This window comes from Erpetoichthys calabaricus, chromosome 10 (genome assembly GCF_900747795.2).
Source record: "Erpetoichthys calabaricus chromosome 10, fErpCal1.3, whole genome shotgun sequence".
NCBI classification, from domain to species: domain Eukaryota; kingdom Metazoa; phylum Chordata; class Cladistia; order Polypteriformes; family Polypteridae; genus Erpetoichthys; species Erpetoichthys calabaricus.
The window spans coordinates 12,637,124-12,781,302 of NC_041403.2; the positions used below are offsets into that span (position 1 = coordinate 12,637,124).

General features: G+C 40.8%; 2 protein-coding genes, 11 non-coding genes and 1 pseudogene across 14 annotated transcripts; all 14 read left to right on the top strand.

Moving 5' to 3' along the window:
• Positions 1-16,276: 16,276 nt before the first annotated feature.
• On the top strand, positions 16,277-48,262 carry tmco1 (transmembrane and coiled-coil domains 1). Its single transcript, XM_028810878.2, has 7 exons — positions 16,277-16,478; positions 20,405-20,482; positions 20,627-20,686; positions 30,824-30,870; positions 36,268-36,335; positions 40,068-40,212; positions 48,016-48,262. Exons 1-7 carry the CDS (start codon positions 16,409-16,411, stop codon positions 48,112-48,114), a joined length of 567 nt encoding a protein of 188 aa, XP_028666711.1. The 5' UTR covers positions 16,277-16,408; the 3' UTR covers positions 48,115-48,262.
• Positions 48,263-61,862: 13,600 nt separating this feature from the next.
• trnac-gca (transfer RNA cysteine (anticodon GCA)) lies at positions 61,863-61,934 on the top strand. Its single transcript has one exon. It is a non-coding gene; the product is annotated as a tRNA-Cys (tRNA).
• A 3,562-nt stretch (positions 61,935-65,496) lies between these two features.
• trnac-gca (transfer RNA cysteine (anticodon GCA)) lies at positions 65,497-65,568 on the top strand. Its single transcript has one exon. It is a non-coding gene; the product is annotated as a tRNA-Cys (tRNA).
• Positions 65,569-66,465: 897 nt separating this feature from the next.
• Positions 66,466-66,537, top strand: trnac-gca (transfer RNA cysteine (anticodon GCA)). The gene has a single exon. It is a non-coding gene; the product is annotated as a tRNA-Cys (tRNA).
• A 920-nt stretch (positions 66,538-67,457) lies between these two features.
• trnac-gca (transfer RNA cysteine (anticodon GCA)) lies at positions 67,458-67,529 on the top strand. Its single transcript has one exon. It is a non-coding gene; the product is annotated as a tRNA-Cys (tRNA).
• A 422-nt stretch (positions 67,530-67,951) lies between these two features.
• trnay-gua (transfer RNA tyrosine (anticodon GUA)) lies at positions 67,952-68,023 on the top strand. The gene has a single exon. It is a non-coding gene; the product is annotated as a tRNA-Tyr (tRNA).
• A 1,227-nt stretch (positions 68,024-69,250) lies between these two features.
• Positions 69,251-69,322, top strand: trnac-gca (transfer RNA cysteine (anticodon GCA)). The gene has a single exon. It is a non-coding gene; the product is annotated as a tRNA-Cys (tRNA).
• A 410-nt stretch (positions 69,323-69,732) lies between these two features.
• trnac-gca (transfer RNA cysteine (anticodon GCA)) lies at positions 69,733-69,804 on the top strand. Its single transcript has one exon. It is a non-coding gene; the product is annotated as a tRNA-Cys (tRNA).
• A 911-nt stretch (positions 69,805-70,715) lies between these two features.
• On the top strand, positions 70,716-70,787 carry trnac-gca (transfer RNA cysteine (anticodon GCA)). The gene has a single exon. It is a non-coding gene; the product is annotated as a tRNA-Cys (tRNA).
• A 415-nt stretch (positions 70,788-71,202) lies between these two features.
• On the top strand, positions 71,203-71,274 carry trnac-gca (transfer RNA cysteine (anticodon GCA)). The gene has a single exon. It is a non-coding gene; the product is annotated as a tRNA-Cys (tRNA).
• Positions 71,275-71,698: 424 nt separating this feature from the next.
• Positions 71,699-71,770, top strand: trnac-gca (transfer RNA cysteine (anticodon GCA)). The gene has a single exon. It is a non-coding gene; the product is annotated as a tRNA-Cys (tRNA).
• A 1,247-nt stretch (positions 71,771-73,017) lies between these two features.
• trnac-gca (transfer RNA cysteine (anticodon GCA)) lies at positions 73,018-73,089 on the top strand. Its single transcript has one exon. It is a non-coding gene; the product is annotated as a tRNA-Cys (tRNA).
• A 10,555-nt stretch (positions 73,090-83,644) lies between these two features.
• On the top strand, positions 83,645-84,295 carry LOC114658821 (male-enhanced antigen 1-like; annotated as a pseudogene).
• Positions 84,296-89,418: 5,123 nt separating this feature from the next.
• Positions 89,419-124,696, top strand: LOC114658820 (4-trimethylaminobutyraldehyde dehydrogenase A-like). 2 transcript variants are annotated; one of them, XM_051932724.1, is made up of 12 exons: positions 89,419-89,506; positions 90,469-90,710; positions 96,115-96,260; positions 97,934-98,063; positions 106,320-106,454; positions 113,916-114,112; positions 117,426-117,566; positions 119,802-119,990; positions 120,231-120,318; positions 120,424-120,565; positions 121,441-121,553; positions 124,397-124,696. In XM_051932724.1, the coding sequence occupies exons 2-12, from the start codon at positions 90,506-90,508 to the stop codon at positions 124,489-124,491; spliced, it is 1,581 nt and encodes a 526-aa protein (XP_051788684.1). In that variant the 5' UTR covers positions 89,419-89,506; positions 90,469-90,505; the 3' UTR covers positions 124,492-124,696. The 2 variants fall into 2 exon arrangements, with proteins under 2 accessions (XP_051788684.1, XP_028666712.1); XM_028810879.2 differs by lacking the exon at positions 89,419-89,506 and adding an exon at positions 89,543-89,675.
• The last annotated feature ends 19,483 nt before the right edge of the window (positions 124,697-144,179 follow it).

The following is a 144,179-nucleotide window of genomic DNA, read 5'->3' on the forward strand; positions in this document are numbered from 1 at the left end:
TTCTTGCTTTATAATCATTCCAGTGTGTGTTCAGACCAAAGTGTGTGTGAATGTTTAATTTATTTACTTACTTACTTACATATCTACCTATTTATGTGTTTAGTTATTTAAAAAGCTTCTGTAAATAGTCACATTTCCCCTCTTTTATTTATGTTGATTATTTTGGATTTTGTCTGCATATGTAAGTTGTCTTTGTTATGTTTCACTTGTATTATGTGTGGTCCCCCAAGAAGCAGGGCCACCTGCCATTCTCTGCCAGGACCTGCCCTCGGCCCTATTGTCAGGCTTGGGTCACACAATTGCACAGATTCATTCAGGGTTTTCAAGAAACATAAACTTTATTCGTATACAGCATAATAAAGCAGAGGATGTCTGGGGGAGAAGAGAGACAAAGCAAACAGACAAAAGGACAGCTGCTGTACAGGCTTTTAAATGCTCGAAGCGCCACACGAGAAGCAGATCACATGGCACAGCAGCAGCAGCAATCCAGCAGCTAATCAAGCAAAGAGGAGGTAAAAAACTGTGTTTGTTTCCCATTCTATCACCGTTTAATAAGGGGTTTCGGAGGAGCGACCGCGTCTTCTAGGAGTGCGTTCAGCCCCCCTCTTCACACCCCCTCCCTCAGCTTTATTCACATCTTCATGAATTAGACGACTCTCCAAACCAGGTTCAGACAGGCGAAACAGGACATCTGCATTAATGCGCGCAGAGCCGGGTCGATGACTGAATGTAAAACTATACGGTTGCAAGATCAAGAACCATCTCATGAGACAAGAGTTTGTATCTTTCTGACAGTATAGCCATTGAAGAGGAGCATAGTCAGTCACCAATGTAAAATTATGACCCCATAAATAATAACGGAGTGCATCCACAGTCCATTTAATCACCAAATATTCTTTCTCAATTATCAAATAATTGTGTTCCCAAGGAAGCAATTTTCTACTTAAAAATGTGATAAATATGATAAATGTGACCTGAGACAGGACATCGCCTAAACCAGATGCATTAGTGTCCATCTGTAGAACAAAATCCTTAGAGAAGTCAGGATTCCGCAAAACCGGGTAAGACTATAAATCCAGAGGGTCTCCCACAGCTCCTGGCAGTTCATTTTTCATTGTGCCCGGGAATTGGTGAGTTTCCATGAAGTGCCTTGAGCATGGGAAAGGCGCTATATAAATAAAAAGTATTATTATTATTATTATTGTTGTGATGTGAGATTTTGCATATACAGGACTGTGCAAAAGTTTTAGGCAGGTGTGAAAAAATGCTGTAAACAAAGAATGCTTTCAAAAATGGAAGTGTTAATCATTTATTTTCATCAATCAACAAAATGCAGTGAATGAACAAAAGAGAAATCTAAATCAAATCAATATTTGGTGTGACCGCCCTTTGCCTTCAAAACAGCATCAATTCTTCTAGGTACACTTGCACACAGTTTTTGAAGGAACTCGGCTGGTAGGTTGTTCCAAACATCTTGGAGAACTAACCACAGATCTTCTGTAGATGTAGGCTTCCTCACATCCCTCTGTCTCTTCATGTAATCCCAGACACACTCGATGATGTTGAGATCAGGGCTCTGTGGGGGCCATACCATCACTTCCAGGACTTCTTGTTCTTCTTTACGCTGAAGATAGTTCATAATGACTTTGGCTGTATGTTTGGGGTTGTTGTCCTGCTGCAGAATAAATTTGGGGCCAATCATACGCCTCCCTGATGTTATTACATGATGGATAAGTATCTGCCTGTATTTCTCAGCATTGAGAACACCATTAATCCTGACCAAATCTCCAACTCCATTTGCAGAAATGCAGCTCCAAACGTTCAAGGAACCTCCACCATGCTTCACTGTTGCCTGCAGACACTCATTATTGTACCGCTCTCCAGCCCTTCGACGAACAAACTGCCTTCTGCTACAGCCAAATATTTCAAATTTTGACTCATCAGTCCAGAGCACCTGCTGCCATTTTTCTGCACCCCAGTTCCTATGTTTTCGTGCATACTTGAGTCGCTTGGCCTTGTTTCCACGTCGGAGGTATGGCTTTTTGGCTGCAACTCTTCCAAAAAGACCACTTCTGGCCAGACTTCTCCGGACAGTAGATGAGTGTACCTGGGTCCCACTTGTTTCTGACAGTTCTGAGCTGATGGCACTGCTGGACATCTTCTGATTTCGAAGGGTAATAAGGTTAATGTGTTTTTCATCTGCTGCACTAAGTTTCCTTGGCCAACCACTGCATCTACGATCCTCAGCGTTGCCCCTTTTCTTTGTGCTTCTTCAAAAGAGCTTGAACAGCACATCTTGAAACCCCAGTCTGCTTTGAAATCTTTGTCTGGGAGAGACCTTGCTGATGCAGTAGAACTACCTTGTGTCTTGTTGCTGTGCTCAATCTCACCATGACATGAAACTGTCTTCCACAACCTCACCTTGGTAGCAGAGTTTGGCTGTTCCTCACCCAGTTTTAAGCCTCCTACACAGCTGTTTCTGTTTCAGTTAATGACTGTGTTTCAACCTACGTGTGACATTGATGATCATTAGCACCTGTTTGGTAGAATTGGTTGATGAGACACCTGACTAGAATCCTACAAAATCCCTGACTTTGTGCAAGTGGACCTATAAGAATTGATGCTGGTTTGAAGGCAAAAGGTAGGAACACCAAATATTCATTTGATTTAGATTTTTCTTTTGTTCGCTCACTTTGCATTTTGTAAATTGATAACAATAAACAATCATTATTTATATTTCTGAACGCATTCTTTGTTTACAGCATTTTTTCACACCTGCCTAAAACTTTTGCACAGTACTGTAAGTTGATAAATATTTTGTATGACTTTATTTGTAACTTAGGCAAAACTAAGTCAGGAAAGTGAATTTTACGATAGAGTTAGAGAAGTACCTGAAACAAGTTTGGCTAATGTTTTTCTGAAGTCTCTCAACCCCCATAGGAAAGCCAGGTTGCCTAACTGCCAAGCTTTACCTTAACATATGGTTTTTGGGGGATGGCAGGTGTGAAGGTGTTCTATCCCCCCATTGGACTGAAGTATGGCTGTTTGGAACTAGCTTGTATCAGAAGCCTTTAAGTACAATGATGCCCTATTGACTTTAGGGTTTGGACAGAAAACCTATAAATTTGCTTGCTTTACCTCTCTCTCACACAATGAGCTGAAAAGGACAACACAATGAAGAGCACAGCTCGGCAGCCATATTGAGACATGCATACGGCCTGTTCTGAAGAAAGCTGAGCACAAATGATGCCTTAACTAGAGACATTTTTAAGTAACTAACAAGTCTGTGTGCCGCCTGAAACTACACATCAACATTTATCAGGTTGTATGGTTGCCAATATTCAAATATGTACTTTGCATATTGTTATTGTTTATGAATATTACCAATAATGCGTTGTTTAAATTGTAACTTAACTCCTGCTTGTCTTTTACTACACCTAATTGCCTGAGATTATAAATGTAGAAGGGAAGGTGGGGAGAAGTTATATACTATAATACCTTGTAAACAGTGGTAAGTCTGTGAGATTTGAGGCATTGTGACAAAGGCTACACATTAATAATACAAAAGGGAAAAGTAGAGTAAAATTTTGCTCTACCAAGACAAAACACGTGTTCTGCTGTGCTTACTGCTTTTTTGATATTATTAGAATATTTTTTTTTACCATCTTCTCTGTTCATTTGACCTCTCATTGATTCTCTGTTGTGACTTTGTCCGCTTTTGAAATTTCCTGTAACAGGACTTGTATCCCTTTTGTACTCTTCAGAGCATCACCATATTACACAGAAGTTTTTGTGAAAGAATACATTTTTAATTTTATAAAGATTCTATGAGGCTATTTCTGTGTTTAGCCAGGGTTTTTACCCGACAACCGGGCATTTTTGGATGTCGTTTTGGGACATTTGTGCATTGGGCTCCCTGTAATGACAGTTTTGGAATGGGATGTCCTACAACACATATAGGTGTGCACAATCTTTTGACCATACAGTGTAGATATACAGTATCTATAAAAAGAATTCACCCCCTTGAAAGTTTTCACATTTCCTTGTTATACAGCATTGAATCCCAGTGGATTTAATTTGCCTTTTTTGACTAAACAGAAAAAAACTCTTAAAGTCAAAGCGAAAAGAGGTCTAAATTAATTAAAAGTCTAAAAGACAAAATAATTGACTTTATAAAACATTCCCTCCCTTCAATATGACTCCCCTAAATCATCACTGGTGCAGACTTTGATGATGACTCACAACTAAGAATCTTGACGTCAGTCTGGACCGCTCACATATGATAGCTGATGACAAGTGTTACACAGCCACTGAGATCATATTTTATTTATGATATGCAAACAGCACATAAATTCTGTCTGCTTCAAGTACTGCCCTACCTGGCACATTTACTCTTTTTGGCATTTTTAAGTTTTTTGGTATTGATAAGCTAAGTAATATCTCAGAGTCTGCATGCTCCCAACTTCCACCTCCTCCTTCCTTCCTAGAAAACAGAATATCTACCTCCACATGTTTGGCATGAGAACTTCTTGTTCCTGGAACCAAATATATCTTTCTTCAGAACTTGACATTCTCTCAGAAGCTTTTTGTTATATATAGTATAGATGCCAGGAACGAAGGACATGCATCCTGGCCCTTGATAAAGGAGGGACTCCTTCCATTATGGGGGCTAAAATGGAAGGACCGGACAAAAAGGCTTACCAGGAGCTGTTCATTCCCCCATAAGGCAGGTGGCAGTGTTCCTCAAGGCTGGACCAATGTAATACACCCGCAGGGAGGCATGGGAATTGGATCCAGAGATGCAGTCTTCTTGGGGTCTTTGGGAGCCACCAGAGGGCGCTGCCAGGGTAGGACTGCCCTGATGTCCACATGATCCAAAAGCGCTTCGGAGGCAATGGCTAGGAGAACATGAGCAGTTCCTGGGTCCAATTTAAAAGAGAGTTAGCCGCCTCATTTGTGTTGAGTCAGAGTTGGGAGGCTGCAGGTGGCACTCTTGAATGTGGAAGGAAAGATTGGTGAATTGATTTATTTGGCTGGTGTTCTTGCAAGGTGAATAAAAACCTTTAATTTGAACCAGAATTGTGTCTGGGCATTATTGTGACTCTGGTTTGGGGCTCAGTGGCACCACCTTGTGGTTACAGTAGTCATATTGATGGATTAAGTTCATGCCAATAGCAAACTGTCACAGAAATAAGCACCTTGATCACATGCTTGCAGTTCCCTTTTAGTAATTTTTGCTTTATACAGTAAATTCAGAATGTCTGATGTTATCTGTTTTGAATAAAAGTACGTTTTTTTTTCTGATTGCTTATACACAATTCCTGAAACTATAGCGCATTTTTGCAAAACTCGACACACAAACCCTGAAACCACTAGCACAAAGTGAAAAAGACCACAAAACTCTTAAGAAAGCAAAGTGTTAGTCATTCTCCAACCCGCTATATCCTAACACAGGGTCACGGGGGTCTGCTGGAGCCAATCCCAGCCAACGCAGGGCGCAAGGTAGGAACCAATCCCAGGAAGGGCGCCAACCCACTGCAGGACACACACACACACACTAGAGACAATTTAGAATCGCTATTGCACCTAACCTGCATGTCTTTGGACTGTGGGAGGAAACCAGAGCACCAGGAGGACACGGGGAGAACATGCAAACTCCACGCAGGGAGGACCCGGTAAGCGAACCCGGGTCTCCTTACTGCGAAGCAGCAGTGCTACCACTGCACTTCCCTTAAGAAAGCAAACACTTCATTCAAAACCATATAAACCATTAAAAAAAAGGATATTACTGCATCAAAACTCTACATACAAACTATCAAATGAGTACACCTTCCTAATAATGGACTACAAAGTGATGGGATAAATAAACACACTGCATTGCCTGTGGCATTTTCAATGTGCAATGTGTAGCAGTCTTCTGGGAATGGTTCAAAAAGTATTTAGGCATTTCTTCAAAATATTTGCATGTAGTCAATGAAACACACAAGGGGAAAATCAAGTTTATTTTTCCAAAAACAAATACATTTAACCCTGTGTTTGGGCAGGAACATACTGTATTGTATGCTTCAAAGAAAAAATACAGGAGGTGACACAGGAAAAGAAAGGAAAAAACTACAAAGGGATACAATTAGGCAGCATCCTGTCTCCTATTTGGGTCTGGCCACAACGCCTCATCTACATCACAAGAAATGTTCTCCCCAGCAGGGAAAGTATATTCTGGAGTCACATATCCACCCCTGGCATGTCCCACATCTATATCTCCAAAGGCCTCCTCTATTGTCTTGAGAAGTGGCACACGTCTATGTGGCTGGTGATCAGAGGCCACCTTAGGGGTGTGCAGGGCCTAGGGCTGACCAACCCCATGTGGGGCTGGTTAAGTCAACCGGTATTTGTGGACTGTATAAACTTGCAGGCGAATTTAATAAAAATGATGTTAACATACACCAGATTTTCTCATTACAGTATTCAGCTAAATTTTTCAAAGTCAAAGCCAACTTTATTGTCATCTCAACCATATACAAGTATACAGTGTGGCACCCGGACGGGGCTCATGCCTGGCCGGGACGCCCAGGAAGACAGGAGGAGGGCTTATTCCTCCTCCAGACTGTGAGGGGGCGTCCGCTCTGGTTGTATTGGAAGCCCAACCCTGTAGGGGCCGGTGGTCACCGCCAGGGGGCGTCCCCCTGCCTGAAGGACCCTGGACCCCAGTACTTCCGCCACACCAGGAAGTGATGGGGGGAAGAAGAGAGGGAACACCCAGAGTGCTTCCGGGAGGACAGCTGGCACTTACGCCACACTGGGGCGTGTCCGCGGGATTGCCGGTGCACACCTGGAACACATCCGGGTATGGATAAAATGGGCCGCCTCCCTTCATTCGAGGCTGGAGTTGGGTGGAAGCAGGACAAGGTGCAAGAAAGAGAAAAGGAGGCAGTCCGAAGAGGTAGAGTGGTTGGCCTGGACTTTGGGGATGATTGCGGTTTGTGGCACAATAATTTTAATTAATAGATAGTGTAAATAAACATGTGGTGGTGAAATTAACATGTCTGCCTGTCTGTGTCCGGGTCAAGTTCCACAACAGATAGACGAAATTTTGAAGCTCAGGGTCCACAGTGTAACAACATGAAGTGCAAATAATAAATTAAAAATAGAATTAAAATTTAAATTTAAAATTAAAATTAAAACACAAAAAAGACAAGACATTGTGCAAAGACAAGACAAAGAAATAGCAGCAATATTGACGTGTAGTAAGCAATATGATCATTGATGCAATGTATGGTATTTGCAATCTAGAAACATAAATATAGTCAATAGATATGTAATATAATAAATAAATAATAGATATAGATAATACAGAAATTATCAGTATATGATAATAGTTGTTGAAGATGTGTAAACAATGACAGGTCAGAATGTTTCACAGCAGAAGGATATCAAGAGTGTCAAAATCCTTCAAGGTCAGTATGAGATTTTCAGTTCTTGTCTCCCTGCACACTCGTCTTTGCAGGACAGTGACTCGCATGTATAAAAGTTCTGTTTTTACAGGTGGTTGAGGCCGTGTGGAAGGTCCAAGGGGTCAGCCTGGTGTTAAGGAGTCTGACAGCTTGGGGGTAAAAACTCTCCTTCAGCCTGGCAGATCTGGCTCTGATGCTGCAGTATCTTCTCTTGGATGGCAGAAGTGTGAAAAGTCCATGTGAGGGGTGTAAGGGGTCCTGCTCAATGCTGCAGGCCTTGCGGACACTGCGTTTGTAAAATATGTCCTGTAGTGAAGGGAGAGGCACCCCAATAATGTTCTCTGCTGTCTTCACTATCCTTTGCAGGCGCTTGCGGTCAGATATGTTGCAGTTGCCATACCAGACAGTGATGCAGCTGGTCAGAACACTCTCAATGGTGCCTCTGTAGAACATGGTGAGGATGGAAGGGGGAAGACTTGCTCGCTTCAGTTGCCTCAGGAAGTGTAGTCTCTGCTGGGCTTTCTTAATTAGTGATGAGGTGTTATGCGTCCACGTAAGTTACTCAGTTATTATGTGCACACTGAGGAACTTGGTACAGTCTCCACATCTAAACCATTGATGCTGAGTGGGATGTGGGCAGGATGTGATTTTCTGAAGTCCACGATTATCTCTTTTGTCTTGTCAACAAAATAATTTTGCAAGATAACATGCAGACTTTATCAAAATGTAACGATATAATCAATTAAAAAAGTGCAATTCACAATTCATGAAAATGCCACGACAGTGCGAAATGCGATGCGGTGTCATGCGGAGTCTCGATATGCACGATGTCATAGTCATAACTCACGTTGATGTCATGTCAGCCGGTTATCATTACCGATATATGTTTTTGTGCATTAATATTCTGACATGTTTATGGCCTCTTACTGGTTTTCAGGTTCAGAGACAAAACTCCACTTTTCTTGCCTTCTGATTGGAAAAGTTGTTGATGACATCTTCATAGTCTAATATGGATGCAATGTCTTTTTCTATAGATAGGAGAAGCCAACCCAGCGACCAACGGGCTATATCTATTTTAGGAAGGGATCATACTAGCGACCCTTTTCAGGCGATGAAGGTGGACTATGGAATGTTTTCAAAGACGTACATGTACAGAATTTGATCTTGAAGAGGAATTTTAAAAGGGTTCCTCTTAGAAGCATCTCAAATATATATATATACTGGAGAATATAACTTGACAAATCTGCTTGAACGGGACACGCGGACCTTAAAAGCGGGGCCCCCTTAGGAGTGGGGCCTGGGGCGGTTGCCCCCTTGCCACCCCCAAACGCCACTCTTGCTGGTGATTATACACCTTCCACCTCCATGATAAGATCAATTCTTCAATAAGGTTTGAAAATGGAGATCATGGTGGGAGATACAGCACAGACATTTATGGATGGTTGATAAACCAATTTGGGACCATAGCAGACCAGTGGAAACCCAGATTATCCCAGATAATGATAAATCCGGACTGCGGTGGTCCTTTCTGATGGTCCCTTCAGGATGTTGTGTAGGATGTCGAGAAATGTCATGAAGTGGTCGGTATTGTATGGACCAAGAATGGCTTGGTAATGTAAGACCCCATTCTGTCCCATGGCAGCACACATACAGTAGTAATGTTACCCCCTCACTGTCCTGGAACATTGACAATGGCACATTTTCCTAGGAAATTTCTTCCCCTGTGCCTTGTTCTGTTCAAGCTGAAGCCAGCCTCATCAACATAAATGTATTCATGATGCCCTCTCAGAGCTCCATGATTCTCTGAAGCAGACAATGCCAGAGCATTATAGAACACACTAAACCAGGGGTCTCCAACCTTTTTTCCCCAGAGAGCTACTTTTACAAAATGAAAATGGCCGAGAGCTACTCATGTTTTCTAACATTTATTCTCATAGCTTATTTCAACCCAAACAAACTGAATAAACTTGTTTTGCCTGAACATTTACAAACTGTTGGTGTCCACAGCTCACATTTTGCATTAAAACATCACAAAAAATATTTAGTTCACCAGCAAGTGCATTTTGTATGTCTGTATGCATTGTCTAGTGTATCTCGCACTATTGAATTAAAACATGAATGCTGTCAAAACATCCATCCATCCATTTTCCAACCCACTGAATCTGAACACAGGGTCACGGGGGTCTGCTGGAGCCAATCCCGGCCAACACAGGGCACAAGGCAGGAACCAATCCTAGGCAGGGTGCCAACCCACCACAGGACACACACAGACACATCAAGCACACACTAGGGTCAATTTAGAATCGCCAATCCACCTAACCCGCATGTCTTTGGGAGGAAACCCACACAGACACAGGGAGAACATGCAAACTCCACGCAGGGAGGACCCGGGAAGCGAACCCAGGTCTCCTAACTGCGAGGCAGCAGCGCTACCACTGCACCACCATGCCGCCCACTGTCAAATAAAAAAACAATGCAATTCCAAATACACAGATATGACTTCTTCATTTGTCATTTTGTTTCATGTCTCTGTTTCACTTTATTCACAGGTCCAGTTGCACGTGTGATATGGTTTTTAGTTAGTCAGATGACTGGAACTGAGGTGTATGGTGGAGTGAAGCCACTGAGGTTCACTCTTATGGAGTCATTTCAATGTTCGTCTGTCAGACTTGTTCTGAACTTTGAGTTCATGACATTCATGTCAGACTCACGGAGGTATGGAGACTCAAACAAAGCAGACATTTTCAGAGCTGCTTGGAGAAGATTCTTATAGTTATCTGGTTCTACTAAGCTCCAGAAATGCTGAGAATGCTGTTGAGACTTTAACTGCCCATTATGTTGAGGGTTTACTAATATATAATATATAAAATCCAATGTCTGTCTGTATGTCTGTCCGCTTTTCATGACAGAACTACTTAATGGATTTAGATCGTTTTTTTTTTTCTATAATTTTCTTGAACATTCCGGTTGATTTTGCGACTTCTCTTATTTCACTATGTATCATAGTTCGCTTGCTGTACCGATTTATTTGTGCGAATCTGAGAAACACGCCACGGGCCGAGGGGAGGGGCCGTCCTCACTCACTCGCCAGCTTTGTGTTCCTTAACTCCGCTTACCTAGCGAATGATAGAACAATTGAATTCAACTTTGTTTGATATTTAAAATAAAGTGTTACTTAGGTCTTGATGAGTTTGAGTCCGGATATTCTGTTAAGTGTATGCCACATTGAAAAGATAGATTGAAATTAAGATTGTGGATTGTGATTTTGTGTTAAAAGGATCGTGATATGATTTTTTGGAAAGATCGCCCACCTCTAATTTGACTAATGAAGTTTTCAAATTTATGTAGGATTCATTAACCCTTTGGCGAGCTATTTGGAAAGGGGTGGCAAGCTACCGGTAGCTCACGAGTGACGTGTTGGAGACCCCTGCTCTAAACAGATGTGGAGCAGTCAATACTGTATGGGCAGGGACGTTCTTAGACATACGCATCCACGTAGGGCCCCGAACATGAGGGGGGCCCCCGGCCTGGCCCCGACTTACAATTTTTTTTTTTTCGGCCCCTGTCATGCCCCTGGCATTGCAGCTGTCTGTGCCAGTCCCAGGAAATTCAGTTCAGTGCATCTCTTAGTCTTATTAACAAATTGCAATCTTGACCTAAATCCCTAATAATAAAGTTCTGTGCTCCAACTTGAAAAGGAAACCAATTATATCTCTCAAGCCTGGTAAGTTGCCTTGCATAAAGGTGTCAGCTAAAAAAGTTAATATTATTAATTATTGTTCTTTAAAAACAACTGATAGCTCACCAAGGTGTTTTTTTTTTTTTTTTGTAATACACTGAATGCCCTGTAGGTGGCTCTATAGGATAAGAGTGCAGTCCACTTTTTCTGCGTTTGGTGCTTTAAGAAGAGATTAGCTGAGTAGACAGGAAAGTGAATCACCAACTTTAGAGTTTATTTATTCTTAATAAGAGAAATAACTATTACCGCATTTAATTCCCTTCTCCATCTCTTATTTACATAAATATTTATTTCTCCCTTTCTTTTGTTTATTGTTGCCTTATTAAAAAGCCCTAAGCAATTATCCTTTGGCTAAGCTCTCCTTCTCAGGGGTGGGGTTTGATTTGTCTTCAATTTTGTTTGGTTATAAATTGATCTATTTGTATGGAATGATTACAATAAAAATTAATAAAAATAGAGTTTATTTATTCTTTATTTATCAATTGGTTGATTGATTGATTGACTGTATTATCTGTCCTGTGAGTCTGTATCCTTGATTTTTATACTTCTGCTGGTGTATGCATCTGATTTTCCACTTGGGATTAATAAAGTTTATCTAATCTAATACACTAATCTAAATGTTTTGTAACTTTGCTATATTTGTGGTATGAGTTTCCATGTTATGGTTGAACTTGTTATCAGTTTTGTAACACTAAATACCAAGTCAGGTTGGGGAGCATGCACTGGTACAGCACTTTGCCGCACACACCACACAATGAAACAGCTCAGAATCCTTGTTGGCAACACACCCAGGCAGACACACAGTCCAGTCCCACCCTCCAGAAATAACCATCCATCTGCCATCTGGAATCCCTTTTGTACACTTCGGAGCATCATCATATTACACAGTAGTTTTTGTGAAGAAAACATTTTTAATTTTATAAAGATTCTATGAGACAATTTCTATATTTAGCCAGGGTTTTTTCCCCACAACTGGGCATTTCTGGATGTCTTTTTGAGACTTTTGTGAATTGGGCTCCCTGTAATGACAGTTTTGGAATGGGATGTCCTACAAGCTCCATCTGTGTTACGTGGGCGTCCCCTTGGCCTGATCCAACAATGAGGGTCTTGTGAACTGAATCACCCTCTGGGAATCGCGCCACATGGCTGGAGTGCCGTAAATGAAGTTCCCTCACAATGCAGGTAATGTGCCTCATTCGGGGCTCTGTGAGTAACTGCTCATTCAACATAAAGTCAAACCAGCAGCACCCAGGAATTCTCCAAAGAGATACAGTACCGGAAGAGTCCAATCCTTGTCTCAGGTCACTGGATAGCGTTCATGTCTCACAAACAGGAAACACCAGGACTCTAAAGACTTGGACCTTCGTCCTTTTGCAGATATATTGGGAGTGCCACGCACCCTTTTCCAGTGACCACATGACCCTCCATGGTCCCCCAATCTGTTTACTGATCCATTAATTTTCTTTTCTTTTGTATACTAAAACATTTGACGTTTATGTTAAGCATGGGGTATTGCTTCTATCAACAATTTGGTTCCCTTTTGTTACGTATTACAGTATGAATGCTAAACTCTGAACAGGGATCAAACAAAACTGCCAGTAGTCATGCAAGACCAGATGTGGATTCTCAAATGAAGAATGCACATGTGGGGACAACTCATTAAAAAGTTTGTAGTGAATAGCAAATTGTGAAATCTGCCACTGCAAAGGCAAGACTTCTTCATAAAATACCCGTCCTCAATTCCTCCAGTCCATGCATTTTAAACTACTGCTGGAGTTTCAGGGAGAAAGCAAAAGAAAGTGAAAAAAAGACGATGATGAGAGAAAATAAAAAGATAAAAAGTTATCAATTCAGGAGCTCCGCAGCACAAGGGTACTGATGCTTAATGATACAATTTGAATACTGTAGTTAGTGCTGCACTGCAATAGACTAGACAGACAGACAGAAACACATGTAGACCATTTCAGCTACTTTGATCACATTTGAGAAGCACATCTGTATGTGTGTGTGTGTGCATGCGTGTGTGTGAGAGAGACCAACAGAGTGCAACTACAGCCTGCAATACCTAGAGCAGGCATCCTCCATCACAGTTCTGGAGAGCCACAGTGGCTACAGGTTTTTCATTCCAGCCAGTTTCCTAATTAGAACTCAATACTTGCTAATAATGAGACTTGGTATTTAAATATCCATCCATCCATCCATCCATTATCCAACCCGCTATATCTTAACTACAGGGTCACGGGCGTCTGCTGGAGCCAATCCCAGTCAACACAGGGCACAAGGCAGGAAACAAATCCCGGGCAGGGCACGCACACACATACACACACACACCAAGCACACATTAACCTCCATGTCTTTGGACTGTGGGAGGAAACTGGAGCACCTGGAGGAAACCCACACAGACACGGGGAGAACATGCAAACACCACACAGGGAGGACCCGGGAAGCGAACTAACTAACTGCGAGGCAGCAGTGCTATCCACTGAGCCACCATGCCACCCACGTATTTAGATAGATAGATAGATAGATAGATAGATAGATAGATAGATAGATAGATAGATAGATAGATAGATAGATAGATAGATAGATAGATACTGTATTAATCCCAAGGGGAAATTCACATACTCCAGCAGCAGCATACTGATAAAGAAAATATTAAATTAAAGAGTGATAACAATGCAGGTATAACAGACAATAACTTTGTATAATGTTAACGTTTACACCCCCGGTGGAACTGAAGAGTCGCATAGTTTGGGTGAGGAACGATCTCCTCAGTCTGTCAGTGGAGCAGGACGGTGACAGCAGTCTGTTGCTGAAGCTGCTCCTCTGTCTGGAGATGATCTTGTTCAGTGGATGCAGTGGATTCTCCATGATTGACAGGAGTCTGCTCAGCACCCGTCGCTCTGCCACAGATGTCAAACTGTCCAGCTCCATGCCTACAATAGAGCCTGCCTTCCTCACCAGTTTGTCCAGGCGTGAGGCGTCCCTCTTCTTTATGCTGCCTCCCCAACACACCACCGCGTAGAAGAGGGCGCTTGCCACAACCGTCTGATAGAACATCTGCAGCATCTTACTGCAGATGTTGAAGGACGCCAGCCTTCTAAGGAAGTATAGTCGGCTCTGTCCTCTCTTGCACAGAGCATCAGTATTGGCAGTCCAGTCCAATTTATCATCCAGCTGCACTCCCAGGTATTTATAGGTCTGCACCCTCTGCACACAGTCACCTCTGATGACCACGGGGTCCATGAGGGGCCTGGTCCTCCTAAAATCCACCACCAGCTCCTTGGTTTTGCTGGTGTTCAGTTGTAGGTGGTTTGAGTCGCACCATTTAACAAAGTCTTTGATTAGGTTCCTATACTCCTCCTCCTACCCACTCCTGATGCAGCCCATGATTGCAGTGTCGTCAGCGAACTTTTGCACGTGACAGGACTCCGAGTTGTATTGGAAGTCCGATGTATATAGGCTGAACAGGACCAGAGAAAGTACAGTCCCCTGCGGCGCTTCTGTGTTGCTGACCACAATGTCAGACCTGCACTTCCCCAGACGCACATACTGAGGTCTGTCTGTAAGATAGTTCACGATCCATGCCACCAGTTATGAATCTACTCCCATCTCTGTCAGCTTGTCCCTAAGGAGCAGAGGTTGGATGGTGTTGAAGGCGCTAAAGAAGTCCAGAAACATAATTCTTACAGCATCACTGCCTCTGTCCATGTGGCAGAGGGATCGGTGTGGCATGTAGATGATGGCATCCTCCGCTCCCACCTTCTCCTGGTATGTGAACTGCAGAGGGTCGAGGGCGTGGCGGACCTGTGGCCTCAGGTGGTGAAGCAGCAGCCGCTCCATGGTCGTTCATCACATGTGACGTCAGAGCGACAGGCCAGAAGTCATTCAGCTCACTAAGACGTGATACCTTTGGGACTGGGGTGATGCAAGATGTTTTCCAAAGCCTCAGGACTTTCCCCTGTTCCAGGCTCAGGTTGAAGATGCGCTGTAGAGGACTCCCCAGCTCCAGTGCACAGGTCTTCAGCAGTCGTGGCGATACTCCATCTGGACCCACTGCTTTACTGGCACAAAGTCTCCTCAGCTCTCTGCTAACCTGGGCTGCTGTAATTATGGGTGGGGGGAAACTCTCTCCTATGCTGGTATCAGCAGAAGGATGGGTGGAGGGTGCAGTACTCTGAGCTGAGAGTGGGTTAGGGTGGTCAAACCTGTTAAAGAAGTTGCTCATCAGGTTTGCTCTCTCCACGTCTCTCTCGATGGTGGCATCCCGCTTTGAGCTGTAGCCAGTGATGATCTTCATCCCATCCCACACTTCCTTCACATATTCCTTGTTAGTGCTTTCATTCATCCAAGACAAATGTTAGTTACATTGTAGATCAGAGGTCCTCAATTACGGTCCTGGAGGTCCACAGTGGCTGCAGGTTTTCATTTCAACCAATTTCTTAATTAGAACCGTTTCATCTACTACTAAAGTAGGCCTAATATCTTTTTTGGGCTTAATTTTACTTATCTTGCCTGTTAAAGTTCAGAACCCTTAATTGTCTGTTTTAGTTTTTAGCAACTGCATTTAAATTTTGATTGTTGCTTGTTTTCTTAACCAAACATTAGTTAATATGAAATGCAGATAATCAATAAGCCAGCAGCTCTCCAGCTAATGTGCTTCTTTTTAAACCTGTGCATATGCACCATGAAGAATCTGTGTTAAAAATATGTTTAGAAATAAATGAGAGGGGAATTGGAAAGACCCTTAAGTTTAAATCTGTTCTGGCCCACAAAACACATGAATAATATTCTCAGAGAAGGAATCTCTATAGTGCAATTAAAATTCCTCTTGGGTAAATGAAAGCACTAACATGCCAAACAGTTAAATGCCATCTTTCATAATCGGCAAGGACTGTCATCTAATTAGGAAACTACAGTAGTTGGAAAGAAAATCTGCAGCCACTACGGCCGTCCCAGGACCGTGACTGAGAACCTCTGACCAAGACACGTCATCTTAAGAATTTGCTGTCACTGATTAATTCTCCTTCCTCACACTAGATGTCAGTATACCGTTCGGCTGGGATAAAGTAGGCTCTAGTCTTCTTGTTTCCCAGCATGCCCCGGGAACGCCACCACTGACAGTGCTGACTGGACTTTAGGATTTTTTAGAACCTGCGACCGCATCTTTGGAAGAAGTGGAGTTGGTGGAGAAAGTAACGACAACTGCAGCGACACGATGAGTACCATGTTCGCGGACACGCTGCTTATTGTGTTTATATCGGTATGCACGGCGCTGCTGGCGGAAGGTGAGTGGTGAGGACGGCAGTCATTCAAAGCAGGGTGTTCGGAAGGAAAGGTTCGAGACGTTGGTTTCATGTTAATGTTAAAGCCGTAATATTTTCGTGGTAAGCTAATGGGGTGTTTTTACACATTTTTTTTTTCCTTCTGCTCCGCTGTGTTTCTTTCCGTGTTGAGTTGAGAAGCATTCGAGGTTAATGAAGGGTGAAGGATAAATTATATGGTAGAAAGACAGTCTCCCAATTTTGAAAATAAATCCTTTCGAATCAATGGAGAGTTGAAATATAAGATGTAACCTTTCACCTTAGCTGGGGTTTCCAATTGCACCTGCCACCAATCTGTCATGCTGCGCAACTCCCACATCTAAGTAGAGGCCAGGCTGGCTAGTGGTGACATTAACGATATCGTGCAAGAGGCAATAGGATGGCTCAGTGGTTAGTGCTGTTGCCACACAACTCCTGAAACCGGGTTTGGCCTCGTCGCAAACGATCTATCCATGCATGCAATTTTTTGGTGACTCAATAAAGAAATTTGGTTTGTCATTAAGTTTTATAAAGAGGATACAAAAAAAGTAACACTAAAAAGATATCACAAAGAACACAGCTATGAAACGTAAACTTTGTACAAATATATTAAATATAGCAGAGAACAAACGTAAGATGTACCATCAGATGCTGCATATGTCCGCAGGAGGAGAACTGCCTCGATACTCAGGGACCCCACTCACCCCCAACACGAACTGTTCACACTTCTACCCTCAGGCAGGACGTATAGAGGTATGAAATGCAGGACTTCCAGGCTAAAGAACTCTTTCTTTCCCAAGGCCATTAGACTCCTAAATAACTGACTGGAGCATATAACCGTGGGCCACCTCATTCTATCTACAGTACCTCACACAACTGTAACTGTATTTGACTTGTCCATCACACACCTACCTGCACATTACACTTCTATTCTGTTTTTATACTTTATGCTGCCTCTGTTACTTATTATCTATCTTCTACTTATTATTTATGTTTATCTTTATACATTGGTTTTTTGTCATTTGGTGTGAACAGCAAAGAAAGAATTTCATTGTACAGGGAAACATGTTTCCTTACTGTGCACAGGACAGTAAACTTGGAACTTAAACTTACACAAAAAATTAAACTAGCATTAATACTTGACTAATTGATGTAAACAATACATTTTTATCACATTGTTTTAAGTTTGTGACTGTTTATTAAAGTTAAACAAATGGAGTATTTGAACTGGTTGATGTTAATCCTTAGAACCTTGAACCTGTGACCTGTTGGCAACAACTACAGTGCATCTGGAAAGTATTCACAGCACATCACTGTTTCCACATTTTGTTATGTTACAGCCTTATTCCAAAACGGATTAAATTCATTTTTTTCCTCAGAATTCTGTACACAACACCCCATAATGACAACGTGAAAAAAAGTTTACTTGAGGTTTTTGCAAATTTATTAAAAATAAAAAAACTGAGAAATCCCATGTCCATAAGTATTCACAGCCTTTGCTCAATACTTTGTCGATGCACCTTTGGCAGCAATTACAGCCTCTCAAGTCTTTTTGAATATGATGCCACAAGCTTGGCACACCTATCCTTGGCCAGTTTCACCCATCCTCTTTGCAGCACCTCTCAAGCTCCATCAGGTTGGATGGGAAGCATCGGTGCACAGCCATTTTAAGATCTCTCCAGAGATGTTCAATCGGATTCAAGTCTGGGCTCTGGCTGGGCCACTCAAGGACATTCACAGAGTTGTCCTGAAGCCACTCCTTTGATATCTTGGCTGTGTGCTTAGGGTCGTTGTCCTGCTGAAAGATGAACCGTCGCCCCAGTCTGAGGTCAAGAGCGCTCTGAAGCAGGTTTTCATCCAGGATATCTCTGTGCATTGCTGCAGTCATCTTTCCCTTTATCCTGACTAGTCTCCCAGTTCCTACCGCTGAAAAACATCCCCACAACATGATGCTGCCACCACCATGCTTCACTGTAGGGATGGTGCCAGGTTTCCTCCAAACGTGACGCCTGGCATTCACACCAATGAGTTCAATCTTTGTCTCATCAGACCAGAGAATTTTCTTTCTCATGACCTGAGAGTCCTTCAGGTGCCTTTTGGCAAACTCAAGGCGGCTGCCATGTGCCTTTTACTAAGGAGTGGCTTCCGTCTGGCCACTCTACCATACAGGCCTGATTTGTGGATTGATGTAGAGTTGGTTGTCCTTATGGAAGGTTCTCCTCTCTCCACAGAGGACCTCTGACAGAGTGACCATCGGGTTCTTGGTCACCTCCCTGAGTAAGACCCTTTTCCCCCGATCGCTCAGTTTAGATGGCCGGCCAGCTCTAGGAAGAGTCCTGGTGGTTTCGAACTTCTTCCACTTATGGATGATGGAGGCCACTGTGCTCATTGGGTCCTTCAAAGCAGCAGAAATTTTTCTGTAACCTTCCCCAGATTTGTGCCTCGAGACAATCCTGTCTCGGAGGTCTACAGACAATTCCTTTGACTTCATGCTTGGTTTGTGCTCTGACATGAACTGTCAACTGTGGGACCTTATATAGACAGGTGTGTGCCTTTCCAAATTATGTCCAGTCAACTGAATTTACCACAGGTGGACTCCAATGAAGCTGCAGAAACATCTCAAGGATGATCAGGGGAAACAGGATGCACCTGAGCTCAATTTTGAGCTTCATGGCAAAGGCTGTGAATACTTATGTACATGTGCTTTCTCAATTTTTTTATTTTTAATAAATTTTCAAAAACCTCAAGTAAACTTTTTTCACGTTGTCATTATGGGGTGTTGTGTGTAGAATTCTGAGGGAAAAAAATGAATTTAATCCATTTTGGAATAAGGCTGTAACATAACAAAATGTGGAAAAAGTGATGTGCTGTGAATACTTTCCGGATGCACTGTAAATTTGAGAATGTAGTGGGTGAGTCCTTTCTGACTAAATAAACCCTGATTTCCGTAATACTTGCTTATTTAAAGGAATACTCCAGCCAAAAGTATTTTTTGAATATTTAACTTACGCCATATAATTTCATCTTGTGTATTCTTGGAGAATGGAGACTAAAACGTTTCATATAAACCCAAGCCAGTGCTGACCAATGTTGTAAAGTGACAAGATGAAAAGCAGAGCTGGTGAAAAAGTATGAAAAGAGTCGATAACAGGCTTGTAGGTCGCAGTAGTACTACAGGTTTACTTTTAAAGGCATCAGGTAGCAGGTCCAGCTTGCCGTGTCCTCAAGAGGAACATGTTGTTAGATCCAAAGTTGCCTAGTTGAAGTAAGAATGGATTCCTCCGCGTTCACAACAGAGTGAATCTTTTCTGTTGCAGGATTTTAAAAACAGGCATCAAGAAGATGTTGCAGCTTCCCTAGTCGGAAAAGTGGATGAATTCCAACTGCATTTCAACGTTTGCATCAAACATTTAAGCTTTAATTGAAATGTGCTCACTTTTTAGTATCTTATTCCCACAAGTCTCTAGACTCTTTTCCACTCCATCTGATCGTATCCGATGTAATCTGCCTGGCATTAAATAGCATCAGAAATAGGAGGTTTAAGCCAGTTGCCCACAATACGTGAACTTGTCGTAGCTTGCCACGAGATGTGATAATCGGTTAAATTTAAAAAGTGATCGAGAATCTAACATAGCCTTTGGATCCTCAGTGCTTGCTATGTTACATCTCCAAGTTCACAGCTCATCCAAAAGACAACAGAGACGAGATGAAATTCTTGTAATGATAGAAAGAACTTCATGTTGAGCTCTGTTAAGACATGACATACAGTAAATTGGCATATTTTGTATCATTCGTATAAATACAATTTTGTTCTATGTTTAAAATTCCACAATCTTTTTTTTCCTGTGGATGTGCTTTACATCTTGAAAGTATATTGATTTAAAAAAAGTTTTTTTTTTTGGTGGGCATAGGTATAACCTGGGTGCTTGTCTATAGAACAGATAAATACAAGAGACTCAAGGCTGAAGTGGAAAAGCAGAGTAAAAAACGTGAGTATTGCAAGTTTCACTGGAAGTTCAAGAATTTAGTGCTTGTTTTGATTTTTTTTTTTCTGTCCTGATATCAATGTAATCATCATCTTTTTTTTTTTTTTTTTTTTTCTCCTTCCTCTTTTGCTGCGACCCCCACTTCAGTGGAAAAGAAGAAAGAGACAATAACAGAATCAACTGGACGCCAGCAAAAGAAAAAAATTGGTAAAAATTTGTGTATTTTTTTTTTGTATGTATGCATGTATGTGTGTGTGTGTATAGTCCATCGCAAGCAAGACGCACGCATGACAGAGCCCTGCCCGCCAGCTCTAACACTCCTCCCACGTCCATTACCTTCACATTGTTTTCCTTTTATTTCTGATCCCGTTCAACAACTATATGGCGACATCGACTTCTCAACTGTGACTCCGGAAAAACTCAGTACGCGAGCTATATTAAGCGTCACCAACGAAGACTCGCTACACCTTAATGAACAAGTACTGAAACTTATCCCTACCGACGAAGTAACTTTCACCAGCGTTGCCTCCATCGTCACAGACGATCCCGCAGATCAAGTTTCATTCCCTGAAGAATTTCTTAACAGTCTTACTCCCACTGGCATGCCTCCGCATAAATTCAAAATTAAAATAGGTTCAGTCGTCATGCTTCTCGGAAACCTCATGCCAGCAAGAAGTCTCTGTGATGGCACTAGACTGACTGTTACCAAGATTCACCCCCAATGTACTGGAGTGTAAAACTATCGCAGCTGCTACCTCACAAACTGTCCTTATTCCCCGGATATCCCTGACCCCATCAGATTCAAATTTGCCTTTTACTTTTACACGCAGACAATTTCCTGTTAGATTGGCCTTTGCAATGACAATTAATAAGGCACAGGGACAAACGTTCAAAATGATATGCCTGTATCTGCCAAAACCAGTTTTCAGTCACGGACAATTGTATGTTACCCTATCTAGAGTTCCATCTTTTCATTCACTCACAGTCATATCCTTAAACCCACGCCATTTGTACAACTGTGTCATTTAGGAAGTGTTCACCCATCAATAAATAATTATGCGGCGCGGGTTGGCTAGTCTATACAGTATATAAAATTCTAAGCCTAAAAGTGCAACAATTTTATGTGACGTTTTTTGTCACGCTTTAAATCAGGCTAGGCAGCGGCACCTTGACTGCCGTTAGGTATCGAGATAAAATCCTTGGAGCTTTTGTCAAACCCTATGCTGATGCAGTGAGTCCTGGATTCCTCCTGGTGTACGACCGTGCCCGACCTCATGTGGCAAGTGTATGCATGTAGTTCCTGGAGAATGAAGGAATTGATGCCATTGACTGGCCCCAACGCTTGCCTGACCTAAATCCAATAGAACACCTCTGGGACATTATGTTTTGGTCCATCCGATGCCGCCAGATTGCACCTCAGACTGTCCAGGAGCTCAGTGATGCCCTGGTCCAGATCTGGGAGGAGATCCCCAGGACACCATCCGTCGTCTCATTAGGAAAGACGTTGTCAGGCCTGCATACAAGCATGTGGGGGCATACAAACTAATGAGTACAATTTGGAGTTGCTGCAATGAAATTTCGGCCAAATGTACGAGCTTGCCGTGTCATTTTTTTCATTTTGAATTTCGGGGTGTCTTTGAATTCAGCCCTCTGTAGGTTGATAATTTTCATTTCCATCAAACGATGTGGCATCCTTTCATTCAAAACACATTACCCAGTCCATATCAGTAGAGAGAGCCAGCAGGATTTTTTTTTCCCATTGTGATGTGTTTGAAAAGTGTTCCTTTAATGTTTTGTAGCTGTGTGTGTGCATATATATATATGTATGTATATATATATGTATGTATATATATATGTGTATATATATATATATATGTGTGTGTGTATATATATATATATATATATATATATATATATATATATATATATATATATATATATATATAATTTGCAGTTGGAGATCCACAAAGGGAGAAAAAACGAATCGCGTATCATAAAATAGTTTTATTCCTGAGCTTTCAACCCCTATCAGGGGTCTTCATCAGAGGATAATGCTTAGACTTACAAGAATCAAAGGCAATATATAGCAACACATTCAGTATTGGGGGGGTTGGAGGTGACTAAGTCAGTATAATCAAGGGGGGGGGGGTTGTATAGTTTAATTAATGTGTATATGTCCTTCTTAAGTTGGCATATGCTGGGTTTGAAAGCTCAGGAATAAAACTATTTTATGATACGTGATTCGTTTTTTCTCCCTTTGTGGATCTCCAACTGCAAATATGCAAACCGTATCACAGACCTTCTCTTCCATATATATATATATATATAATTACATAGTTTACTGTCAAATAATGCAAAGAGTACGCGACACATGTTTCACCCTTGTTTGGGCTCATCAGGCTTACACACTCCACTGCACCCCTCTCGGGGATCAAACCTCGGACGTCAGAGGCGAAGCCTCTTTACGTTGTGCCACGGTGTGTGGTTCATTTATTTGACAGCCTGGAGATCGGGGTAATTACATTCATAGCATTCGGGCACCATGGCGGATGTTTGCCGACTTGCAGACCAACCACATGCGTTACCCGGTAGGTAACCACCCATACAATCAGATTGTGATTCAGATTCCGAATGCTATCCATATTACTAACCGAGAATGCTAAACCGGATAATGGACGCAGGCACATCCGGCCATGGGCCGTAGCTGCAAAAAGACGTACTGCGCAGGCGCAAGAAAGGGCCGCGAGAGGCGGATGAGGGGCCGCGAGAGGCGGACAAGACCACAGAAAAAAGGAGTGAGCAAAGAAACAAGAGGACAAAGAAATGAGACGCCGCAAGCACAGAAAAAGGGAAAAGGCAAAGAAAAATGTAGTCAAAGGCAGGCACCGCACGAAACCCATTGCACACGAAACTAGCACACAAAAAAAAAGAAGACACTCGCGCACAACGGCAAGGCTCCCCCCCCCTACAGGCACCGGACGGGATACACACCAAGAGGGGGATTTAACAAGCCCCTGGAACACAAAAAAAAAGAACACAAAACCACCCCACACACCCTACAAGCAACGGACGGGACACACACAAAGAGGGGGATTCAACAAGCCCCTGGAACACAAAACGAAAGAAGACGCGCGCGCAACAACAATCCTCACCCACACACCCCCCCCCCCAAATCAATAAGAAGTGACACCCAAAGCCACATATCTAAAGGAAACGTCCATATTAAACATACGTCATCTCAAAACCTTCACACTAGGCAGCATAGGTGGATCTCATTAAAATAAAGCACTATTAACCGTTCAACTGGAGAAAAGGCTCCATATTAACAGTGAGTGCGATCCTCCTTATTACTTATACATATTTCGCACGCTGAGGAACAAACAAGTCATGCATACACGGTCACGGGTACAAAACGATTCGGATCGGATAACGGGACCAAACACACGAACACGGATGAAACCAAAACAATACACGGCGGCGCATACAACGCGCTTCGGAAAATACGTGAGAAAAAATGTCTCGGATCAAAAAATTCAAAGCTCGAGTAACCCCGTTACAGAGACGTGCCCAAATGAACAGACACATTAAACGTAGATGCATACAGTACGCGTTTCAAAGTGCTGCATCGAAACAAGCACGATTTCAAAAGAAAGAGCTCGCGACTCAGACATACAAAAAAGGGAGCAAAGCAACGCGCATATGACCGGCCAGAAAACAAGCAAGCGGGACTCAAAAAGCAGAAAGCTCAACTGACCGACATACAAAAACGAACAAGGCACGATACAAACAATGCACGACGTAGAGTGAAACGGACTTTGCGCAAAGCGGAGGTGAATCAATTAAAAATCAAAAATAGCGCGTCACAAATAATGGACATGCAACAACGCGGCACTCAAACGCCACAAGCAAAACATGCCCGTCGCAGACATCAACGCCAGACGTCTGCTAAACGCTTACGCCAGTTGGCTGACAACGCTTTCAATAATGAGTCCACTATTGAGGAAAATTCATTGGGATTAATGAATGTCATTTGCAATCATTGTCATTCACTTAACTTCACAGAAAAAACAACTGGCAATACAAATAATGAATTTACACGTTGTTGTCAAAAGGGGCAGATTAAAAAGCCTCCTTTACATTCATATCCTGAATATCTACAGAAGCTTCTAACTAAGGATGTGCCTGAAAGTAAAAACTTTATGAACTGCATTAGATCCTACAATAGTTCATTTGCTTTTCCATCTACCGGAGAACATAACAGGACACCAAAAGGCAATGGCCCATACTGCTTTCGCATATGTGGTTAACACAACGCACTATATTATGTCCAAAAAATATTAATGTTAATCACATTATTAACCAGGTCATTTCATTACTTCCTTGAGAGACACGGCTCTTTCTAAGCTCTGACAAAGTTGACTCTGATGACGACAATGAACATCTGAATTTCCCCTTAGAATATTTGAACACTATTAACCCGGACGGATGACCACAACACAACCTTACCCTTAAAAACGGAACAATAATCATGCTATTAGGAAACCTTAACACTAAACAGGGTTTATGCAATGGCACACGGTTAGTCGTCAACACCATAACACACGATGTTATTCAAGCAACAGTTCTTTCAGATTCACATGCTAACAATACTGTTCTCATTCTTGGAATTGACCTTATGAGTTCTGACCTGGAATTACCTTTTACATTGAAACACCGACAGTTCCCCATTAAACCTGCATTTGCCATGACCATCAACAAATCACAAGGACAAACCATGAACAAAGTTGGCATCTACCTCTCTGAACCCGTTTTTGGACATGGACAACTTTATGTTGCCTTCTCATGTGTTCGACATTCATCTCACATTAAACTTAAAGTTAAAAATGATCCATGCCAAGGAAGACTCATTCAAAGACAAGACACCATCTTTACTACTAATGTTGTATACAGAGAAATATTCCAATAAAACATTACTCTATGCCAAACACTCTATTTTGTATTTATATAGGCATCATCCAAACCTGCACACTATTCTATATCTAATTCATACATCTCACTCTTTATCATGCCCCAACGCCAGGGGTTGGCGAGCGAAGCGAGCAGGGGGCGGAGCCCCCTAGTGAATATATAATTTATATATTCACGGGTTGTTATACTCCACTCAAAAGTTACTTGGAAATTGTGTTAGTGGCAGTATTACTCCAAAACCTTTCCCTGTAATACAATTCAAGCCCACATCTGTGACATGCTGCTGATGCATGTGTATGTGTAGCAGAATATAATAAGGAAGCATTACATTTTTGCATATTACTTAAAAGCTAATGATTCATAGGAACCTTCCATGTACATTATTTACTATTCCTTTAAAAATTTAGTGTCTATTTAAAAAAAAAAAAAAAAAAAAAAAAGATGTCCACCCCCTTTCATTTTTCACATTTTATTGTTATACAACAATATCATAGTGGATTTAGCTGTGCAATTGTATAATAATAAAATAGGAAAACTTTTTATAGGCACTGTATGTGAATTGTGTGTAATCCTGTATCCGGTCTTGTATTTCTACAATTTATTCTTTTTAGTAAAACAAATTTTAGGTTTGCCTTTTAAATGTAAATTTTGAGTTTTCCTTACAAACTGGTTGCATTTGACTTTTATGAAGGTTTACATTCCAAACTTTGCAACCTGTAATCTCTCATAATTAAGCAGATAAAAAAGCTGAAAATAGCTCCTCTTATTCTGTCTTATTCCCCTCCCAAAGAAGTCTAAAATCCCAACATTTCAGATTTACAGCTCTCGAAATATGCTGTACAGCAGGGCACAAAAGAAGCAAAATTAACATCCACAGAGATTCAATGTTGTATAACAATAAAATGGTAAAAAGTGCAAGTGATTACTTTTTATAGGCTTTTTATAAATGGATTATAAAGTCAAAGTCTCCAAGAACAATGGTGAAAGTGTTCACCCCTAAGTCAGGCAGATATTTTTTTATTATTTGTGTGAAGTGGTCTACCATATTGGTTTTGTTTAACTGTTATTAGGAGAGTGTTGCTGCAGTTCTCATTGACATGCAAAAGGAGCTGAAACCGGGGAGCACAGACCTGTATTTGGGTATTGCACCATTATTTTTGAACAGAAATTATCCCTGTGGATCTGCTGTTGCTAAGGAGATGGTTTTACTTTAAATTTTTATTACCTGGTTCTGCTTATAGGCCATGGAAATGTTTTTGTTTTGTGTTTAGCTATTTGTTTCTAGTGAATACCATCAAAATGGTGCTATACAAGTATTGAGGCAAGCTTCAGATTTTAGAATAAATGTGAGCAAATGTCACCTTAGAGCTAAGTGTGTTCTTATTTCTGTGTGCGTATAACCTAGTATATAATACCACAGTGTATATGTGTGTAGTTCTGTGTGTAAGTATTATGTTACATGTACAGTATGTATGTTTTATATACAGTATACACACACACACACACACACACAGTGAATTTAGAAAATGTTCAGTTCCTGCACTGCTACCCCAGTTTTTTTTATAGTAAATTCTCCCTGGGGAAAATCAAGTATCTGTGTGTCTGTCTGTCTACACCCTTATTTTTTTGCCCTAAAGAGAAACTGGAAAGGTTAAAATTACAAGTGATATATTACTGTAGTAGTAGGATGTTGTAATTGCATCCATTATGGATAACACAGTACAAGTTGCTTGAAGGAGGGTCTAAACTGTCTCAAAAGCTTGCATATTGTATTCTGTTCAGCTAGCTAATTAAAGTTATCATTTTGCCTTACTTCTCAAATGATATATTACCAAACGTATTATTCTTAAACTTGTTGGATTTAGCTAATGTATGCAACGCTAGCAGGATTTAATACTTAATTTGTTAAACTTTGAAGTATAAAAAGTAAGCCAGAGGCAGTATGGCCCAACCCAGAACAGCTTGGGTCCATGAACAGTAGTTTGGAAAATGCTTTATTAAAGAAGAAGTTAAATCTATCGGACAAGGATCCGACTTGGAGTTCCTGGTGGAAAGGCATGCATGCAAGTCATCACACCGTTACAACCTGCATGTCACAGTTTCTCTATTAATAAATTACCCCGGAGTCTTCAAAGTTCATCCTGGATGGCTGCAGTGGCAGCAAAGTTTTGTTCCCGCCCAATTGCTTAATTAGCCATCGGTCTTTGCCAATAGCAGATCTTATTTCATTTTATGGCTTGTGTTTTTCATTTTGCTTTGTCAGCTCCTTCTTATTTTGCAGATCATTTTCTTTCCTGGGACAACATCCAGATGATTTGCAGCGCTATGCCAATGAGTTATTCCCTTTCTTTTGAAAACTACTCTTCAGTTTCCTTCCAAAAATTGTATTAAACTAGATGGTTCATCATGAATACACACAGCTGGAATTACATGGAGAATTGCTGATGCCTTTGTCTTTTGGCATCTTATTGCTTGTACAGAGCCATTAAAAACAGTGGATGCAGCTGTTTAAGGCTAAAATAAGCAAATAACAGTGGGCAGTCTCAACAAGTGAGACAACTGAAATGAATCAGGAAAATGTCACTTGAGTAATAGTGGCTTCAACAGTAATAACTGACTTCTCATTATGAAATTGGGTTGGAACAAAAATCTCCACTGGGGGACCAATTTTGCAGACCCCCGTTAACACTGTAGTATTTCATACCACTTGCCATCTTGAAATTGTAGCTCTCTTTCCTGGCTTTGACCGGGTTTTACTGTATTTACAAACCTCATTGTAAATTTGAGTGGGGATAGGGTGGACAGGTCTGTTGTGTTTAGAGTAAACAGAAATGTTAATTATAATTTGAGATTTCAGACACACGTGATATGTTAACATGAGCAAAAGGGAAAATGTTGTGCCCAGACCATGAAGTCTTGAAGGTAATCACTATACATATTATTGCAGTTCACGAAGCAGATTCCCTTTTGGTGTTTTGTGCAGTTTGCACACAGATTTTGGATTGAATAGCGGGGACGGGTCAGAGGTCCTGTAAGAAGATTCATGTGAATTGTACCCGACTGTCATATAGACAAACAGCGCGGTTTTGTTCTTTCTCTCTTGGTGATTTCATGCGAGTCATACCTAAATGTCATGTCGACAAACGGGTTTAAGCTCTACTGAACAAATTATTAGAGTCATGTATGGATGTCCTACTAAAGTGCAGTGGTCCCCATTGGACATTCATGCATGTTGCACAAACACCATGGCAAAATGAGGGAAAAACCGGGGCAGGCTGTCGATAATCAGTAAAATCCACCACTCCTGATGTCAACAGCTATGTCTACTTAATATATCAAAATACTGCCCCTCAAAAACATTAACACCTAGGGTACCACATTGTTTGCCTGCATGGTAGAGCCAGCCCATCCCAGGGCAGAAGTTTTATGTCATAAACCTTACTTCTGCTGCTTCAAGAAAACGGTAAAACTTTGCATTATACAGGTGGTGTAATAACGAGAGATGTTAATTGTGACCTCAAATTATACTAAATAACTCTGAAGACTATGGCCCCATCTGGGGGTGGTGGTGGTGAATTGGACGATGAAAACAAAATAGAGAAATCCTTGATAAAATGAAAGATTAAATTAATGGGTAGGTATATATTCACAGATCATATTGTAATAATAATTTTTTACATTTTATATAGCACTTTTCTCACTACTCAAAGCGGCCTCCACGCAGGAAGGACCCGGGACCTGAACCCATGATCTCCTTACTGTGAAGCAGCAGCGTTATCACTGTATTTCTTGACACTTTCTGACTCCAAAATGAAAATTGTATGTCAAAAACAAGACTTGTGTGCCAAAGTACAAGTTTGCAGTTTTAAGAACAAAGCTGTTTTTTTATTGTGTTTTGTGATTTATAGATGGAGGTTAACAAAATAGATTTTTTTTATTTTCCCTAATCCTCTTTAATAAAATCCCTGTGTGTGTCGGTGAGTGTGTGTGTGTGTGTCTTCTGGTGAAGTGTGCATGTATGGGGCAGGGTGCGATGCTTCAAAGGCTGCCTGACGCGTCACACAAGACAGAGAGGGCGGGACCTACAAAATATTGAGCGGCCGATCCAATCGCACTGTTGTGACAGAAAATTAAACACATATTATGGACATCAAAGCCAGTATTACTGTCAGAGAAAATTACAGGCATTTTACGGAAATACAAACCAGTATTACTGCGAGAGAAAATTAAAGGCACACAATACGGTGACCCATATTACAGCAACATACAAGCCAGTTATTACTGTAACAGAAAATAGATGGTCCCTTGCCATTTAATATAGACTGTTCCTACTAATGTTTATGCAGTACTGTTATAGCGCCCGTTATTGTAACGGGTTTAATGTCTAAGTCACTTGTAATTTTTACTTGCTCTTCTATTATAAAACACTTATTTGCTATCACTTCACTACTGTCATTATAGTTTATAGAGTCTTTATTGTCTTGTGTACATAGTACAGTGAATCTTTTATTGCATATGGTAATCGACATGTCGCCACATTAAAAAGCATAATGGTTAAAGTTGTTAGCTGGTAAGCTGCACTAAATGAGTAAGGGTAAGATAGAGTCGGGCTTTTACTTTTTGGTAATGTAAATGACAGGAATTCTACTGTTTTTGTTTTACAGTATGTTATGAATTTTGCAGAAGTTCATAGGGTAACTTGTCTCTTTTTCCCCCTTTAGTGTTGTTGTCTTTAAATATTCTGACTGTTTGATATATAAGGCCTAAGATTTTTTAGAAGTTGTACAGCCAAGCTACAAAGGAATGACACTGAATGTGTTTAGATGACTGTTACAGGTTCTAACCCAGAGTAATGCCAAGGATATGAAATAATCTATCTGGGCTTTAGCAATAAAAGTGTTGCATACACATAGGACATCATTGGAAGTTAAAGGGAAGTGTGATTAAAACTGGAGCCAGGAAGCACTTCTTTACACACAAAGAGTTGCAGGGCTCTGGTACAAACTACCGAGACATAGAGTTGAAGTAGAAACTTCGACCAACCTTTAGGAAGAATCTGAATAAGATATTGGAACAGCTTAGCTATTAACTAAACAAAAAAGCAACAAGTGGAATGAATGGTGTCCTCTTGTTTGTCAAATTTCTTGTGTATATATTTCACTCTGGATGTATATACTTAAAGGGCTTGCATTAATTATACATCAGTGGTTAAAAGTTGAAAAGTAGTAAAACTGGTTGCTTGAGCAGCAATGTGTGTTTTTCTTCTCATATAGAAGATGATCTGATTGAGGAATGTATGACCTTAAATTAGGTTCGTTGATTCATTTTCACTATGTATGAAATTTGACCGTTTGTTTCTCTTGTACATTTTCGCAGAGAGACAAGAAGAGAAACTGAAGAACAACAACCGGGATTTGTCAATGGTATGATTAATGTGTCTTTAGACCTTCTGGGTCACCTTTGAAGTTATGAGTTATGTGTTTCACTTGACAACTGTGTAGTTATATGCAGGCCCTCCACTTTAGTATTTCCAGTATTACTTTATCAAAGTCTCTTATAAAGACATATGACAATGGAAGAGCAGGACAAGCTGGATGTCCTGACAACACCCCATGATCACCTGGACACTTTTGATGTGAAAAGAAGCAAATGGCTAGCTTTGACAGCTTGTTAGCAAGCAAAACACATCTATACAAAGCAGCACAAAAAACAGGATGTTTCAGAACTCCACATTCAGTATATGATCTGTTTTAACATTCATTTATAGACCTGATAATGTTTAAAAACTTTTATACTATTCCAGTCCAAAAGTACTAGTCTGGGTTCTGCTTTGGTATTCACAACTTTTGCTGAGCACCATGCATCTTCAAAATAATAAATTTAGCAACTCGGATCGACACATTCTAGATTGCCAGGGGTAGGCTTAGCATGTCATTTGATATACCGAAAATGGTCTGGCTGTGGACCATCTGTGACAGACCCCTCTGTCTGACCAAGCTACAGTGTCTTGTGTCCTTCTTCATGGGTCTGTGATTGGGGGTGTGCAGTGTAGAGTCTTGGCATAGTGTTGTCTTGAAAATGAGTCGTTTAATGGGTACCCAGGACTAAAACAATTGGTATGTGTGTATATAAAGGCAGTTATTGATGCTGAGCATGCATAAACAAGTATGGCTGTATTTTGCTAATAAAGCCTAATATCATATATTAACAAGTACATGACTTCAATAACAAAAGATAGTTTACTATTTTTACAATTATACTCTAGTGCAGGGGTGTCAAACTCAGACTCTGGAGGGCTGCAGTGGCTGCTGGTTTTGGTTCAAACCACTTTAACTTAATTAGTAATCCAGTTACTGTTGTATTTTAACAGATGCATTTGTTCCTTTTTATTATATTTGACTTGCTTAGTTGTTTTTGTTTTTTTCATTAACCATCAGCCAAACAATAAAGGGGTAGAAAGCAAGCAGATGACCAACTAAACCAAGGGTCTCAGACAGTCCCAGAGGACCAGCATTTTCACAGTGAATTAATGTGCTGTTAATGAAACTTGTCATTTAATTCTGTTGCTTGTTAGCATTCACATTCTGCCACAACAGACATTTCGAAAGATTTTTCCAAGACTTGTATTTTTTTTTTCTGAAATCACCATTTAGATGCTTTGTGAAACACAACAGTTTAGTATTTCTTAGTCCTTCACTTTTCCTTTTTTTTTTTTTTTAATATATATATTATACTGAGATACCTATTGAATGAAAGACACATTTGCAGATAGGATCTTGGTTCACCTGGTCATTTTTTGGCTTGCTTTGCATCTGTTTATTATTATTCAGCTGCTAGTTAAAGAAGAAATGAAAGCATTAAAATGCAAGTCATTGAAAATTTAAGGCAACCTAGTGTGTGTGGTTAGCAAATGATTAATAGTGTAGAAATCAAAACCGAGTTGCCACTGTAGCCGCCCTGCAGGAGCGCAGTTTGACCTCCTGCCATAGTGGAAACCTCCTTAAACGATTTACCTTGAGTCATTACCTAGTTAATAGCTAAAACTATTTTCGTGTTAAAATGTAACAAATACCGAGATGGAAAAAGTGAGGCACATACTGAATAGCAGTTAAGCCTAACAATGGGCTTGTTTATGTAATAGCGGCAAATCATCCATTCATCCCTCTGTATCTCAGAAAGCCTGAAGTCCTTAATCACACTTCTCTGCTGTCACTAGTGATGTGAAACGCCTTATAAAATAACAAATGTGCACTTACCACTAGATACACTTACTGTTAAGCTGTTCTCTGTGTAACATGGCAAGGATCTGCGATTGTCCTTCCCTGTCACACTTTTTCCTGTGATCCACCAAAAATAATGCTCATCATCTGCATGGGGCTGCTATATATTCTCACCTCTGCAAGTGTCTACTTGCATTCTTAAATTTTTCAGGGCTTGTGGGATGTAGCGCAGATCTTCCTGAAACATTAGGTATGCAGTGCTGTCATGTGCATGTGTGACAGAATGCTTATAATCAAGCATCCAGCCCCACCTATCTTTATTCCAGTTGGTTTGCTCCTACAATACTATGTTTCCCATTACCATACAAATAGTAGAAATTACTAACTATCTTTCATTACTGAAGTTGTACACTCCTTAATTTATGACATGAGGCTTTATTCGTGAAATGCAGCAACACATTTGTGTGTGCTTATAATTCGTAGCTGCCTTTACCTGAATACATACCAGTTTTCGGGTCTTGGGGTACCACTGAATGGCATGTTTTTTTTTAAAAAAAAAAAAAACCTCAATACCAGGGGTCTCCCAACACGTTGCTCGCGAGCTACCAGTAGCTCGCAACCCCTTTCCAAATAGCTTGCCAAAGGGTTAATGAATCCTACATAAATTTGAAAGCTTGATTAGTCAAATTAGGGTTGAGCGATCTTTCCAAAAACTCATTATCACGATCCACAATCTGAATTGCAATATGTCTTTTCAATGTGGCGTACACTTGAGAGAATATCCAGACTCAAACTCCTCAAGTCCTAAATAACACTTGAATTAAACTTTGTTTGATATTTAAAATAAATTGTTCTATCGTTCGCTAGCTAAGCACACTTAAGGAACACGCACCGAAGCTGGCGAGTGAGTGAGGAAGGCACCTCCCCTCGGCCTGCTGCGTGTTTCCCGGATTCACAAAAAATGAATTGAAACCGCAAGCAAACCATGGTACATAGCGCAATGAGAGAAGTCGCAAAATCAACCGGAATGTTCAAGCAAATTATTGAAGATAAACCCGATCTAAATCCATTAAGTCAGGGGTTTCGAACTCCAGTCCTGGAGGGCCGCAGTGGCTGCAGGTTTTCATTCTAACTATCTTCTTAATTAGTGACCAATTTTTTCTGCTAATTCTTTTAATTATCTTGACTTAAGCCCTTTAGTTGTTTCTTTTTCCTTAATTAGCAGCTAAACAATAATGAGACACCAAACAAGCCACCACATCACACAATATCTGAAAATAAAGAAAAGTGATGGTCTTGGTAAGGTTGATTTCTCAACTCGCCAAAACACTTTGACAATGTTCATATAAAAAACAGAAAATCAGCAGTTTTGGAAATGTCTGCTGTTGCAGAACGAGAGCAGCAACAAGCCATGGAATTAAATAACGGGTTTAATTAACAGCAAGCATCAGCTTCTCATTAAGAAAGTGGTTGGAGTTTGAAGCCCCAGTTTAAGCTGGTCATCTGTTGGCTCGTTTCATGTCTCATTTCTGTTTGGCTGTCATTTAATGAGGAAATGAATCAATTCAGAGGACTGAATCCTTCTAACATGGCTGTTAAAATAAAGGGGGGAAAAAGTGAATTAGCAGTGAAAACTGGTCACTGATTAGGAAGAGGGTTAGCATGAAAACCTGCAGCCACTGCGGCCCTCCAGGCCTGGAGTTCGACACCTGTGTATTAAGTAGTTCTCTCGTGAAAAGCGGACAGACATACAGACATTGGATTTTATATATTATATATTAGTAAACCTTCAAAATAATGTGCAGTTAAAGTCTCAACAGCATTCTCAGCATTACTGGAGCTTAGTAGAGCCAGATAACTATAAGAATCTTTACCAAGCAGCTCTGAAAATATCTGCTTTGTTTGGGTCTCCATACCTCTGTGAGTCTGACATGAATGTCATGAACTCAAAGTTCAGAACAAGACTGACAGATGAACCTTTAAATGACTCCAGAAGAGTGAACCTCAGTGGCTCCACTCCACCATACACCTGCCTCTCTTGGTAACTCCAACTCATCTGACAAACTAAAAGACACATCCATGCAACTAGACATGTGAATAAAGCGACACAGTGACATGGAACAAAATGACAAATGAAGAAGTCATATCTATGTATTTGGAATTGCATTGTTTTGTTTTGACAGCATTCATATTTTAATTCAATAGTGTGAGATACGCTAGAAAATGCATATAGACATGCAAAATGCACTTGCAGGTGAACTAAATATTTTTTTGTGATGTTTTAATGCAAAATGTGATTTGTGTACACCAACATTTTGTAAATATTCAGGCAAAATAAGCTTATTCAGTTTGTTTTGGTTGAAATAAGCTATGAGAATAAACATTAGAAAACATGAGTAGCTCTCTGCCATTTTCATTTTGTAAAAGTAGCTCTCTCTGGGGGTGAGGTTGGAGACCCCTGCTCTATACAATAACTCTTGCACTTCACACCACCAGCCTCAAGCCCCTAAATGATGCCATAAAGTCCAGTGGCTGCAGCAGACATAGAGGGGTCTGCCATACTCGAATTATTAAGGATTTGTATTAGAAGTACAGTAATCCCTCACTTATCGCGGGAGATAGGTTCCAAGGCTGACCGCGATAACTGATTTTCCGTGAAGTAGGGACACCATATTTATTTAATTATTTAACGTGTATTTGGACGTTTTTAAACCCTCCCTGTATTGTTTACAACCCACCCTTTACTCTATTAATAACAGGGACAACTGCTAAGCAATATGAAATCAGTAGATAAGTTTACACTTACTGTATAGCGAAGTACACGTAGCAGCTTGTAGGCGGTCATGACGTCGTCGACCTTGTTGCAAAGATTCCTAAAGCAGATTCCATCCAGACTACTGCCTTATCATGTCCACTTGCAACTCATTTTGCGCCCTGGTTAAAGGACACTGCGGCCGTAGATCTTATATGCTTTTCCTCCTTTTTAAATAAAAATAATCGTGGACTCATTGATGCTGTGATGGTGTCCTGCAGCGGTGTAGCTGTTCCCTTCCTTCAACATATCCAAAACTTTTACCTTTTCTGCAATCATTTAATTGCATCTTCTGTTGGCGCTTGGACACGGCCCCTGAAGCAGTAGCACGTTAATGCTGAATGAGTGAGATGAGACTTCCTGGTTAATGCAGCACTCCGTCGCTGAGCCAATCAGCAGCACACAGGAACTTAACTGCCTGCTCTGATTGGGTAGCTTCTCAGCCATCCGCCAATAGCATCTCTTGTATGAAATCAACTGGGCAAACCAACTGAGGAAGCAAGTACCAGAAGTAAAAAGACCCATTGTCCGCAGAAACCCGCAAAGCAGCAAAAAATCTGCGTTATATATTTAGATATGCTTACATATAAAATCCGCGAAAAGTGAACCGCGAAGTAGCGAGGGATTACTGTATTTACAGTTAAGAGTGAAATGGAGCAAATCAAATGAGTTGTTTGATTATGATGCATTTTTACAGTGAGATTTAAATTAAAGCTATTGCTAGCTACTGGAGTGTAATATTTAAGAAGAATTGTTGGCTCTTCTTTTTTTTTTTTTTTTTTTTTTAGGTGCGCATGAAGTCAATGTTTGCCATTGGTTTCTGCTTTACTGCACTGATGGGAATGTTTAATTCAATGTGAGTATACAGGTTTTTTTTCTGACCTACTGATATAGACCTGAGGCATTGTGGCAACTATTTTGTGCTGTGCACAAAAGCTTTTTAACAAGAGACACTATGTGAAGTTTTATTGATTTTATTCTAGTAAGCCTTTTATGCTTTTATGACTAATTAGAAAGTGTCTCCTAAGTAAATACAAAATATATTCAAATAATTATCCTCAGCTAAGTTCAGCTTTAACTTTATTATCCTAAATATGAAATTCATTTGGTTTGTGCATCAATAATAATCTTACATAGACCTAGGTTTAAAATATAAAAAGGCCATCTACACAAGGAAAAACGGCATTTTCTGGAATTTTGCATCTAAATCAAAAGCGCTTTAATTGAATTGCAACTGGTCATCAGTCTACACCCTTAAGTATTTATAAGATGTATAAAGGATAAATAATTATTCCTTTCAAAAATACTGCAATTTCGTCAAAATAATCCACACCTCTAACTTCTGGATGTGGTTAATTTAACAATATTATAGTATCCTGGACATTGTGAGCATGTGACTGGCTGACTTGACACACTGATTATGTGAGCTCTCCTTTCATGCTGTCCAAAGGGTTTTTTTTTTTTTTTTCTTTTCTTATTGGTGCTATGCTGACACAGATATACCTATTATTCTCTCCAGAGGACCACACAGTATCTTTTCATGTGTCTCTGGTCAGCTTGGCTTACTGTCCCTAACACCAAGTTGGTATGCAACTTTGAGGTTTTGATTGATGACCAGTCGTCCTTTAGGGGTTATGTTAGTACAGTCTCTCATTCTTACAGAATTACTCTGTATAATATGGACAATATCAGACTGTATCTTACAGAATATGCAGCACAACTCCTGGTCCAAGCTTTTGTCTTGTCATATTTAAGCTACTGCAACTCTCTGTCAGCAAGAACACCAGCATGTGTCACCAAGCTGCTGCAGGTGATTCAAAATCAAGGCGGGCATATGTGACTCCTCTCTTCAGATCACTACACTGCCTTCCTGTAGAAGCTTGTATTAAAGTAGTGTTGGAATTTAAATTACTAAGTTTATTGGCATTAAAATCTGAATATTGTGTGGATGGATGAAGTCTTGTTTGACTTTGGTATGAAAGTATGACTGGCTGTTTTAATTTCATTTATTACATTACAAAGTTTGATCTTTTTAAGGCAAACCTTTGCAGAAATACCTGCTTGAGCTAGGCGATCTTTGAACGTGTTAGTGCATTTATGTGCGCTGTCCTTACTAGACTTGCTACCTTGTGCGTGGCACAAAATGACAGCTTTTAAATCACACCTCACACAACCACGATATATTGTAAGACGCATTTCAATCATTGTTAAAACAAACTTGTTTTAATTTGAAATATGGAAAGTGAAAAATAGAAAATATGAGCAGGAAAAAGATTAGTGGCATTGGTATTTGTTTTGTGTATATTTTACATTTGGTATACAGTGATCCCTCGCTACATCGCGCTTCGCCTTTCGCGGCTTCACTCTATCGCGGATTTTATATGTAAGCATATTTAAATATATATCGTGGATTTTTTGCTGGTTCGCGGATTTCTGAGGACAATGGGTCTTTTAATTTCTGGTACATGCTTCTTCAGTTGGTTTGCCCAGTTGATTTCATACAAGGGATGCTATTGGCAGATGGCTGAGAAGCTACCCAACTTACTTTTCTCTCTCTCTTGCGCTGACTTTCTCTGATCCTGACATAGGGGGTGTGAGCAGGGGGGCTGTTCGCACACCTAGACTATACGGACACTCGCCTAAAAATGCTGAAAGATTATGTTCACGTTGCTATCTTCTGTGCAGCTGCTTCCTGAAGCGACATGCTGCACGGTGCTTTGCATACTTAAAAGCTCGAAGGGCACGTATTGATTTTTGACTGTTTGTTTTTCTCTCTCTCTCTCTCTCTCTCTCTCTGCTCCTGACGGAGGGGGTGTGAGCTGCCGCCTTCAACAGCTTTGTACCGGCGGTGCTTCGCATACTGAAAAGCCAAACAGCCCTATTGATGTGTTTGCTTTCCTCTGTCTTTCTGACAGACTCTGCTCCTGACGCGCACTCCTTTGAAGAGGAAGATATGTTTGCATTCTTTTAATTGTGAGACAGAACTGTCATCTCTGTCTTGTCATGGAGCACAGTTTAAACTTTTGAAAAAGAGACAAATGTTTGTTTGCAGTGTTTGAATAACGTTCCTGTCTCTTTACAACCTCCTGTGTTTCTGCGCAAATCTGTGACCCAAGCATGACAATATAAAAATAACCATATAAACATATGGTTTCTACTTCGCGGATTTTCTTATTTCGCGGGTGGCTCTGGAACGCAACCCCCGCGATGGAGGAGGGATTACTGTATACTCATTATTAGGCTTACTTTGTATTGAAATTAACAGTATACAATACCGTCAATCCAAAATACGGCCTTGTATTGCGTATTGTATGACAATATCAAATGACTAAAATTAAATACAAAGTCAAATAAATATGTCTGATTTAATAACTAAAACTAGAACATGGACATCACTGCATGTGGAACTGGGCTTGGACTGCAGGTGAAGTGTTTTTCCACACACACTTAATTTAGTGATATGTATCCTCAGATGATTACAAAGATTCACAACAGTGTTTCACAAACACACCACTGCATCCACAAGCTTATTTTTGAGTGTAGTTCTGTTTGAACCAAGAAAGCACAAACTTATTGTTTTGGAACAGTTCTCATAATATTCCTAAACATTCCTCGGTGCGGTAAAGTGTAGACTTTTGGATCAAGTTTATCTAGCATAAAAGAAAAAAGTGTTTGCATATAGAAGGATTTCTCAACCTTTAAGTATTTGTGACCCGAATTTTCATAAGTTTTAATCACGCCCCCCTAACGTTTTTTTGAAAGGAGCCCACTAATACCAATTTGTTCTTTTTTTTAAATAATGATATCTCATAGATGCATATTTTATTATACCTACTTAACTTTTATCGACATTTATCTAACTTTATATTTATTTTTCTAGTATCAGAATGTAGTTTAAGTTCATTTGTTTTGGTTTCAATAGATGTATTTTTCATATTTTCAATTCTTGTTTTCTTTTTTTCACATCTTCGTGCCCCCCTTTTTGTTACTTCGCGCCCCCCTAGGGGGGCCCGCCCCACAGTTTGAGAACCGCTGGCATATAGGAACATTGAAAGTAATGCATTCTAGCTGAACTTGTTAAGAATGCAAGACCCTGTTGGAAACCGTATTGTTAAATGAAAATGTTATTGTAGCTTTATTGTTTACTTAATTCATAATTATTAATTTGCAAAACTAAAAGCCTGTATTTTGCTCTAGAGTTCCAGTTAGTTCATCCAGCCATAGAAATGAAGAATAAGTATGCATTCATGGATCTAAATTAAACACTTTCACAAGGCCAGTAAATAGCCTTTGAGTAGGAGCCAGAAAGACTGGGACAACGTAAAAGTGGAGTTCTCACCAAAGAATTTGTGGGGCATGAAAAACACATAAACAAGCTTGTGACAGTTTTGTTTTGGTGTCTGTTCATAACATGTTACTAGTAAATTGGAGGTGTCCTAGAGTACAATAGCTGCTGAACCTTGTGTGCGGGTGACTTAAGAGGCAATGGGCCTAATTGGAATCTGAGTTTATTTTCTCAGAGAGGATGCTGGCACAGTGTTTTATTTCATAATGAATAAGGAATGAAGCGTATTGCTTTCCTTTCCAGATTTGATGGACGGGTCGTCGCAAAGCTTCCATTTGTCCCTCTATCCTATATTCAAGGCCTTTCTCATCGAAATTTACTGGGAGAAGACTACACTGACTGTTCCTTCATTTTCCTCTACATCCTCTGCACTATGTCAATCAGACAGGTAAGAAGTAATGTGCATGCAGGTTTTCCCTTTATTGTCCTTGTATTGGAGGACAGGTCAAAGGGCAACAACTTAAATTCTGGCTGGCACAGAAAATCGGTCATCCGCTGCAAATCGGGTTTTAAATCATGCCAAAAATCACATTTTGTATGCCCAACTTAAGAGTACAGAGTCTCACAAAAATTTAATTGATCTTTTTGAAGACATTTTGCTCACATTTTAAATATCTGTTCAGTCAGACTTTAGTCATTCAGTCAGTCCATCAAACTTGAGTCATTTCCCCCAGTAGTATGGGACATTTTCGGGAAGGTTTACATGTTTGTTTGTTTTTTTTTTTAATAGTGCTCCATTGGTGGGCAATGTAGGCATCTGTTTTTTTACAATTATTAAATATGGCTTCCAGAACAAATATCAACATTCCACTCTTGTGGAACCTTAATTTAACAAATACAGAATTCTAACTGTAAGCCAGGGTTAATTGAGAGGTCTAATTTAGCCTTTCATAATCGGAGTACTGAAATAAAAATGCTCTCTGTTTTTCCTAAAAAGAAGGTGAAAGCAGATGCATATAGTCAGATGTTTTGATCTGTTCTTTGATTTTTGGTTTTATTTAATTCAACAGCCTACATCAGATAGTTTATGCAAAATTGATTAAAAAATGGAAAAAAATCCACCTCTTGTAGGAAGCATAGTCAGTTGAGTAATGTTGTAAAGCAGTATTGGTGCTTCAACTAAATCATAATTTAAACCATCCCAGTGTGATTTGCTGTTTACACTGTTAGTACACTGTAATTTTTCTCATGTTTTTATGAGCCTATTTCAATGTAATTGAAGAAACTGAGTTCTTTAGAGAATCAGAGAATGAAAACTAGTGGGATCTGAAGCATCTTGACATACCACCTTAAAACTAAATAACTATAGCTCAATAACAGGAATTATGCTGGTCTGAATATTCATCATGGATTTTTTTTTCCTTATTTGACATTCATTTTCCAGTTTTGTATGCTCACATCATCTTCAAGATCAAAGTTTTTTTTTTTCTTTTATTGTCAAGTCTATTCCCTTTTTAACATCAGTCCCATCATTTTTAAAAACCTGATTCACCAGTTCAGTATTTTTTTTGTTGTTTGAAGGAAGTCAAGTTACCATTAACAGAAAACTGTTAATTTGTGAATACCCGTGAGGAACTAAACAAAAACTTGAGTGGAGCAACCTCTCCAAGGATTCTGCAGCTTTCTTATTTTTAAATGTCTAATTGTCGAGGCAGTTTTAGATAACCTAAAATAGGATTTAACACACTTTTAAAGTCTCAAGCTATTATCAGTTTGTGTGTGAACTTAATGAAAAAACAAAACTTGCACATACCTTTTTAGATGTGTAAAAGTTATGCAGAATTAGTCTAATTTCATTGTTTTCTAGATAAAATAATGACCTTCTAAGTTAGTTTAGTTCCATTTTCTGAATAAAATAATCTAATGACCTTCTATGTCAAATTCTCACTCTTCCATCCCACTTTTTTGGCTTAAAGTCCATTCTACCCATTGTTCAAGCTAGATGGATCTTACCTTTTAAATGTCTAATTAGGATAGATGTGACTATTTCTTACTTTATTAATCCCAAGGGGAAATTCACATACTCCAGCAGTAGCATACTGATAAAGAACAATATTAAATTAAAGAGTGATAACAATGCAGGTATAATAGACAGACAATAACTTAATAATATTAACGTTTACCCCCCCCTTGGGTGGAATTGAAGAGTCGCATAGTGTGGGGGAGGAATGATCTCCTCAATCTGTCTGTGGAGCAGGACGGTGACAGCAGTCTGTCACTGAAGCTGCTTCTCTGTCTGGAGATGATCCTGCTCAGTGGATGCAGTGGATTCTCCATGACTGACAGGAGCCTGCTCAGTGCCCATCGCTCTGCCACGGATGTCAAACTGTCCAGCTCCGTACCTACAATAGAGCCTGCCTTCCTCACCAGTTTCTCCAGGTGTGAGGCGTCCTTCTTCTTTATGCTGCCTCCCCAGCACACCACCGCGTAGAAGAGGGTGCTCGCCACAACCGTCTGATAGAACATCTGCAGCATCTTATTGCAGATGTTGAAGGATGCCAGTCTTCTAAGGAAGTATAGTCAGCTCTGTCCTCTCTTGCACAGAGCATCAGTATTGGCAGTCCAGTCCAATTTATCATCCAGCTGCACTCCCAGGTATTTTTAGGTCTGTACCCTCTGCACACAGTCACCTCTGATGATCACGGGGTCCATGAGGGGCCTGTTCCTCCTAAAATCCACTAGTAGTAGTAGTAATTCAGTCCTTGTCACTATTTCTTTGACGTGGGGTTAGAATAAAATTGTTATTCCGCTTCCATATTTTTAAAGGAGAGTAAAGGAGTTTGTCATCAGGTAGGGCTTCCAGCTGAAATGATAGTAATATTCAGAATTTGGGGGATGGGATTTGGAGGGGGGGGGGGGGGTTTATCAGTCCTTGGCATGCCAATGAATGAGATTTACTAAATTATCACATATGCTATAAAAAGTACTAATTCCTCCCTTGGAGACTTTTTATATTTTATTTTTATATAACATTGAATCACAGTGGAGTTAATTTAGCTCTTTAGAGATTGAGAAACCGGAAACAAAAATCCTCTTACTGTCAGAGTAAAAACAGATCTCTTAAAAATGGTCTGCATTAATTATTAATATAAAACACAACGTAATTTGATCACATTAAGTACTGTATTTACCCTTTTTAATATGACACACCTAAATCATCAGTGGCAATTGGTTTTAGAAGTCACTGAATTAGTTCAGTGGCAATCACCTGACTGGTGTTTCATTTGACTGTCTAAATGCACCAGAATGTGGAAGGTCTAATTTGTTTGCAGGAATATTTTGGACAAACACATAATTACTAAAATGTGCAAGTAAAGATTATGAAATGTGACAATAAAGAAAAAGTGTGAAATGAAAGTATTAATAAATAAATGTATCATGGAATGTTTTTTGTTGCATATTTACAGTGTTTAATTTTGTCTGTAGTATTCCTCCAAATGCAACATGAATTTAGAACCGTCACTTTCACTTGTCAAAGCTAAGAGGGTGGGCTGTAGCGAGTTCCACGTTTTAATTGGTGAATCGTTGGTTCTCCGGACTTAAACCTTCAATGATTCGAAATTCCACATTTGTAGCAGACATTACAGATGCAGGCTTCTAATGATGAATTCAGAGTTTATAGAATGAAATTGGCCACTTCACACAGGGATGCTGGGCAACTTTTTTTGCACTTGTAGTCGAAGTGCTTAGTCACGATTTTAAGCATGCGCGTGAGCCATAGGATTCTCAAGTCAACTAAAGTGCATACTCTGCCGATGATTCGCCAATCACAAGACCGTACTCGCTACAGGCTACCCTCTCAGCTCTGATGACTGAAAGTGACAAGTTTTAAAATCGAACCCTAGTTCAATGTAGGTTAAAAGTTGTAACTGCTACTGCATGTACGTTTTGTATTTAATATGCCTTTAATGCTTTATTATTGTTAACATTTTTGCTTGTGGTGCATCTGCAGTGCCTGCAGTGCTTGTGATTCTTGTACGGAAGCACTTTACCAAAAATGGTTTGCTATGTGTGTAAAATGACATTATCAAAGAGGAAAGTGGCCACAGCATGTGCCTATAATGCATATATAAGACCCCTTCAAAATTGTTCTTGCATTACTTAAACACGTCCTTAAGCCCTCCTCTCCGCTGTGCACTTTTCTTGTCCTTGGATGCAGACGTGAAGTCCATGCCCATCTATGTTTATTTTATACAAGTTGAGGCACAGAGAGTCCATTTGCTTTTTACAAAAGGTGTTACTGAATGTACTAAATGTTGCATTGCAATAATCTTTAAGTGTTCCCTCCTCTTTTTATTTGGCAAGCACTTTCATTAACACACACCAAAGTCATAAAACAAATCACAAGAAGCGTAGGTTGTAGTGGAAGGTACAGTAGATCACACGTGCAGAGAAGACTAATTTGAGAAGTTTGAAAGAGTGGGGGCTGGTGGTTTAAGAATAACATATAGGATTAAACTTAACGGGTCCCTTTCCCTCGTTACATGTGCAGCAAAAATATAGTTGCATGTAAACGTGTTAACATTTTTTGCCTTTGTTTTAGGAATTATGTGTCAAGCCAGCAGCCTCCAAAAGATGTGTGTTGGTTAAGGTAGCTAGGTGTGCATTCTTGACATTGAAAGTGCTCTTTAAAATGCCGATTTTAAAGCTATTTAATTATAAAAGCAAACTGGAACTACGGTAGCTGTTTCCAACTACCGTATATACTCGCATTTAAGTTCTCCCGTGGATAAGTCGTCTCAAAGGAATGATAGGGCTTTGGTCTATGACCTTCTTGTTGTTTACCTATAGTTGTGACTTGATTTTACGGTATAATGTCCGGTATCGTATAAGTTGAATGCGGAAAACTCACATTTAGCACTTTGGGATTGCTAAAATATAAAGTGCAATATAAATAAAATTTATTATTATTATTATTATTATTATTACTACTTTTGGTCAAGAGATTATTTTACTAAACGACAGTTGTATAATTATATGCACGGACGCAATTATGTGCACGGATGCAGGACGCACCGAGGTGCATGCGCAGAGCGCTTCGGCGCCCCAGAGTCAAACCCAGCGGCTTCCCAGAGTCGGTAGGTGGCGCCCAAACAACACAACCTGTAAACTAAACTTGCTCTAATCCACTGTGCCAGCAGTCAGTGTGGCATATTTGAATCACATAACGGTAATTCAGTATTTAAAGTAAGTTGAATTATGATTCCTAACAGGAAACGACTTCTACCTAACGACACAGCCACAGAAAAACAAAAACAAGACCGCATGGATAAAACAATAAACGGAGGCTCCTACAACACGCTTCAGAAACACCAGAAGCAAAGACGTCACGGCTCCAAAATGAAAGAGCTTAACTAACGGAAATACAAAAACGAGCCTGTATGGATAAAAACAATGAACGAAGGCGCCCACAACGCGCTTCTGAAACAGCACAGGCAAAGGAGTCACGGCTCCAAAAAGAAACAGCTCAACAATTAGAAATACAAAAACGAGCCTGTATGGCTATGACCTGTGAACTAAACCTGAGGTAAAGCGTGCACGCCAGGTTGTACAGTATATATGCACAGATGCCAGAGGCAACAGGCAAGTCGTACACACTACCACCACTGCCAAAAGCGAGACTGCATGGATAAAAACAATAAACGAAGGCGCCTACAACGCACTTCTGAAACACCAGAACCAGATGAGTCACAGCTCCAAAAAGAAACCGCTTTAGTACAAATATGTTTATGTAAGTAAATGAAAACTTTACCAGGACGCTCACACCCTCCATCATTTTTCATTCCTCCACAGATCGGAGGGAATAGAAACTGATTTCCATTCTTGCATTTGCGATTCTTTAGAGAATCGCCGTTCCGAACGCGACCGCCCACACCACAGCATATACCACCTTCATTTAGTAATGTAGCCCTCCATGCCCGGATCCGCCGCCATGGTCACTTCAGCACGTGAATCTGCCGCCGTCAGCAAATGACTTCTATCTAACGACACAGCCATAGAAAAACATGACCGCATGGAGATAAACAATGAATGCAGGCGCCTACAACGCGCTTCTGAAACACGTCACGGCTCCAAAAAGAAACCGCTTTAGTACAAATATATTTATTTAATTAAATGAAAATTCTCCCAGGACAAACCCACCCTTCATGATTTTTCTTCCCTCCAAATATCGGAGGGAACAGAAAGTGATTGCCATTCTTGGATTTGCGATTCTTTCCAGAATCGTGGGTTTACTGGTTATATGCTAACGGCCACCTGAGAGAGTAACCACGGAGCACACAGCCTTTTTTTATGTATTGTGCCTACGTGACCACACAGTAATACCTGAACTATTCCGAAGCAACGTTTACACTGTTTGTGTTTTTTGTATCTCACACCTTCATTATAAGAGCATCCTTGATCTATAATGGGCCCTTCAATCGGAAGAAAATATGAAGCTGGAAGTTGTTGAGGTGGTGAAAGAAATTGGTGACTGCGCTGCTGCAACAAAATTCGATGTGTCTGAGAAACTGGTGCAAGACTGGAAGAGGCAAGAAGATGTAAAAAAAAAAAAAAAATTTAAGTGTTGCATTTTTGAACGGGCGTATAAGTCGGGGTCTGATTTTTACGATTGATTTTTCGGGTTTCAAGATCCGACTTATACGCGAGTATATACAGAATGTTTAATGAGAAATGAAACCAGCTTTTGTTTGTTAAGTTGAATTCTTAAAAGTTTCTAAGTAAAATAACAGCAAATCAGGGATCTCGGCTTCATAAGTGAAACGGAACAGGATACATTCAGGGCGGTGGAGACGTGTTTAAAATCTGTTTTTGCTACACCCGATTCCCAAAAAGCATAGCAGTACAATAGAAACATCCTGATTGTTTTATAAGTAATGATACAAACAATTCTAAAAATTCTTTTCATGGAAATGATGTACAATGTACAGTAATCCCTCCTCCATCGCACAGGTTGCGTTCCAGACCCCCCCGCGAAAGGTGAAAATCCGCGAAGTAGAAACCATATGTTTATATGGTTATTTTTATATTGTCATGCTTGGGTCACAGATTTGCACAGAAACACAGGAGGTTGTAGAGAGACAGGAACGTTATTCAAACACTGCAAACAAACATTTGTCTCTTTTTCAAAAGTTTAAACTGTGCTCCATGACAAGACAGAGATGACAGTTCTGTCTCACAATTAAAAGAATGCAAACATATCTTCCTCTTCAAAGGAGTGCGCGTCAGAGAGAGAGAGAGAGAGAGAGAGAAAAAAGCAAAGAGTCAAAAATCAATAGGGCTGTTTGGCTTTTAAGTATGGGAAGCACCACTGGACAAAGTAGCTGCAAGGAAGGGAGCAAGCATTTTTCAGCATTTTTTAGAGGAGCCTCCGTATCCTCTAGGGCAGTATGCGAACAGCCCCCCTGCTCACACCCCCTCCGTCAGGAGCAGAGAGAGAGAGAGCAAACAATCAAAAATCAATACGTGCTGTTTGATCTTTTCAGTATGCGAAGCACCATGCGGGAAGCATATCACTTGCAAAGCAGCCACATATAAGCCCAGCAAGGAAGAGAGCAATGTGAAGGTAATCTTTCAGCGTTTTTTGAGGAGCGGCCGTGTCCTCTAGGGGTGCGAACAGCCCCCGTGCTCACAATATATTTGAGGAGTTTTATTTAATACATAATACGCGCTGTGGTTGGGTAGCTTCTCAGCCATCTGCCAATAGCATCCCTTGTATGAAATCAACTGGGCAAACCAACTGAGGAAGCATGTACCAGAAATTAAAAGACCCATTGTCCGCAGAAATCCGCGAACCAGCCAAAAATCCGCGATATACATTTAAATATGCTTACATATAAAATCCGCGATAGAGTGAAGTCACGAAAGTCTAAGCGCGATATAGCGAGGGATTACTGTATGTACAAAACAGAAATATTAATATACAGTTTAATTATTCTGGTCCTTTTTTCTTTTTTAAACCTCATTCTCTTACAATTTATTGTTAGAGTTTACAGTCAAATAAGAATTTATTTCATATAGATTCACATTATATTCAAATACTTTAATGATTTTTGTCCCAAGTCCTTAGTGTGGGACTGTACTAGAGGCTTTTTGGATTATCATCCTCCACTTAGCTGTTTGTCATCCTATGATTGTCAGGCTGAAAGATAACACATACGTACTGATTTTTATTTTTTTTATTTTTGCACAGAATATTCAGAAGTTGCTGGGATTGGCACCCTCAAGAGCAGCCACTAAGCAAGCCGGTGGCTTTCTTGGACCTCCTCCACAAGCGGCCAAGTTCTCCTAAACCATGATGTGTTTCATGTTCATAGTAACGTGAAAACAGTGGAAGCTCCTCTTCACAACATGGATATCACAAAGTTACTGCGGCTAGCCGACTGCACACTTAAGAAGATGATGGCACAAAAAGACCGTTAGAGATAGCTATTAGAGGGATATAAAAGGAAATGGATTCTCTTCACAGAATCGTGGTTTTCAGTTGGGATGTTAAAAGATAATACAGTGTGTTGATGTTTTTATATCTGGCACACGTGTGCTTCAGGACAACTAAAGAGCAGACTATCGTGATCCAACAAAACTCCCTGCATATTGGAGGCTGTGTATCACTGCCATATAATCCTCAGCCATGAAACAAATGAAATTTGAAAAACTGTATTAATTTTTAAAATAGTATTACTTTATCTAACATTTTGAGACTTTATGCATAATTTATGGACACAAAGTTGTCAATCATTTTCCATCATGATATTTTTAAAAAGTTGGCAAATAAATAAAACTCAGATTTGATTTATTTCTATCTGACTTTTATTCTAGTAATATCTTGGTCATGATATGCATACCACTATGTTTTGATTAAAAACACAGACCCACTACTCTGTTTTCATCCGCACTACCCCAGTGTTTTTAACCACCGAAAACAGACTTGTGACCGTGTTCACCATAGCCGTATACTTCTGAAAGTGGGGGCTCAGTGATGCATTGTGGACAGGTGAAATTGGAGAGCTATGAAAATTCTAAAAAGGCTTATTTGTTTATTCTTATTACCAGGCCCTTCCCTGATTGGATCCTGTTCATTACAACATGTCACATCCTGATTGGTCACCCCTCATTTTGGGGGGACTGTTCCAACTTAGGACTCATTGCCTTTCTCTTGTAGGCGTTTTGTTGAGCCATCAGGCATGTGTTCTGCTTGTACTGGCCAGAGGATGATGGTGCCCAATTTTCCAATCCTGATGACAGTCTGGGTGATTGGAGTCTGAAAGATGCATTGGGGATAGAAATGAAACTTGAAGCTCCATGGTACATGCATAGTGCAAACCTTCACCTACTTGGCTTGAATCAAAATGGTAAGGGGGTTAGGAGTTGGGTGGTCCAGGTGGCTTTCAGTAGAGTGAGATTTTCCAGTGGCTAAAACCCAGTGATGTGCATTTTGGAATATCCATCCATCCATCCTCTTCCGCTTATCCGAGGTTGGGTCGCTGGGGCAGCAGCTTGAGCAGAGATGCCCAGACTTCCCTCTCCCCCGAGGCGTTCCCAGGCCAGCTGGGAGACATAGTCCCTCCAGCGTGTCCTGGGTCTAACCCGGGGCCTCCTCCCAGTTGGACGTGCCCGGAACACCTCACCAAGGAGGCATCCTGATCAGATGCCCGAGCCACCTCATCTGACTCCTCTCGATGCAGAGGAGCAGCGGCTCTACTCTGAGCCCCTCACGGATGACTAAGCTTCTCACCCTATCTTTAAGGGAGAGCCCAGACACCCTGCGGAGGAAACTCATTTCAGCCGCTTGTATTCGCGATCTCGTTCTTTCGGTCACTACCCATAGCTCATGACCATAGGTGAGGGTAGGAACATAGATCAACTGGTAAATTGAGAGCTTCGCCTTGCGGCTCAGCTCCTTTTTCACCACGACAGACCGATGCAGCGCCCTCATCACTGCGGATACTGCACCGATCTGCCTGTTGATCTCACGCTCCATTCTTCCCTCACTCGTGAACAAGACCCCGAGATACTTGAACTCCTCCACTTGAGGCAGGATCTCGCTCCCAACCCTGAGAGGGCACTCCACCCTTTTCCGCCTGAGGACCATGGTCTCTGATTTGGAGGTGCTGATTCTCATCCCAGCCGCTTCACACTCAGCTGCGAACCGATCCAGAGAGAGCTGAAGATCACGGCCTGATGAAGCAAACAGGACAACATCATCTGCAAAAAGCAATGACCCAATCCTGAGCCCACCAAACCGGACCCCCTCAACACCCTGGCTGCGCCTAGAAATTCTGTCCATAAAAGTTATGAACAGAATCGGTGACAAAGGGCAGCCCTGGCGGAGTCCAACTCTCACTGGAAACGGGTTCGACTTACTGCCGGCAATGCGGACCAAGCTGTGACACTGGTTGTACAGGGACTGAACAGCCCTTATCAGGGGGGCCGGTACCCCATACTCCCGGAGCACCCCCCACAGGATTCCCCAAGGGACACGGTCGAACGCCTTTTCCAAGTCCACAAAACACAAGTAGACTGGTTGGGCGAACTCCCATGCACCCTCCAGGACTCTGCTAAGGGTGTAGAGCTGGTCCACTGTTCCGCGACCAGGATGAAAACCACACTGTTCCTCCTGAATCAAAGGTTGGACTATCCGATGGACCCTCCTCTCCAGAACCCCCGAATGACTTTTCCAGGGAGGCTGAGGAGTGTGATCCCTCTGTAGTTGGAACACACCCTCCGGTCCCCCTTCTTAAAGAGGGGGACCACCACCCCGGTCTGCCAATCCAGAGACACTGTCCCTGATGTCCATGCGATGTTGCAGAGGCGTGTCAACCAAGACAGTCCTTCAACATCCAGAGCCTTGAGGAACTCCGGGCGTATCTCATCCACCCCCGGGGCCCTGCCACCAAGGAGTTTTTTGACAACAGAGCTGTGATATTTTAATATTTTGGAATATCATTGTGTGTAAAACCTCTGCAGTGATGTGAATAAGAGACGCAAACAGAACTGATTTGCCTATCGGACAAAGATTGGAGGAGAAGTTTCAATTATCTGTCTCCTCCACAAGGGTTATCCTCACCTGGGCAAAGTTGGCAGCAGTGTGAGGATTCAGTGCCTTCAGAATCATCCAGGCATCCCTGTTAAGGGGTAAACTCAGCTATGCAGGTGGATAACCCTGTGGTGTCCTGGACAATGGACTATCTGTCAGGTAGACCCCAGTTTGTGAGACTGAAGGACTAAGTGAGCAACACTATAGCACCACATGAACAGTCCTGTCTCCTCTTCACACTACACCAAGTCAAGTTGGGGAGCATGCACTGGTACAGTGTGTTGCCGCACCCACTACACGATGAAACAACTTGGGATCCCGGTTGGCAACCCCACAGGCAGACGTGGTCCAGTCCCACCCTCTGGAAATGACCCTCTATCTGCCACAGCCAGGTGTTTACATGGGCGACCCCTTGGCCTGGTCTAGCCACTGGGGTCCCCAACAATGAGGATCTTATGAACTGGATCACCCTCGGTGAAACGCGCCACGTGTCCGTAGTGCCGTAACTGACGCTCCCTCACAATACAGGTAATTTGCCTCATTCGGGACTCCATGAGCAACACAACACAAAGTCAAACCAACAGTACCCAAGTATTTTCCGGAGACACAGTACCAAAGGAGTCCAGTCTTCGTTTCAAGTCACTGGATGGCGTCCATGTCTCACAACCATAGAGCAAGACAGGAAGCACCAGGACTCTAAAGACTTGGACCTTCGTCCTTTTGCATAGATATCGGGAGCGCCACACTCCCCTTTCCTCATGACTCCCCCATGCTCTCCCAATCCGTCTACTGACTTCATAGGAAGAGTCACCACCAGAGACATGAATGTTACTGCCAAGGTAAGTAAACCTCTTGGCGAGGTTGACACTCTCTCCGCAGACATACACACTGCTGATGGCCATGCCCAAGAGGTCATAAAGGAGCTGAATCTTTGGTTTTTATCAGGACTCCTCGCTCAGTCTCTCGAGTGCCCCGATCAGAGCCTCCATTGACTCCACAAAGATCACAGTATCATCAGCAAATTCAAGATCCATGAATCTTTCTTCACCAACAGACGCCGGACCCCACGACCTTGCCCAACACCCAGTCCATACAAGCACTGAACAGAGTAGGAGCAGAACACAGCCCTGACGGACCCCAGAATCAACTGAGAAAAATACAGAGGTCCTGCCTCCACTCTGCACAGCACTCACAGTAGCAGAGGACAGGCCGGCCATGATATCCAGCAACCTCGAGGGGATCCCGCTAAGTCTCTAGATGTCCCACAGGGCAGCTCGATCAACTGAGTCGTAGTGATGGGAACTCCAGCTCTTTTCAAAGCTTCGGCTCTTTTGGATCGGCTCCCTTTAAAGAGCCGACTCTTACGGCTCCCGAATGGCTCTTCGTTTAGTATCACTTATATTTTAGCCTAATTAAGCAATTATGAATGGTTTGTGTATAAGCAATTTCTTATTCATTGTTTTCAGACATTACGTATTTTTATGCATTTTTTCCACAGCTAACAAACTAAATAAAGGCCAAACTCAACAACACAACACTATGACTCTTTGAATAAAAGTTTTTAGGCCAGGTTGGCATTCAAAAATGGCAGATGCCTCAGCTTAGATGGGCTGATGCGATTTCTCCTCTCCGTGATTATTTGTCCTGTTTTTGAGAAGACTCTTTCTGAGGGGACCGATGTAGCGACAATGCAAAGTCTTCCTACCATTACCTTAACCAGGCGTGGGTAGACTGCAGCCTTGGCCTCCCACCAGCTCAGTGGGTCTTCAGCTCTTTGGATGAGGGGCTCCTCAAGATAGGACCTCAACTCCAGCATAGCATCAGCTGTGGGATGTCTCCTTGCAGTGTCTCCTGTTGCTCTTTCGTCAAAGAGCCTCCACACAGCAGAAGCTTGTGGTTCCTGTGAACAGGCCCCTGCTCCAATTTCTTACTCCTGGTCTTTTGATGGCGGAGCAGACAGGCTGCTGGGGTTGCATCTTGCTGCTGCTGCACTTATTCTTTGAAATGCCTCATCCACAGCTCTGTTGTCATTAAATGCTACCTTTTTTCCAGAGCAGTGGTTTCTGAAAGCACAGTGTTGTACTCCATCCTCAGATATATAGTTATGGAATAATTATTTGGGACAAAGTTTTTCTGCTAGGGAGAACATACAGTGGGTTCGGAAAGTATTCAGACCCCCTTCAATTTTTCACACTTTGTTATATTGCAGCCATTTGCTAAAATCATTTAAATTAATTTTTTCCCTCATTAATGTACACACAGCACCCCATATTGACAGACAAAAAAAAGAATTTTTGAAATTGTTGCAGATTTATTAAAAAAGAAAAACTGAAATATCACATGGTCCTAAGTATTCAGCCCCTTTGCTGTGACACTCATATATTTAACTCCGGTGCTTTCCGTTTCTTCTGATCATCCTTGAGATCTCCTTCATTTGAGTCCAGCCGTGTTTGATGATACTGATTGGACTTGATTAGGAAAGCCACACACCTGTCTATAGAAGACCTTACAGCTCACAATGCATGTCAGAGCAAATGAGAATCATGAGGTCAAAGGAACTGCCTGAAGAGCTCAGAGACAGAATTGTGGCAAGGCACAGAACTGGCCAAGGTTACAAAAAAATTTCTGCTGCACTTAAGGTTCCCAAGAGCACAGTGGCCTCCATAATCTTTAAATGGAAGACGTTTGGGACGACCAGAACCCTTCCTAGAGCTGGCCGTCCGGCCAAGCTGAGCTACTGGGGGAGAAGAGCCTTGGTGAGAAAGGTAAAGAAGAACCCAAAGATCACTTTGGCTGAGCTCCAGAGATGCAGTCAGGAGATGGGAGAAAGTTGTAGAAAGTCAACCATCACTGCAGCCCTCCACCAGTCAGGGCTTTATGGCAGAGTGGCCTGTCGGAAGCCTCTCCTCAGTGCAAGACACATGACAGCCCGCATGGAGTTTGCTAAAAGACACCTGAAGGACTCTGAGATGGTGAGAAATAAGATTCTCTGGTCTGATGAGACCAAGATGGAACTTTTTGGCCTTAATTCTAAGTGGTATGTGTGGAGACAACCAGGCAGTGCTCATCACTTGTCCAATACAGTCCCCACAGTGAAACATGGCGGTGGCAGCATCATGCTGTGGGGGTGTTTTTCAGCTGCAGGGACAGGACGACTGGTTGCAATCGAGGGAAAGATGAATGCGGCCAAGTACAGGGATATCCTGGACAAAAACCTTCTCCAGAGTTCTAAGGACCTCAGACTGGGCCGAAGGTTTACCTTCCAACAAGACAATGACCCTAAGCACACAGCTAAAATAACGAAGGAGTGGCTTCACAACAACTCTGTGACTGTTCTTGAATGGCCCAGCCAGAGCCCTGACTTAAACCCAATTGAGCATCTCTGGAGAGACCTAAAAATGGCTGTCCACCAACGTTTACCATCCAACCTGACAGAACTGGAGAGGATCTGCAAGGAGGAATGGCAGAGGATCCCCAAATCCAGGTGTGAAAAACTTGTTGAATCTTTCCCAAGAAGACTCATGGCTGTATTAGCTCAAAAGGGGGCTTCTACTAAATATTGAGCAAAGGGTCTGAATACTTAGGACCATGTGATATTTCAGTTTTTCTTTTTTAATAAATCTGCAACAATTTCAAAAATTCTTTTTTTTGTCTGTCAATATGGGGTGCTGTGTGTACATTAATGAGGAAAAAATTAATTTAAATGATTTTAGCAAATGGCTGCAATATAACAAAGTGTGAAAAATTGAAGGGGGTCTGAATACTTTCCGTACCCACTGTACATGGGGTTTAAGGCCTGTACAAAAGTTGTAAATCCTCTGTCCTCCACAATGGAAAATGGTTGAAAGTCTCTAGCTATCATTTTAGCCAGCTCCTCATCGACACTTATTTGTTTGCTTGGCGTCATTTGTTTTGGAATAAATGTGCTTATTTTGGTTTGAACTGAAGACCGTGTTATACCTGCAGTTTTCGGTAAGACAGTGGATGCTGCAGCAGAAGTACTTGGCTCTTTTCCAGGGTCAGTGGATGGCAGGAGAGAGGGCACGCGCTCCTCCAGTTTCACGGATGGATGGGTGGGTGGTTCTTATATGTCTGTGCAGGTTTGTTGCTGACCCTGCTCTAACGGATATTTTCATATTACAAATTCTGCACTTAGCTTTGCAGTCTCCAATATCACTGAAATGCAGCCAGATGCTGCTTGTTTTTCGGCTTTCACTCATTTCTTCACTCTTCTGTTTTTCTTCACGATGCGCTTGCATTTAAGTCTGGCTCCTCGTCTGTCGCAGCGACAGGTACACAGAGCGACAGTGTACCTGGCCTGTACCAACACTCGCTGTCTTCGGAGCGTCTGCCCCCCTTTCTTCTTTCACATAATGGTACGATCCTAGTCCGATGTGTTGTTCGTGAACGAGCCGGCATTATGAGCCATCCCAGCATAATGAGCATTATGAAGTTCATCCCAGGATACCACAGATCCCTGCAGCCTTCCAACCCCCCAACCTCCCAGCTGGTTCACCACCTGTGCCATCTCACTGAGATTGGGGGATTCGCAGCTAATTGGAGGATCAGCCTCAAGAACCATGGACCTAGAGATATCCAACGTCCTAGCCGGAGGATCAGCTTTGAACAACTGCTCCAAGTAGCCAGCCAAGCGGGTCACAACTGCAGTGTCATCAGTAAGGACCATTCCATCAGCCACCCTGACTGCAACTCTCTTGAGGAACAGTTTTGGATGTGCATAATGCTTCGATTCATCTGTAAGCACGACATGGGTCGCTATATACCGACTATAAATATAAGAGCAGGTCACGTCACTTGTAAATATTCTCAGGTGATTCTGCACTTATGGGGTGTATTGGTAGAGGGGGGTGTGGGGAGTACTTTGAAAATCGTCTGCAACTTAACATCAGAAAAACCAAGAAACTGCTTATTGACTTTCACCGCCCCAAAGAGCCTCAATGGCCAATCACTATTCAGGGAGTGAATGTCGAGGTGGTCCACTTCTTCAAGTGCTTGGGGATTCACATGAGTGACAGGTTGGATTGGTCTTGGGACATTGAGGAGCTAATATGAGAAGGGGAAGAGGAGGTCCACTTACTGTGGGAAGTCACATCCTTCACATTTTCTACACCTCTTTGATGGCCACTGTGGTGTGCTGGGCTGGTTACATCACTCGCCAACTATGGAAAAACCTTGAATGTCACATCTGTCAAATTTTTCTGTAAATTGTTAATTTTACGGGTGACATCATTCTCAATCTCTAGATTTCATTTTTCTTGAGCTTCACGTAGGCAATATTGTTTTTTTTCACAAATCAGCAACACCTTCCATTTAAATCATGGAGTCATAATCCAATGTTTCCATTGGTAGGTGGTCTTTCCTTATTGCTCAGTGGAGTTGCTAGGTTTTTGTCTTGCAATATGTAAAATACTGTGTATATACAAGCTTCTTCCATCATTGCTATGACCAGAATGAAGACATATTTGGCCATCAACACTACCTTGTAACACCAGGAAAGACCTAGTAACTCCAAAAACTATAAAAATTTTTCCATTGCACGTGAGATCATTTCAGGTGAGGCCCACCAGATCAACAAGCGAATTAAAAGGGCAGGCTTGGTTATGGGACGCATCCTAAATCTTCTGGAGGTCGTAGAGGACGAGAGAGTTCAAACAAAACTGAGTGCCATAATGAACAATGCTGCACATATTCTACACTGAGGACTTTCACACAGTGAATTATTCAGAAGTGTGTCAAGAAACGTGCAATCTGTGCAGCAATATGCATCTATAGTGCCTCACTGGGCCTGGGGCCGCTAACTCTGAAGATTTGTCTTATTAATTTTGCTTTCTAGTCATTTTGTTGTGTGTTCAGACCAAAGTGTGTGTGTGTGTGAGTATGTATTTATTTATCTACCTGTCTTATATATAAACGTCTACGCGTGGAAGTGTGTGTGTCTGTCTGTCCGGCCCAGAAGTGAGAGGTGGAGTCGGGGTAAGGCCTCCACCTCCAAGGATACACAAGCGAGGCCAGCATGGTGGCAAAATGAAACCTCAGAAGAAAGACAAAGTCGCTGAGCCACTAATACACAAGCGAGGCGAGCACATAGCCAAAACGAAACCTCCTAGGAGAGAGATGGCCAGAGTAGTTCCTTTCAATTTCCTGACATCTCTACATTTCAGTTTCTTTTCTGAGGATTTCAATAGTTTCTAGGATCCCGGGCTTTTTACAGCACAGGATTACAGAGTTAGTTTATTTATTTATTTAAAGAGGTTCTGTAAAAAGCCAGATTTCCCCCTGTGGACATGTAGAGATCTGTCTATCAATCTATTATATAGTGCCTTTTCTATCTATCTATCTATCTATCTATCTAAACCTTTGGCACTATCAGAATTACAAGATGCTATAAAGTCACTTCAGAGTGGGAAATCAACAGGCCCTGATGCCTACCCTGCCGAATTTTATTAGAAGTTCTCCACTTAGATAGCTCCCCTTGTATAGCAACATTCACAGAAGCTAGAGACAATACAATTCTACCTCAAACTTTTTGCCAAGCATTAATCACCGTCTTTCCTAAACAAAATAAGGACATATTGCAATGTGCATCATATAGACCAATTTCACTTCTGAATAATGATGTTAAGATACTCTCCAAAGTCCTAGCTCGAAGAATGGAGAAAGTGCTGCCTTTGGTAATATCATAAGATCAAACTGGATTTATTAAAGACCGACACTTACCGTCCAATTTTCAATGCCTGCTTAATGTAATATATTCACCTGCAAAGTCAAACATCCCAGAGATATTATTATCCTTGGATGCAGAAAAAGCATTTGATATGATTGAATGGAACTACCTTTTCACTACATTGGAGAATTTTGGGTTTGGCCCGAACATTTGTGCATGGATCAAACTACTGTATACCAATCCAGAAGCTTTAGTTTGTATTAACAACATTAATTCTGACTACTTTAAACTAGAATGTGGTACCAGACAAGGATGCCCCTTGTCACCACTACTTTTTGCAATTGCTACTGAGTCACTGGCAGTTCACTGTGGAAATGCTTATCAGATAAAGGGGATTATCAGAGAAGGAGTTGAACAGAAAATTTCTCTATATACAAATGATATGGCACTGTGTGTGTGTATATATATATATATATATATATATATATATATATATATATATATATATATATATATATATATATATATTGTAAAAAAGACACAAAGAATCGATAAAGGTTTGGGGTTTTCCGGCCCCGTATACTGTGGGAAAAGTGCAAGTTGATAATATTCTGTTTACAATTATCATAACACCGTTCGCCATCATGGCGGACGGGGGGAACATTTATGAGGGAGGGACCGGAAATGGATGAAGCGCTGCTGGGAAGGAACCGAGATGGATGATGGGACTGCTGACGTCATTGGGCTGCGACAGAGGGAAGGCGGAAGTGGCGTGTTGAGAGTCCATGTTCAGACGTTCATGGCGGTGTTGTGTCTTTCTTTCTGTTTGGAAATAAATAGAGAAAGGTTAGTACTCCGCCATTCCCGTCTGGTATATGTCTTCGCGCAACAGTTTAGGTCGTTCCGCGGCTCCCTAATCGCGCGTGCGTGACAATATATATATATATATATATATAAGGGGCTATATATATATAAGGGGCGGCACGGTGGCGCAGTGGGTAGCGCTGCTGCCTCACAGTTGGGAGACCTGGGGACCTGGGTTCGCTTCCCGGGTCCTCCCTGCGTGGAGTTTGCATGTTCTCCCCGTGTCTGCGTGGGTTTCCTCTGGGCGCTCCGGTTTCCTCCCACAGTCCAAAGACATGCAGGTTAGGTGGATTGGCGACTCTAAATTGGCCCTAGTGTGTGCTTGGTGTGTGGGTGTGTTTGTGTATGTCCTGCGGTGGGTTGGCACCCTGCCCGGGATTGGTTCCCTGCCTTGTGCCCTGTGTTGGCTGGGATTGGCTCCAGCGGACCCCCGTGACCCTGTGTTCGGATTCAGCAGGTTGGAAAATGGATGGATGGATGGATGGATATATATATTAGGCAGAGTGGCAGCTCTGAGGCTAGGGACCTTCTGATTGCCAGTTCGAATCCCATAAAAATGCCAAAAGGGACTCTGCTTTGTTGGGCCCATGAGCAAAGCCCTTAACCTGCAATTGCTAAGCGCTTTGAGTTGTGAGAAAAGCGCTATATAAATGCAAAGAATTAAAGAATTATTATATATCAGACCCACAAAATACTGTGCCTGCAGTCCTAACAACACTAACGGAATTTCAAAAGATCTCTGGTCTCAGAATCAATTTGAATAAAAGTGTGCTCTTTCCAGTGAATTCCCAAGCATACAATATTAGATTGGACACCTTCCCTTTTATCATTGCAGATCAGTTTGAATACTTAGGGGTAAACATCACAAGTAAACATAAAACTCTTTATCAACAAAATTTTGCTGTCTGTATGGAAAAAATGAAGCAAGACTTGCATAGATGGTCAACCCTTCATCTCACTTTAGCTTGAAGAATTAACATTGTTAAGATGAATATCCTTCCTAAGCTTCTCTTTTTATTTCAAAACATTCCAATATACATCAATAAATCATTTTTTAAGAAATTAGTGTCAACCATAACTACATTTATTTGGAATTCAAAATATCCACATATCCAAAGAGCGACCCTACAAAGATCTAAGGCAGAAGGTGGTATGGCTCTGCCTAACTTTCAATTTTATTACTGGGCTCAAACATACAAACTATAAAAATCTGGACATTGACACGAATAGATGAACATACACAGGCTTGGTCTGTAATAGAAATAAAATCCTGCAGTACTTCTTTATGTTCCTTGCTTCGTGCCCCTATTAATGCAAATTATCACCTATATACTAACAACCCAATTGTGCTTCACTCACTCAGAATATGGAACCAGTGTAGGAAGTATTTTAAGATAGAGAACCTTTTATCTGTGGCACCTCTGCATGAGAACCACCTTTTTCAACCCTTGCAAACATATGCAGTTTTTAATGTCTGGAAAACATTTGAGATTAAATTACTTAGAGATCTGTACATAGACAACATCTTTGCATCCTATGAACAATTACATTCTGAATTGAACTTTCCAGCAACACATTTCTTTCACTACCTTCAAATTAGAAACTTTGTTAAACAGAACCTGCCCAATTTTCCGCACCTTCCACCTCTATCTATGCTGGAAAAAATATTGCTCAGTCTTGAGGACTCAGACAGCATTTCTGCAATATATAAAACCATTTTACAGTCCCTCCCTTTCAAAGATCGAAGAGGACAGTGGGAAAAGGATCTCAATAAAGGAGAGGAAGGTAGCAATGCAGAGAATTCCCTTGAGCTCCATATGCGCAAAGCATACAATTATTCAACTCAAAATTCTATATCGAGCACATCACTCTCGTTTAAAACTGTCCAAAATGTTTCCAGGGCGAGATCCAACCTGCAAACGCTGCAATCGAGCTCCAGCCTCACTGGGTCACATGTTTTGGACAAGCGCCAAATTAACATCATTCTGGACCAAAATCTTTAAATGACTTTTCAGACAGCCTTGGGGTCACAATCCCTCCTGATCCACTAACAGCTGTGTCTGGTGGGCTCACAGAGGGGCTTAAAGTGGAGAATGACAAACAAACTGTGATTGTCTTTACTACACTATTGGCACGTAGACTTATCTTGCTCAACTGGAAGAATCCTAACTCACCTCTTTTAAGTTGGTGGGTAACTAATGTATATTATGTACAATTGGAAAAAAATCAAATTTGCACAATTTGGATCAGTACAAAACTTTTTCAAAACCTGGCAGGATCTAATCAATAACATTTTACAATAAGCTCTTAAAGCACCAAGGAAGCAGATTCTCTCCCCATTTTTTTTCTTCTCCATTTATCTCTATTCACTTATCAATTCATCTATTTACTTATTTTTACTAGCTTTAAGTTTTATTCTGCTGCACATGCTCTCTTTCCCAGGGATGGAGGTTGATTTGTTTTCAATCCTATTTTTGTAAAATTGATCTATTTGTATGGAATGTTGTGTGATCTCAATAAAATCAATAAAATTAAAAAATACTTCCAGCGATACCAGATTAGGAAATCTTAACTAGATGTAAAAGAACGGTTTGTAACGTCATCAGTGAACAACTGATGAATATTTCCTTGCGTCAATGGAGCAAATCGGATGCCCAAGCACACCTTGCAAGTTCAGTCCTTCTCCAGCACTGTGACTGGCACCACTCATGTGATGAGGGGTTATAGCTCAGTGGTAGAGCATTTGACTGCAGATCAACAACAACATTTTATTTCTATAGCACATTTTCATACAAACAATGTCGCTCAAAGTGCTTTACATGATGAAGAAAGAGAAAAAAGACAAAATAAATAAGAATTAAAATAAGGGAACACTAATTAACATAGAATAAAAGTAAGGTCCGATGGCCAGGGAGGACAGAAAAAACAAAATAAAAAACCTCCAGACGGCTAGGGGAACAAAAATAAAATCTGCAGGGGGTCCGAGGCCACAGGACCACCCAGCCCTCTCTAGGCATTCTACCTAACATAAATGATTAGTCCTCAGTTCAAGCCCAATCTGCAATAGTAGAAAGCAATGATTTCCTCACAAATGCTGCAAATTATACACATAATTTAAAATAGAAATTGTTAATTACATCTAATTACAAGGAAGAGTTTTCCATAGTTACGTCAACATTTTTGGCAGATATTTATTTGTTGGCTAATTAAATGCACTTTTGAGCAATTCACAACGATGTCAAGTTTCAATCAGAAATATTTCCAGCCAAACCAAATTAGGAAATCTTAACTTGACATAAAAGAACGCTTTCTAACGTTTTCAGAGAACAACTGACCATTATTTCCTTCTGTAAGCAAAACTTAATTTGCGTCAATATAGGAAATCAGAGATCCAAGTGCACCTTGCATGGTCAGTCCTTCTCCACCACTGTGAATGGCACCACTGGTGAGGTCAGGGGGTATAGCTCAGTGGTAGAGCATTTGACTGCAGATCAAGAGGTCCCCAGTTCAAGTCTGGGTGCCCCCTTTGTTCTCCCATGTTTGTTAGACAGATGAAATCAATTGAGAAATTCTTTAAAACATGCGTATAATCGTTTCATGCAGGTTTTGATTAATTACCTTTTAAAACAAAGAAGTGTTTTCTTTTGTTCAGCCCAAATTTTTCCTGCTATTTCTTGTTTTCCTTTTTGAATTCAGTTTTGATCATTTCAGAAACACTCTCCTGTTTGAATCAAAAATATTTCCCACCAAAACAAGGGTAGAATATCTTAACTAGACATAAAAAAACTAATCAGGTTTAGGCTCAGTGGTAGAGCATTTGAATGCAAATCAAAAAGTCCCCAGTTCAAGTCTGAGTGCCCCCTTTGTTGCCCATTCTGCTGTAGTAGAAATCAGTGATTTCCTCACAAATGCTGCAAATTATACACATAATTTAAAATAGAAATTGATTAATTACATCAAATCTCAAGGAAGAGTTTTCCATAGTTACGTCAACATTTTTGGAAGAGATTTATCTGTTGGCTTCTTGAATTCACTTTTGCGCATTTCACAACGATGTCAAGTTTCAATCAGAAATACTTCCAGCGAAACCAGATTAGGAAATCTTAACTAGATACCATACCATACCATACCATTTTTATTTGTTAAGCGCTTAAAAACACAGCATTACAACTGACCGAAGCACTGTACAGTTAAAACAAGCAAGACTAAAAGCAAAATATTAAAAAAACAAACATTAAGAGAGAATTAAAACAGACACTAAAAAAACAGGTCAGGGGACCCAATAAAACAGAGAAATAGCAAAAAGCAAGTGGGAATAAGACAGGTTAAGAATTAAAAGCCAATGTGAAGAAGTGCGTTTTTAGGTGTGATTTGAATGTGGTGACTGAAGTGGCTTGCCTAACCACTAAAGGTAAGGAGTTCCAGAGCTTGGGTGCACAGACAGAAAAAGCCCTTTCACCACGAGCTTTAAAATGTGCCTTGGGAACGGTTAGGAGCAGCTGATCTGCGGATCTAAGAACACGAGGGGGATTGTGACGATGGAGCAAGACACTCAAGTAGGCAGGGGCTAGACCATTTAGTGCCATATAGGTTAAGAGGAGTATCTTAAAATCAATTCTGAAGCTAACCGGCAGCCAGTGTAGGGTTTTTAAAATCGGTGTAATGTGTTGGCTTCTGCTGCTTCCAGTTAAAAGTCTTGCAGCCGCATTTTGAACCAATTGGAGTCTCGAAAGAGTGGCTTTACTAATACCATATAGGCAGGAATTAGAATAGTCGAGCCGGGACGTAATGAATGCATGGTTTACTGATTCCAGGAGGTGGTAAGGCAGAATTGGTTTGAGTTTGGCAATTCGCCTGAGATGGAAAAAGCAGGATTTTACTGTGCTGTTGACTTGAGCATCCATTTTCAGGACCATATCCATTTTGATTCCAAGATTGGAAACAGACGAAGTTACTGGAATGGGAAGAAAGTCGAGGTCAAGGGGTAGGGTCTGTTTACGGTCGGGACTAAACAATGACCTCGGTTTTTGAATCGTTCAGGTGAAGGAAGTTTACAGCCAGCCAGTCTTTAATGTCAGATAAGCAGTTGAGAAGAGGTTTAGTGGAGTCAGTTGACTTGAGGGAGAAATAAATTTGGCAGTCATCAGCATATAGGTGATACGAGATTGCATGTTTTCTAAAAATTGCACCTAAAGGCAGGATGTAAATTGAAAAAAGTAGTGGCCCCAAAATGGAACCCTGGGGGACACCACATGGGAGTGGGACTGATTCAGATGAAAAATCATCTAGCATGACTCTAAGAGTCCTGTTGCAGAAATATGACCTGAACCAGTCGAGGGCTAAGCCAGATACACCAACCCAGGATTCGAGTCGGGAGATCATGATCGTGGTCGATTGTGTCGAAGGCAGCAGATAAATCGAGGAACCATAATCACGTAGAGTCCTGAGTCCAATGCCAAAAGGACATCATTTAGGACACGTAAATGCGCGGTTTCTGTGCTGTGTTGGGGCCTAAAGCCTGACTGAAAAAGGTCCATTACCTGATGGTCCGGTAGGTGATGAATTAATTGCTCATAAACTACTTTTTCGAGTAATTTTGACAGGAAAGGTAGTTTGGAAATTGGACGAAGATTGGAGAAGACGGCAGGGTCAAGATCAGGTTTTTTCACGATTGGATGTACAACTGCGTGTTTGAAAGCACAAGGAACTGTAGCCGAAGATAGACTACTAGTTATGATCTTTAAGACATCCTATCGAATCACAGGAAAGACATCTTTCAGCAGTCTGGACGGCACCACATCGTCCGGAGAGCCTGAAGGCTTCATTGAGGTGACGATTTTTTCCAGATGGGGGAGCGAAATGGGTTCAAAGCTAGTGAGGGAGCCGTGTACAGGAACGGCTAAATCAACAGAGCCAGAAGAAGAAATGGAGATCTGGGATCTAATGTTCGTGACCTTATCCAGAAAAAACGTAAGGATCTGATTACAAAGAGCATTGGAGGGAGAAGAGAAAACAGTTGCAGCTGGAGAGAGGACAGCATTCAGTGTTTTGTATAAGACACGTTGATTGCCAGAATTTTGAGATAATGTCAGTAAAAAAACGGTTCCTTGCACCTCTGACTGCTCTCTGGTATTGAGACCACATGTCTCTCATGCAGTCAAAGGTAACAGTGAGACCATCTTTCCTCCATTTACGTTCTAGCCGCCTACAGTTTTGCCTGATGGAGCGAGTTTGTTCATTTAGCCATGGGTCATGCTTGACTTTGGATTGTCTCTGTTTGAGTGGGGCTACAACATCCATCACAGAACAGCAGGAAGTATAGAAGGTTTGCAATAAAACATCAGCATCCGTGGATTCACATGATGTGGAGATTGATGAAAAAGCAGCTGCAAAATCTTCAGCAGCAGAAGGGGAAATGACATGGAAGGGACGGGTAGTGGTGGATTTACCATGATGTAAAAGTACAGTTTGTAACGTCATCAGTGAACAACTGACCATTATTTCCTTGTGTAAGTAAAATTTAATTAGCGCCAATATAGGAAATCAGAGATCCAAGTGCACCTTGCATGGTCAGTCCTTCTCCACTGCTTTGAATGTTACTACACTGGGGGTATAGCTCAGTGGTATAGCATTTTACTGCAGATCAAGAGGTCCCCAGTTCAAATCTGGGTGCCCCCTTTGTTTTCCCAATCTGCTGTAGTAGAAATCAATGATATCCTCACAAATGCTGCAAATTATACACATAATTTAAAATAGAAATTGGTTAATTACATGTAATTTCAAGGAACAGTTTTCCATAGATATGTCAACATTTTTGACAGAGATTTATTTGTTGGCTTTTTGATTTCACTTTTGAGCATTTCACAACGATGTCAAGTTTAAATCAGAAACACTGCCAGCGAAACCAGATTAGGAAATCTTAACTAGATGTAAAAGTACGATTTGTAACGTCATCAGCGAACAACTGATCATTATTTCATTGAGAAAATGAAATTAAACTTGTGTTAATGGAGCAAATCAGAGGCCCAAGTGAACCTTGCATGGTCAGTCCTTCTCCACCACTGTGAATGGCACCACTTGTGAGATCAGGGGGTATAGCTCAGTGGTAGAGCATTTGACTGCAGATCAAAAGGTCCCCAGTTCAAGTCTGGGTGCCCCCTTTTTTTTCCCATGTTTATTAGACAGATGAAATCAACTGAGAAAATCTTCAAAACATGCCTATAACTGTTTCACGCAGGTTTTGATTAATTACCTTTAAATAAGAAGAAATGTTTTCCTTTGAAAAGATGAAATTTTTCCTGCTATTTCTTGTTTTCACTTTTTGATTTCAGTTTTGATCATTTCAGAAACACTGATCAGTTTAAATCAAACATATTTCCTACCAAAACAAGGGTAGGAAATCTTAACTAGACATAAAAAAATAATTTGTTACGTCGTCATTGGACATCTGACAATTATTTCCTTGTGTAAATAAAACTGAATTTATGTCAATGGAGGAAATAAGATGCCCAAATGCACCTTGCAAGTTCAGTCCTTTGCCACCGCTGTGAATGGCACATACCCTGTGTTTGGGGGTAATGCTCAGCGGTAGAACATTTGATTGCTGATCAAGAGGTCCCCAGCTCAAGTCTGAGTGCCCCCTTTGTTTTCCCATCTTTGCCCAATCTGCTATTGTAGAAAGCTATCACTCCCTCACATATGCAGCAAATTATTCCCATCGTTAATTCAAGAAGAATTTGGTTAATTACATCTAATTTCAAAGAAGAGTTTTCCATTGTTACGTGAACATTATTGGCAGAGATTTATTTGATGGCTTCTTGAATGCACTTTTGAGCATTTCACAACAATGTCAAGTTTCAATCAAAAATATTTCTAGACAAACCAGATTAAAAAATCTTAACTTGATATAAAAGAGCGCTTTGTAATGTCATCAGTGAACAACTGACCATTATTTCCTTGTGTAAGTAAAATTTAATTAGCATCAATATAGGAAATCAGAGGCCCAAGTGGAACTTGCAAGTTCAGTCCATCTCCACCGCTGTGAAGAACACCACTCAAGGGGTATAGCTCAGTGGTAGAGCATTTGACTGCAGATCAAGAGGTCCCCAGTTCAAGTCTGGGTGCTCCCTTTGTTCTTCCATGTTTGTTTGAACATGTTTATTAGACAGATGAAATCAAGTGAGAAAATCTTCAAAACATGCATATGATTGTTTTATGCAGGTTTTGATTAATTACCTTTAAATATGAAGAAGTGTTTTCCTTTGTTCAGTCCAAAATTTTCCTGCTATTTCTTGTTTTCGCTTTTTTAATTCAGTTTTGATCATTTCAGACACACTGTCCAGTTTGAATCAAACATATTTCCCACCAAAACAAGGGTGGTAAATCTTAACTAGACATAAAATAAACGATTTGTTGTGTCGTCATTGGACAAATGATCATTTTTTTCCTTGTGTAAGCAAAACTTAATTTGCGTCAATATACGAAATCAGAGGCCAAGTACACCTTGCATGGTCAGTCCTTCTCCACCACTGTGAATGGCACATACACTGTGTTTGAGGGTAATGCTCAGCGGTAGAACATTTGATTGCCGATCAAGAGGTCCCCAGCTCAAGTCTGGGTGCCCCCTTTGTTTTCCCATCTTTGCCCAATCTGCTATTGTAGAAAGCTATGATTCCATCACATATGCAGCAAATTATACCCATAGTTAATTCAAGAAGAATTTGGTTAATTACATCTAATTTCAAAGAAGAGTTTTCCATAGTTATGTGAACATTATTGGCAGAGACTTATTTGATGGCTTCTTTAATGCACTTTTGAGCATTTCACAACAATGTCAAGTTTCAATCAAAATTATTTCCAGACAAAACAGATTAAAAAATCTTAACTTGATATAAAAGAACGCTATGTAACGTCATCAGTGAACAATTGACCATTATTTCCTTGTGTAAGTAAAATTTAATTAGCATCAATATAGGAAATCAGAGGCCCAAGTGGAACTTGCAAGTTCAGTCCTTCTCCACCGCTGTGACTGGCACCACTCCTGAGCTCAGGGGGTATAGCTCAGTGGTAGAGCATTTGACTGCAGATCAAGAGGTCCCCAGTTCGAGTCTGGGTGCCCCCTTTGTTCTTCCATGTTTGTTTGAACATGTTTCTTAGAGAGATGAAATCAACCGAGAAATCTTCAAAACATGCATTTAATTGTTTCATGCAGGTTTTGATTTATTACCTTTAAATATGAAGAAGTGTTTTCTTTTGTTTGGTCCAAATTTCTCCTGTTATTTCTTGTTTTCCTTTTTGAATTCAGTTTTGATCATTTCAGAAACACTGTCCAGTTTGAATCAAACATATTTCCCACCAAAACAAGGGTAGGAGATCTTAACTAGACATAAAAACATGATTTGTTGTGTCGTCATTGGACAAATGATCATTTTTTCCTTGTGTAAGCAAAACTTAATTTGCGTCAATGGAGGAAATAAGATGCCAAGTGAACCTTGCATGGTCAGTCCTTCTCCTCCGCTGTGAATGGTACCACTCAAGAGAACAGGGGGTATAGCTCAGTGGTAGAGCATTTGACTGTAGCTCAAGAGGTCCCCAGTTCAAGTCTGGGTACCCCCTTTGTTCTCCCATGTTTATTAGACAGATAAAATCAATTGAGAAATTCTTCAAAACATGTGTATAATTGTTTCATGCAGGTTTTGATTAATTACCTTTAAAAACAAAGAAGTGTTTTCTTTTCTTCAGTCCAAATTTTTCCTGCTATTTCTTGTTTTCCTTTTTGAATTCAGTTTTGATCATTTCAGAAACACTGTCCAGTTTGAATCAAAAATATTTCCCACCAAAACAAGGGTAGAAAATCTTAACTAGACATAATAAACTAATCAGGTTTAGGCTCAGTGGTAGAGCATTTGAATGCAAATCAAAAAGTCCCCAGTTCACGTCTGAGTGCCCCCTTTGTTGCCCAATCTGCTGTAGTAGAAATCAGTGATTTCCTCACAAATGCTGCAAATTATACACATAATTTAAAATAGAAATTGGTAAATTACATGTAATTTCAAGGAAGAGTTTTCCATAGTTATGTCAACATTTTTGACAGAGATTTATCTGTTGGCTTCTTGAATGCACTTTTGAGCATTTCACAACGATGTCAAGTTTCAATCTGAAATACTACCAGCGAAACCAGTATTAGGAAATCTTAACTGGATGTAAAAGTACAGTTTGTAACATCATCAGCGAACAACTGACCATTATTTCCTTGTGTAAGTAAAATTTAATTAGCGCCAATATAGGAAATCAGAGATCCAAGTGCACCTTTCATGGTCAGTCCTTCTCCACCGCTATGAATGGCACTTCTCATGAGAACATGGGGTATAGCTCAGTGGTAGAGCATTTCACTGCAGATCAAGAGGTCCCCAGTTCAAGTCTGGGTGCCCCCTTTGTTTTCCCAATCTGCTCTAGTAGAAATCAATGATATCCCCACAAATGCTGCAAATTATACACATAATTTAAAATAGAAATTGATTAATTACATCAAATTTCAAGGAAGAGTTTTCCATAGTTACATCAACATTTCTGGAAGAGATTTATCTGTTGGCTTCTTGAATTCACTTTTGAGCATTTCACAACGATGTCAAGTTTAAATCTGAAACACTGCCAGCGAAACCAGATTAGGAAATCTTAACTAGATGTAAAAGTACGGTTTGTAACGTCATCAGCGAACAACTGATCATAATTTCATTGAAAAATTAAATTGAACTTGCGTTAATGGAGCAAATCAGAGACCCACGTGCACCTTGCATGGTCAGTCCTTCTCCACCACTGTGAATGGCACCACTTGTGAGATTGGGGGGTATAGCTCAGTGGTAGAGCATTTGACTGCAGATCAAGAGGTCCCCAGTTCAAGTCTGTGTGCCCCCTTTGTTCTCCCATTCTGCCATAGTAGAAATCAGTGATTTCCTCACAAATGCTGCAAATTATACACATAATTTAAAATAGAAATTGATTAATTACATCTAATTTCAAGGAACAGTTTTCCATAGTTACGTCAACATTTTTGGCAGAGATTTATCTGTTGGCTTCTTGAATGCACTTTTGAGCATTTCACAACGATGTCAAGTTTCAATCAGAAATACTTCCAGCGAAACCAGATTAGGAAATCTTAACTAGATGTAAAAGTACAGTTTGTAACGTCATCAGCGAACAACTGACCAATATTTCCTTGTGTAAGTAAAATTTAATTAGCACCAATATAGGAAATCAGAGATCCAAGTGCACCTTGCATGGTCAGTCCTTCTCCACCTCTGTGAATGGCACCACTGGTGAGGGCAGGGGGTATAGCTCAGTGGTAGAGCTTTTGACTGCAGATCAAGAGGTCCCCAGTTCAAGTCTGGGTGCCCCCTTTGTTCTCTCGTGTTTGTTTGAACATGTTTATTAGACAGATGAAATCAAGTGAGAAAATCTTCAAAACATGTCTATAACTGTTTCATGCAGGTTTTGATTAATTACCTTTAAATACGAAGAAATGTTTTCCTTTGTTTAGTCCAAATTTTTCCTGCTATTTCTTGTTTTCACTTTTTGATTTCAGTATTGATCATTTCAGAAACACTGTCCAGTTTAAATCAAACATATTTTCCACCAAAACAAGGGTAGGAAATCTTAACTAGACATAAAAAAATAATTTATTACGTCGTCATTGGACATCTGACCATTATTTCCTTGTGTAAATAAAATTGAATTTATGTCAATGGAGAAAATAAGATGCCCAAATGCACCTTGCAAGTTCAGTCCTTCGCCACCGCTGTGAATGGCACATACACAGTGTTTGGGGGTAATGCTCAGCGGTAGAACATTTGACTGCCGATCAAGAGGTCCCCAGTTCAAGTCTGGGTGCCCCCTTTGTTTTCCCATCTTTGCCCAATCTGCTATTGTAGAAAGCTATGTCTCCCTCACATATGCAGCAAATTATTCCCATAGTTAATTCAAGAAGAATTTGGTTAATTACATCTAATTTCAAAAAAGAGTTTTCCATAGTTACGTGAACATTATTGGCAGAGATTTATTTGATGGCTTCTTGAATGCACTTTTGAGCATTTCACAACAATGTCAAGTTTCAATCAAAATTATTTCCAGACAAACCAGATTAAAAAATCTTAACTTGATATAAAAGAGCGCTTTGTAACGTCATCAGCAAACAATTGACCATTATTTCCTTGTGTAAGTAAAATTTAATTAGCATCAATATAGGAAATCAGAGGCCCAAGTGGAACTTACAAGTTCAGTCCATCTCCACCGCTGTGAAGAACACCACTCAAGGGGTATAGCTCAGTGGTAGAGCATTTGACTGCAGATCAAGAGGTCCCCAGTTCAAGTCTGGGTGCCCCCTTTGTTTTCCCATCTTTGCCCAATCTGCTATTGTAGAAAGCTATGTCTCCCTCACATATGCAGCAAATTATTCCCATAGTTAATTCAAGAAGAATTTGGTTAATTACATCTAATTTCAAAAAAGAGTTTTCCATAGTTACGTGAACATTATTGGCAGAGATTTATTTGATGGCTTCTTGAATGCACTTTTGAGCATTTCACAACAATGTCAAGTTTCAATCAAAATTATTTCCAGACAAACCAGATTAAAAAATCTTAACTTGATATAAAAGAGCGCTTTGTAACGTCATCAGCAAACAATTGACCATTATTTCCTTGTGTAAGTAAAATTTAATTAGCATCAATATAGGAAATCAGAGGCCCAAGTGGAACTTACAAGTTCAGTCCATCTCCACCGCTGTGAAGAACACCACTCAAGGGGTATAGCTCAGTGGTAGAGCATTTGACTGCAGATCAAGAGGTCCCCAGTTCAAGTCTGGGTGCCCCCTTTGTTCTCCCATGTTTGTTTGAACATGTTTCTTAGACAGATGAAATCAACTGAAAAAATCTTCAAAACCTGCATTTAATTGTTTCATGCAGGTTTTGATTAATTACCTTTAAATACGAATAAGTGTTTTCTTTTGTTTGGTCCAAATTTCTCCTGTTATTTCTTGTTTTCCTTTTTGAATTCAGATTTGATCATTTCAGAAACACTGTCCAGTTTGAATCAAACATATTTCCCACCAAAACAAGGCTAGGAAATCTTAACTAGACATAAAAACATGATTTGTTGTGTCGTCATTGGACAAATGATCATTTTTTCCTTGTGTAAGCAAAACTTAATTTGCGTCAATATAGGAAATCAGAGGCCCAAGTGAACCTTGCATGGTCAGTCCTTCTCCACCACCATGAATGGTACCACTCATGAGAACAGGGGGTATAGCTCAGTGGTAGAGCATTTGACTGCAGTTCAAGAGGTCCCCAGTTCAAGTCTGGGTGCCCCCTTTGTTTTCCCAATCTGCTCTAGTAGAAATCAATGATATCCTCACAAATGCTGCAAATTATACACATAATTTAAAATAGAAATTGATTAATTACATCAAATTTCAAGGAAGAGTTTTCCATAGTTACATCAACATTTCTGGAAGAGATTTATCTGTTGGCTTCTTGAATGCACTTTTGAGCATTTCACAACGATGTCAAGTTTAAATCTGAAACACTGCCAGCGAAACCAGATTAGGAAATCTTAACTAGATGTAAAAGTACGGTTTGTAACGTCATCAGCGAACAACTGATCATAATTTCATTGAGAAAATGAAATTGAACTTGCGTTAATGGAGCAAATCAGAGACCCACGTGCACCTTGCATGGTCAGTCCTTCTCCACCACTGTGAATGGCACCACTTGTGAGATCAGGGGGTATAGCTCAGTGACAGAGCATTTGAATGCAGATCAAGAGGTCCCCAGTTCAAGTCTGTGTGCCCCCTTTGTTCTCCCATCTTTTTGAACATGTTTATTAGACAGATGAAATCAATTGAGAAATTCTTCAAAACATGCGTATAATTGTTTCATGCAGGTTTTGATTAATTACCTTTAAAAACAAAGAAGTGTTTTCTTTTGTTCAGTCCAAATTTTTCCTGCTATTTCTTGTTTTCCTTTTTGAATTCAGTTTTGATCATTTCAGAAACACTGTCCAGGTTGAATCAAAAATATTTCCCACCAAAACAAGGGTAGAAAACCTTAACTAGACATAAAAAAACTAATCAAGTTAGGGGGTATAGTTCAGTGGTAGAGCATTTGACTGCAGATTAAGAGGTTCCCAGTTCAAGTCTGAGTGCCCCCTTTGTTGCCCATTCTGCTGTAGTAGAAATCAGTGATTTTCTCACAAATGCTGCAAATTATACACATAATTTAAAATAGAAATTGATTAATTACATCTAATTTCAAGGAAGAGTTTTCCATAGTTACGTCAACATTTTTGGCAGAGATTTATCTGTTGGCTTCTTGAATGCACTTTTGAGCATTTCACAACGATGTCAAGTTTCAATCAGAAATACTTCCAGCGAAACCAGATTAGGAAATCTTAACTAGATGTAAAAGTACAGTTTGTAACGTCATCAGCGAACAACTGACCAATATTTCCTTGTGTAAGTAAAATTTAATTAGCACCAGTATAGGAAATCAGAGATCCAAGTGCACCTTTCATGGTCAGTCCTTCTCCACCTCTGTGAATGGCACCATGGGTGAGATCAGGGGGTATAGCTCAGTGGTAGAGCATTTGACTGCAGATCAAGAGGTCCCCAGTTCAAGTCTGGGTGCCCCCTTTGTTCTCCCATGTTTTTGAACATGTTTATTAGACAGGTGAAATCAATTGAGAAATTCTTCAAAACATGCGTATAATCGTTTCATGCAGGTTTTGATTAATTACCTTTAAAAACAAAGAAGTGTTTTCTTTTGTTCAGTCCAAATTTTTCCTGCTATTTCTTGTTTTCCTTTTTGAATTCAGTTTTGATCATTTCAGAAACACTGTCCAGTTTGAATCAAAAATATTTCCCACCAAAACAAGGGTAGGAAATCGTAACTAGATATCATAAAGCTAATCAGGTTAGGGGGTATAGCTCAGTGGTAGAGCATTTGAATGCAAATCAAAAAGTCCCCAGTACAAATCTGAGTGCCCCCTTTGTTGCCCATTCTGCTGTAGTAGAAATCAGTGATTTCCTCACAAATACTGAAAATTATACACATAATTTAAAAAAGAAATTGATTAATTACATCAAATTTCAAAGAAGAGTTTTCCATAGTTACATCAACATTTCTGGCAGAGATTTATCTGTTGGCTTTTTGAATGCACTTTTGAGCATTTCACAACGATGTCAAATTTCAATCAGAAATACTTCCAGCGAGTGTTGGTCTCGTCCGTTGCGGGAGATGAACGTCTAAAGCGGCGCTCCATTAGCAGCAGTGTTATTTTTCCTATTATTTCTTATTTTCCTAATGTATCCTGTATTTACCCAACATGAGGAGGTTCTATAACAGTATATGCAAGCATATATAAACATGAGCGGTAAGAAAGGTGCTTAGAAAGAAACAGAAAAGAATCCTAAAGCTACCTTTCAGAACTACGGTCCGCTGCATCGTCTCCAGTTGAGAGCGAACATGGGTGCAAATGTGCAAGTGATGCAGGTCACAATAGCTCACCAATTCCAGAAGATCACTTGAAACTGGAAAAGGCCTTGCAGTCCACGCTTTCATGTACTCCTCTTGAGCCGGGAGCATCAGCTGTAACAGGGCTTGCCGCTTCACCTACGGTGCATGAAAGCAGAAATGATCTGTCCGAACTGAAGGTAATGATCGCTGAGCTCAAGCAAGATATAAAGGAAACATATAAAGAAAGAAATAAATGGAATGCTCAAGACAAGCGAGAAGACAAATGAGAAGATGCGGCGGGAGCTGCAGGAGCTGCGGCAGGATAATAAAGACTCGGAGAAGTGTGTATATAATCGCTTTGAGGTGGCCTTTAAAGGTATGCTGGAAAAAATTGAGAAGCACATTCAGGAAAATGCGTCTAAACTGAGAGCACTTGCTGATCAGCTGGAAGATGTTAAGCAGACATTCACGACTCAAATTGAAAAAGTCGAACATTTAGCATCCACCGCTGATGGAAAAGCAACAGCTGCGAATTCCGAATGCAAAAAAACGTGGAGACAGACTTGCTATCTGGAAGATGGATGCAGAAGGAATAATATTAGAATCGGTCTACCTGAGAATCGTGAAAGTCCAAACCCAGTGAAATTCGTAGCTGAACTATTCTCAAAAATAATTGGAGAGGATTTTAAATCAGACACCGAGATAGCTGCAGCTTACTGCATACGGGGATCGAACACCACTAAACCTACGACTTTTGTTGTGCGCTTCGAGAAATTACAATCTAAATTAAATGTAAAGTCACTTCTAAGACAAAAACAAGAGGTTGTATTTGAAAATAACGTCATTCATATTTTCTCTGATTTCTCACCCTCAACAGCTGCTAAACATGCCTCTTTTTATAATATAAAACAGCGCTTACGGAAAGCCGATATCAGATACAGCGTCTTGTATCCTGCCAAACTGAAAGTGGATATTCAAGGCAAACATTACATTTTACCACTATGGAGCAAGCAGATAGAGAGTTAAGAAAGCTGATCCCGACACTTTCCTGAAATACGATCGTGAGTCGCATCCTGTCATGGCATCGCAAAGAACATCTCACCGGCTGTTTGATCCTCTTGCAATGATACTGGTACCATAATTGTAGCTGTCGGAAAATGTGTGTGTGTATATATATGTAAATTTGATGTTTGAATTTGTAAAATATATTTTGCAAATTATATTGTACATCATAATAGTTGCGATGCAATCTTATTGTTGATAATATTTTCTTTTCTAATTGTAATTTTATTTATTTTATGATCTCAATGTTTTTGTACATAAGTATACAAAGTTGGTCTGAACGGAAGGGTGCTATGGTCAATTGATAAGGTTCATTGGTGGAGCGGAAATGCACATGGTGACACACTTAATGGACGCTGAGCTGAAGAAAAGTTTTAGTTTTAATATGATAGTCGGAAGTGAAGTATCAGAGAGACTGTAATAAAGACTCCTGAATTTCTGGTCAGAAGGCGCACACGTTTCTCACGGTGTTTGAGAGCTGTTAAAACAGAGAGAGCGAGCAAATAAATACTCTTCAAACATCAGTCGGAGAGTGGTCTCATCTGTACCAGGAGAAAACTTTCAGGAGCAGCTACAGTAATTATACATCCTTTTCCCTTCTTGGTCACTTTCTGTTTATATTTTTATTACAATTATACACGTTTATGTACTGTATGTATGTGTGGAAAAAAATTAATTAGTAACTTTTTTTTCTGTTCTTTTATTACTATTCTAAAGGAGACTGTTAAACATCATACCCTTGGTTTATTGTTGTAGCTATTATTGTATTAGGGTTTACTATGCTTATCAAGGGTCACTTTTTAACACCATTCCTTGGGTTTACTATCTTAATATTTCAAGACTGTTGAAGATTATATTTTACTAGTCATTTAGCCCGTTACAATAACGGGCGCTAGAACAGTAGTGCATAAACATTAGTAGGAACAGTCTATATTAAATGGCAAGGGACTTTGACCTCATTCTTTTTGTTGGTCACATTTTTCTTTCTTTCAGCCTTTCTTTTGTTGATGTTTACTTGCTGAGCTGACCGTTCTTCGTGGGCTGCCGCCGTGTATTGTGTGTCTAATTTTCTGTGACAGTAATACTGTCTTGTACGGCTCTATTCAATAAGGGCGCGCACAAAAAGGTGAGCTTCAAAAGTGCGACCTCAATTGAGCACGGCGAATAAAGGCGTTCGTAGATAATTTAGTTCAAATGGCTCTGGAATATGTGAAGAGCAACAATGGTGCAGATCTTTATTTACGTGCACCTTTATTCGCTGCGCCCAATTGAGGTCGCCCTTTTGAGGCTCGCCTTTTTGTGCGCACCCTTATTGAAGAATACCGTCTTGTACGTCCGCTGGCTTGTACGTCCGTAATATACCTTTAATTTTCTCTGGTGGTGATACAGGCGTGCACGTCGGTAATATGCCTTTAATCTCCTCTGACAGTAATACTGGCTTGTATGTGGCTGTAATATGCGTCACTGTATTGTGTACCTTTAATTTCCTCTCGCAGTAATACTGGGTTGTATTTCCGTAAAACGCCTCTAACTTTCTCTGACAGCAATATCGCGCATCGCACCGTGCCCCGCACATGCGCACTTCACCAAAAGACACCCACACACGAACACCTGGACGCACACAGGGATTTTATATATATAGATGCTTATCCATCTTACTAACCAAAGGTTGCAAACTGGATATGGATGCAGGGTGCTGGACGCTGGGCGCATCGAGGCGCATGTGCACTGCCACGCCTCGAGGTGCACGCGCACTGCCGCACTGCTACGAGCCCGCCACAGAGAAAACAAAAAAGGTTGTAAACCGGATATGGACGCAGGGCGCTGGGCACAGGGCGTGTCGAGGCGCACTCGCACTGCCGCACTGCAACGAGCATGCCACAGAAAAAACAAAAACGAGAGGATTCAGCGCATATGTGAATCACATTACAGTATTACAGTATGGAATCCCCAGACGTCCAAACTACACGGCGTAAACCGGATATGGGCGCAGGGCGCGGGGCTGAACTTGCTGTGCTCCACTCTGCCCGCAGTCGGTGTCAGCAAAGGCAACGGAATCATGTCTCCACAAAACGAGACTGCTTTACTACAGCTACAGAGCAAAAAAATAAAACCCCGCCACAGAGGAAAAAAATAAAAACGAGCCCGCCACAGAGCACACGAGCCCGCCACAGAGCAAAAACACAGCGCAGGGTGCATCGAAGCGCACGCGCACTGCCGCACTGCAACAAGCCCGCCACAGAGCAACAAAATAAAAATGAGCCCGCCACAGAGCAAAAAAATAGCGCAGGGCGCATCGAAGTGCACGCGCACTGACGCACTGCAACGAGCCCGCCACAGAGCAAGAAAATAAACGAGAGGATTCGAAGGTTGTATTACAGTACGGAAACCCCAGAGGTCCACACTACACAGCATATTTGAATCACATTACAGTATTACAGTACGGACTTGCTCTAATCCATTGTGCCAGTAATGTTGATCACATAGCGGTCATTCAGTTTGGCGCCCGCCCCAGAGTCCACAGTCAAACGCAGCGGCGTCCCGCCCAAACAACACAACCTGTGAGCTACACTTGCTCTAATCCACTGTGACAGTAATATAGATCACATAACGGTCACAGACTCTAACCCAGCGGCTTCCCAGACTCAGTGGCTGGCACACGAACACCACAACCTGTAAACTGAACTTGCTGTGCTCCACTCTGCCAGCAGTCGGTGTCAGCAAAGGCAACGGAATCACGTCTCCACAAAACGAGACCGCTTTAGTACAGATATGCTTATGTAATTAAATGACATTTCCCCAGACGCACCCACCCTCCATGATATGTCATCCATCCAGATATCGGACGGAACAGAAACTGATTGCCATTCTTGGATTTCCGATTCGCTGGCGAATCGCGGGCTTACTGGTAGCATTTAGACTGTATCTGCAATAGATAATTCAATTTTAATCCTCATATGCTGCTGCTGGGGGGCTTGTTTTGTTTTGGACTTGCTCTGTCTCTAGGTATGTCAGAGGACTGGGACTTTGTGAAGTGGAGTCCAGCCTCACGTGGGGAGACAAAATGGGGGGACTAGGGGGGAGAGAAAGTGAGCAAGCTATCTCTAATCTATCCTTTTAATCCATATAATAATAATTACCAATGTAACAATAGACTGCATGGGAATAACTCGTGGGAAAATTGGAAATTAAGGCCAAAGCTGTCTCACTTTCGGTTAAGACTACAAAATGACATCAAAAATTCAGAATCAAAAGGGGATGAGTGATGAGGAAAGATTAAAAGAGCTGACTGAAGTGTTTAAGATTATGAAGGGAATTCATCCAGTGGATCGAGACGGTGACTTTAAAATGAGTTCATCAAGAAAATGGGGAGGACGGTAGTGAGACCAGCTATGTTATATGGGTTGGAGATGGTGGCACTGACCAAAGAACAGAAGACAGAGCTAGAGGTAGTAGAGTTAAAGATGCTAATATTTGCATTGGGTGTGACGAGGATGGACAGGATTAGACATGAGGACGTTAGAGGGTCAGCTCAAGTTGGATGGTTTGGAGACAAAGTCAGAGATTGCATTGGTTTGGACATGTGCAGAGGAGAGATGCTGAGTATATTGGGAGAAAGATGCTAAGGATAGAGCTGACAGGGAAGAGGAAAAGAGGAAGGTCTAAGAGAAGATTTATGGATGTGGTGAGAGAGGACATGCAGGTGATGGGTGTGACAGAGCAAGATGGAGAGGACAGGTAGATATGGAACAAGATGATCCGCTGTGGCGACCCCTAACAGGAGCAGTGGAAAGAGGAAGAAGAAGAAGATCAAGAAAATGGGGGCACTGCTGGAGACTTGCTAAGGGTAAATTTTGCACAAACATTAGGATGTTTTTCTTTACACAGAGAACCACAGACACTTGGAATGAGTGACCAAGCAGTTTGGTAGACAGCAGGACTTCAGCGACTTTCAAAACTCAACTTGATGTTATTTTAGAAGAATTAAGTAGATAGGACTGGCGAGCTTAGTTGGACTGAGTGACCTGTTCTAGATTGTTCCAGTGGTCCAATGCAGTGTCTCTCAACCTGTGGAAATCGAAGTAGAAGCTATTTATTGAAACAATCTCATTTATTGCAACTGTTTGTGGTAGAAAAATCACACCGAGTATGTCGACTATCGGCTCTGTGGTATTCGTGTAAATGACCGCAATATCATTCCACATGTGGGGGATGTAATGACGTAGAATACCGGAAGTGTGGAGAAACTGTGAGGAAATAACGGAAAGCAAATGCTGATCTCTAAAATGGTAATCTTTAACTCTTTCATGTCTGATGTCGACTTTTGTCAAAATTCAGGAGTAGAGGACGGTAATCAGCTGTAAACTGCAACAAAACCCTTACATTTTAGTTCAACTCTCCTTGCTAGAAGGAAGGAAAGTTACATGGCTTTGTTGATTTAACCTAGATTCACTACGCGTGTATGAGTAGCGAAGAGCAAACAACCTCTAAAAAGGCACCGACATCTGGCGAGAGACTAAAGTGAATGTGCAAAGCAAAATACTCCATGGACGTTTTACGGAATTTCGTTGAATATTACTCTGACTCGTCGGACTCCGAGTTTGAAGCAAGTGATCTGGAGATGGATATCAAAAACGAAAGTGAGGTACCAGCATCGTCTGATTGGTCCCCAGCTGATCATGGTGCTGAACACTTTCGTGTAGCTGATGCGCCTGTAGCAGTGTTTGCCTGGGAGGACCATCACTTACAATGACAAGAGGTACCAACCATATTGCGTCACACTGCGACCGCCACCCACCTGCTGTGCGAAGACAGCCAGGCAGCTGGCCCACCATCCATTCCTGCTGACCATCAAGGTGCCCCCACGCAGTCACTGCCGCCAGAGATGCCGAACATGCGCCAACAGCAGCCATAGCACATAGCAACAGACGTTTTATATTGACTTACAGTATGTGTGAAACCATTGTTTTGTGTGCTTTTCAGAAAACTGAGCTTTTTGGAAAAAATATTCAGCCCTCAAAGAGTTAAAATTGTTGCACCCTTGGTAAATGGAGCGAAGGTACGCAATTGATTATGTGTTGTTTCATTAATTCATTTATTCTGTTTCTTTGTAAAATGCTAAGAAATGAATGTGCTTGTGACAGTATAACAACGTTAATAAAAAATGTAAAGTTTGAGACGTGAATAAAGATAAAGGCACCAATCTGCTACTCTGTGCATGTCGATTCATTTAAATCAAGGGCTGCTACAATTAGTGGTGTCACTTGTCATTTCCAGACTCGTGTATCGATAGGCATGTCTGCCCGTAAGCAAACATCCGAATTCAAGTTACAACTCATCCCTCTCTCTTACCGTTATACATAACCTAATCGCTAATATGTCAGTTATTGTTTTTAGAAATAAGAAGTGATAGCATTCTTTTTTTTTTGTTCATTGTTTCGCCTTATACAATTTCTTGTATTAGGAATTTGTTAGTTTTCGCAAACCCCTTGGGGTCAGAGCGCAGGGTCAGCCATTGTACAGCGCCCCTGGAGCAATTACAGGTTAAGGGCCTTGCTCAAGAGCCCAGCAGAGTAGGATCTCTTTTGACAGTGACGGGGATTCGAACCGGCAACCTTCGGGATACCAGTGCAGATCCTTAGCCTCTTATTCTTATGAGTTTTTATAATATTTGTAATTTAATTTTTATTATTATAGAATGAAATAATTTAAAATGTGGAATTATTAAAATTACTAAAAAATGTCATGTAGTACTATCCACATTGTATTGAAAAACTCATTAGAAACTTCCAAAGACTTTGTTGGACAGTTATCTTATCCAAGGATCTTGACCATACATTGCTCTTCTCTCTTGTTAAATGAACCCTAGCCTGAAGGAGTCTATTAATTTTTTACATTTAAGATTTCTCACTTAAAGATTTACCAATGTTGTTTCTTGTCCTAGTGTGTATATAAACATAGGGAACTCCAGTTTCTAAAGAAGGGGCCTGAGTTGCCTCGAAAGCTTGCATATTGTAATCTTTTTAGTTAGCCAATAAAAGGGGTCATTTTGCTTGACTTTTCATTAAAAAATGTCATGAAATTTAAAGAAAACCGAGGAAATGTTTGAATTTTATATATATTTTATCACATGGATTTTAATTTTAAATGTATATTAAATGTATATTTTGATTGATGATAAAAAAATATTAGTGGTGCCCCAGTCTGATCCAGACTTGAGCATTTCTACCAATAGTGCATTCCCAAATTAAAATGTAGTGTTGTTGGGTGAATCTCAACATAATCAAAAATATGAAAATGTGCATAAAAACTTTAGGGGAGAACCACAAAAAGTAATATGAAAAAATTGGGCACACATGGAAAAAAACACTGGTCTAATGAATCTGTAAGACCAAGAAACCATTGTAATGTTTTCCCTGAAGGATAGCTGGTCATCTGTCACCACCCCCAAGGCAAAACATACTTTTTAGAAATTAATGTTTGTACAAAACTTGCTCCTGGTGATACTTGTAAAACATTGCAGCCTGTCTTAGGTTCAAAAGAAGATCCTGGAGGCAAGTTCTCTTTCACAAAGTGTGTAGTCTTCTTGGCACTACCATTAATCTTTATCAGTCTGTCAATTGCATAACCTTAATCTACTAAATCAATGCACCTACTGTATTAACCATCTCCAACAAACCTGCCTCAGGGAGACAAAAAGATGTAAAGAACTGAAAGACCTTATGCATATTGTGTAAGACATCCTTATTACGACACCTAAATCAAATCTAAAAACATTCTTAAAGACTTTTTTTTAAAGAGGCCTTAAAGTACAAATGCCACATAGATTAAGGTTTTGTCTTTAGCTGGATTTTTGTCACATGAACATACAGTGGATTCAGAAAATACTCAGACCCCTTCACTTTCTGTGCACTTTATTGTGTTGTGTATTTAATTTTAAATAAATAAATATGACATTTTTTGGCCATCAATCTGCACTCAGTTAACCGATAAGGACAACATGAGAACATGTTTGCAGAAAGGTTTGCAAACTTACTAAAAAATCAAAAACTGAACTCTCATTCCTAAAAGTTCAGAACGTTTGCGCTGGCACACTAGATTGTGCTAAGGTGCCTCCTGTTTGCTTTAATTCTCCTTGAGATGTTTCTAGAATGTGATTGGTGTCCACCTGTTGCCAACTGAACTGACTTGACATCGTTTAGAAAGGTACACGTGTGTCCCTGTGTATAGAAGGTCCCACAATTCACACTGCATTCTTCTTCTTCTTCTTTCGGCTGCTCCTGTTAGGGGTTGCCACAGCAGATCATCTTCTACCATATCTTCCTGTCCTCTCCATCTTGCTCTGTCACACCCATCACCTGCATGTCCTCTCTCACCACATCCATAAACCTTCCTCTTTTCCTCTTCTCTGGCAGCTCTATCCTTAGTACCCTTCTCCCAATGTACCCAGCATCTCTCCTCTGCACATGTCCAAACCAATGCAATCTCACCTCTCTGACTTTGTCTCCCAACCATCCAACTTGAGCCAACCCTCTAATGTACTCGTTCCTAATCCTGTCCATCCTCATCACACCCAATGCAAATCTTAGCATCTTTAACTCAATATCCCCCACATCTTCTTTTATTATTCTGTTTTTATTGCTTGTGAAGATGAGATCTGGACAGCAGTTCCCACATGTTGGACTTAAAACAAACTGAGTGAGGAAACAGTCCTTTGCCATCAGCCCCGTCAATTTCCTCTTTTGTATTTCCAGTAGGAGCTTTGTTGCTGTCCATGTCCATCCCTTTATGACCACAGTGTCCTCATCTTCTGATGGCTACTTCCAGCAGAATAACATGCCATGTCTCAAAGCTCACATCATCTCAAACTGGTTTCTTGAACATGTCAATGAGACTCAAATGGCCTCCACAGTCACCAGATCTCAATCCAATAGAGAACCTTTGGGATGTGGTGGAATCAGAGATTGGCATCGTGAATGTGCAGCCGACAAATCTGCAGCAACTGCATGATGGTATCATGTCAATATGGAGCAAAATCCTTGAGAAATGTTTCCAGCACCTTGATGAATATGTGACATGAAGAATTACGGCAGTTCTGAAGGCATAAAGGGGTCCAACCGGGTACTAGCAAGGTGTACCTAATAACGTGGCCGGTTTGTGTATGTGCAAACTGTGGTTGTATGACAGAGAAGGTCATGAAAGAAAGTCACAGAATGTTCAAGTTATGAAATGTGCAAGTGCATAGAAGATTCTAGCTGACAGTCTGCACCTTCATGGAGATATCTGTATATGGAATGAATGAGGAGGAGGTCAGGAGCAGGTGTTGATACATGGCATTGCCGCACCCACCACATGACAAACCAACTCAGGATCCCAGATTAGGACCCAAGCGTAGCCATGCAATGGGTGACACCTCAGCCCCACACTAGTTCAGATGGAATGGAACAGTGGGAGGTCTTTTATGGTGGCTGGAGTGCCAATTCTGGAATGCCCAGGTTTTTCCCTGCAGGTTGGAGGGCTGGATTCAGATTAACGTCATACCCAGGACGGAGCAATTGCAAGTTAAGGGCCTTGCTCAAGGGCACAATGAAGTAGAGTCCCTTTTGGCGTTTACAGGATTTGAACCGGTAACCTTCCCTCGCCTCAGAGCAGCCACTCTGCTGGCCGTTTCCAGCGCCTGGGAGGAGGCCGTCAGTTGTGTGTGCAGAGCCTGCGGATGGAAGTGGAGAGTCCCACAAAGATGGGCCCAAAAAGAATCTTTCCCAACACAGATGACAAGGCTGGTCGTGAATGGATGCCAGAAGAAGGTGTGGTGGAAATTGGGGGAGAGTGGAGCGGTGGAGAGGATGAAGATGATGGAGGAGGAGGAAGAGGAGGAGGATGTGGGGGCAGGGCATACAATTATTAGCCCTTGAACCAGGACCCCAACTCAGGCCTGCATCTTCCCAGTCAGCCTGATCAGCCAGAGGACTCAGAAAACCAGTCAGACCAATTACAAGATATTCAGAAATGACTTCAGGCAATGGGCCTCCACCTACCCCAGCCTCCACCTCCAGACAGTGATGAAGAGGAGGATCCAGAAGAGGCCACATCAAGGCACAGTTAGAGTTCCGTTTCTATGGATCCTGCCCATGTGGAACTGGTCAAGAGAACAATGGCATCCATTAGTATGCCTTCACTGGGCAATCCAGCCTGGGCAAAAGAAATTACAGATGAGCAATGGAAGGACATGGTGCAACAAACAATCCAGACCTGCCAGGTATCAGCCAGCCTGAGGGTAGAACAAAAGTGAGCATCCCACCATCAGCAAGGATTGAAGAAGGAAAAAAATGACCATGTCACTATATGGAATGGAATGGCTTTAAACCAAATCAGAAAATAAACAGAAGTGTCTGAGTTCTCGAAATTTCTATGAATGTCCATCCATCCATCCATCCATTTTCCAACCCTGCTGAATCCAAACACAGGGTCACGGGGGGGTTCTATGAATGTCACCAGTCAATAAGTATTGGCTAACATTAAGCGTAATGTCCTATAAAGAACCAATCGATGTAAATGTCAAATGTCTTATGAAGGTTCTGGAAGGAGAAGATGATGTAAAAATGTTGAGTATAAATAAATGTATGAACCTTTGCTCTGTGACTTTCTCTTCCGCTGCTTGCTGCAGGGGGGGTTCATTTTCATGAAAAGAGAAATAAATGCATCAGGACAAGCTTCCTCCTGCCTGGTTCATTGACTGCTTCTTTATCAAGGGGATTTTTGTCACTATCTCAAGCTCTAGTTGGTTAACAGGAAGGAGTCAAAGAGTACAGATAAGAAGAGCATGAGGCCATCAGGGGAGTCCCTCAGGGATCTGTCCTCGGCTCCTTACTTTTTCTGATTTATAACAATGATGTTGATTCTGGTGTAGTTAGTAAACTTGTGATATTTTCACGACACTAAAAATGGAGGAATGGAAGACACTGAGGAGGCAGCAAAAACATTTCAGAAAGAAGCTTCAGAACTGAGTGAACACTTGGAAAATGGAATTTAAGGTAGTCGGACTCCAGCAGGAGGCGTACCATCCACCCTACCTGACTCAGAAAGACACAAGAGGCACACTTATAAAAACACGGTGCTTTATTTTTCTTCCCCTCGTGCGAAACGCCTTCCCCGTTTCCCACAGGCACAACACAGTCCCAAAGCACAAGCACTATACTCCTTTTCTCTGTTCTTTTCTTTACTTGCCAAGCAAGTAGTGGAGGGGAAAAGAGTGGTGGCTGCTGGCTCCGGCACCAGAAGTGCTCCAGGTGCTTGATGGTATTGCGGAAGAGCTGCTCACCAGGGCTCAGCAGCAGCAACAGCACCCCCTGGTGGTGCCCACGGATCCCAACAGGGCTTCACTAAACTGCAATTCCCATGAAGTCCACCCAGGGGGGCTGCCATCTAGCGCTCCGGGGGTGGTAACACTCTGGCCATGCTTGCTCCTCCGGTCCTCCCAGCCTGGAGAAGTCCTGGCAATGGCCCCGGCCATCCGCCACAGTAGAAAAGTGCAAAGTGCTACATGTGGGCAAAAGGAATGTCAGTTATAAATACCAACATGAGGCAACCTCTGAAAAGTATTTCAGGGTTTATGCTAACACAACATTTTCATCAACTAAGCAATGTTCAGAAGCGATTAAAAGGGAAAATAAAATATTACGTTATATTATAAAAACTGTTAAATATGAATTAAGGGACATTATGCTCAGACTATATAACACACTAGTGAGACCACATCTGGACTATTTTGTGTAGTTCTGGTCTCCACACTACAAGACAGACATAGCAGCACTTGAAGTCATACAAGGGAGAGCAGCCAGGTGCATCCTAGGACTTACAGTGCATCCAGAAAGTATTCACAGCGCATCACTTTTTCCACATTTTGTTATGTTACAGCCTTATTCCAAAATTGATTAAATTCATTTTTTTCCTCAGAATTCTACACACAACACCCCATAATGACAACGTGAAAAAAGTTTACTTGAGATTTTTGCAAATTTATTAAAAATAAAAAAACTGAGAAATCCCATGTCCATAAGTATTCACAGCCTTTGCTCAATACTTTGTCGATCACCTTTGGCAGCAATTCCAGCCTCAAGTCTTGTTGAATATGATGCCACAAGCTTGGCACACCTATCCTTGGCCAGTTTCTCCCATTCCTCTTTGCAGCACCTCTCATGCTCCATCAGGTTGGATGGAAAGCGTCGGTGCACAGCCATTTTAAGATCTCTCCAGAGATGTTCAATCGGATTCAAGTCTGGGCTTTGGCTGGGCCACTCAAGGACATTCACAGAGTTGTCCTGAAGCCACTCCTTTGATATCTTGGCTGTGTGCTTAGGGTTGTTGTCCTGCTGAAAGATGAACTGTCGCCCCAGTCTGAGGTCAAGAGCGCTCTGGAGCAGGTTTTCATCCAGGATGTCTCTGTACATTGCTGCAGTCATCTTTCCCTTTATCCTGACTAGTCTCCCAGTCCCTGCCGCTGAAAAACATCCCCACAGCATGATGCTGACACCACCATGCTTCACTGTAGGGATGGTCTTGGCCTGGTGATGAGCGGTGCCTGGTTTCCTCCAAACGTGACGCCTGGCATTCACACCAAAGAGTTCAATCTTTGTCACATCAGACCAGAGAATTTTCTTTCTCATGGTCTAAGAGTCCTTCAGGTGCCTTTTGGCAAACTCCAGGTGGGCTGCCATGTGCCTTTTACTAAGGAGTGGCTTCCGTCTGGCCACTCTACCATACAGGCCTGATTGGTGGATTGCTGCAGAGATGGTTGTCCTTCTGGAAGGTTCTCCTCTCTCCACAGAGGACCTCTGGAGCTCTGACAGAGTGACCATCGGGTTCTTGGTCACCTCCCTGACTAAGGCCCTTCTCCCCCGATCGCTCAGTTTAGATGGCCGGCCAGCTCTAGGAAGAGTCCTGGTGGTTTCAAACTTCTTCCACTTACGGATGATGGAGGCCACTGTGCTCATTTGAACCTTCAAAGCAGCAGAAATGTTTCTGTAACCTTCCCCAGATTTGTGCCTCGAGACAATCCTGTCTCGGAGGTCTACAGACAATTCCTTTGACTTCATGCTTGGTTTATGCTCTGACATGAACTGTCAACTGTGGGACCTTCTATAGACAGGTGTGTGCCTTTCCAAATCATGTCCAGTCAACTGAATTTACCACAGGTGGACTCCAATGAAGCTGCAGAAACATCTCAAGGATGATCATGGGAAACAGGATGCACCTGAGCTCAGTTTTGAGCTTCATGGCAAAGGCTGTGAATACTTATGTACATGTGCTTTCTCAATTTTTTTATTTTTAATAAATTTGCAAAAACCTCAAGTAAACTTTTTTCACGTTGTCATTATGGGGTGTTGTGTGTAGAATTCTGAGGAAAAAAATGAATTTAATCCATTTTGGAATAAGGCTGTAACATAACAAAATGTGGAAAAAGTGATGCGCTGTGAAAACTTTCCAGATGCACTGTAAGTACATGACAAACTGTGACAGCCTCAGAGAGTTAAATCTGTGTAGCCTCGAGCAGAGGAGACTGCCCGATGACCTAATCTAGGTCTTTGAAATCCTCAAAGACATAAAGAAGATCCATCAGAATTCTTTCAACTTAATCATGAATCACGTACTTGAGGAGACCAGTAGAAATTAAAAAGAAGTCCATTTAGGACTGAAGCCAAAAAGCACTTCTTCACACAAGGAGTTGTGGGAATCTGGAACAAAGTACTGAGTCATGGAGTTCAAGCAAAAAACCTGACAACCTTTAAGATGTATCTGAATGAGATTTTGGGACAGCATAGCTATTAGCTAAACAAACGAGCGACAAGTGGACTGAATGGTCTCTTCTCATTGTCAAATATCTTATGTTTTTATGTTAATTGTCCAATTCCAAGTGTGCAAAGCTTGTAGAGACTTACCAAGAGTATTCAAAGGAGGTTCAACAAAGGACTGAATTAGGGGTCTGAATAGTTCTATGACTAAATGATTTCAGTTTTTGACTTTTAATAATTCTACAAACATTTCTGAAAGAATGCTTTCACTTTGTTATTTTGGGTTACTGAGTGTAGATTGATGGACAAATTATTGGTAGATATATTCATTTAAAATTAAATCTACAACACAAGAAAATACACAGAAAGTGAAGAGGTCTGAATACTTTATGAATTCACCGTATATTAAATCCATCCATCCATTATCCAACCCGAGGGTCAGGGGGGTCTGCTGGAGCCAATCCCAGCCAACACAGGGTGCAAGGCAGGAAACAAACACAGGACACACACCAAGCACACACTAGGGACAATTTAGGATTGCCAATGCACCTAACCTGCATGTCTTTGGACTGTGGGAGGAAACCGGAGAAACCCACGCAGACACAGGAAGAACATGCAAGCTCCACGCAGGGAGGACCCGGGAAGCGAACCCTAACTGCGAGGCAGCAGCTCTACCCACTGCACCACCGTGCTGCCCTGTATATTAAATCCATCCATCCATCCATGTTCCAACCCGCTGAATCCGAACACAGGGTCACGGGGGTCAGCTGGAGCCAATCCCAGCCAACACAGGGCACAAGGCAGGAACCAATTCTGGGCAGGGTGCCAACCCACCGCAGGACACACACAAACACACCAAACACAGACTAGGGCCAATTGAGAATCGCCAATCCACCTAACCTGCATGTCTTTGGACTGTGGGAGGAAACCGGAGCGCCCGGAGGAAACCCACGCAGACACACAGACACGGGGAGAACATGCAAACTCCACGCAGGGAGGACCCGGGAAGCGAACCCAGGTCTCCTTACTGCGAGGCAGCAGCGCTACCCACTGCGCCACCGTGCCGCCCGTATATTATATTATATTATATTAAATTAAATTAAAAAAAAGTCCCTTAACTAAATACTACTAATGCAAATCTTGTAACCAGCCCCAAGTAACAATAAAATGTGAATTTGGCTAAGAGATAGAAAAACAGATGGAGGAGCATAAACAGATGCAGAGCTCTGCCAGGCACACGATCATGCCGTTATTTAAAGATTATGTTGACTGCCACCTTTAAGTGAGGCGCCATACGTGCCTTGTAGGGCAAGCATTTTAAAAATGCACGGAACAAAACAGGTTTATCTTCGAAATGAGGCACATCAGTAATTTAGCCATTGGCGGACCTCGACCTAAGGGGCCCCCGATTTGTTCTTAGGGACCTTCGGTAAAAACGTTTCAGAATTTACTTACGTTTACTAGAAAACCGATGCACAAAATGTCACTTTTTAAAATTGTTTTTCTTTTAGTAGAGTGTACAAAAATTACTTGTGTACGATGTCCATTTTTTTTTTCTTTTTTCTTTTAAATAAGTACGTGTTCGCGATCAACTTCGGTTCGTTTTATGAACTACATTTTAAAAGCGGCCCCTAACCTCAGCGGTCAAACTTTGGGTGGAGTTTAAAAAAAAAAATTCCGAGGGCAGCTATATAAGAAACAACAGACACAAAAAATATTTCTCCGGTCTCTGCAGTAAAAGGTAAGACAGATCGGTATTAACGGTGAATTTAAGAAGCAGGTTGATATAAAGGGGCTGGGAATAACATGACAGCGTGATTGGCAGCCAGCCATTAATTCCATGCGAACTTTGTAATCTCCAACCTTCGCACTTCTATTTGGAACGCGCTGCAAGTTACAATGCTTTTTAGGTACGAAACGATTGTGAGGCATTTTAGCGAGTGAGTGTTTTTTGGGGGTGCGCATTTGAATAAGGAGACAGAATTTGGAGTTGGGAGTGCGCGGAGAAGCTCGGTGATCGTGAGGGTTCGGCGCATATGAAAGTTCGTCGACTAACGACGTATTATTTCATTAAGGCTATCGGTGAGCCTCCAAGTGCGCGTTTACGATAATATGTCATTTTAAAGGGTGGTATTTTTTTTTGCAAGTATAAACACGTGCAAGTAAGAATTTCATTGTACTACGTACACATGATAGTAAACTTGAACTTGCAACGTCTCGCACTCGAAGCGAGCTGCCGCCGCCGCAACGTCTGAGTGCGTGCAGATCGAGTTCATTCCTGTTCCGCAACAATGATCGATCATTCATATACAAAAATAACTCATGTAGCAGATATGTTGTCAGTGGCAGTGTGTACACGTCTGCGCAGTTTATAAGACATGGAATGTTTCTCGTGTACTTAAAATTCCAACTTCTACAATAACAGTCTCCTGAGCACTGTAGCTCCTTCTTTCAGCTAGCAGCTTTTTAATTACAGGGGCTCAGTTTGGGGGCGGGAACGTCACGTGCTGTAGTTGAGGCGTACTGCGCACGCGCATCTCCAAGGATTCCTTCGCGCCGACTAAGGGGCGTCGCCTCTTCCAGCGTATATGAGAATGCGCTTGAGCGAAGGGGCTGGCTTTGAACTACTGGGAGACGCTTGACATTGTTATTCTGTCCTTTCTCCTCACATCTAGTGCTCTGTTTGTGTTTTTGTAATCCTAGATTCTGTTTGCGACGCACATTCACCCTCCTCAAGAAAATGCATCACAGCAGCTGCTCCTCGCCCACGGATGGATGCGAGCTTATTCGGACTCGCTTGCTGTCCGCTGCTACAATCAAGGGGGCATCCACGGGGAGCCTTCAGCTGGCTCCCAGGGAGGCCCTCAACTACTGGTGTGGGTCCCGAGTGAAGATTCCGGAACAGGACAAGAAGGCTGCGGAGCCAGTGTATGAGCCCGCAACAGGTAAACAACAAAAAAACTTAATGTTTTCTTTACTTACATTACACTACACTTTAGGTAATTACTCCTGTTACAAAATCTTCATCGTCGTATTTTGCGGATGTTTAGTTTTTTAATGCATTCGCCTGCCAAGAGCACGAGTGTTGCGTTGTGTAGAACCTTAGGCGTATTTTGATGACAACAGGCCTTTCAGTAGAACATAGCTGGCCAGTCTTATCCACCTAATTGCTTAAAAATAACTTCAAGCCCAGTTTTTTTGAGTGACCCTATAGCAGTAGTTCTTAAAATTTTATTTTTAATCTGTGAACCCAAATTAAAAAATCGATATCGTACTGGAACCCACATCGAGGATTATTATTATAATGACTGTGGAGTCGTAATGTGATAAAACTTGGCATATAAGAAAAAAGTAAATGGCTTTTGTTTCCTTTCAGGCATATTTTAGAGATGAATATTAGAAGTGGGAAACAAGTGTATTGTTGAAACAATACCGTTTATCCATCTTCCTAACCTACCTATCCAAGCAGTGTCATGGGGACAGTTGGAACCTATTCTAGCATGTGTTGAGTGCAAGGCAGGAAAGTCCCTGGACAGGGTGCCAGTCCTTGGCAGGGTAAACACACACACACGGGTCAGTTATGCATTGCCAATCCTCCTAGCCTGCATATCTTTTGAACTATGGAAGGAAGCTGGAGCACCTTAAGTAGACACCGGATAAACGTGCAAACCCGTAGCTGGGAGCCCCTGAGGCACGAACCTAAAACAGTTGTCATTCTAAACAGGAATAGGATATACCATTGCCAGTGGAAATGCTTATTAAAAGGTTTAGTAAACCTGAGAGAGAAATTCTTGGGAGTGCAGTATGATGATATGATTTTTTGATAGGATAGTATGAACAGTTGCTTAGACACTTGACTTGTAGTTCCACTTATGTAAAACAAGTTGTTAAATTGACACAGCTTATTTACACTGTATTAAATTAAAACTTTTTTTTTTTTTTTTAGAAGGCTTATCAAACGAGCCCCACCATTAAAAATATATTTTTCTGATTTAGTTTGCAAATAGATTAACATACCCTGGTTTCCATTTAACAATTCAAATGCAACCTATCTGTGACGTGTCACACCAGCAGTAAATTGTATGGTAAATAGCTGGTGGCTTATCAGTTGGCACAGAATTCAAACTCGGCAAATTTTACTACCCAATCATGGCCGCCCACCACAGACATGTGCCAGCCCATAGTTCAAGGAAAACACTTCACTAGAGTCCTGCTGTCTACCACCTTACTTGGTAACTTCCATTTGTCTGTAGTTCTTTGTCGGGCAAATCTGACCAGCACCAACATATTTCAGCCTTTCCTTTGCATTTAATACTAACTAGAAATCCTCAAGCAGTAATTATTTTTATTTTTTATTTATAAAATCACATTTAAAACCGAGGTTGCGCCAAAGTGTTGTACAAAGAATCATTAAACACAATGCAAACAATCATGCAGAAGCAGATCAATAAGACAACCAATTATAACATCCACCACAATCCCATTCATTATACATAGTGAAAGGCGGAAGAAAACAGGTAGGTCTTAAGCCGATTTTTAAAAACCTTGATAGAGGTTTTGAAGACCTGATGTGAAAAGGCAAGTCATTACAAAGCCTAGGAGCAACAGCTGAGAAAGTTGGGTCTCCCCTCGACTTCAGCCGAGATCTAGAAACTGCAAGGAGAAGTTGTCCAGATGACCTCAACGCTGTCTCTGCCACATAGGGGTGAACAACAACATTTATTTATATAGCACATTTTTATACAAAAAAGTAGCTCAAAGTGCTTTACATAATGAAGAAAAGAAAAATAAAAGACAAAGTAGCTCAAAGTGCTTTACATAATGAAGAAAAGAAAAATAAAAGACAAAGTGAGAAATTAAAATAAGACAACATTAGTTAACATAGAATAAGAGTAAGGTCCGATGGCCAGGGAGGACAGAAAAAACAAAAAAAAAAAAACTCCAGACGGCTGGAGAAAAAATAAAATCTGCAGGGGTTCCAGGCCACGAGACCGCCCAGTCCCCTCTGGGCATTCTACCTAGCAAAGATGAAGGAGGTCACAGATGTATTTTGGAGCGAGACTATGCAAGGCTTTAAAAACAAACAAGATTTTAAAATCAATGTGACACCTCACTGGTAGCCAGTGGAGAGAGGCTAAAATGGGTGAGAGATGATCCTTTTTTATTGACCCCATTAAGAATCTCGCTGCAGCATTTTGAACCAGCTGAAGGCGCGACAGAGCAGATTTTGGCAGACCCACATATAAAGGATTACAAAAATGTAGGCGAGATGTAATAAAAGCATGAATGACTGTTTCCAAGTCCTTCTGTGATAATAAAGGATTTTAGTTTAGAAATTAGCCTCCGTTGGTAAAAACTGGACTTTACGATCGTGGAGATTTGTTTTTCAAAACTTAGTGATGACTCAAAGATGGTACCTAGGTTTCTGACATCATTATGAATCATTGCTGCCAAAGAGCCTAACTGAATGCCGATTTCAACTGCAGATGTGGTGGGACCAAAAATAATGACCCGTTTTAATTTTGTTTAATTGTAAGAAATTTTGTGCCATCCAATATTTAATGTCCTCAAAGCATTTCAAGAGCTTTTTTTTTTTTATTATTTTTACAGATTAAGTGATGTCAGAACTAATTTTGAGATACAGCTGGTTATCATCAGCATAACAATGAGTGACATCATGTTTGTAAAAGATGGCGCTCATGGGGAGCACATAAAGGGGAAATAGAAGGGAAGCCAGGATAGATCCTTGTGGGATGCCTTGTGTAAGAGGAGCTGGCAGAGAGAAATTCCCATCTATGTTAGCAGACCCTTTGAGGTCGGACTCAAACAATTTCACTGCACAGCCTTGAATGCCCACTTCATCCTCAAGCCATTTTAACAGAACCCCAGGGTCCACTGTGTCAAATGCTGCACTGAGATCCAGTAAGACTAAGATTGCAGAAGAGCCTGAGTCCAAAGTTAAGAGAATATCATTCGTTAATTGGTAATTGATACAAATTAAATTATATTCTTTTGTGTATTTGCTCAATAGTTCAGTTGTTGAATTTGTAACATTCATTTTTTGTGGTAGTATCTTGTGAGAATTACAATTTATGTCTATGATAACATACTAGACCAAAGTGTTACAAAGAAAGAAAGAGTTGCAAGAAAAAGCAAAACAAGCATGAGTGTCATACAGAAAATGGTAGCTAAGAAATCAATATACACTTGCATAACACAGATATTCAACTTATTGAAAAAGTAGAGTCCTTGCTGTATATACACATTCATTTTTTTAAATAACTTTATATTTTATATAATTTTATGTAAAAAATCGATTAGAAGTGGAACTAAATTTCCGCTATGAAAAAGCCAAATTAAACTGGGTTTATAGGAGTTTTATTTATTTTTTATGTTTCATGTTAGTCTACTGCGGTGGGTTGGCACCCTGCCTGGGATTGGTTCCTGCCTTGTGCCCTGTGTTGGCTGGGATTGGCTCCAGCAGACCCCCGTGACCCTGTGTTCGGATTCAGCGGGTTGGAAAATGGATGGATGGATGTTAGTCTAGTGCAGTGGTTCCCAAACTCTGTCCCGGGGACCCATTGTGCATCTGGTTGGAACAAAACCCTGCAGCCACAATCCGTGATAATAATCGATAACAAATGATTTCATTTAATTAGCTGGTCTTTTTTTACTCTTCTCTTATTCTGCACTCAGAAAAACACAACCGTTTGGTTTTTACATTTATAAGGCATTTAGAAATATTTCTATTTTTTTTCAAAAGTTATAAATGCTTAACTCTCTATATAATATAATGTGTGTGTGTATGTATATATAATTTATTCATTAAAGAAAAACCATGAAAGAATGCATGAGGAGCTCTTTCCTCTATAATGGTAGAGTGAACAAGACAGGTGTTATATCCAATTCAGCCCCTCTTGTCAGAAATGTCAAGCAACCCTGATCTGGATTAAGCGGGTTAGAAAATGATATGACACATTCTGTGGGGCTTTTGCAGGAGATTCAGTAGATTCGGTGTAACTCTGCCTGTTCTAGCAGCTTGGGTATAACACAGGAACCAGCCAGTAACATATATCTGATCCATAATGTAGCCTACTGACACACTTCAAACTTGGAGTCTACAGTTAACATAACCTTTGAGTGTGCCTGAGGAGTATCTACATAGGCCGGGAGTAACTATGTAAGCTCCACATGGACCTGGGCATGAGGTCAAAACTAGAACACTTGGTTATGTGGCTGAAAGACCAATTTTGAACTCGCCATACCACTTTCAGAGCAGCAGTCTGGTGTGAAGTTTGTAATTTTTAAAATCTTCTAAAAATGTTTATTCTAAAAACATATTTGCAAACTTAATATTACTCCGCCTGAGGCTTTTGTCCTTGATTTGAGACGGTCCAATCAGGTGACCGATATCTTGCTGATTTGCCCAGTTTCAGTTTACTGTGTTTCAAAACTGCTCTGCATTTACACATATTCATGGAGAGCAAACACTAGCCAATTTTTGGCACAAGTATGCATACAATTCTGCAAACCTCACTAAACAAACTACTTTTCAGTCAGCTTTGCTTGCAGTGCAACAAACTGTATTTATTCAAAGAGTGATGTGGCAACAACCAGCCCCCATTACAAATTTGGAACACATTCAGTACTGAAAGTGTTTAGTAACAAGATCATAGCTTAAAAAGATACCCTGTGACACATACCTTTCTTCCACTAATATGCCATGTCATCCCTGTAGGATGTATTTAGTCAGCTGTAGCCTTCTTGCGGCTCTACTAAGTTTTTAATTTCCTGTATAGGAAATTAAAGTAGGCAAAATATGACCAGAACTAAGAGTCCAGGTTATGTATAATGTATCAGGTTTATTTGTTTTCTTAAAGTGTGTGCAAATACACAGAAGATAAAATTGACAATCCTGTGCTGATTTAACTGCAGGTGATTGCTACACCCTGTTGGCTAAATCCTTCACATGGAAAACTCTGCAGAAGAGGGTTACAGATTGAGCAATGGCAGTGCGAGTGGCTTAATTGTGTAACAATCCAAAGATTTGCTGAACCTGCCATCTTATCATGATGAAAATGATGAAAGAATCAAACTTTTGGGTTGAACCACTGTTAAATGCTTTGAAGTGACCCCATTTTTGTGCCATATATAAGTGCAATATGTCCTTTTAACTAATTAAATATACACTGACTCATTATTTTTTTTTTTTTATCTTTTTACTACAGATAAGTCCTTTTTTTATTATTCTTATCTTTCTTATCTGTAAGGGTAAAGGAAGAAGTCCAAGGATAAATAGATGTAGCTGTTCTTGTTTAAATAACCCCTTTTTTTAATTATTATTTTCAGGTCGTTTGCTATGTGAGCTTGTGCCTGCTGGGGCCCATGAAGTGGACCAGGCCATACAGAGCGCTCAGGCTGCCTTCCAGAAATGGAGTGCAATGTCCGGCATGGAGAGGCAGCACATATTGATGGAAGCTGCCAGGCTTATTAGGGTATGGTATGGAAGAAATAAGGAATAAATTGTTACTGGGTATCATGCCTCCAGAGTGCTGTGTTCAGACACTTTTATGTTTCAGATCTGAATGTCATGTGATAAAGCCTGTCTTAGGCATTCTATGTATTTTGGTATGTTTTGGTGCATTTTAAGGCTATCAGCTGATGGAGAAGTGTACAGGTTTTGTAAGAGAGCTAGGCTTTATACTTTCAGTTGGTCAATGGCTGCTTTCAAAGGTTTACCTGAATGCTTAGAATAATACAGTATATGCAAAAGCTGAGGAGTCCCAACAACAACAGCATTTATTTATATAGCACATTTTCATACAACTATGTACCTCAAAGTGCTTTACAAGATGACAAAAAGAAAGTTTACAAGAAAAGAGAAACAATTAAGATAAGTTTAGCAACACAAGGTAAGGTCAAATAACTGCAAAGTCAGAAAAAAATGAAATCGGTTAGCCTGGAGAAAAAACAAAATCTGCAGGGGTTCCAAGGCCAAAAGACTGCCTAGCCCCCACTGGCAAAGTGTTGTTTGTCATGAATGGCCACCTGCTATCTTAAATTTCAGTATGCCTACTGGATTTATTCTTAGTTTCTGTAAATTGTGTAGCATCTAAGTCAAAATCTTTCCAAACATGTTTATTTCTAATTACTTTCTTGGTGTTTTTTAAGCCTATACTGTAAACCATGTAGGATGTTCGGTATCTATTTTCAGTAGGATACAACCCAAGGTGATGTTTGTCTTGCTGTTTGTTAGCCTACATTTAATTTGCTCCAAACAGTCCCATGCACTTGTTTTTTGTTTTAACTTAAGTATATAAAGAATGTATTGGTTGCATGGCTTGTACAGTGGCAAGCATACATTTCCTTATGCAGACTCGCACTTCTTAAGTGAAGTCTGATAACTCAAAATGACTTCTAGCACTGCCTTACTGAACACAAGGCTGTATAATCAGCCTACAACAGGGCACCGGCCTAACACAGGGCACATAAAATTCCACAAAGCCAAATTTGAATTTTCACTTCACCTAATGTCTTTGGGATCGGGCAAAAAAAGTAGAACTCCTGAAAAACAAATGCACAGACAACCCTGAGCTATCATTCAGAATTGAGACTATGCACCCGGGGTAGCAGTGCTACCACATCCTGGCCTTAATGTTGGTGGCAACGTGTTGCATGTGGGTTTTTTTTTTTTTTTTTTTTTTTTTTAATTTGCTTTCTTCGTTTAAGAATAAATCCTTTTATTTAGTAATCAGCCTTAGTCAGGTTTCTTTTTTTTATGTAGTTATTTATATGAAGTGGGCTAAGGAGTTCACTTATAATGTTTGATTGGTGCTGGATTATGGGGCATTTAATTTTTTTAAACTGATGTCCTGTAACAGCATAGCTTCTGGCCTGGGCTGCTAAATTCTTTTTGTGACATGATGATGGAATCGCTTAATCCTTTCACTTTGATATTCTTATATAACGTGGTTTGTTATTTGATTTGTAGCATGAAATAAGATTCTACATTAGTGTCTATCTGTTCATTTTCACAATTATTTCAAGATGTGTAGATAATTTCTAAAAGTAATTTCCATAACAAGTGTATTGGTCTTATCCAGGTGTTCCCTTACCCAAGTTTTTTTTCTAAGCCATTTTTTTTTCCTTTTCCCTACCTAATAAACAGGAACATTGCGAAGAAATTGCTAAAGTTGAAGTCATCAATAACGGCAAGTCCATTTCGGAAGCAAGGGGAGACATTGAGGTCTCTTGGTTAACCATTGAATACTATGCAGGTTTAGCTGGAGGGCTCTCTGGTAAGTGAAGACTGCGTCAAGGGAATCTAAATACAGCTTAAATGTCAGATTTTAACCTTGTGGGATCAGCTAAAGTGTGTTTTTAATTAATTATCTATATCACACACTCGGAGGTGGCAAAAGTAGGTTTATAGTATGGAAAAAGACATGCAGGTTATGTTTGCTACCTGCAAGCACACCACAATAATAATAATAATACTAATAAGAAGATACATAATGCAATAGTAAGAATTTAACTCTGGTTATGATTGCTACACTCAAGCACAACACAAACTATCTGGAAGGCAGGCCTCCACGTTCTACTTATGCTTAATGATTCCATACTTTAGAATGTAGAAGGAATAAAAAAATGTTGTACCTAGAGTAAACTAGGCCTTTAATGACCTTCTGGGCATGGCCATCAGCAGTGTGTCTGTCTGTGGACAGAGTGTTGCCCTTGTCGAGAGGTTTACTTACCTTGGCAGTGACATTCATGTCTCTGTTGACTCTTCTTATGAAGTCAGTAGACTGATTGGGAAAGTGTGGAGGGGTCATGAGGTCTCTGGAAAGGGGTGTGTGGCGCTCCTGATGTCTATGCCAAAGGGTGAAGGTCCAAGTTTTTAGAGTCCTGGTGCTTCCTGTCTTGCTCTATGGTTGTGAGACATGGACGCTATCCAGTGACCTGAGATGAAGACTGGACTCCTTTGGTACTGTGTCTCTCCAGAAAACCCTTGGGTACCGTTGGTTGGACTTTGTGTTGCTCATGGAGTCCCGAATGAGGCACATTACCTGCATTGTGAGGGAGCGTCAGTTATGGCACTACGGCCACGTGGTACGTTTCCCCGAGGGTGATCCAGCTCGTAAGATCCTCATTGTTGGGAACCCGAGTGGCTGGACCAGGCCAAGGGGTCGCCCACGTAACACCTGGCTGCGGCAAGTAAAGGGTCACTTCCGGAGGGTGGGACTGGACCACGTGTCTGCCTAGGGGGTTGCCAACCGGGATCCCAAGTTGTTTCGTCATGTAGTAGGTGCGGCAACGCGCTGTACCAGTGCATGCTCCGCAACTTGACTTGACTAGAGAAAAATCTGTGTAAGTAAGAGGTCAGGCTGAATAGTGACCAGTTTAAGATTTTAACCGAGTCTTCTCTTGACCAACTGCACAAGCAACTATTACCCTAATAATCTGGTTAATTTAATGCACTTGCAAAAGGCATGTTAAGGGCCTAGTTTGGGATACTGCAGCGAGATAGAGGTGAGGACATAATCAGTAACTAGTGCAGTGTCCTTACCTTTTGTTAATAGTTCATATATATCAGCTAAATTGTGGATTAACCGATGCAGAATTTGGAGGCTTTCATCAGCTATAACTTGAAGGCTAGAGGAAGATGGAGATATCTTCACTGCTTAACAGAATTCAGAACAATTCTTTTAGGAAAGATCTGAGACCCCTGGAAGCATTGCCTATTTTTGTCACAAGCAGATTTCCAAACAATTCAAGGAAAGCCTGCAGACTGTGTAATCCAGCATAGAGTAACCATTGGTGCTCACATAATGACATCTACACAATCTTTGTCTGATAATTTTGTTTACTTCTAATAAGTTAGCAATCACAGTACAGTCATGCAATTTGAAAGGGGGTGTTTGTGGGGACATATTCAAGATAAGGTTTGTCAGATCTAAATGTGCCAAATCATCAGTACAGTTTTCTTATCGATTTCTGAATGTGTAATGGGAAAGTTTGTTTAAATGAATAAATATTCTTGGTTAGAATTTTTTTTTTCCTTTTCCTGTGAAATTTCTTAATCTTAATTTATTCATCACCTTGTTAGAATGGAGCATGTATGACATTAAAAGTAGACCAAAAGTGCATTACACAGAAAACTACTTTTGTAAAGGCTGTACTTGACACATTTTCAAGAAATACTGCTCTATGCTGAGGCGTTTTGTAGATCACATATATTGCATTCAAAAAGAGTGTGACATTATGTGTTGGTCCAGCAGAATTAACAGAAATTCAACCCAACTAGAGTGGGGGGTGTGTGTATGTGTGTGTGTCAGTCCCTGGTTATATTTGCTTGCCAATTTGTAGGCTTTTGTTCTTGGTTTTGGCCAGAAAGTGATTGTTTCTCTGGTAAAATACCAAATTGAGTAGATAAGTCTATTTGAGGCAAGGCTTACATTGTTACCAAAGCAGTCGGTTATTTTTTTATTTTTTATTTTTTTACCACTTCTGTTTATTTTAAACAATGTATATTGCATAGTGCTGTGATTGAGCCAATGCACAAAGTGAAGCACTGTTGGTCATAGAAGATAACTGAGTAGTACTTGTAGATAAAAAGCTTCATGTTCCCTACTTTCTGTTTGCTGTCAAGGGCATGGTGTGTGGGTTGAAGTCCATTGGTGAGTCCTGCATTCTTCACATAGATATTACTTGTTTTAAATTTGTCACAGCTGCCACATTCTTCCCCACCCGCTTTACCCCATTACTAGGGCAAATGTTATGATGAGTTAATCAATTTGACATGATTATACTTTTTTTATTTTTTTTTTATTTTTTTTTTTTATTATATATAAACTCCAGGTATCTTATTGACAGTGTTTTTTGATTGCTAGCATAATACATTAAAAATATCAGCTGTTATCTCCTTGTAATCCTCCCCCCCAAATATGTTAAGGATATTTCACATGAATGCTATAGAAACCACTGAACACCCAGCACCTTCACTAAAATGAGTGGACGCTAGGTATGTCAAATTATACAAAAATGAGTAGTACTAGGGTGTTGTACCGTGTTAGCCATTATGAATGTAGAGAAAAGCCAAGCAAATGACCCCCTTTTTATTGGCTAACTAAAAAGATTACAATATGCAAGCTTTCAAGGCAACTCGGGCCCCTTCTTCAGGCAAGATGTAAACATAAAGATCAATAAAGATTACATCTTGCCTGAAGAAGGGGCCTGAGTTGCCTCGAAAGCTTACATATTGTAATCATTTTAATTAGCCAATAAAAGGTGTCATTTTGCTTGGCTTTTCTCTACAAAAATGAGGATATGAATTCTCATATTAAAAAAAGTTAAGTTTTTGAATATGCTTGAAGTGCTACTTGTATTTAATGTGCTTTTGTATGCCTCAATATCATTTTGCTTGTGGAGCCGACATTTCCTCCACTTGAAAAGGCAGCCCTTCACAGAAAGGTTACTTCTGATTGATAGATACTTTATTAATCCCCAAGGGGAAATTCACATTCACAACTCTCCAGCAGCCACATACTGATAAAAACAATTTTAATTAAAGAGTGATAAAAATGCAGGTATAACAGACAATAACTTTGTATAATGTTAACGTTTACCCCTCTGGGTGGAATTGAAGAGTTGCGTAGTGTGGGGGAGGAACGATCTCCTCAGTCTGTCAGTGGAGCAGGACGGTGACAGCAGTCTGTCGCTGAAGCTGCTCCTCTGTCTGGAGATGATCCTGTTCAGTGGATGCAGTGGATTCTCCATGATTGGAAAGTGATGTGATCAAAGAGAGAAGTTGAAGCGGCACACTTCACATGCCTGTAATGCATATACAGAATCCATATAAAATCACCCACTTTTAGTTAAACGCAAGCATAACTTTTGTTGCTGCCCCCACCTCCAGCCCTCCGCTCTGTTTGCTTTTCTGGTCCGTTGGTGCAAAAGACCTGTCAGTGCCCATCTGTATTTTGTGTAAGTCAAGACCTGGGGCCTCATGTATAAACGGTGCGTACGCACAGAAATGTTGCGTACGAACCTTTCCACGCTCAAATCGCAATGTATAAAACCTAAACTTGGCGTAAAGCCACGCACATTTCCATGGTAACTCATACCCTGGCGTACGCAATTTCTCCACTCGGTTTTGCAGACTGGCAGCACCCAGCGTCAAAGCAGTGCTACTGTTCCTGTGTGGTTACCCTTTCTTAGATCCACATCCATGGCGGCGGGTTTATCAAATACACTGAAATTAACCGCATATCGTTCATAAATTTAATGCATCTGATTGTAATTAACCTGTAACAATATAATGGTCCACAGAATGGTCAAACTACTGTTCCTGTGTGCTCATCCTTTCTTTCTTAGCTCCACATTCCTGATACGGCTTTATAAATACACTGAAATTAACTGCATATTGTTTATTAGTGTAATGCATCTGATCGTAATTAACCTGTAGCAATATAATGGGCCAGGGAATAGCCATAGTATTCCAAATACCATAACTGCTTTAGCGTTGTTACGCTCACTGCATCTTGTTCTTCTTTTTGCTGCTCCCATTAAGGGTTGCCACTGCGGATCATCTTTTTCCATATTACTCTTACTGCACCACTCGGAGTATTTATATCACTGTATCTGAGTGTGAATCACAGCAGCAGATGATCGGAAAGAGAATTATCAGTATACAGTTTCAAGTACACACTACCTCAACCACGGCAAAAAGTGTCAAAGCCTTTCCTGTACGAACCTCGCTTTTCAGAAACAGTTTCATCCCAAGAACTATAAACGCACTCAATCAGTCCAAGTGCTCCTTGTAGAACTGTTTGTACTTAAGTACAATCACCTCACTGTAAACTTACACTACAGTTATAATATTGCACAACCTGCGCTACTTTATAAAGCGCGTATGATGACAATATCATTTTTAAGATGAAATGCAGCAAAATATGTTGCTTATAGTATACAGATAAAACTTTAACTTCATTTAAATAATCAGTATTGTTAATAATTAAACATGTGAGGACACGGTGCCGCAGCGTATAGCTAGTTCAAGGATAGCTCCTGCCTTGCGCTGTATTCTTGCTGGTGCTGACGCGACACTGGAAGGATAGATGAATAGAATAATTAAACATGTACTACGAAGATATTTCAATGTTCCTTAAAAGTTTTGAAGAATCGGCCTTCTAAGCTTACAAATGGCTTAACGTCTATTACAGAGCTGATTGTGTGGCGATTGGAGAAAGAAAAGTATGGACAGGAATTGGAGGTTAGTACGTTTGAAAGAGACAGTACTTCTGTAATAAATTATTTCATCGAAGGTCGCACATGGAGCAGCAAGCCTCTTGCGTGAGATATGAACAATCACTGCGCCACCGTGTTCCCATGTTTAATAACATACTTTCATTCCTATCTTCATGAAAATGATATCACGTATACATCTCAGTATTTTAATTATTCAGAGAGCTGTAATATCCCGAATGTAATGCATTCTGTGTCCTGTCGGAGAAAGAGAAAGAACGGAAGCATGTAGTGATTAACACACACAGAGCACATAGAAGATCAAACACAGAACAAAGCATTTAACATGCTACTTGAGAAACTAGTAAAATAAACTATTTTAAGATGAAGTTTATGATGTTCTACTTTAATGGCAAAATAAACTACGTGATTAAAGTGGAAATTTCGAGATTAAAGTTGACATTTCGTGCTTTTTTCCCACTGTGTGCCTATGTTTTTTGTTTGTACCCTAATACGCTTTCATATGACACTCAGACGGTGGGCTACGAGTCGCCTTTTCACGGCAACTTTGATATGTGATTTCTTTTTTATTTCGGGCACTGTGCGACTTTGTGAATTTGATCTTTCGAGTTTTTCCGACACTCTGTCACTCGATCAACTTTCTTTTGTTGATTATACCACTGTTTAAACCAACAAATAGTACGTTTTTCCTTTGCCTCCACTTGGTATTCGCTGAAATTCTTATTTTCCCCTGTGCTTTTCCCATTGTCTTTTCACAGAAGGCTATTTATATTGATTTGCATATTCAAAGAGGCGTAATTCTGGGAGGAGTTGGGGCGGGACAGAAGGCGCGTGCACGTGCGTTACTTTTCACGCTGATCGGGATTTATGTAGTGGAAGAACGTGAAAGTATGCGTGCGCACAAGATTCCTGCATCTGGATTTTTCTGTGCGTACGCACAATCCTGTTTTTGTGCTTACGCCATGTTATAGTGTGAGTTCTACGCACGGCGTTATACATGAGGCCCCTGGTGAGTTTATTCACGTTTCACAAAAGGAGTGACTGAAAGCACTAAACATTGCATTGTAAGGATTTTCAAGTATTCTTCCATATTTTTGTTTGCTTTCATAGATGAAACTTTTTTTTTTTTTTTCCCAGCAGCAAATTGACCTTTTACAGAAGCTATATAAATACATAAGTAGAGGGATAGTCTTTCTGATTTGTGCGTTTATATTTATCTAACTTCTTACTTGACAGTCACAGTGAAGCATTATGTTGGTATATTGCTGTTGGTAATAAGGCACCCCAGTAGGGTTTCTTGACACGCTTCTTCTGAATGATTCTTTGGCTGAAAGTCCTCAGTGTTAGTGCCATTTTGAGCAAAGCTTCACATCCTCTCTTGGTCACACTGAGTTTTGTTTTAATTCCCTCCTCTTCATCAACTTCCAGAGGGTCCAGATAATGGAGCCTGCCCTTTCATTTGGCTTGTTGATTCGATGGGCATCTCTTGAGTTGATATTACCAGCCCAGAACACCACATCATAGAAAATTGCACTGACTATCACAGAGTTGTAAAAGCTGTGAAGGATGTTGCTACCCCCAGTAAAGGAACAGAGTCCCCGAAGGAAAGGGGGCAGGGGAAACTGCTCTGCCCTTCCTAATATAGTTCTTCTGTGTCCTCCCAGCAGTCCAACCTGACATTGATGTGAACCTCAAGAACTGGTTAGAGTGCACCATCTCTGTATCATCTCCTTGAGTAGTAACTGGATATATAGGCTCTTTGTTGTGGTGAAGGTCGATAACATCAGCAAAACCAAGTAACTAGTTAAGATGCAGACAGTTCTTTTTGCTCCAAGAAAACAAGTTCTCCATCTGACACCTTAACTTTCTCACACCCTTATCAATACACCCCATAAGTGCAGAATCATCTCAAAATTTTTGCAAATTATTTGACCTGGTGTTACAGTATATTTATGATGATTGGATGTGTAGAAAGTGAAGAAAAGGGTACAGGACTGTTCCCTATGGTGCTTCAGTGTTGCTCACATCCATATCACAAATACAGTCCATGAGTCTCACAAACTGGTCTGCTCGACAGTCTATTATCCAGGACACCATAGGCTCATCCATCTGCATATCTCCGAGTTTAGCCCTTAATAAGGATGGCTGGTTGGTATTGAAGGCACTTGAGAACAAACAAAACATAATTCTCACAGTGCTGCCATCTTTTTCCAGGTGAGAATAAGCCTTGTGGAGCAGACAGATAATTGCATCCTCCACTCCAATCTTTGTCTGATGAGCATTAACAGCAGCTTAACTAACAGTTGAAAAAATACACACAAAGAAGAATAATTTTAAATCAAATCATAAGAAGTATATGTTTAAAAAATAGTTTGTGGAAGATGCATCACTTTGGCAGAGTGGGCTGATTTGTTAACTTCATTGAATGGGGTGGTGGTAATTAAATAACATACAGGATTAAACTAAATGGGTTACTCCATTCCCCCGACCCATACAGATGCAGAAAAAATATAATGCATATAACCTTAAAACTTGTAATTCCTACAACAAAAGCAAAATGAAAAATGAGGTTGAGGTATGGTTGAGGTAGCATTCCTGACAATGAAAATGCTCTTTAAAATGTTGATCTTTGAAAGCTGTTGCAATAATAAAAGGAAAGACAGAAAGATGGTTCCATTATGTTTAATGAGAAGGGAAACCGGCTTCCTGTATGTTTGCTGCGATAAATGCTTAACATTTTTTATATAAAATGAGCAAATCCAAGATCTCTGGTTCAGGGGTGAACCAGAACAGGATCAGGGGCAACATGATACTTTTAGGGAACTGGGCAAGTGTTTAAAATCTGTTGGTACACCTTTTAATCAGAAAGCAGAGTAGTGCAGTAGAAAAAATCTGTCCATTTTATAAATGGCGATACAAACAATTAAAAATTTCAAAAACTCTGACGGTGGAAGTGATATGCAAAACATATACCAAATACAAAAGTATTGCCACAGTGTGTCTGGAGTAACACAATGCCAAAATTGGTGCAGTGTTTGAAATAATATATATATATATATATATATATATATATATATATATATATATATATATATATATATATATATATAATCATAATTTTACAATCAAATGTCAGCATATGTCTTTGAATAAGAATTTTTACATATAGAATTATGTTCGAATAGTGATGTTCATTCTGACAGCCCTAGTGGACGCATTCCATTTTGTCCTTTTTTCCTTCTCAGCATATGTAGTGCATAGCTAACATTTGTTTTGCTTCACCCCTTCAGGTCAACATGTGCAGCTACCTGGGGGCTCATTTGCCTATACTCGCCGGGAGCCATTGGGTGTCTGTGCTGGCATTGGAGCCTGGAATTATCCATTCCAGCTTGCAGTATGGAAGTCTGCACCTGCCCTTGCTTGTGGTAAGTTTGTATGCAAGCAGCTTCCTTTGCAATTTACTTTTCAGGTTAATAGTATTAATCCACCATTACAGCTTCATATTATTTTTCCCAATGTTCTTTAATTTGTATTGATGGGTTTGGTGCAGTGACAATATGGGAGAACCACTGATTTAGAACTCTGAGGCTAGGGATCTGCACTGGCAATTGGAAGGTTGCCGGTTCGAATCTCGTAAATGCCTTTAGGGACTCTGTTGGGCCCTTGAGCAAGGCCCTTAACCTGCATTTGCTGAGCACTTTGAGTAGTGAGAAAAGCGCTATATAAATGCAAAGAATTATTATTATTAGAACACCTGCTCCATCATCTCGAGGGGAGTCCATTAAATTGCTTTGGACATGTTCACGATGTGCTGCCAATGGGAGCAGACTACAGCAAATGGAGAAAGGGTTATATCTTTTGATTGGTTTGGGGCATTTAGAAATCCTGGAAAACTTGTTGCAATCCTTCCGTGTGATTCCACTGTGACTCTTACCAGGAAAAGCAGTTTGAAAAGAATGAACAACAAATGTTCTTTTCTTTAAAAATTGATATGCAGTACTTCATAAACATGGGATTGAGCCATTTTGGTTAGATTTTTTTTTTTTTTAAGGGTAAACATGGTTTTCTGCTTCCTCAGACATTCTTTGTTATCTGGCCAGTCATTGTAATCTACACATTCTGTTTACATTTGAGTTTTAATATTGATTTTCTTCTAATTAGGATAATAATCGTAACCTAAGTATGAAACTTTAGTCCAGCCATTTTTAGTTTTTATTTATTTTTTTTATTTTATTGATATTATTTGAATAAACAGCATTACATACAATCATGTCAAACTTAAAACATAATTCAGCTCCTGCCCGTGAGAAAGAGTGGAGAAACTACAACATGAGCAACCCTTTTTTAAAAATAAAACAAAAAACAGTAGAATGTCCCTTTCCCTGCTATAGATGCTTATTCTAAGATCTTGCCATATTTAAAAAAAGTTTTTAACAGATCCTCTAAGTGAGAATTTCCTTTTTTCAATTTCAAATATTATAAAACATCAGTTACCCACTAGCTTATAACAGGTGGACTGGGATTCTTTCTGTTGAGCAAGATATGTCTATGTGCTAGTAGTGTGGTATAAGCAATTACAATCCGTTTCTCCTTCTGTTATTTAAGCCCATCCAGGAGTACACCAAACACGGTTGTTAATGGGTTAGGAGTGATAGTGACACCAAGGCCACCATATAGGCGTTGAAAGATTTTGTCCAAAATGATGTTCATTTGGTGCATGCCCAAAACATGTGGCCCATTGAGGCTGGATGTAAATTGTAATGTTCACATGTTGAATCTTACTCTGGTCATATTTTGGACAGCTTTAAATGAGATAAATAAGCTTGATAAGATTTTAATGATTCAATGCTTTGCGCATATGGAGCTGGAATATATTCTGTGCATGGCTTCCTGCCCCTCCTTTTCAGAGATGTTAAGTGAACATCTCAACATACCCTAGGATCTTTGAAAGGAAGAGATTTTAACATTTCTTCTTCATATTATTATTATTATTATTATTACCACACTTATTTTAACTTCACCTATTTGTTGTCTGGTACAAATTTTGTAAACCATATTTAACCTACTTCCTGTTGTCCAAATGACTTGAAATTTTGCACACTTACTCCCTTCCAATAACAATACATGAATCAGTTTCACTAATTGATCAATTAATCCATGTTAATTAAGAAATGAAATTTTCATATGAAGAATAGTTAAAAATTTCACCAATAGATGGCGCTAGTAATGGATAGAAATATTTAAGGAAGTGTTAAAATATTGATTACAAAATTATACTAAAACAAACCCAATACTAAAAAGTTGAAAATAATTATATATATACTTTTTAAAAATCACGCTTATATTAAGTTTAAAAGTGTGCTAAAATGTAAAAAATAAGTCTCTCATACATCACTCGTAAAATAAAAACGTGGGCGCTTTTCATCAATCAACAAAAAATATTTTTTTTATCCATATATTAGTATCCATATTTAGTATTTTTATTTCCCATATATTGTTGAGATGCTGTCTGAGTCTTCAAAACTAAACTGTATTGCTTAGAATAGAAATTAGTGGGAAGTGAGGAAAACTGGGAAGGCTCCTTTTAGCTAATTTTCTGATTTGAACGTAGTGGAAAAATTGTGTTGATGTGAAGTTAAATTTAAAGTGTGATAGTTTCTTTGTATCGTATAAAGAATCTATATACAGATCTCCTAAGTCTTTAAATTATGGATGTTTTCCAAACATCAAATACTGTGTAGGTTTGAGAGGATAGAAAAAGGTGATTATCATGTAAAGATGCAACAGATAAGAGCGTCTCTGTCTTCTTGCATTGGTTCCATATTCTAATTGAGTGATGGACAATTGGATTATCCATATATTTACGATAATTTGTATATACTGGGGCACAGAGCACGGTATATAAAAAGGTTCAGCAAGATTTTATTTCTATTGCAGACCAGGCTCATGGATATTCATCGATTTTTGTTTCTATGTCCAGGACTTCATAGCTTGTATATTTGCCGCCCATTAACTCTTTTAGGGCGGATGTCGACTTTTGTCGACAGGAGGGGTTGAGGGCGAATGTCGACATCCAGGGATAGAGGGCGACAATCAGCTGTTAATGGCGACAAAACTCACTGTCACGTCACAGGCATTCCCTCTGTGCTTGGAGGAATGCTAGACTCGTTGACTCGGCAACTAATCCTTGCATGTGCATGAGTTGCGAAATGTAAACAATGGCAAGATGGCAGACATGTCACAATTGGTGAAAGGTGTGGACTGCAGGCAGGCCAGTTCAACACCCGGACTCTGCGACAAAGCCATTTTGTTGTAATAGATGCAGTATGCGGTTTAGCATTGTCGTGCTGAAATATGCAAGACCTTCCCTGAAAAAGACGACATCTGGATGGGAGCACTTAAAACATGTACAATATATACCTTTCAGCATTGATGGCACCTTTCCTGATGTGCACACTTCCAATTCCATAGGAACTAATGCACCCCCATACCATCAGAGATTCAGGCTTTTGAACTGAACACTGATAACAAGCCAGATGGTGTCTCTGTCTCTCTCTCTCTCTCTCTCTCTCTCTCTCTCCTTTTTTAGTCCAGAGGGTGCAGTGTCCATGTTTTCCAAAAAGAATTTCAAATTTTGATTCTTCTGACCACAGAACAGTTTTCCACCTCACCTCAGTCTATTTTAAATGAGCTTTGGCCTAGAGAAGATGACAGTGTTTCTGGATCATGTTCACATATGGCTTCTTCATTGCATGATATAGCTTTAACCTGCATTTGTGGATGGAATGACAAACTGTGTCCACAGATAGTAATTTCTGGAAGTGTTCCTGAGCCCGTGAAATGATTTCCATGATAGAATCATGTCTGTTTTTAATGCAGTTCTGCCTGTGGGCCCAAAGATCACCAGCATCCAATATTGATTTTCAGCCTTGTTCCATGCATACAAAGATTTTTCCAGATTCATGGAATCTTTTGATGATGATGTGTACTGTAGATGATGAGATATTCAAAGCAATTTTATGTCGAGGAACATTATTCTGAAATTGTTCCACAATTTATAGACCGTCTTTTGCAGACTTGTGAACCTCTGCTCATCTTTACTTCTGTGAGACTCTGATTCTCTAAGATGCTCTCTTTATACCCAGTCATGTTACTGACCTGTTGTCAATTCAGCTAATTAGTTGCAAAATGTTCCTCCAGGTGTTTCTTTTTAGTACCACTTACTTTTCCTGTGTTTTGTTGCCACTGTACCAACTTTTTTGGAAAGTGTTAGTGCCATAAAATTTAAAATGAGCCAATATTTTTCATGAAGTACTTTCAACATTTGATATGTTTTCTAAGACATTTTACTGTGTTCTGTTGTGAATAAAATATGAGTGAGATTTGCGAATTGTATTCTGTTTTTATTTACATTTTATTGTCCCAAATTTTTTTAATTGAGGTTGTAATAAAATTCAAATTTATACTTGTACTCACTAGTGTTAAATTGTAATAATAAACTTTGTACTATATATTATGTCCTAATAAACCTTTTGACTTATTGTGCATTCAAATTTAAAATTTAACATCATGAAATCAGTACAAGTTTTGATATCAAATAAAAAGGGGGAAAAAATATGGGCAAAAATGTTATATCGATAGGGTACATTTAGGGCTGGGCAGTCTATCTGAGCAAGCAAGCAGGCAGTGTAAGAAAGATTGGATTGTGGTCTCTAATATAGCCCAGACTCTTGTAAGGTGTGTTTTTGTTTTGTTTTCTTTGCAGAAACCTGTAAAGCAAGTTACCAAACTCACACCCTATTATAAATGTAAATTAAGCTTATACAGTGGAACCTCGGTTTGCAAGTAACTTGGTTTACGAGTGTTTTTCAAGACAAGCTAAAATTTTTAATAAATTTGGACTTGATAAATGAGCAAGGTCTTGCGGTATGAGTACTATGTATACGCTTTGTCTGCTGAACGTCATGTGATCACAACTGAGCTGATGGTGGTTCTCTCTCTCGCTACGGGATTGTGGGCAATCGTCTCCTATTCTCCATCTGAGTTGGCGTGCCTCACTCATATAGTCAACATCCGTATGAACGTATACCGTTTACTACAGCATTGTGACTCTGTGTGTGTGCTGTGACATAAGAGTCCCCGTCTTGCACCCCAAAACACGAAGCTGAGTCTCAGTACTTTAGCAACACCAGCTTTATTCAGCTTGAAACAGCAACAGTGCGGTTATTTATTGTAGCGGGATCTGCCACTCTCCTATACACAGACACAGCAGTCAGGCAGGGTCGTGGTCAAGTAGTACTGTGCCCTTCACATTTATAATGTTCCTTGTATCGCCCATCGACGGCAGGCGCTTATAGCATGTCTGCGATCTTTTCAGATTCGCTTTTACGGCGAACTGCTACAGCGCTGGGAGACTGCGATTGCTTTGGGATGCTCTTCCGCGTGTCGTCCCGTTGGGTGGAATCCCACAAGAGTTTAGAAACTCGCTCACCCCAGCCGTGATTCTTTTCAAAGGTAAAGTGCAGGTTAATTTGTTTTATGTATTTTTACTTTATATTTTGTATTAATCATTTTTATATGAATAGTTTTGGGTTGTGGAACGAATCGTCTTGAGTTTCCATTATTTCTTATGGGGGAATTCACTTTGATATACGAGTGCTTTGGACTGCGAGCACATTTCCGGAACGAATTATGCTCGCAAACCAAGGTTCCACTGTACTTGAACAATGATAATAAAAAATGATAGGTGACTTAATCTTTTTATTATTTTATGTGTTTTATTTGCCAAGATATTGGACCCTATATAACAGTAAATGTTTCTAGCAAAGCATTTTCCTGAGTTTATGCAGCATTTGGTCAACACGTGCATATATTCTGCCTGTGTCTTGCAAAGCTCCCAGAGTGATGAATAACTCTGGTTCTTTTGGTGGGACTGAAGTACCGTATATACTCACGTATAAGTTGGGTCTTGAAACCCGAAAAATCGATCTTAAAATCAGGCCCCGAGTTATACGCCCATTCAAAAATACGCCACTTAATTTTTTTTTCTTGCTTCCTCCAATCTCACACCATTTTCTCAGATGCATCGAATTTTTTTGCAGCAGCGCAGTTACCAGTTTCTTTCGCCACTTCAATGACTTTCAATTTAAAACCAGCTTCATATTTTCTTCTGATTGAACGCTCCATTGTAGATAAGGGATGCTCTTACGATAAAGGTGTATGAGGGTTTGAGATACAAAAAACACAAAACAGTTGGAACGTTGCTTCGGAATAGTTTGGGTATTACCGTGTGGTCACGTAGGCACAATAGATAGAGACAGAGAGAAGTTAGGAGCACACGCTGATACAACGCATTGCTGCATCCACATAGAATAAAAAGGCAGTGTGCTCTGTGGTTACTCTCTCAGGTGGGTGTTACCATATCATAATTTCTTAGACCAATAGCGTGAGTTTTCCACATTCGACTTATATGACCGATGTTATAAAATACCAGAAATTATACGATAAAATCAAGTCCCGACTTATCCGCGGGAAAACTTATCCCCAAGTATATACGGTATTCGGATAGATAGGGTGGTGAAACATTTACAATACAGGTGGGAAGTGCAGGCTGAAAAGACCTTAATAGTCATGTTAGTCATTTTTTGATGAAGATGGCTTTGCAATATTAGATAAATATGTGTCATATCTCCTACCCCTGGGTTCAGCAGCCCAACATGTATAAGCTTTAGTGTGCGGATATGAGCTTGTCATTGGGCTCAGCAGTGGACTAGTAAGTTTGGGGTCCATGCAGTCCTTTTGCAACATTGAACTGGATTAGGCAGGTTGGGTATCATGATGTCCTGGAGTAAACCCGCTTCATGGCCTCAGGATTTATGTCTTTCTTGATTGAAGTCCTTTTCAATTGCAGGGCTGTAGGTGACTGTACATTTACATGTTTCAAGGCTGATGATTCTGCACTGTGACAATTCCTCTCTTTAGTCCAAACCTATTTACAAAGTGTGATTAAAGTATGTTTCTATGGAGTCCAATGATCAGCCCCATTTGTAAATGATTTGTCTTAATTCAGAATTTCTAGGATATAGCCTGTAATTTGGGTTCTAAAACTTGCTATATCCTAACACGGGGTCATGGGGGCATCTGCTGGAGCCAATCCCAGCCAGCACAGGGCGCAAGGCAGGAACAAACCCCGGGCAGGGCGCCAGCCCACCGCAGGGCACACACACCCACACACCAAGCACACAGTAGGGACAATTTAGGGTCGCCAATCCACCTAACCTGCATGTCTTTGGACTGTGGGAGGAAACCCACGCAGACACGGAGAGAACATGCAAACTCCACGCAGGGAGGAGCAGGGAAGCAAACCCAGGTCTCCTTACTGCGAGGCAGCAGCGCTACCACTGCGCCTCCGTCCCACCCATACATGTATTAAGTTGATGAAGTAATTTTTAAGATTGTACATAAAAGCAAAAATACTGTGTGTGTAAGTGTATTCCTTTGAAAATTCATTACATTAATGCTTTGGAGCAGTCATACCTTAATGGGTTAGAAGTGTACTGCTCATTCAGATATGGTGACTTTATGGCCAAGGCATAGGGAAGTTCTTTATTTTTCAGTTGTACATCTTGTTATGTTGTAGCTGTACCTTAATCAGCAGCTAGTCTTGTCACATTGCATCGCTCATAGATTGATAAGACAGGTTTTGTGTAACAGTGTCTTTATAGTTTTTGCAATTTATGATTAGTACAATCTAACTGTAAAAACTCCATGCTTTTTGCAAATTTATTTCTTATCATGCAAGTGCTAGTTGGTAATGTCCATTGAAATGCTTATATAAAATTTCTATTTCTTGGTTGGTCTAAATCCTGTTTTGTCCTTTGCTGTAGGAAATGCCATGGTGTTCAAGCCATCCCCTTTTACTCCAGTGACCGCTGTAATGCTGGCAGAGATCTATACCCAGGCAGGAGTGCCAGAAGGACTGTTCAACGTAGTCCAAGGGGGTGCAGAAACAGGCAGTCTTCTGTGCCATCATCCAGGGATAGCCAAGGTTTCATTCACAGGCAGTGTTCCTACTGGTAAAAAGGTACATGGCCATTTTCATATCTTTCTGCAAATCGAAGTCCTGCTTATTTTGAATGTTATGCTTTGTTTAAAAAAAAAAAAAAAAAAAAAAAAAAAAAAGTCCTCATCTCATTTATTTATACCTCTAATGTAACTGAGGTGACCCTTAGTAGCCTCAGTCGTAGTCTATACTGGAGTTCCATCCATTTTCCAACCCGCTGAATCCGAACACAGGGTCACGGGGGTCTGCTGGAGCCAATCCCAGCCAACACAGGGCGCAAGGCAGGAACCAATCCCGGGCAGGGTGCCAACCCACCGCAGGACACACACACACACACACCCCTACACACCAAGCACACACTAGGGCCAATTTAGAATCGTCAATGCACCTAACCTGCATGTCTTTGGACTGTGGGAGGAAACCCATGCAGACACGGGGAGAACCCAGGAAGCAAACCTGGGTCTCCTTACAGCGAGGCAGCAGCGCTACCACTGCGCCACCGTGCCGCCCCTATACTCGAGTTTCACCAGTAAATATACATTTTCCTTAAATTTGTCTCCATTATGAACTTGTTCTTAATAACGGTGAACTTGCAAAGCGTGAAGTTTCAGACATGATAATGTAGTTTGGTTTTACCACATGGATGTGTATGTTAGAATGAAACAAGTTCTTACGGAGTTCAATTTACTGTGTAGGAAACATAAATATTCTGTGCCTGACTGGAAAATTCTGAAGTCAAAAAATACATACTGTGACTGTTTTAATTTTTGTCTCTACATCTTTAGGATTTTGAGACTAGTGGCGATGATATTCTGTGGGAATCAAACTACTCTAGAACAAACTGGCATTACCATTTTCTTTGCTTTGGCACACAAGTCTAAAGCTTAAATTGTGAGTGTCTGGCAGCTTCCTCTTAAGCCATAGTGTCAGGTTTTCCTTACACTATCTGCCTCTCTTTGGAATGCAGATTCTGGGTGTCATCTGGTAAGACTGGTAGGTCATAGGCAAATGACATCCAGTGTTGTCTCCATGATACACAAATAAAACACTTAGTCAGTGAATAAAGAGCCTTAACTCGATTGGCAACCTTACAAAACCTTGCACAAATTAGCAACCAAAAAGTTGGGCATATTTGTACCCAAGAAAACAATGGCAAATTGCCCACTCCTTCCCTTTATAATGTGTTGCAAGCACTACTGTTGATATGTACTTTGTTTTCAGTGCTGTCAGCCTGGCTGTAACTTCTGCTAGTTAGCAGGCCCCCTGTTGCGTAGGATGAGGCTGGAGTGACCCCTTTTACTCTGAAGATTAATCTAGTGCTGGACTGTCTGAATGGAAAACCAAAGTCCAAATCTTGCTATGGTAAAGCAAGATGCACAAGGTGGAGAGACCATATGTACATAAAGCAATATGTCTGTCTCACTTAAGAGAGTCTCTTAATCATTGACTGCCCAGCAGATGTAACATTATGCCAGCAAGAGAAGATCACTATGTGTGAAAGCTCAAATAAAACTGCAGTACCACCGGCAACCATAAGGTTCGACCAAAGCGATGGAAATGAGCTTCTGAACAAAGACAGAAAGCATGCTTTCATGTGTGCCAGAAACAGCAGACAACTGAAGGAAGCCGGACAATCCATGTGCATTGTTGGTCAACAAGAGCCAAACCATAAATACACCAGCTTTTGATTCTGACAGTTGTTGAAAATAACTTATTAGTTAGGATAGAGCCAGGTAATGTGTCATTACTGTAACTGAAAAATAATAACCTGCATGAACAATAAGTTTTGGCTGTTACATGTTTCTCTTCCTGAATTTAATAGGAAAGATCAGAGAAGCATAATGCGTACAGAGAAATGAGGTTGGAGTTCGGTAAACCAGTGCAAACAAGTTATGAAGATCTCAACACCGCCATCACAGTGCAAACAGTAGAAACTTAAACTAGCTAAGAACGTATCCATCTAACCAGCTGAAAGACCAGAATTCTGACTAGAACAATTTAAAGCTGGTGCATAATATTGTTTCCTGAGTAATTATTTAGATTTAAGAATTAAGGAAACTGAATTCATGACTTGTGTCATTTTCTATAGGAGAGAGAAAAATCAGACTAAGCTAGCATATAGTTGGTTTGCATGGTTTGTTTTCCTTTCACTTCATATGCTTGCATGTGTCTTATCTTCTTTTAGCCTTTTGTTATAAATAAAGTGTTTTTGGTTTATTGCAGCAAGTGTGTTCAGGTTATTTGTTAAATAGTCTATCAACACCAGTTGAAAGTGAAATGGTCAAAAGTCTGCATTAAATAACTTTATGAAAGAACTGCACAGATGTCTCCTTAGTTCTGGCATCCCCTCTAGAAAGTGAAGTCTGACCGGATAGAAGGGCCATTCAAAAGGTTCTGGCTTTGGGGGTCAGGAGGGGATGGGGAATGTAGTATCTATTTTGCATCAGTTACTGATGTTGCCATGATGAAAGGAAGGTAACACCTGAATTTGACAATACAAGAAAAGTGAATTTCCCACCACCCAACTAACCCCTGCAGTCCCCATCCACACATTGGTGTTAGGTAAGTCACAGCCGGGGACTTAATTCATCCTTACTGACTGTCAGTTATGGTGACTTCTTGTATGGTCATTTCCTAAAGTGTGTGTATGATCATCTTCTGTATACCTCATTGGTAGTTAATTATTTGACACAAGCAATATCGCAGTTCTCTACAAATATGTTCCTGGAACATTTGTGGCATTTTGGAGATGATCTTAGTATGTAACCCCTTTTACACACATTGAGACTTTACAGATTGCATTGGAATAGGTGACTTAAATGTCCTTTCCTGGGTAAAGCATTAACAATGATGGCTTGCCGGAGTACTAAAGTGTATAGTGCCATAGTATAAAAAGTATACCCCTAGTTCTGACAGACTCCTAAGCTCTTTCTGTAGTTGTTCTTCTCCAGCCCACCCTCCTGTTTATGTTGGTTCTGCAATTGAATTTTGGGTTTTGTATTATGCTGCTGACTCAGTAAGGCAATATCAGAATATGCTTCAGCTGGTTTGAATCTGGTTATCTGCTTAGTCTAAAATTTAATTTCTATTTGAACAAGATGCTGGCCTGTTTCTTGACATTCAAAGATCCATGTGCATTTTCAGCCAAGTCCCATAAACTCTCTTTAGTTGCATTCTTAAAGAGTGTGTATTTAGTTTTCCCTGATGTGGTGTAGACCTTAAAAGTCCATACAGGTATTAAGAGAAATTCCGACCATGAGTTATTTATTTTTATATATATATATATATTATATTTTTTTTTTTCCTTTTCTTTCTCCTCCTTTCTATTTTCTAGGTCATGGAAATGGCATCAAAGCTTGTGAAGCCTGTTACTCTGGAGCTTGGTGGGAAGTCTCCTCTGATTATCTTTTCAGACTGCGAAATGGACAACGCAGTTAAGGGGGCACTCAATGCCAATTTCCTAACCCAAGGCCAGGTACTCTACTGTGATTCCATACCCTCCTGTCTAGGCAATATTTTGTACTTAGTGCAAAGTCAATTTCGGGTTCTACATCTTACCTGTTAATTGCCTCATCAGTTCAAATGATTACCCCGTTTGGTCTGAATAAGGTAGTTACAGAATTTATTTTGGTGGTGTTGAGCTAGTCTTCCTTGTCTTCCTTTCTTTCCACTCCACCCTCCTTCTGTATAATAATGAAGCTTGCACTTTTGTTTTTAATGATTCTACACCAAAACATTTGCTTAGAGAATCCGCTAAAGTTTGAAATTAAAATAAATTTACTTACTCAGTAGTAGTGTTACCACTGGGTAAGTATATTTGCACAGTTTTGTTTCCTTACAATACTTAAGGCCTAGATTTGTTTTTCAGCATTGAGTATCACTAGTGGAAGGAAAGCCTATTGCAAAGGGAAAGAAGTCTGTAACAACCGCACTCACACTTGAAAGGTGGCAAGTTGCACACTCCGCCCTGCCAAACCATACTTACCCTTCAGTTTCTCACCTTACAAAGGTAAAGGTTCAGAAGATATAAAATGAATATAAAAGAAGATGATGTATTACATACACCCTCTGAATTCCCTGATGCAGATGCAAATATTTACAGTGATAGACTAGAAAAATGAGAAGTGGACTCAAACTCCCTTGTCTAAACTATGAAACTTGTACAAATTTACAAAATGAAAAACAAAGTCCAATGTGAAAACACAGTAACGGCAGATTGAGAAATGGATGGAAGCCGGCAAAGTCCCAAATGATGAAATAACAGGAAAACCGTTCAAATGGTGCTGTTCTATATCTAATATATAATATACACACACACACACACATAGGGTGAGCCAGAAAGAAGTACCACATTTCAAATGTTTATTCTACAAAAAAGCTACAAGATGAAATAAATTTCTTTACGACACAAGAAAGGGTATACAAAATTTTTTTTCCACTGTGTTTTAAAAATGATGTCTTCAAGGTGTTAGCCGTCATTAGCGATACAATCTTATAGACTATTTCTGAATGCTCGCATGACTCATTCGGCCATTTCAAGGGGAATAGCGGTGATTAAGTGGTGAATAATGTCCTTGAGGGCTTCAAGGTTTTAAGGTTGGTGTGTGTATACCTTCAACAAGAAGAAATCACATGGAGCAAGATCAGGTGAACGTGAAGGCCTCCCGACATCGCTGCGCAGGGAGATCGGCTGTCCTGGAAACCTCTCCTGCAAAACTAGCGTGGATCTCCGCACCATTTGAGCTGTTGCACCATCCTTTTGATACCAGGCATCCACCACATCCATTTCTTCCAGTTGGGCCACAAAACGTTCTCTAGCATTTCAATGTAATATTCTGAAGTGACGGTGTATGTTGCTCCCACTCCTCAAAAAAGTAAAGGCCTACAATGCCGAATTCTGCAACGGCACACTAAATTGTAAAACACTCACTGTGTGGGGTTCTCTGAAGTTCATGAGGGTTGGTTTCAGCCCAATAGCGTAAGTTTTGCTTATCTTACACAACCATTCAAATGGAAATGTGCCTCGTCACTACATGACGGTGGTATCTTGATGAACAGTTTGCAGAATGTTCGCTCACAACTCACTACAACTCTCTCAGTAAAATGGATTTTTATTTTTTAATCCTGACAGGCTTTTCTTTAAATACAAGTGTAATGTAGATGAGTTCATATTTGGTAATGGTTAACACCTCCTGGGGTACTTGGTACTAACAAATAGAAACCTGCTATATTAGAAACAAACATGAAACAAAAGCAGCATGTTAGTATAAACGTTTTGCTTCAAGGTTGAAGTTGGTCCCCCTTGTGTTAAGTCTGATGAAAATGTCTAGGAGTTTTAATGCCACTGGTAAATGACAGTACAAGAGTCCTGAACATTACCATTTATTTCCAGCACAGAAATTTGTGTAATATTGCTATAGTAGAGTTTTAAAAATGTTTTTGGTACTTTCCCAGTATTGGTATACTGTGCAATAATAATGTGGAGATTTTCCATGTAAAACTGGACAGTGCGAATGCCTACCCTCACAGAAACGGATAATTAGTGATAGATTATTATGAAATCCAATGTCCCTTTATTTATGGAGTACATCAAATATACATTCTGCAGACTTAATTTTATGCAGGTTATATTGTTTTACTAGGACAGGTTTTGTTGAAGTGATTTTATAGAAATGATTTGAATTAAATGTTTTTCCCCCACATACTGCAGGTTTGCTGTAATGGAACTAGAGTGTTTGTGCAGAAGAACATTATGTCAACCTTTGTGCAGAAAGTGTTGGAACGGACCAAAGCCATCAAGATTGGAGACCCTCTGCAGGACAATACTCGCATGGGTGCCCTAATCACCAAACAGCAGCTTGATAAAGTCCTTGGATACGTGCGCCAGGCTAAAGAGCAGGTTTTTATTTATTTATTATACTAATAGACTGTCCAGAATGCCAGTTGTCTGTGTAGTAGACCAGCCCCACCAGGTAATGATGGCCAAAGTCCGTTCCTGTTCTGTTTAGAGTGGTTAGAATGTTGCCCAACATTAGTAGGTGGGGAAGCGTCCATATAATGTTTGGATTTAATGAGCTTGCAGTCCTCCATTCATTTTTTTTTTGTGTTTGGATTTATTTTGTTCTGTTTCCTCTTTTAGGGAGCCAAAGTGTTATGTGGAGGAGAACCCTTTGTTCCAGATGACCCCAAATTGAAGAATGGATACTTTATGACCCCTTGTATTCTGGGTATGTGATCAGACCATTTGCAGAAACTCATTATTGGAAGATTTAATGTTATTCCGTTGTTTAATTTTACCCAACTGAGTGTACATCTTGTATCTAACACTGCAGATAACTGCAGTGATAACATGACTTGTGTTAAGGAGGAGATCTTCGGGCCAGTCATGTCTATTTTGCCCTTTGATACGGAAGAGGAAGCACTGAGGCGGGCGAATGACACCACGTATGGATTGGCAGCTGGTGTCTTTACAAGGTAGGAAATGTACACAACTTTTTGGAATTTCTTACCGTGGTGTCATGAATGATTTTTGCACTCCTCACTGTATTGCAAAATCATTTCAGGCTGCTTTTAGTCAGTAGATGATTGCTTCTGTGGCAACTGATCAGTTTGAGTTGCTAGGCTGACAAGTTGATGGTAGCCAAGTAATGCTGGGGAAATATCTGAACAGACTTTGTGTTGTGTAGCATGAAAATTAGGAGATGGCCCCTGGAATGGATAAGCTTCAGTAAGAGAAAAATAATGCCTCCCCAGTGTCCTTTGGATGTCCGCTAATGCTTGCAAGTAGAGAGATGGGCGACACCAGTTTGATTTACGAGAAACAGTGCAGAGTCCATCCTGGCTGTGGAATGCGGGCCTGCACTTTTCACTTAATGTTGGAGTCGATGTCTCTGCAGGCTTTTTTTTTTTTTTTTTTAATAAAAAATGTGGAAAAATAATTTGTGAGCATATGCCCTGCAGTAATAAGGGTTGCTACACAGGTGTATGGGGTTCCAACACTAATTTTTGCAGGCAAATATTTTTCACAGGAAAAATGGTATAAAATACACAAACTGTCTATACAAAGGAAATGCAAAGGGAGAAGAACATACAAAATATGAAAACCCTTTTGTTGCTCTTTTTGATAAACCAGCTTTGACGGCCTATTAAACGAAATTCTTTATCTTCTTATCACGGCTCCCCTTTATTTCCTACACCACTATTATGTTAATTTTTTCCAAAACAGCCCAAGCACAAGGTTTGAACCTGGTTTTGTGATAGCCCTTGTGTACATACTAATTATCATATGATGGCATAATTTTAAAATGTATTTAGTCCAACTGATTAATTGTTGAAATCTTTATCTACAGGGACATTTCTCGTGCTCATCGTGTTGCTGCAAGTCTTCAGGCAGGAACAGTTTTCATCAATAACTACAATGTGAGTCCAGTTGAAGTTCCTTTCGGTGGCTACAAGATGTCTGGTGAGTACAAAAATGTGACCAGAGGAACAAAGTAGGTAACTGACGAGTAGACATATTTTAAATTTGTACAGTAAAGTACACCCCCAAAATTCGTAGGGGGTTACATTCCTAGAGTACCTGCGAATTGTGAAAAACTGCGAATTATGGATGTGGTTAAAAAAAAAATGTCTAAACCCTAAATATGCCCTCAAAATACTTTAATTTCATTTCAAACTCGGCTTAATACGTTACCTAAAAAAAAAAACGTAAAGGTAAACCTGTATACTGTACAGAACTGTACTGCTATGTCTCCCGCAGTGCTAGAATGTAAAATTCCGATGTTACCGCTATGTATACTGTAATTCATGCAAGCGCGTTTTCATTGCCAGAAGCCTTAGAAGGTGCAGGGCGTTTCAGTGGCATCTTGGAGCTTTAACCCTTAAACTGCCACATACTTGGGGGTTAATGCATCCCTGGACGGCAAATATTTTTTTGCTGCACTTTTTAAGTAAACGTCACAATTCACAAAGAAAAATGAAATTTTAATGGAACACATTTTTTTTTTCATGCAAAGAGCATCACAAGTACTGCAACACTGATCATTTTACACACTGCCAGTGAACCGTTAAAACTATTTAAAAAAAACTACTGGAACAATATGTGCAAGGTGCAACTGACGCCATTGATGAAATTCAGTAAATCACCGAGCCAACTGCGGTTGAACTGGCTGCACTCAAGCACACAGAGGTAAGCGCTGATACTTGCAGGCCAGTCTAGTTCAGCAGCTCAATGTCAGAGACAGTCAGGCTGCAGGGGCTGGCAGTGGTCATAAGCTGGCTGCTCATTCCAAAACACACAGATTTCTTATCGTAATGATTCGGCTTTTACATCTTTTGGTTCTTTAAATTACTGCATTAATACATGACTGTATATGTTATCTATGGTCAGCAAAATGTACTGTATTACAAGGTAGCAGGTATGTTGAATTTACTTGTTATTGTACTGGAGGAGACTGACACAGTGATAGAAAGATAGCGTTTTTATACTCGGGGCTCAGGAAGTGACATTGCCGGGGCCTTATCTGGAATTTTCATCTGGTGGTCTGCACGAGAAAGAGAGAAAGGGCCACAACGATGAATGAGCAAAAACTTGTAATGCTGAAGGTCCAAAATTAACCTTTTGAGAAGCAGGTTTGATTCCTTGTTCAAGGCCATCCACAGTAAGGGCACCGGTAACCAAAATGAACTTGTGGCCCAGGAGATAATACCTCAGTTGCGTGATCGCCCATTTGATCGCCAAGGTTTCCTGCTCCACTGCCGCCTACATGGTGTCCCAGTCTAGCAATTTCCAGCTCAGGATCATGACCGGGTGTGTTTAACACCATCAACGCTCTGGCTCAACACAACACCTAGACCTGTGTCTGAAGCATCCTTCTGGAAAATGAAAGGCAAAGAGAAGTAAGCACCTGTTATGGGAGCTACTAACATCAGGGCCACCTTTTAGGTCACTAAATGCAGCTTCTGCTTTATCATTCCATACCACAGCATTTGGGACCATCTTGTTTATAAGATTTGTCAGGGGTGCCACTTTTTCAGAAAACCGAGGCAGAAACCGGATGTAGTAACCTGTTAAACCAACTTGCCTCTTGGTTATCATATGGGGCCATTTCCAAATGGCATCTACTTTGGTACACAGTGGCTTTGCAGTACCCTGGCCCAACAGGTAGTCCAAATATTTGGCTTTGGGTAATCCAAAGAAGAATTTCTTTTTAAATTAATTTGAAGATTGACTTTACCTAGTATCTGTTTGCCCGCTTGGACCTGTTGTAGGTGTTCCTTCCCTGTGCCGGAATAGATCACAACATCATTCACATAGGCAGCACTCTGAGTTATGAAGACATAGCACTTTATCCACTAGACACTGGAAGGTCGCTGGTACCCCATGTACCCCAAATGGAAGGACACGATTCTGCCAATGACCACTGGGGTTGCTAAACACAGTCTTAGCCTTTTGCGGAGTCTGTTAAAGGAACCTGCCGGTACCCTTTCGTCATGTCAAGTGTGGTCCAGAATTCTACCTGTGTTAGCTGCTCAAGGGGGTTGCCCACTCGTGCCATCGGATAGGCATCAAACTGTGAAACTTGATTAAGCCGACTGAAGTCATTGCTAAACCTCCAACTGTCAGGCTTCGGGACCAAGACAATAGGACTGAACCAGTAACTATGACTTAACCTCTATAACACCTACGGCCAGCATGCTCTTGATTTCTAGTTCCACCTCGGCTCTTTTTGCCTCAGGAAGTCTGTATGGGCGTTCTGTAATGATCACCCTGGGCTCTGTCACAATGTCATGTTCAATCAGAGGGGTCCATCTGGGTTACTCTCTCACCACATCCGGGACAGACAGGATAATTGCTTCCAGTTCCAGGGTTGTTTTGTGAGCAAAAAGTGAATGGGGCTTCTCGAAGTGGGGATCAAGATCCCTATCCTTCCACGATTTCAGCAGGTTTACATGCTATATTCTTGTGCTTGGTCAATGATTGGGTTGCTTCACCAAATAATCAACAAGCCCTTTCCTCGCCTTAATTTCAGAAGGGCTTTGCCAATGGGCCAATAATTTGGAGTGGGAAGTGGGCATGAGGTGAAGTACTGGCTGTATTTAAAAAAAATATCCAGTGAAATATGCTGAAAGGCTGGAGTGGAGCGGTCTTACAAAGTAAACTTCCTGAAAATTGTTGCCGTGTCATTTTGGTTCTGATTTATACTTCTAATTCTGATGTGGTCTTATTGCTACTTTATGACAAGAATTTACAGTAGGTGGTCTTTGCTGCTGCTCATGTAACCCTCTCTGTCTTCCTTTCCCCAGGAATTGGCAGGGAGAATGGCCAGGTGACCATTGAGTATTACACTCAGCTGAAGACTGTTATGGTCGAGATGGGAGACGTGCTGTGTGATTTCTAACTGAGGTGAATCTATTCCTGAGTTGCCTCTCCTGAGACAGATTGTGGGATTCCTTCTATTGAGTCTGTTATCTTCACCTTTCATGAAGAAATTTTGTAAGGTTGCATTAGGAAATAACACTTCCATTCCCAGTCCTGAAATTGTTAAAAAATATCTTTCCAAGTGCCTTTCCTCCAATTTTAGAAAAATCTTCAGTCTTAACAAAGACTTCAACCAACATTATCAAACACGTGTCCATTTAAGCTGTGAATTTTTCGCTATTCTGTTGAGTGCACTTACTGCCTCCATGATACATTAACTCTTAATAAGTAGAGCTGCTTTTGTCTAAGCAGAACTGACATCTCAATGCTTCCAAAGCACTTTAAGTACTTACTGATTAGTTCCGCTTCAAGTTTCTAATCCTGACATCTTGGTATTTTGTTGATCTTGTTACTTTGCAAAACACCTTAAGAATTTTTCTACTTGTTAGTTAAAACCAACAAAGCTAAATAAAAAACTGCAATCTGCTCAATTAATGAGGCGTGTTTTGTGTTTCTTAAAGTGTATAGAGAATTAATGTTTTCTATTGTTCTTGCAGGTTTTATACTTTGTTCGGGGAATTAGTGAAGTCTGACTTCATGCAATACATGTGTGTGTATACAGGTGACTCTCAATAAATTAGACTATCATCAAAAAGTTAATATTTCAGTAATTTAAAGAGTGAAACTCATATTGTTTATGTAGATTCATTACACACAAAGTGATCATATTTCAAGTGTTTATTTCTTTTCATTTTGCAGATCATGGCCAACAGGTAATGGAAACTCAAAATTCAGTATCTCGGAAAATTAGAATATTACATAAGACCAATAAACACAAACAATTTTTAATATAGAAATGTTGGCCTACTGAAGAGTCTGTCCATATACTCACTCAATATTCGGTCGGGGCTCCTTCTGCATGAATTACTGCATCAGTGTGGCGTGACATGGAGGCGATCAGCCTGTGGCACTGCTGAGCTGTTATGGAAGCCCAGGATGCTTTGTTCGTGGCCTTCAGCTCGTCTGCATTGTTGGGTCTGGTGTGTCTCACCTTCCTCGACAGTACCCTGTAGATTCTCTGTAGGGTTTAGGTCAGGTGAAAGTAATCTTAGGAGTGACCAGTCTCATCTGGTTGCTCTTTCTCCCTTCTCCCTCCTCTTTCATTCTGTAATGCAGAGTTTAACATCTTGAATTACGGAATAATTGCCAGTGTAGATAAAAAGTGGATTTTGGTGAAAGATGGACGTGGCCAAAGAAAAGAAGATGGGGGCGGGGTGGGGGAGAAGAGGGGAGTTAACATCCAACAATATTGGTTATTTCCTCCTTTTATTAGAATAATGAAAGGGAATTTAAGTGCATAGATTTAGCAAGTAGCATGGAAGTAACATGATTACCTTTTCAAGGACGTAATGAGTAAAGTACTCCCATTACAGTGTGAGAAAATTAGACATTTGCAACGGGTTTCTTTCTTTCAGTAATGACCTCGGCTGTGCACTCAGAGTTGTCATTGAAGTGTGACTGGCAGTAATCACTTGTGACACTGTAACCACAAGGGGGCGCCCCAATACCAAATCCTCTTAAATGAAAGTCTGCAATGTGCCCTTTATGTGGAGTCCAAGTCTGAATTGTTTGATTTGTAATTTTAAACTGAAGGGGAACTCGAGGAAAAATGGGTCTTTGCCCCAAACATTGTGGAGAGCACTGGAGAAGAAACGTTATTCATATCTCCTAGTTTAAATCAGGAGTGTTACAGGATATACAGTGGGTACGGAAAGTATTCAGACCCCCTTCAATTTTTCACTCTTTGTTATATTGCAGCCATTTGCTAAAATTATTCAAATTAATTTTTTTCCGCATTAATGTACACACAGCACCCCATATTGACAGACAAAAAAAAGAATTTTTGAAATTGTTGCTGATTTATTAAAAAAGAAAAACTGAAATATCACATGGTCCTAAGTATTCAGACCCTTTGCTGTGACACTCATATATTTAACTCCGGTGCTTTCCATTTCTTCTGATCATCCTTGAGATCACCTTCATTTGAGTCCAGCTGTGTTTGATGATACTGATTGGACTTGATTAGGAAAGCCACACACCTGTCTATATAAGACCTTACAGCTCACAATGCATGTCGGAGCAAATGAGAATCATGAGGTCAAAGGAACTGCCTGAAGAGCTCAGAGACAGAATTGTGGCAAGGCACAGATCTGGCCAAGGTTACAAACAAATTTCTGCTGCACTTAAGGTTCCCAAGAGCACAGTGGCCTCCATAATCCTTAAATGGGAGACGTTTGGGATGACCAGAACCCTTCCTAGAGCTGGCCGTCCGGCCAAGCTGAGCTACCGGGGGAGAAGAGCCTTGGTGAGAAAGGTAAAGAAGAACCCAAAGATCACTTTGGCTGAGCTCCAGAGATGCAGTCAGGAGATGGGAGAAAGTTGTAGAAAGTCGACCATCACTGCAGCCCTCCACCAGTCAGGGCTTTATGGCAGAGTGGCCTGTCGAAAAGCCTCTCCTCAGGGCAAGACACATGACAGCCCGCATGGAGTTTGCTAAAAGACACCTGAAGGACTCTGAGATGGTGAGAAATAAGATTCTCTGGTCTGATGAGACCAAGATGGAACTTTTTGGCCTTAATTCTAAGCGGTATGTGTGGAGACAACCAGGCACTGCTCATCACTTGTGAAACATGGCGGTGGCAGCATCATGCTGTGGGGGTGTTTTTCAGCTGCAGGGACAGGACGACTGGTTGCAATCGAGGGAAAGATGAATGCGGCCAAGTACAGGGGATATCCTGGACAAAAACCTTCTCCAGAGTGCTAAGTACCTCAGACTGGGCCGAAGGTTTACCTTCCAACAAGACAATGACCCTAAGCACACAGCTAAAATAACGAAGGAGTGGCTTTACAACAACTCTGTGACTGTTCTTGAATGGCCCAGCCAGAGCCCTGACTTAAACCCAATTGAGCATCTCTGGAGAGACCTAAAAATGGCTGTCCACCAACGTTTACCATCCAACCTGACAGAACTGGAGAGGATCTGCAAGGAGGAATGGCAGAGGATCCCCAAATCCAGGTGTGAAAAACTTGTTGCATCTTTCCCAAGAAGACTCATGGCTGTATTAGCTCAAAAGGGTGCATCTACTAAATACTGAGCAAAGGGTCTGAATACTTAGGACCATGTGATATTTCAGTTTTTCTTTTTTAATAAATCTGCAACAATTTCAAAAATTCTTTTTTTTTGTCTGTCAATATGGGGTGCTGTGTGTACATTAATGAGGGAAAAAATTAATTTAAATGATTTTAGCAAATGGCTGCAATATAACAGAGTGAAAAATTGAAGGGGGTCTGAATACTTTCCATACCCACTGTAGATGTCCGTGAACTGGTTTTAAATTGTAAGTAGGGTGTGACGTGCAAAAGTCAATGTCTCACGGGTTTTGCTTCCTAAGGTTGTAATGTCTAGTCTCACGTGACGTCAAAGTGTCTCTCCGAGATGATCATGTCTCGATCGCTTCGCTCCTGGAGACGCACTACGCTTCTGCCACTTTGTGTCTCTCCCACTCCCGTTGTGAAGGGGGTGAGCTGAACGCATGCTAAAGAGATGCGGACGGATCAGCTGCTGGCTTTGTGCTGTTGCTGCTGCTGCCGAGGAGCGTGGTCTGCTTGTCGTCCTGTGAGTCTATCATTTAAAAGCCTGTACAGTTGCTGTCCTTTTGTCTCGCGGGACATCAAATTGTCTTCCGAGAAGATCACGTCCCAAGATTTCTTTTTGTTATATAATAGAGAGATAAGACTCTGGCTAAGATGGGTATGAGAGCTGAGGTGGTCACTTACGTCAAGTAGGCTTATTTACCTTTTCTTACATTTTATTGCATGTATCTTTTTAATCTGCCCATTTCTGCTCATCTCACTTCTGTCGTCTCGGGTTCCAAAGCCTCACTTGCTGAATTGTTACAAGACAATGCTAAAAAAAACACACTCACAAACAACATGTAGAACTTCATAAAAAATTATTTTAATATAAACATTAGTATTTTTATAAATATTTACAAGCAATAAATACAAATCTATAAACTATACACAAAAAAAAGCTTATACAGTAGGAAAGCTGCTCCAGAGTGTGTTTTTTGAAATGATACAATATAAAACTAGACATTTTGCAAGTCACAATGCACTAGTTTAGTTCATGTACGATGTAGTAGTGAGCTACCCTTGGACCACAGTGCATCTGGGCCTTGGGACCAAATTGGCTTCTGTTCCATGGTACTCACAATCTACACTAATACTTTCACATTCAGTACTTTAACCAACTTGTGGTTGTGACAAAGAAAACAAATTTGTCAGTTTGGCCCCCAGTACTGCAAAGCACCTTGGGGGGGGGGGAAAAAAAGTGACTGGTGGCTCTGAGGCCCTTAGGTCTGTGCTGGTTCGATGACGGGGTCCTTGAGCAAGGCCCATAACCTTCAATTGCTCCAGGGGTGCTGTACAATGGCTGACCCTGTGCTCTGACCCCAAGGGGTATACAAAAACTATCCATTTTCCAACCCGCTGAATCCGAACACAGGGTCAGGGGGGGTCTGCTGGAGTCAATCCTGGGCAGGGTGCCAACCCACCGCAGGACCCACACACTAGGGCCAGTTTAGAATCGCCAATCCACCTAACCTGCATGTCTTTGGATTGTGGGAGGAAACCCACGCAGACACGGGGAGAACATGCAAACTCCACGCAGGAAGGACCCGGGAAGCGAACCCAGGTCTCCCCACTGCGCCACCGTGTGAAAACTAATGAATTCCTAATACAAGAAATTGTATAAAGTGAAATAAAGAAGAAAAAAAAAAAGTCGCCTGAGGTTATGTGCTTTGCCTGATGTCATTTCAGGGGTCCTCACTCATGTAAGCAGCTTTCCTTGTTTATACAACATTTATATATGTAGCATATTTTATAGCAGCAGCTGTTAAAGTTTCCTTGATAAAATCTTTAAAATTAGTAATATACAGTAGTAAAAATACAGTGGGGGGGGGGGGGGGGGGGGGTGAAATCTAATTTAATGTTACTGTTGACATTTCCTCAGGCTTGACAATCAATACAACAATTGCGTGGACATCATCTGGTACCTTTTTTTTGTAAGTTTTCTGGTATTCCCATTTCTAAAATGAAACAATTTAAGATGAGTGGACGCCTATCTGGCTGTGAACCCCTATATTGTGTTGGACGTGCAAGACTAGTGGGTCAGTGGCAGTGAGCGGCTCATTTCTCTGATTGCCACTGAACTAGTCTGCAATTCACTCGATTTATACTTGGTCACTGCACTGACAACAAGAGCCATGTCTTCAGTTGTAGGGACGGGCTACTTATGCATGAAAGCAGTGAATGCTCATCTGGAATTATGACAAGTAATGAGGAACGCCGGTGTTTTGGGCCTCACAGACAAGAGAAGCTCGTCTGTCTGATGTCTCGTGTTTTACACAACATAATGCAATGGGAAAAAAAAGTGGGGCAGAGATTGCAGCTGAACTTGCTATCCCTGTTAACCGTTAGTACAGCACTGACTACATCAAGCAGCACGTTAATGGCTGTCAGAAAAATGGACGAGCACGACTGTGCTGGAAAGTTGGCATGCAGTCACGTAATGGGACGTGCCCCATGACTTCCAGTCATGTAAACTGACATGGTCCGCTAACGGACATGTCCTGTGACTAGAAGTTACGTAATGTGACATCAACTTTGTCCGCGCATCTCATGAATGAGGAAGAAAAGCAGGAGAAAATGAATATGAACACGGAGAGAATGTAGAAACTGCACACAAGTGGGGACTAAGCTGGAACTTGAAGTGTGATCCTGGATTTATGAGACAACACAACTGATGTGCCACCTTATACTTAACCAGTAAATGGGTATTCCCACTCATAACTGCTCATTCCAGTAATAATAAGAGGGTTAATGAAATTTAGAATTTTTTTTTTTTTTTTTTTTTTTTACAAGACGTAGTGTATTACATACAGTGCCAATATTTACGAATTATAAAGTTTCAAATCAGGGCAGAATGATGTAGTATGAAATACCAGGATGGCAGGCAGCTTTTGCCTTTGCCATCACTGAACATATACCTCGATGTAAACAGAGATCAGGCCTGGCAGTGCACCCGTGTGCGGCGCTCCAGAATAGCAGCACAAAAACCTCAAGAGGAGGCCGACACACAGGGAGACGCAAACCCTGAACCTCCCTTCGGTATACTTCAAGTGCTTCAAAATAAAATGAGGTAGTTGTCATCATTCATATAAAGTGAAATTAAATAAATTAATAATTCAATAAAGTGCCTAATTGAAAGTGTTAGGGGTGAATGAAAGATGGGAAAAAAGTCAATAAAAGAGAGAAATTCACACTTAAGACAATCGGTAAAGTGCATAAGAGTGCAAATAATAAATGAAGATGGCGACAATGTTTCTATAGCATAGCTGATGCATTTTAACGTCTGCTACACATTCATTCTCTCAGGAAGCTTCCACTGGTAAGTGAAGCTCCATCAAAATCTGAAGCAAAAACCGTCATACTGTAAAGGTCCGTCTTTCACGTTTTTCGAGAGACGGTTATGACACCAAAACATTCGTGGTGAATGGCGTGGGTAAAGTCTTCTTGCAAACAGCAGTCATTGAAAAGGAAGTCACGGTTTAAAATGAAGAAGGGGACTTTGCTTTTCTTTTAAAATATTTGAAAATTTGCAAATCAAGAATATGAAAATAGACAAAAAAAAAAAACCAAAACTGGAGTGTTTATGTAATGAGCCAAATGGAAAATGGTTTATTCAGAAAAACCTGGAAGAAGACTGCGAAGGAGTTTGACTATTAACTGGAATTTCTTACATCTGTTTACTTTACTTTCCCACTAACGGGCTCTTCGCAGTTTTCCATCATGGACTTGTATTGCACAACCTAAATGTTTTTCTGTTGTGTTCAACATACTTTGTAAAGTGCCTGGCGATACTCTGTATGTTACCGGCAATGTATGAAATGCAGGCTTTGTATAGAATGCCTAGGCAAAATATAGAATGAAGAAAATTGGACGTCAAAGTATGAAACGATTAAAATTTCACACATTTCCTAAGCATTCTATGCAATGCCAAATAGGCAAAGTATAAAATACTCCCGCTAATTACGTTTCTAATGTCACGTGACTTTCGACAATCACCTCAAATGGAGAATTCCCCATTTGCATTTCAGTGCAATTTAAAATAAAATGTTTTCCTTCCTTGTTGCAACAAGTAGGTTCATATTTTATTTTGTCTTGTTCTATACTTTATTTTGTACTAGACAAAGAGCCCATGTCGACAACGTAAGACGAAACGGGCACGAGTGGAATAGTAATAAGTATAAGCACCACAAACCTGAAATAGGTGTATTGAATGAAGGCGTAATTAGGCCTCGAGCTGTAGTCGAAATCGCCTTTCAGGCCTCTAGAGCTTTAATCGAAGTCGCCTTTCTCTTTGAATGTTCGCGGCCGTAAATCCGCCGCCTGCCGTGATGTTGGGGTTGGATGTCGGTCGAAGTCGCCTTTCTCTTTGAATTTTCGCGGCCGTAAATCCGCCGCCTGCCGTGATGTCTGTCTCGTAAGGTTTTTCGGGCAGCTGCACAGAAGGCGACTGCGCATTCGGCTTCAGACGGACGTGAGTGAGTGAGTGAGTGAGGAGGCTGGCAAATTATGTATTAAGATTGCTTTCTTTTTCATATACGTTTTTTCAATAAAAGCCTTTTCATGACTCTCTTTTAATACTCTGCCTAAATAGCATTTGTCATTCTATATAATGCCTAGTATTACATACAATGCCTAGGTGTAATCAGAATAATAAGTTTAATGTCACTGTGCTCTGTACAAAAATTATTTTATAAATCCTCTCGCATGTACAGGCCAGGCCAAAGTTAGCACACAGGGGCTCTCAGAATTTAGAACAGCTAAGCAAGCATTTGAAGAGCGAAGGGGACAACTACGAAAATGGACATTGTACTATTTCTGTATGTTAGTGATGAAATTGAATCTCCTTGCCTTGTTTGGAACCTAAGTAAGGGTCTGCACATGGAGAAAACATTATAAAAGACTTGTATTATAAAAGCAGCCAAGTCTTCGAAGCCGGCGGACGGATGGGTGATAACGTCATCCGTCTTGAAAATCCTTCCATCGCAGCGACGAAAAATGGCAGACTATATACATCGAGATCCCACCTTGGTAATGTCTTGCTATGGCTTCCTTTCGTCTGTAATGCTGCGTAAATCGTCATTAAAGAAAGCCAAGTTATTTTCTCTTATGTGATTTCTTTCTGCCATATCACTATGGGAGGGATATCGCCTTTTAATATTATATCTATATAGTTTCGGGTTACTTAAAACGCTGCAATTACAAAAGAACTTATTCCAGCTAGGGAGCTATTGCCCCCTACAGGGAACACTAGGGAAAGCATATATAATATTAAAATAATTCGGATATTTCATACTTTTTCCAAAAACGCCAGGAATTCTATATATTGCCTAGGCATTCTATATAACACCTGCATTTCATACAATGCCAGTTACATATACAAGGTGCTGTATCACATAAACATTTACAATTAGATTAAATAGTAGATAGCCAAAATGTGACTTTCAGTTCTTTGCATCTAATCTATCCCTTTATTTCCTACATGATGTGGTGGTTTGAAACTCTCTATCCAACACATTTAAAGGTAACTTTAGCCCAGGTGTCCACAAGTGGTCTGTCCTGGTTTATTGGGACCACAAGCTCTACTGTTTGCTTTTCCAGGAATGTCAAAAAAAGAGCAAATAGCTTCAATCAACTTCAGAATGGGGTGTGTTTAGTCCAAGGGGTGGGGATTAAAAATGGGTGTGGTTGTTTGAAGGGGCAGGACTTAAAATTTGTGTGGTTGTTTGAAGGAACAGGGCTTTGAATGGGCGTGGTTTTGTAAATGGGGCGGGGCATAAATGGAGTGTGGCTATTTGAAATGAATGGGGCTTAGCATGTGGATGTTTGAGATAAGGTAGCTTCCCACTGAGGGTATGGTTGCTCAACATGGTAAGGATGTAGATGGGGACAAGGGTAGCCACTACAGTTTTTATGTATTAGTCATAACATTACTTAGTGGCCACCTCTATTTATAAACATATGATTAATTCTTGTAAATATTTTTCATATAAATGTGGATTTTAATATTATGATGTTGTATTCATTGTCACTAGTCTGAGGAAGACATGGCAGTATGTATTTCATTGTAATATGTACACATCAGAAGTAAACTGAACTTGAACATAATACTATAGATGCAAAGAGTTTACATCTCTCTGGAAACGGCCAACCTACATTTAATGTAATCTCCCCTCTCCGACCCTGAGAGATGTTACTCTATTTGCATCTATTCTACAGATGTAGTTCTAACTCTAATCTTGACTCTAAACTTTCAACTCATTAATTATGGTGCTGGTGTCACATTGCATGTTGATTAGCATGTGTAGGTAAGAATTTCACTGGCCTCTGTACACGATCACATTATTACAATACTGCCCTTGTTCAGATTCTAAAATGGGGAAAAAAAAACAAAGTGTGATCAACTGTTGACCACTGAGGTAATATTTTAGATTTCTCAAAGAAACATTAACCCTATTAACAAAAAAACTAAATATAAAAAAAACAAACAAAATAAATGAGGTTCAAAAAAATAAGAATATAAAAATAAAAAAAAAATGATGTAAAAATCCACATCACTTCTTTCACCTGTCTATCTCCTTCTTTGCAGGTGAAATGTGGACATTCAAAAAGCAGCAAATACATTCAATGAATGAATGCCATCCTCTCTTCACCTAAAAAGGCACAACGGAACTGTGAAATTCTTCCTCCACAGGCAGCCTGATAATCTCCTCCTCTGTGGAAAAGCAGGCAAGAGAATTCTTAGTACTTTATATGTCAGTCAGTCATCCAACCCGCTACATCCTAACACAGAGTCACTGGGGTCTGCTGGAGCCAATCCCAGCCAGCACAGGGCGCAAGGCAGGAACAAATCCCGGGCAGGGCGCCAGCCCCACTGCAGGGCACACACACACACACACCAAGCACAATTTAGGATCACCAATGCACCTAACCTGCATGTCTTTGGACTCTGGGAGGAAACCCACGCAGACACGGGGAGAACATGCAAACTCCACATAGGGAGGACCCGGGAAGCGAACCACAGGTCTCCTTACTGCTAGGCAGCAGTGCTACCATTGTGCCATCGTGTATTTCAGTCTATTTTTGCATAGCGCTGTTCATGGAGTGCAGGTGTATAACATTGCAGCAAGATCACAGGTAGAGACAAATGCAAACTTTACAAATTGCTAATTGAATAATAAATACACATACTGTAAGGATTAAACAGAGTCACGCATGTGTGTTTGTTTATCACCTTCTTGACTCATCTTGGGTAATCAGTCCCACCCCAGGACGAGAGGGGGCACTGTCACCAAAGTTATCATCGCTCCTCTTACAGCAGCCAGGAGAAGACGCCCACTGAGGGCAATGGACTCTATTTCATCCAGTCGGAGGAATATAAAAGTGAGACTCTAGAGCCCCACTTTTTTTGTAGTCAACATTTAAATTTCACTTTAGTAACGTTTTGGTTTATTTAGACAATTGTTATTAAATGGGGTGACCCAGCCTTCACAAAAACATTTCTCACACGAGCACAACAGACAAATTTGTTTAAGCAAAGTAGCTCAAAGCTGATTAACGTAAATTAAGCCTAGCAATATCTGTGCATACATTAACTGTTAGACTATGGCTACTGTATATACAGTATAACTACAGATATAAACTGGTGAGCCATAACATTCAGAACACACTTATATGAAGTAAATGATGTTGACTGTCTCATAACAGTGACGTGTGTCATTGTCAGGGATGTATTACACGGTTAGCTGACATGATGTAGTAGTAGTTGACAGGTTAAATGCAAAAGATATGGGCAGGTGTAAAGACCAGCATGACTTTGCATTAGGACCAAATCGTTATGGCCAGACGACTGGGTCAGAGCATTTGTTAAAACAGCAAGGCTTGTGGGGTATTCATGGTCAGCTGTGGTTAGAACCAACTGACGATGGTCCAAGGAGGGATAAACCACAAACCACTGTCAGGGTGTTGGGTGGGGTTCTATTCAATAAGGGCGCGCACAAAAAGGCGACCTCAATTGGGCGCGGCGAATAAAGGCAAACGCAACAAAATTATTACAGAAAATTTATTAGATAAAGGCAATGACTGAACGTATAAAAAGGCGAAAGCAAGAATATTAAAACATCCAATTAATTAATGCATGAACTTCTAACGAACTATTTCTAAAGCTCTCTCTATTTCGTTGTTTTCTGCTCTTACTCATTGTTGTGTTACACTTGAAGTTGTAGATTATGTGCAATGCCATGTAGATATTTTATTATTATCTACTATTATTATCTATCTATTATTATCTAAATTATCTACGAACGCCTTTATTCGCTGCGCTCAATTGAGGTCGCCCTTTTGAAGCTCGCCTTTATTTACGCGCGTCTTTATTCGCCGCGCCCAATTGAGGTCGCCCTTTTGAAGCTCGCCTTTATTTACGCGCGTCTTTATTCGCCGCGCCCAATTGAGGTCGCCCTTTTGAAGCTCGCCTTTATTTACGCGCGTCTTTATTTGCCGTGCCCAATTGAGGTCGCCCTTTTGAAGCTCGCCTTTATTTACGCGCGGCGGTCGCCCTTTTGAAGCTCGCCTTTATTTACGCGCGTCTTTATTCGCCGCGCCCAATTGAGGTCGCCCTTTTGAAGCTCGCCTTTATTTACACGCGGCGGTCGCCCTTTTGAAGCTCGCCTTTATTTACGCGCGTCTTTATTCGCCGCGCCCAATTGAGGTCGCCCTTTTGAAGCTCGCCTTTATTTACGCGCGTCTTTATTCGCCGCGCCCAATTGAGGTCGCCCTTTTGAAGCTCGCCTTCATTTACGCGCGTCTTTATTCGCCGCGCCCAATTGAGGTCGCCCTTTTGAAGCTCGCCTTTATTTACGTGCGTTCTTTATTCGCCGCGCTCAATTGAGGGCGCCCTTTTGAAGCTCGCCTTTATTTATGCGCGTCTTTATTCGCCGCGCCCAATTGAGGTCGCCCTTTTGAAGCTCGCCTTTATTTACGCGCGTCTTTATTCGCCGCGCCCAATTGAGGTCGCCCTTTTGAAGCTCGCCTTTATTTACGCGCGTCTTTATTCGCCGCGCCCAATTGAGGTCGCCCTTTTGAAGCTCGCCTTTATTTACGCGCGTCTTTATTCGCCGCGCCCAATTGAGGTCGCCCTTTTGAAGCTCGCCTTTATTTACGTGCGTTCTTTATTCGCCGCGCTCAATTGAGGTCGCCCTTTTGAAGCTCGCCTTTATTTACGCGCGTCTTTATTTGCCGCGCCCAATTGAGGTCGCCCTTTTGAAGCTCGCCTTTTTGTGCGCGCCCTTATTGAAGGATACCGTTGGGTGGCCAAGACTCATCAATGAAAGAGGTCAAAAATATGTCAGTCAGTCATTGTCCAACCCGCTACATCCTAACACACGGTCACGGGAGTCTGCTGGGGCCAATCCCATCCAGCACAGGGCGCAAGGCAGGAACAAACTCCAGGCAGGGTGCCAGCCCACCATAGGTCAAAAATATCAATATCAAATGTATTTACATATAGCACATGTAAAAAAACAACAGCTGACCAAAGTGCTGTACAATCAAGAATAATTAAATACAAAAAACAATAAGCAATAAGACAATACAATACATAGACACAGCTCTAAAATTATGATAAATGAAAATGCAAAGAATAGTAATGTGCCTTAAGAAGCGATTTAAAAATCGACAAAGTAGGAGCTAGCCTAACATGAAGTGGTAGCCCATTCAAGAGCCTGGGGGTACACCTGCAAAGGCACAATCTCCCCTACACTTTAATCTTGATTTAGGGACCACCAGAAGCAACTGATCAGTAGATCTGCGTGAGTCTGACAGAATGTATAATTGTAAAAGGTCGGAGAGGTAAGAGGCTGGGCTATTTAGTACTTTATAACCAAACAATAAAATCTTAAAATCAAACGAATAGCCAGTGCAGGGAGAAAAATGCGCTCTTGCTTGTGTGCTCCCATTAAAAGACCAGCTGCAGCATTTTGGACCAACTGTATAAACATGAGATAGACAAATCCATCACCATCTAGTACAAACCAACAGAAGGGCTACTGTGGAACAAACCACAGATCATTTTAATGATGGTTACGGCAACAATGTGTCATGACACACAGTGTCAAACTCGTAGGTGCAGACCAGTCAGATTGCCCATGCAAACCATCTGTCCAGTGTCGAAAGTGCCTACAATGGGCATGTGTGCATTAGAAATGAACCTTGGATGAATGTTTTCTGTTACATCATGTGGATGGCTGGGTATGGGTGCGTCGTTTACCTCAGCAAGAGATGGCATTGGGATGCTCTGTCGGAAGAACATAAGCCAGCAGTGGGAGTGTGACTCTTTGGGAAACATTCTGCTGGTAATCTCTGAGACCAGGCATTCATGTGGGCGTTAATGTGATGCGTACCAGCTACATAACATTGTAGACCAGATACACCACTTAATTACAATGGGCTTCCCTGGTGGAAGTGGCATCTTTTAGCAGGATAATGCACCCTGCCACACTACATGAATTGATCAGGAATGTTTTGAGGAGCACGATGACAAGGTCAAGCACCCAAATTCCCCAGCTCTCAATCCAATTGAGCATATGTGGGATGTGCTGGAACAACAAGTCCAATCTGCAGCACAACATATAGAAGTTAAAGGATCTGCTGCTGACATCCTGGTGCCAGATACTACAAGGCAACCTTCAGATATCTTGTAGAGTCCATGACTCGGTGGGAGAGAGGATCAACTGGAATTAGGCAGTTGGTCATAATGTTTTGGCTCATCGTATAACGTTCATCTGGAAGAAATACTATATATTAGAGCTTTCAGACTGAACAATGCTATTCGAATATAATTCAAGACGGAAAATAACTGATGGAATTCTGGTTTTCTATTTCTTGCCAGTTCAAATCTCATTACTGCCAGAAGGGACCTTGAGCACGGCCCTTAACTGTATACTGTATAATGGCTAACCCTGCACTCTGACCTCCAAGGGTCATGCAAAAAGACAATTTCCCCTCTGGTATTAAAAAAGGTATATAAAAATCAAATTACAATGCCTTAAAATCCCCAGTTAAAACAGCCTCACCACTGTCAGCCAACACATTGCATCCCATAATTAGTTTCTGTCTTATATGGCTACTGATTTTGACACATAATGCCTAAAACAATGAGGTGTAATTAAGAATATTCAGGCCACCTTTATTAAAATATTGTAAAGGAGAAACAAAAATTGGCAGATTGTGCGGACCCTGACTTCCTGTCTTTCCAGGCCAAGTCTACAGGTGCCGACTGGCTTTTTATTTTGAACTAGCCAACCCGCGGCGTAGCTTACGCCGCATAATCAGGCCGCTTTTTTAATGATTTTTAAGCACAGGGAAAAAATTTACATTTGAAAAATCCGTAATTTAATAAACCACCAAGAAAAGTAACATTGTAACAATGCATGGTATGAACCAACATACAATTGTCCGTGACTGAAAACTGGAGGACCGCCGTCGCGCCTTCTCCTCCCAGAGCGAGGGATGGGGGTGGACGGCGCGGAGGGCGGAACGGGAGGAGAGGGGAAGGACGCCCATTCCGCCCCCTCCGTCATGCTAGTCTGCTGATTTCTCGTTCAGTATGCACTGCTTGCTCATGTGCCCGCTCCCAACTCGTCACCTGAGTCGTTTTCGTCTTTGCACAGTCCACATGCACCTGTGAGTCACGTTGACTGTTCATTTTCCAAACACCGCCTCATTCGCTTTTGTCTCTGGTACAGTCCAAATGCACCTCTGAGCCACGTAGACTTTTCATTGTTCTTTGCAGTTCTGGCTGCCTTTCTATATGTAATCCACCAAGTCACCTGACCATGGTAGTAGCGAGGTTCGGGGTGTGTGGTGTGTACAAAGGGCAGGGACGTAATCAGTGCGAGCGTATGACCCGCACTCACTGGGAATACGTCGTTCGTGGGAAATAATTGCAAGCCCCGGTTTCCAGCACGAATGGGGTTCAACGGCTTACCCACGCCTCTCTGCGGCAGGTAGACACACGTTGATCCATTCAGTGTAGCGTGTGCAGTTACCTGATGCAGGAATCTGTATAACATTGAAAGAAGTGTTGTTTCCATGAAATACATTTGAAGCGGTGGCAATGGAAGGCAAATGAACAGTCAACGTGGGTCACAGCTGGATTGACGCCGTGTTTTGTGTCACCGGACCATGGTAGTGGCGAGGGGGGGGGGGGGTGTGTGTGTGTGTACAAAAGGCAGGGACGTAATCAGTGCGAGCGTATGACCTGCACTTACTGGGAATTCCTCGTTCGTGGGGAACAATTGCAAGCCCCGGTTTCCATCACGAATGGGGTTCAATGGCTTACCCACGCCTCTCTGCGCCGGGTAGACACACGTTGATCCATTCAGTGTAGCGCGTGCAGTTATCTGATGGAGGAATCTGTATAACATTGAAAGAAGTGTTGTTTCCATGAAAAACATTTGAAGCGGTAGCCATGGAGGGCAAATGAACAGTCAACGTGGCTCACAGCTGGATTTGGACCGCAGCACAGACCAAAGCGAGTGAGTATGCGTTTGATGAGCTGTTCAAGTTGGTGGGCAGTGCTCTGAGGTGCGTTCCCTATCACGTGGGAGAAGGGGTAGAGTTTCTGGGTGGTGCTTCGTTGTTCCTCTCCCATGGTTTTCGATGGTGGATGCGGTCGGGTGTCGTAACCGAAAAGAATAATGAAAAGTCAACGTGGCTCAGAGGTGCATGTGGACTCCTAGCACAGACGAAAGCGACTTATGGGGTAGTCTGTGAGTTGTAGCGTCTGGACACATGAGCCGGCAGTGTGAATGCCTAGAGAGCGAGGGTGGACGCGGGTCGGGGAATAAGGAGTGTTGGTGGGCAGGGAAACGTTTTCCGTGTTCCTGCAGGACCATCTAAGAAGACGCATGTTTGTCGCGGATGCGAATTGCTGTATGTAGCGTGTAAAACAGTTTGCGATGGTGCATGCGGTCGTGTGTCGTAACCGAAAAGTCAACGTGGCTCAGAGGTGCATGTGGACTGTAGCCCAGACAAACATAAATGACAGCGTGTTTTCCGAGGCGTCGCGTCTGAGTTGGTGGGCGTGGCTCTGCTAGTTGTCGTCGTATCCAATGGTCTTAGAGTTGGTGGGCGTGGCTGTCTTGCGTGCTTTCCATGACTGTCTACTTGTCGGCGGCTTAGTGAATTATATATATATAGATGGAGTGATATAAACAGTAGCCTGACGCTGCCTGTTGGACACCTCCAAAGCTAGAAATAGAAATCTACAGAAAACCCACCCACACTGACCAGTATCTTTTGTTTGACTCACATCACCCACTACAACACAAACTTTCTGATAGAAGGGTGGCTTAATTTCATTACCTGATGTGCTTCGAGGGAGATCTATCACTCCTCTTCTGCAGCAAATTAAAAAATGACATGCTGAGTTCAACCAGCGGATCATTGGGCAGGTCCTGCCTGTAAAAGAAAATTTGTCAGCAAGCCGAATTCAAGAAAAGTGAGTCTCGATATCAAGTGCTACAAAGCCACTCGGGTTGAAACAAAAACATCCAAAGATTGAGGACACTGTGATACAAACCTCTCAGACAAGAAGGAGACCAAGCTGCCAGCCCATCGTCAAAATGTAATTACAAATTCCATGTCCTCCTCTCCACATATTGCCCCTGGTCTTATGCCTTTCTCTTGATATCAAAAGAGGCCCCCAGACTAAAGCTCACTCACCCCAATAAGAAAAATGTCTAAAACTAGGCCAATCCAAGAAGCTCCCCACTCAAAATGCTTTTACCTCATGGAGCCCTCTCACTCAAAATAGGCCCCAACCAGTGCCTTGTAACAGTGTTCATAAACTAGGGGTCATAATCCAAATTGGGTTGCCATGTCATTGTGTAAAATTAGCTGGGCTTGTCAAAGTGAGAATTTTGTGGCGAGTGTAATGTCATCCCCTATTCAACATATCGTTGCAATAGAATGTGATCTGAGATGTGGCCTATTGCCGACGCCTTGTAGAGAACTTTCATTTCTATGGTATGAAAATACAGTATATAGTGATCCCTCGCTATATCACGCTTCGACTTTCGCGGCTTCACTCTATCTCGATTTTTTTCTCATACACGCTTGCGTCACTACGCATGCGCTTTCTGAGAACTTTTATCTAAGCCCGACGATGGCTCCTAAACGTGCTGCTTTTTCTAAGCCTTCTGACAATGAAACTAAGCGCTGGAGGAAGATGCTTACCATCCAGGAGAAGGTGAAACTCTTGGATATGATCAAAGATGGCAATACCCTACAAAAGCCTCCTCACGCATATGAAAAGACAGCGCCAGTAACTGCTTATCAAGATGTTCTTCAGCCGCACACCCAGACACCCACTGCCTACTCCTAGTACTCCTTCAGCGGAAGAAGACAACGACGCACCTGCTGAAGATACTGCACCACCTGAAGACTCTCCTACTGAGGTCGTGCCTTCATAGGTTAGTGGTTGTGTGTAAGAACTGTGTGTGTGTTTAATTAAATGTACAGTACAATAATAATAATATGATATTTGTAATGTCTAATATGTCTTATTTTCTCTTATTTTGTCTAATATATTGGGTAATACGAGTGTAATGGCGACTAAAGGGTGTTACTTCATGTCTAGAGGGCTCTAATAATGTTAAAAAAACGTATTTAGAAGGTCATAAACAGGCTTTCTATACTCTAACTGTGAAAATATTCGATTTATAAATAAAGAATCCTACTTTGCGAAAATTCATTTATCGCGGTAGTGTCTGGAACGGATTAACCGTGATAAACGAGGGTTCACTGTAATGAATATTCCACGATACCAAACTGTGAAACAGTCAAAACTGAGATTACTGAGAAGCAAAGACATGTATGAGGAAATGGCAGAGAGGTGGGAGTGTTGCATGCAAGCTTCTGAGTTGAAGGACCACTGACCAAAGGTTTAGACGATTTTTGGGACATTGTGGTGGCAGAGGTTTGTGAGGCAGTATGGTTGGGTATATAAAGTGGTTATAAAGTCAAGGTACCCTTGCTTAAAATGTCTGTTACTGTGAATAGTTAAGTGAGCAGAAGATGAATTGATCACCAAAAGGCATAAAGTTAAAGATGACACATTTCTTTAATATTTTAAGCTAAATGACATCTTCATTTCCGTCATTCACAGGTACAAAACACCAAAAAAATGAAAAAAAAATGGGCCAGAAGTAAAAGTTTGGGCAACTGACATGGTCTATACTTTGTAAGACCCCCTTTGGCAAGTATCACAGCTTGTAAACGCTTTTCTTTCAGTTCTTACTTGGGGTATTTGTACCATATATTACACCAAGGTACTATAGTTCTATCAAAAATCACAACCCCAATGTCCAGTCTCTAAAAAATGCCTTTGGTCCAAACCCCTTTTATTTCAAACAGGCTATGGCCCAAATAGGGTCCATTCCAAAAACTACTTTGTCCAAAACACTTTCACCTCAGGGAGTTCCTGGGCTAATTGGGATTAATAAAGTATCTATCTGTCTATCTATCTATCTATACTAACTAAAACTATGAAGATTCTGAACTCCAAGGAGCCCTGTGACATAAAGAATCTCTGCACTCTTATCCCAAAGAGCTGTACAAATAAATGTCTTCATAACCTCAAATATATTTTGGGGCCATAGGCTCTCGTTCAAAGCTCCTAATCCACCAAGATAAAAGAACCCCAGCACCAAAGCTGCAGTCCTCCAGTCACTGAGAACATTATCCAAAACCCTGACATTCCAAAGAACCCTTGATCCAAGGCCTTATGGCCTTTGAGAGGACCAATGCCCACTCACAACATGAAAGTGTTGATCCAATGTCAGAGCACACCGCAAAGTTCTTCATGTGGAACTCTGTCTTCTCATAGATAACCTCAGCCAAGGCCTGCCTGTTACAAGGAATCCTTGAGCCACACCTATGTTATGAGAAGTAACATCTACCGCATATACTCGTGTATAAGTCTGGTCTTGAAACCCAAAAAAGCAATCATAAAATCAGACCCCGACTTATCCGCCCATTCAAAAATGTGATACTTAATTTTTTTTTTTTTCGCATCTTCTTGCCTCCTCCAATCTCGCATTAGTTTCTCAGACACATCGAATTTTGTTGCAGCAGTGCAGTTACCAATTTCTTTCGCCACTTCAACGACATTTGATTTAAAACCAGCTTCATATTTTCTTCTGATCAAACGCTCCATCGTAGATAAGGGATGCTTTTAAGATAAAGATGCATGAGGGTGTGAGATACAAAAAATACAAAACAGTGCAAACGTCACTGCGGAATAGTTCGGGTATTACCGTGTGGTCACGTAGGCACAATACATACAAAAGGCCGTGTGCTCCGTGGTTACTCTCTTAGGTGGGTGTTAGCATATCATAATCTCTTGGATCAATAGCGTGAGTTTTCCACATTCGACTTATACGACCGACATTATAAAATACCAGAAATTATACGGTAAAA

Coding starts and splice junctions, on each gene's coding strand:
- tmco1 (XM_028810878.2), top strand. CDS start 16,409: ATGAGTACCATGTTCGCGGACACGCTGCTTATTGTGTTTATATCGGTA. Junction 16,479..20,404: donor CACGGCGCTGCTGGCGGAAG/GTGAGTGGTGAG, acceptor TGGTGGGCATAG/GTATAACCTGGGTGCTTGTC. Junction 20,687..30,823: donor CCAGCAAAAGAAAAAAATTG/GTAAAAATTTGT, acceptor ACATTTTCGCAG/AGAGACAAGAAGAGAAACTG.
- LOC114658820 (XM_028810879.2), top strand. Junction 96,261..97,933: donor AAGCTGCCAGGCTTATTAGG/GTATGGTATGGA, acceptor CCTAATAAACAG/GAACATTGCGAAGAAATTGC. Junction 120,319..120,423: donor TATGACCCCTTGTATTCTGG/GTATGTGATCAG, acceptor CTAACACTGCAG/ATAACTGCAGTGATAACATG.